The sequence below is a fragment of the Vicugna pacos genome, chromosome 10, assembly GCF_048564905.1.
Source record: "Vicugna pacos chromosome 10, VicPac4, whole genome shotgun sequence".
NCBI lineage: Eukaryota > Metazoa > Chordata > Mammalia > Artiodactyla > Camelidae > Vicugna > Vicugna pacos.
The window spans coordinates 49,848,942-49,993,120 of NC_132996.1; the positions used below are offsets into that span (position 1 = coordinate 49,848,942).

General features: G+C 43.1%; 1 protein-coding gene and 2 long non-coding RNA genes across 14 annotated transcripts; 1 reads left to right on the top strand and 2 right to left on the bottom strand.

Moving 5' to 3' along the window:
* Positions 1 to 8,749: 8,749 nt before the first annotated feature.
* Positions 8,750 to 55,056, bottom strand: WT1 (WT1 transcription factor). 11 transcript variants are annotated; one of them, XM_015251920.2, is made up of 10 exons: positions 54,224 to 55,056; positions 48,449 to 48,571; positions 47,904 to 48,006; positions 38,096 to 38,173; positions 37,020 to 37,070; positions 19,082 to 19,178; positions 16,529 to 16,679; positions 13,276 to 13,365; positions 12,574 to 12,657; positions 8,750 to 10,125 (listed from the first exon to the last, which is right to left on the bottom strand). In XM_015251920.2, exons 1-10 carry the CDS (start codon positions 54,666 to 54,668, stop codon positions 10,004 to 10,006), a joined length of 1,344 nt encoding a protein of 447 aa, XP_015107406.2. In that variant the 5' UTR covers positions 54,669 to 55,056; the 3' UTR covers positions 8,750 to 10,003. The 11 variants fall into 11 exon arrangements, with proteins under 11 accessions (XP_015107406.2, XP_072825833.1, XP_072825837.1 ...); XM_072969732.1 differs by having other exon boundaries at positions 12,565 to 12,657; XM_072969736.1 differs by lacking the exon at positions 54,224 to 55,056 and adding an exon at positions 50,306 to 50,378.
* A 163-nt stretch (positions 55,057 to 55,219) lies between these two features.
* LOC107035052 (uncharacterized) lies at positions 55,220 to 106,032 on the top strand. 2 transcript variants are annotated; one of them, XR_012077027.1, is made up of 5 exons: positions 55,220 to 55,363; positions 84,095 to 84,160; positions 92,664 to 92,914; positions 97,471 to 97,519; positions 104,550 to 106,032. It is a non-coding gene; the product is annotated as an uncharacterized lncRNA (long non-coding RNA). The 2 variants fall into 2 exon arrangements; XR_004191489.2 differs by lacking the exon at positions 84,095 to 84,160.
* Positions 106,033 to 129,739: 23,707 nt separating this feature from the next.
* LOC140699004 (uncharacterized) lies at positions 129,740 to 130,282 on the bottom strand. The gene is made up of 2 exons (XR_012077028.1): positions 130,248 to 130,282; positions 129,740 to 130,095 (listed from the first exon to the last, which is right to left on the bottom strand). It is a non-coding gene; the product is annotated as an uncharacterized lncRNA (long non-coding RNA).
* Positions 130,283 to 144,179: the final 13,897 nt, after the last annotated feature.

Consider the following 144,179-nt stretch of genomic DNA (forward strand, 5'->3'; position numbering starts at 1 on the left):
ACCAAGGCCAAGACTATGTGAACTGACGGTGAAATAACTGGTCCATTATTCAGTGAAAAGGAGAATCAAATGTTTCTTTACAAAGTCAGTTTTCTTGACATTGGCTGAGCTGGGGGCTCCAGGGTGTGAGGCCCAGCCCCTGTCCTGCAAGGATGCCCTCCTGGACACGTGCTGTCCCACCCACAGGAAAGGAAATGAAGGCCATGGTCCTGGTCGCACTGGGGACTGACTTAAGAAGCCAAAGAAACACAAGAATACGGGCAGGGACACAGTCCTCACAAACCAAACCATCTTCAAATCAGAAAGCCTCGGATTGTTGTTCTCTTTCTCTTTGGCCTCATCTTTGAGGAGAAGATGTTTAAGAGGAACCGCACAGCAGGGACTCCCTGACTTCCTGGGAGAAGGGACGAACTGACTCTGAGTACAAAGAAATGTGTTGCCCAGACGCTCTTGGGCCGTAGCTCTGCACCCACCATCCAGAGTGGCCTGCAGTGGTGTGTGTGGACTGGCTCTCTGAAAAACAGACTAACAAGAGCAGCCCTGCTTTGTAGCGCTTGCCAATTTCCACAGTAAAAAACAGTCCCAAGTCAAGCTACTAATGCTTTGACAACTGGCTTGCAAAAGTCCTACCTATTTAACACCTGGTTCTCCCAAGCCAGTGGAAGCCAGCTCTGCACAGTGCTGGGCAGCCAGCCCTGAGGGTACACCACTCTGAGAAAGCGAGAGTCTTTTAGGACATGGTCCAGCACCCTCCTTCCCCACTATGGCTCCAGGTTTACCAAGATATTCCTGGTCCTTTTAATTCTTGCAGTTCTTTCTGCCTAGAGCATCCTTCCCCTTCTTTTCCTTCTGAGAAACTCTTATGCGTCCTTCAAGTTCAGGCTGAAAATTACTCTGACTGCTAACCCTTCCCTAGCTTCTTTAGGCAAACCTCATTCTTGATCCTTTGCCCAGGCCTGTATTATCTGCTTAAGTTTCTGCTTCTCCTACTAGACTGTGAGGCCCTCGGGGAGAGGACCATGCTTGCTTCCTCTCTGAACTAGGGGCCAGACACATAGGAGGTTCGCGATATATGACTGTTAAATGAATGAAGTTATAAACTCTCCAAGTCTCTGATATGAAGTTAGGCAGTGAATGACATCACTCCTTAACCTAGTTTAAAGGTCCAGGTCTCTCCAGATAAAGGCAGTTCTAATCGGAGTCATTGGGCAACTGTGGCTGGTAGGGTATGTCTTTTCTGCAGCTGTGGGCAGGAACTGACCACTGCAAGGGACAGAGCTCTATCTGGCCAACCTCAGCTCTGAAGGGATGTTCTGGAAAGACCCAAACCACTTCACTTCAGCTGAGCTGGAACTTTCTGGCAATCACAAAAAGGTTGGGGATGGGGTAGATTTCAAGGCCATAACTTGAGCCTTCTCTTAAGCTCCACCCCAAACCTATAAGCTTTCCACCAGGATGGACTGCGTCCTCCAGGATGTGCCCCCAGGACTGCCGTGAGAACCCCAGCATCAGAGGCAAGGACCAGACCAACTCTCTCAAACTGAGAATTTCCAATCTGCAAGAGAAATGTGGAAGGAGGGACTGGGAAGGGGGAGAGTAAGAGGGAAAGTTTAAAGAATAAGAATGACTGGAGAGAGTAGTAACGTTCTCTGCATAAACAGGTGATAAAAGCTGATAACAGCAATGACAAAATTACGAAAATAAAAACACTGCTCTGAAGATTTATAGACCAGCTAACACAGAGCTAAATTGGCAATAACTTGAGCTGATAAAAAGCAACAGGGCATCAACCACATAAACACCCGGCCACTTCAATGCTTCCGTGTATATTACGATGACACTGGTTTGTTGACACCACACCGTCCCCGTGACCCCGGGCACCAGGAATGGTGCCTGACTCACGGTGGGGGGAGGTGGTGCAGGGTTGATGCTGACGAGGAGCTTTTTCAGAAAGACAAGTTATCCTTGACTGGATGCAGATGGCCCAGTGAAAAATGAAATCTGCCAGCGGAGGCTGCCTTTATCAGCTGTGGAAGTTCAGCAGGGACAAGACTTCCCATCCCCGGCTTGCCTGAACGAGCCTCCGGTTTCAGCACCATATCACAGACTGTCCTAATGAATTCTTCTGACGGCTGGAGCCTGCGCATATCTGCTTCCAGGAGTGCACCCTGGCGGGCTGGGGCATGGTACCGAACTCGCCTGGTGTTTGCATTCCGCCTTGGAGTCGGAGTGGGCAAGGAATTCTTGCAGCAGGAAAAGGGCTGTCAGACTCACCAGGACTGAATGCCCTGTCTAAACCGGGCCATCCTGCCGTTATCCCGCGCCCCTCATTGACTCATTGACTTGGGGGGGGGAGGAGGCGTGCCCAGGAAAGGCCAAGAGGTGCCCCAGGGCATGCTAAGCCACACACCCAGTGGGTGTCCACAGTGTCAGAGACAAAATGACAAGAATAAGTTGCTATTTATTAACTAACTTCCTATTACATGCAAGCCCCACACCAGGCACTTGGCCTCATTTATCCCATACAACTGTCCCATGAGGTCATGTTCCATCCACACCTCACAACCTCAGCAAATGGAGGGTTCAGTCCAGCTGTCCACAGTCATGGGGCTGGTAAGTGGCAGATCTGGGAAATGAAGCTCAGTTTCATCTACTGACAGACAGCCTGTGATCCTAAAAGGGCTAGTGTGGAGGTAAACAGGCAAAAAGAAAGAAATACCTGGAGATTCTGCGGTAGATAATCAGATAAGCTTTTCAGTTTCCTCCAGGTTTAGTAGCACCCTGGAGACGATCACAGTAAAACATTGGTAAACTATGAGCTGATCATTGTGGTTTTAAAAAAAAAACCCACCTACTATAATTTCTGGGTCTCAGGACCCAGAACCAGGAGTTTTTAACCGCCTCTGCCTTTGTGTAAGCTGTTGTTCTTCCTGTCTGGTACACCAACCAAGGAATGCAGCCAACTGATTAGGAAGCAAAGTGTTTCCAAGGATGTGTTCTGTCCCCAAAACTGAGACCCACAGATCTCTCGATTCCTTGATACTGTCCCTCTTGCTGACACACTCCAAGTTTTGCCTCTGACTACTTTCTTCCTCTCTTATTTGGGAAGTTGAACCCAGCAGGTGGCATTTCCATGGCTTCAGAGAGGATCTTTACATGAAAGATGCCTCAGGACACCTGGGCCACAGGCCTAATATCTGATGAGAGTGGGTCCCAGCCAGTCCCACCTGCCAGCCGCCTCCTCACCAAGGTGACTGACAGGTGGAGAGGTGATGCTGTGTCCCAGTCCCTTCAGTCTCCTGGCTTGGGGACTTCAAGTGAGGATCACAGGGACAACTGTGGGTCAACTGGAGTCTGGCAGGGACCAATTGCCTGCTCCTTGCAGCTTTGCCCCGTGTGGCCCACCTCTCATCTCTGCAGTGAGGTGAGCCACAGCTTGCTGGTGGGGACGGCCCAGGGTCAGTGCAGGCCGGGACCTGGGGGCAGGCTCTGCCTCAGCCCTTCTTGAATGGCTTTGCCCTGCTCGACACACAGCTGGAGACCTGGCTGCCCTGATGGGCACGGGGCCTCAGGCCCTGCAGCATCCCCTTTCGTCTTCAGGACAACCCTGGAGGTGAACAGTGTTGTTATCTGAGCAGAAGCTGAGGCTCAGAAGGTGCTTCACGTCTCATAGTGTGAGTGGCAGAGCCTGCATCCCAGCGCTGGGGTGCTCCTGCCTCCTGGAGGACATGCCCACCCCGTGGCCTCTTTCAGCAAGCCTCATCCTTTGCTCTGAGCACGTCTGTGCCGCTCCTGTCAGAGGTGAATGGAGGGACCGGCCAGGGGCTGGATCAGCAAATAGAACCACTGCATCTTGTGGCGGCAGTTGGAATTTACCAGACACGTAGAGGAGGGGCAGGGGCTGACAAGATTCACGTCTCCCCAGCTGCTTCTCCCAGGGCCTAGAAGTCCCGGCCTAAAAACAGTGGCAGCTAGTCTCTGTGTGACAGCATCAGGAGCCTTCCTCAGAACACGCTTTAACTCAGAGGCATCATCAGGAGGAGTCTACGAGAAAGGGTAAACTCTGCCTCAGTCCACCTGCTGCTGGGATGAAGGCAGATGCAGCCCCTGTGACTTCTCCCCCCATGAGCTCTCCATCCTCCCTTACCGAGGTCGCTGCGCCTCGCCTCCGCTCCTAGGGGTTGGTTTCCTGCAGTGGGGGCCAGAAACAAGGCTGTGCCCACTTCGAATGACAAAGGCCACTGACATGGCTCATTATATTTTTAGACCTCAGAAAAATTGGGAGAAGAGACATCTTGTGACAGGCTCCCTGGCCTTCTTCCTTTGGATGGTAAGGGCCTAGAGACATCTTAGAAAAATGGAGGCTGCCTGCTGGGACCAAGGGGCAATCCTATCCAGGGGCCCCATCACGAGATTCCCCCCTCCCCCACTGTCCCCAGACACTGACAGCTTCCTCCTCCGCCCGCCCCCTCTGACGCAGAGCTCCTTGGGAAAGCAGGATGCTGCTTTTAAAAAGTACTCATTGACCTTGAACTTTTAAATGTGTTTCTCAATTTTCCCCTTTTATCACTGTCCGGCTAACATTATGCTATGTCATTTAAGTTCCGGTATTTAACATAAAATATTGAATGAAAACATACTTTATAAACAGGCTCTACAACTGGCTATGGGTGGAGGGAACATTTTGCCAATCCTGTCTGTCCTTCCTCTGGGTACTTGGCAACCATTCCGAGTATCCAAACAAGCTGGTGGGCAAGAGAGCATCACTGTCGCATTCTTTTGGCATTTCTGGTCCTCTGGCTGGTGGGGCCAACATGCCCTGGGACGAGGGGAATAAATACTGTAGAATGAAGCAGTTAAGAGTGGGGGTTTGAGTCAGAGCTGAGTTAGAGTCTCAACTCGGCCATGCACAAGCTGTGTGACCCTGTGTGAGGTATTTCTTAGAGCCTCAGTTTCTTCATCTGTAGGCTGGGAACGTTCTCAGTAAGAGAATGCACAAAAAATGGCATGAGTCTGCACATCAAGGTCCAGCAAATGGCACCCATTACTATTATTTGCATGTTAGCTCTTGAGCATCTCCCATCAGAAAAGACTTGGTGTGTGTTAACAGAGCTGGTACAGGTTCATGCGGGGGGCAGGCCCCATCAGACAGAAGCCCCCTCTTCCTGTCACACCTCCCTGACATCCACACTCCATCCCTCATCTGTCTCGTCTTTCTTCCGAGTTGTCCCCCTCTTTCGCCCCTCCTGCCTCTTTCTCCTGGAGTCCAACTGCCTCCTCAGTGGCTCTGAGAATCCCTGCTGTGTCAGGCAATCCTTCTCGCCCAGTGTCAACATCACCAGTGCTCCCAGGATGTTGCGAAGGGGAGAAGCCCCTTGTTTCTACCAACCCATTCTCTACGTTGATCTCAGCCCCATTCCCTTGGATCACCTTTCAATCCTCTCTCGTGCCGTAAAAATATCTCTTTCTCTCTTAAATTCACATTTGCTAATTGGGTCTGCCTTAACTGCTTACATCTGAGATCTGCCTGTGTGAGGCTTCCACTCATAGCTGGCTGACTTTCAGTCTGTGCTTAAAAGCACTGACTTTCCAGAGTCTTGGTCCTCAGTGAGGAGTTCATCCTCGTCCCCTCGCCAGTTCCTGAAACCCGACCTTATTCAGGAGGTTGTGCCTGCGTATGGCTGTCTGCTGGCTGGCCTGGTGGGATTCCAGCCCTCTGAGAGATGACCCTTCCTGTGCTGCCTGGCTCTCTCCTTCCCTCTCAAGGTGAGTCTGAGAACACAAAGAATCCGGATTTCGCTTGAAAAATGGAGAAAAGCCCAGAGTCCTCCACTGAAGCAGCTACTTTCTCAGTGCAAGAAACCGAACCAGGTATGGTCATCATCATCATGATCGTTTAAATTTATTTATTGTAAGTTTTGCACAGATTTCAATCACTTGATAAATAAAATGGTCACTAGAAGGAAAGACCTGAAAAAAAGGGGCCAAGACCCTCCTATCTTCTTGGGGATTTGTTTTCCTTACTGTGGTTCTCACACATTTACTGTGAGAAATTCCTGTGAGCTACTCTGCCTGCCACAAGGCTTTGAAGAAAAATGCCCCCAGTTGAGAACCACTGTTATACACACACACACACACACACACACACACTCCGTCCCTGACATACCCATCAGTCCAGAATCAGGGGTGCAAACACCCTCAGGAGGACAGGGCTCTGGAAGACACTGCCTTTTCCCTTTGGCAGCCACAGAAGGAGCTCAGTCAGCAAGTGGCTCCTGGTAGAAGCAAGTCGTGGGGAATTCCTGCCTGGCTCTCAGGGAACCCAGCGGCTCCACAGCTGTAGGACTTCCGTTTGTGGGTGTCGGCCAGCAGGGCGGCAGGGAGGTGCAGGCCTGCAGCAGAGATGCGGACTGGGTGAGGGCAAGGACTGGATGTGCAGGTGGGGCCTCGCACCACCCTTCTCCTTACCTGGACAGGTCTCCGTGCTGTGGAAAGTCACTGACAGAGGACACAGTCACCGTGTCTGACAACAGACCTCCGCAAGGCGGCTTTCCTGACCACCTTCAGCACGCATGTCCTGCCCCACGGCCCCAGGGACCGTCGCAGCAGAGCCCCACACCATTCTTCACGGCCACTCTCTATGGGCTAAGATTCAGGGCGGTCCCAGGATTGTCAAGTGCACAACTCATCCGTCGCCTCTTAGCAAGTATTTATTGAGACCAGCCTTTTGGTCTTTGCTTTGGGAAGTGTGGCCCACAGGCCAGCAGGGTGGGCATCAGCCGGGCGCTTGTTAGGAATGCAGTCTCAGGCCCTGCCCCGGAACTTCCGGAGGGGATGTCCTCATGGAAATAACATGGGACAGGGAGACGGTCTGCTCCTTCCCTCTGGGAGCTCGCACACGGTTAGGAAGACGATATGTAGGTATAAAACTATGGAGCAGGGTGCACATCTACAACATCAAGCTCGCTTTGGAAGGAAACTTGGATGCAGAACACCACGACCAAGTCCTGCCTCAGCCACTACTGTCACTGAGCCTCAGCTTTCTCATCTGTAAAGTGGGAACAATACCTGTCCTGTCTACATTACAGATGGTCCTCGATGGGAAAGCACTACAACCATTTAAGATACTGTTGAATGTTACATACTCGAAGTGCTACAGAGGTTCTGGGCTGAGAGAGTCTGGGATGGTCCAGCACAGGCTGGGTGGCCTTTTAAAGATATTGAACCACACATGATAGTAAAGCAAGGTGTAAAAGTGTACGTTTTGACATTTGCAACTAACAGAGCATCCAGCCCCAGCTACAGAGCTCCCTCTGGCCAGTTTTCACTCTGACGATCTGCTCATGGTCCACACCGTGGGGCTAGGAACACACACTCAGTGCCAATGGGTGCTTCACAAAAGACACAAAGCAAACAGACGTGTCTACATGAACCCTGTTGCTGCAAACTTAGCTCTTGTTTGCAGCGTATGGAAATGGACTTGTCATTTTGCAGATCTGACCCGTGAAGATGTCCGAGCACTGCAAGAGGATGCCCGGGAAGGGGTGGGAAGTAAAGGAAATCAACAGGTGAGTTCTCAGGGGCATCATTTTCCCAGATGGTGATCAGATCTTTGTTATGTGCTAGATGTTTTCATGCTTTTTTATTCATTTAAACCTCACTCCAACCCTATCAGGCAGATAGGGACAAAAGAGTCCCCATTTCACTGATGAGGAAACTGGGGACTTAGCTTCTGAACCCAGGTTGGTCTGCTTTCCAAAGCCCATGACCTTAACTGCAAGCTAACCTGCCCAAGCAGTGTGAGAATCTCTGCTCTTCCTCCTGCAGTTGAAACAATGTGACTGCTTTTGTTGAGAAACCTGGCTCGCTCTGACTCCCTGATGTTTGCCATGCAAGTCCTGAGCTTCTCCAGAGAAATGCTGTCTTCTGGCAGGAAAAGATAAAAACTGCTGATACAAATGAGTCACCACACTCGCTATAATTAACAGTGATGCAAGAGCCAGATGCAAACTAAGAGGGGCCCTCAGGACCTGACTTTTAGGCAGCCCAAACTGAGCTACCCTTCAACGCAGAGAAGGCTCTGTGCTGAGGTGCCGTCTGCTCAAGACACATTTTAAACGAACAAATGAAGCCTGGAACGCACGGGAGCTCCCAGATAATGGAGCCCAAAGGGGCGGCACCAAATTAATCTCCTTATTTACAACTGAAAAACCTTCCACTGGGACCAGAAAGAGAGTTTAGTTCACAGATCTTTGCTTTCACACTTGGCTGCCCTGGAAGTCTGAGCAGTTTGCAACCTGCTGAGCTGATTTACAGCAACTGTGGTTTTAAATTCGGTTGTACTAGGTGTTCATTTGACACTCTCCTGATTGCAGTGTGTGCCTGTGAACTTTTCAGCGAAGACCAGTTATCACCTGCATCTCTCTATTCTCTTTTGCTGACCTGGAGTAAGAAGTGATGTAATGATAGCCCGATTAAAATGAACCTGAGAACACAATTCCCCCTGTGCCGTCCACAAGCCTATCTGACCGTAGCACAATGTCACTTCATGATGAGCGGTGAAGGCGGTGCTCTCTGGCTGCATCTAAGACCAGTAATTGCCTCCTGAGGTTCAACAGAGCCTCAAATAGTGGTCAGGACCTGGACACACCTAATTAGTGGTCACTGATGTCAGTGGCAACTTCTCTGCTTAAAAAAGACGCAACTGTCCTCAAATTGAAACACAATACAGCTGATAGAGTCTTACCACTTTCCTTTTGAATAGACTTTAATTGAGAGCGAAGTGAAAAATGCAGGTTACATTTTTAGTGTTCTTATCAATATGTTGGAAGATCAACACCAGTGACACATCTAACATTTATACATTTCCTAACTTTAGTTGTCAAAGAGCAAATCATTATCAGATACATATATTTACACAATAATTTCAAGCAACAGTACATAATAAACTTCCCCCCTTAAAAAACAAAAACAAAACACACACACACACCCAACCACCTTTAAACAATGGATTTCCTCACACTAGGTAAGCCTCATTTTTTTTTTTTCACATAAACTTGTAGACCCAAAGTTACTTAAGTTACTCAAGAACAGTCTTATCAGTGGAGATCCTGGACCAGCCCTTATTTTCTTTTGAGTCACTTTAATTTTTACAACTTGAAGCCACATAACCAGCGTGGTCTGTACACTATGGAGGACACCCCAAATGAGAAAAATGAACTCCACTTCCTTTGTGTGAGGAGATTTGTACATCTCTGAAGATGCGTATGATTACAATTCAGAAAGAAACACAAAAACAGGATCTCAGATCTTCAAGCACGGTTTCGTAAGAGCACTGTGCTAGTGTTAACATCGAACTGACTGAATGGTAAGATTCTTTTAGCTAACTCTGCAGAGGTACTGGTTAGTTCTGATTCTTTTTTCAGCTGCTTGAAACGCTTGAGTTTTAAAAGCTGCCTGGTAGCGCTACATCCTGCCTTCCAGGGCAGCAGCCTGCCTAACCTCCGGAATGTCGGCTGGGACTCACCCCCAGTGCCTTGCTCTCTGATTTATTTCTTGCTGTTGCTGTTAGTAAATGGAAACCATGACAAAGTTTACATTAGCAGACACATCCAAATGCCCTGGCCTATAAATATTCTATGATGGAAAATGGTACAACGACTCTATTCCTCGTGAAAATGAGCGTAAAATGGAGAAGGGGAGGGCGGGGGGACACCTTCAACAATGGCTCTTCTTACACTGGAAAATCCAGACCAAATGGTGATGGGCTTTGAACTGACCGGACACTGTGAGCCACTTCTCCAGGGCCTTCTGAGTCAACGAAGAGTTGGCCAAGAAGAGACCAACTCCCTCCGGGCAAACCTGGTAGGATCCAGTAGCACAGACATCTTGTCTTGGAAGCTGGATGAAGAAGGTCAACCGCCAATTCCTTCTGAGAGAGGAATTTTAAAGTCAGCTCTGAGTCCTGCCTGGGACACAGAGCGGTGCCCCGGGATGGGGGGCCTCAGAGTGCCAGCTGGAGTTTGCTCATGTTTCTCTGGTGCATGTTGTGATGACGGACTAATTCGTCTGACCGGGCAAACTTTTTCTGACAACTGGGCCACCGACAGCTGAAGGGCTTTTCACCTGTTGACACAACGGCCAGTCAGAGACACGTGCGGCGGAGAGACTGGGAGCAAGTTCAACTATCAAAGTCCCGCATTAAACCATCACAAGGCACCCACTCCAGGTTCCCTCCAGCTCTTCCCCTCACCTACCACCCCGGGCTCATCTCACAGGCAGTCTGGAAATAGCAGCACCTCTGGGGCCTTAAGGGTTAAAATATTGTGAAAATTATAAACTATGAGTAAGTCAGAAGACTTGGAAAATAGGAGAAAAGTGGTGAATCGAGTTAATGGAAATGTCTGGGCAATTCGTATTTGAATAAGGGGGAAAAACGTTTGGCTCCACCTCTTCTGTTAGGCTGTTCCGTGAGCTGTGCGTGTGAGGAGGGAACCGAGCTCCACTGGGAGGCGAGGGCTTCAGGATCATTGCCCTGGAGATGTCTGCTGACTGCCACCCAGGAGCGGAGCTGGGACACTGGCTTTAACATCTCTGTCTCTGTAGATATTCTGGCTGGGGTGGGGGGAGCTGGGTATTTTTAAATAAATTTTTGACTTTTACCCTAAAATGTTACTCAGAGCATAACACCTATTATACAGAAGACTCTAGCTGAGGCAGTTTTGAGTTTTTTAAACAAACTTGCCCCAAAATTGAGGCTTCTCCACCTAGGACTCAGAGGTTCCTTCCAAGCCTGATTCTGGGTAGGGAAGATAATGAGCATTTACTAAGAGCCTAAAAGACCCCAAGCCTTGTGCTAGGTATTTTATATATATATATATATATAAATATATATATTTTCATGTACTCCTCATAACCACCTGTAAGGGAAGCATTATTATCCCCACTCTACAGATGAGGCTGGACCTCTGGTGAGGGCAGACCCACGCAGGACTTAAATCCAAAGCCCACACACTTTGCTGCATCACACCTCTCGGGCCTCAGCGTAATGAAAATAGAGCCGCCGTGGCTTTGTCTTAAGTGAAAATGCCACAGGAGCCAACCCCTGTACCACCCAGGGATCTTCCCGGGATATGGTTTAGTCCCACTTGGCTTTCTCTGAGAACGACTAGTCAGGAGAAGCCCTGAGAAATGTCCTGGGGAGGTGCTGTCCCAGGGTCAGAACTGGGGGCCGATCAAATACTATGTGAAACAGTCTGCTGGTGACATAGGTCACTCTGTACAAATGCAGATGTGCACAGGGTTGGGGGCGAGATACCAAGAATGATAACTCCTTTCCACCGAATTATGAGCTCAAGACTAAGGCAAAGAAGTGACACCAAAAGCACGCGAGCAGGGGAACGAGGTGCCCATTCCGCCAACTCTGGGGCACAGGTGCTTGGACTCCATGTGTAAGTGCAGCCTGTGGGAGCTGAGAATCCAGGACTGCACGGGGCTCCTGACCTCCTGTTCCCCTCACCTCCCACTCCCTGTTCCTCTGCTCTGCCTGATCTGGCTCCCTCTCTCCATCAGCCACGCCACGCTGTCAAAGGGACCTCCTAATGGACAAATCCCAACCCTTCCTCCTGTCGTCATCACCCTCCCCAGCCTGTCAACGGACTTCAACTTTGCTGATGTTGGCTCTCTTCCTGATTCTCTATCCTCCCTGGGCTGCAAGGTGGACCCACGCTCCTTCTCCAACAAAGAAGGCAGCAGGTAGGTGGGCTGGGAGCTGACAGAACCGGGTTTGCCACTTACTGGGTTTGGGACTTTATTAGACAAAATCATTTTGTCACTGTGTGTCTCAGTCTCCTGATCTATAAAATGGGGATAAAACATATCTACTCTACTCTACTTCCAAGGATGTTGTGAAGATAAAATGAGGTAACCTAAGCATTGGCCCTCCTTCCAAAGCTAGAAAATACATGACAAAGATGGTATTTTCATTACAAATCACACCAGCCTTGTGAGAAGCAAAAACTTTCAGCAGCCAGTGAATAAATGTCCTAGTCCCCTCTCTATACTAGTACAAAGGAAAAAATACCTATGCTTTGAGAGGAGTCTGACAGAAACCATGACTGCTCGTGGGGCATTAACTTTTAAAAGAGCAAGGATCTGGGTCTCTGAAAATAGTGTCATGAAACGTGAGCTTCAGAAGAATAAATGTTTGGCTTGCTAGAATTTCTGCTACTTTTCTGTAATGTTGATTATTGTATCAAACTGAGTGATAAAAAGATGACGCCACAAATTGGGAACAACAGGAACCTGGATTATCTCTTCATTTCACTCTGGACACTCACAGGAGTTCTTTTCACATCTCCTCTGTTCTGTACCCCCCACCCCCATCCCTTCTTAAACAGTGTTATTATTTAAAGGTAGCCATGCACTCTTCTTTCTCTCCTCTGAGTCTAAACCTGCTTAGAACCTTCACACTCATCTCTTCCAATCTCGCTCATCACAAGCAACTCCATTCAACAGTAGTTTAAAAAAATAATGAAAAATAAATGTGAAGAAAAGTTTACGCACTTGTTTTACCTGTATGAGTCCTGGTGTGGGTCTTCAGGTGGTCGGACCGGGAGAACTTTCGCTGACAAGTTTTACACTGGAATGGTTTCACACCTAAACGGACAGAGAAGGTCTAGCCGCGGCCCTAACCAAGTGGGGGCAGAGCAAGGCCCACAAGGCCTGCTTCCCGGTGGCCCAAGGAGCCGGGCATTTCCAGCCACACCTGCAATGTCTGCCTTGCCCTCAGATTTCCCCAACACCCCAGGCCCAGAAGGAAATCACCTGATTCTGTACAGTAATCCTTGAAGACCTGTTGCTTTGGGAACAACTATTGCTTAACCAGAAACGTCCAGCCTCTCACCAAGGCCTCAGCTGTGTCTGAGACTGAAAAAGTGAATCACAGGCTACAAAGGGGATTCTGCTCTCCACCACCCACCCGTGTTCTTTACTGACACTCTGTGTGTCATCAGCAAACTGCCAGTGGGAATATCATGGTTCTGTGGTTTGCAGGGGAAATGTGGGATGTTGCCTTTTCTTTCCTTTCTTCTTCTTCTTCTTCTTTTTTTTCCTTAAGAGAAAGTAAATCCCCAGAAGATTAGGGGGCAAAAAACTATTGGAGATACGAAACAAATGGCTGACCCTCTCCATCCTTATGGAACAACAGAGAGCATCACAAAATCAACCATGACCCGAGGGAACACACTGCTGGCAGCGAGAAGTGAGCCTACAAACCTGTGTGTCTCCTTTGGTGTCTTTTGAGCTGGTCTGAACGAGAAAACCTTCGTTCACAGTCCTTGAAGTCACACTGGTATGGTTTCTCACCTTGGGGAAGACACATATGCCGTTGGAAAATGATACTGGAAGTGGGGATCTCATTAGAGGCAACTTCTTTTACTGGGACTGAAGGGATCCCAAAATGCCAAAGGCACTCGTGTGGAGGTTTTTAGGGATGTGCTGCAGCTTGGGGTTAAAGGCTCACCGCTACATACGCTCGTGGACTGGAGGCGCAGAACAGGGGCTAAGTGAATAAAAATGGTCCCTCACCCCCGAGGTAGAAGTGAACGGGAACTCAGGTTTCGAGTCTGACACTGGGGTCACATCCAGCTCTCCACTCACAGCACTGGGTGAGGTACTATTTCCTCACTGTCAAACGGGGCCAGTAATCCGACAACTTCCATGGATTTATCAACAGATTACAACAAACCACCCACATAAAGGGCTTAACCCAGTGCCTAGCACAGAGGCAGTGCTCAAAAACTACTGGCAGAGAATATTTAAACAAATAATAAACCAAAGCAGTTTTAACTCCTGGACTGAGCCTGAGGCCGAACTCTGAGTTGGACGTGCCTTGGAGCCAGCCCTGTGAAGTAAGTGCTTTATGTCTTATGGCCTGAAGATCTGGCGTTGGCTGCCACGGACTTCTCAGGCCCAAGTCAAGCACAAACAGCTCCGTGGCTGTGAGATGCTCAAGTCAAACCAGGATCCAGAGGCTTCAGAGTTTTGGGAATCCCTTTATCTGAGCGAAGTCAGGAGTGGGATTACACAACCTCCTGTCTCAGGACAGAGAAGCCCCACCCCTGCCCTCGCTAGAGAAAGTTCAGCCAACTCCTGGGAACTGAGCCCCATGAGTGCACTGAGCAACCTTGGGTCTTCCCACCTTCTTATGAGAACTCTGAGTCATCAGCGTCCTGGAATGGAGAGCAAGCCATCCCAGGATCAGCCGGCTTAACCTCCTCCGTCTCCCTGATGAATCTGTATTCCTGCTGCACAGAGCTCACCATTCCTGAAATCTGCCTTGTACTTTGCTCACACTTCGTCTCTCTCTCCAAACCCCTACCCGTCACAGAGTCTACTGTACGTCCCTCACGAATGCCGCTTCCTCTGCAATGCCTTCTTGGAAACTTCATGTTCAGATTGAAAGCCCTCTCCCCCCTCATTACAGAATTTATTACAGAACATCTAACGTGGTGAGCCATGTCCAGACCTACCTTCTGCTGTGGGCTGGAAAATCCTCAGGGTAGGAGCCTTTCCTTAACCTTCTGCTGATACCCAGCCCAGTGCCTTACGCTGCCCCTCTGCCACCTGCAGAAAGCAGCGCCCCCTTTCATTCTCCTTTCTCTTCCCCACCTTTATGCTCCTGCTCATCCTTTACTTCCTTTGCCCGACCTTGCCAACCTTTTGATGGTTAACCCAAGCCCTTCCTTCTCCAAGTAACCTCCTGAGATGACTCCACTCAAATCTATGGCCTCTGAACATCTCTTCTCGTGCCTCTAGAGTCAGTCTATCATCACACACGGTCTCAGTCCCTTTTCCTCTGTGTATGTCCTGGCTCCAAAACAGACCATGAAGGGGGCTTGTGACTTAGAGTTAAAAGGCATGAGTTTGAGTCCTGCTTCCCCTATATCCTGACCACCTGAGAACCATTTTATGTGTGAGGGTTAAAGGGAATAATGCATGTAGAGAGTCTGGCACATAAAAAGTATTTAATATAAAAGTACTTAATATAACAGTCTGTACTATTATTATAAATAAACATAAAATGATTGCACTCTTTCAAGGTGGGGGCCACAGTGTTGCTAAATGCCAACCTCCCCTCCTCATTTTCTGCAAGGAGGAGTTTCTTGAAGGCTCCAGAAGACCTGGGAGTCATGCATCTTGTCCACTGCCTTCCCTTCAAACAGAGAGGCATCTACACTCACTGTTTTCTAAGTCCCACCTTTCTAGTAAAATTTCTACCATCACACTGCCTTCAGTGTATTCTCTTGCATTTTTCCAGGCAGACTTTTACTTGATCATTTTCCTCATAATCTTAACAGATGCTTTTTAAATGATCCCACTTGGGGAAATATATAAAAATATAACATGCCACTGGTTCTCTCATCTTCAGCCTCCACTGTGTGCAAACTCAGGTCTGTGCCAGAATTGCATTCTCTGGACGCAGTGGCTTAGCAAAGACCAATGGTCTAAAGAGCTGAACGCAGCTCACTTTCTCCTCTAGATTCCCCAAAGCCAAGTCCGCAGTAACAATAGAATAATAATGCTAAACACTGCAATGAAGCTACCCTTCACAGTCGTGGAAAGAACTGTACCAGCTCCCCAGTAGGAAAGTCTGAGCTTCGCCCTGCTTCCCTGTGGAGACCCAGCCACACTCCCATCTACTGCCCACAAGGCCAAGAGCAGACATTTGTGAAATGACTGTGCACATTCAAGATGGCCACAGCCAGACACGGCCAATCCTCTCCTTCCCAGAGACGGACCCCTTGACCTGTCGGAAAATCCAGTTTTAACACATCATCAAAAATCACTGTCTCTTTTTTTTTAAGATTGAAAACAAAAATTAAACCTATAATCCATTTCCCATTCCTGCCCGGTTGGTAATTACCAACTCGAGTAGTTAAGCTTTTCTTTGAATCATCTCTTCCTAGCTCTTAGGACGACCCTGCACATCAGTCTCTCAGAATATCTGTTTACCAAACTCCCAGGCTAACTCCTCTTTCTTAAGAGATGCTAACAGTGTTATAACAGCAACTATCATTTATTTAAACCTGGTGATATAGAATACTGTACTAAATGTTTCATATCTCTGAGTCTTTTAATTCAATTTGATTTAAAAAGTTAAGCTAGTCTCAACAATTGTATAAGGTAGGTTATCATCTCCATTTTCTATGTGAGGCAAATAAAGTTCAAAGAGAGGTTAGATCACTTGCTCTTGAAGCCAGAATTCAAACACAGGTCCCTTTAAGTCTGTGAAATTCTCTCAGCACCTTCTCTGCTCTGCCCTTCTTTAATAAAGGATGGACAATCAGGATATAAAATGGCCTGGCAGCCTTTTTACACCACCTGGGCCAGACCTTTGAAAGCAGTGCCACTCTCCATCCCAGAAGTCACCTGTGTCCTCACAGTGCAATCTGTGGGGAGCAGGAGATCCTCAGTCACTCCTGCCCAAAGGCCACCGGAACCAAGGCTGGATGGTGGACACACTTACCAGTGTGCTTCCGGCTGTGCATCTGTAAATGGGACAGCTTAAAATATCTCTTATTGCAGCCTGGGTAAGCACACATGAAGGGGCGTTTCTCATTGGTCTCAGACGCCGACCGGACAAGAGTCGGGGCTACTCCAGGCACACGCCGCACGTCCTACAAGCAGAGCATTAAGAGAAATGGAGGCTTTAAGCCACATGTGAACACATTCATGCTGGTCTCAAGGAAAGTGAGCACTGAAGTATACCCAAAGAAGAGATGGTGGCTAGGAGGCCTAAAACCACTCCTTTCCACACCCCAGGTGCCCACAGTAGACATCACTAATGGATGACAGATGAGGACATTCTACAATGCAAGCTCTAACATCCTCACTGCTGATCAACCAGAACTGGGACTTGAAGTCTGTCTGGGGCTGCTGACCCAGAGCATCTGGAAAAGAAATGCTGGTGACTGGAAGCACTCCCGGTCCATCCTGTCTCTCAGCTTCTCCACTTGAGGCAGTGAGGTCTAGAAGTCCAAAGTCGCAGATTCTATTCCATTCCCTCCCACTAGGATGGACAGCCACATGACCCTGGGCTCAACCTGCAGTGGGTGGGCAAGTCCTTATTAGAGAAAAACATGGGATACTAAGTGAGCCCCCAACTGAGCAGACCTTCCTTGTGTGAGTAAATGACCAGGAAGAAGTTGCCCCTGGGACTTGGGGTTCTGTCTGTGAAGGGAGCTGAACACACAGAAGGCCCATGGTGTAGCCAGTGCAATCCTTTCACAGAGACACAAGGAAACGCTGTGTCTGCCTTCTGTGCACTGTACGTCCATCACAGGGCATCCTGCTAACCCCTTTATCTTGTGGGAGCAAGTGTAGGTAAGGCTGGTCTTCCAGGAGGAGCAGAGAACAGTGAGGCCAACTCCTCATCCTGCTCTCAGACTCCATCAGTCATAGACACGAGCAGTGGCAGTGCCTGAGGGACCACGGAACCCCCTCTTCCTCTTACAGGTGTGCAAGTCAAGGACAAAGAGCACAGCCATGTTTTGGGTTAAAACCTGGAACCACTCCTGAGCTTAACCCACTCCTGCCCTGTGCATTTTCCACACACCCACAAGCTTACGTTCTAGTTCCTATTTCGCACTGCCTTGCACTGTGAGATCTTTTCTGAAGAAAAGGTACTGTAGTGACATACAAAGCTGTATGCTACTGATAGGCCCCAGTGTCTCAAGGCAAAATGTGGCATAAATTTAAACAGTCAGCCAGCTGGGTCCGATCGACATGCACTAGGCGAAAATGAACACTTGTCTGGTCTGGAGTCTGTCAGAGGCCATGACAGTGAGTCTGACAACTGGGCCTGGTGGAAAGGAAGGCAAAAGGAGCTTTGCTCATTTCCTTTAATTCACCCCAGAGGCGGCGCACAGGGCAGTAAGACATAAAACCGAGCTGTCAGTGTCAGCCAGGGTCCTGGGGAAGGATTCTTCCGGCACTTGTCGGAGGAGAGACTGGATCACTCTGTAGCTCCAGCAGGTGTCCGTGTTTCTGTAACCCTGCCCTTATTCTCGCCACTGGGAAGCGTGGGATGAGGGAGCACGCTGTTCTATCCCCACACTCTGGAAACATTCATTGGAACATCTCAGAGCTGCCTGGCTCACACACACCTTATTGCCAGGGTACCGACTAGCCTGGTGAGGGCAGCACAGCCTTACTCAGGTTGCAGCCACTGAGTCACATGCCAAAGTCACAAACGCAAACCCTTGGGAATGGAACATGGTTCCCAGTACCCAAAAGAGACTCCACAGAGGTGGCCTTCCATTTTCTGAATTCTCTGAAATGGTAACCTTTTTACTTTACCTCTTCACTCTCCCACAGAAATGCACAACACAGGAAGTGAACCCTAATGTAAGCCGTGGACTTCGGTTAATAATGTATCCACATTAGCTCATCATTGTAGCAATACCAGTGCAAGACGTTAACAACAGGGGAGACTGTGTGGGGGTAGGGAGGGGGCCAGGGGGCGGATATGGGAATTCTCTGTACTTTCTGGACAGTTTTTCCTTAAACCTAAAACTGCTCAGAAAACATTAATTCTATTTTTAAAAAGTCCACAAATAAAACTTAGCACCACGCCTGGCCCATAGAGAGTGTCCAGCCATACGTGGTACTGATGTTCCTGTTACTGTCATTATTAGCAACAGTAGAGTCTATCTTTGGGCACTTTACCACGCAGATCAAGTCTTCTTAGAAGTCTCTTCTTAGAAGGTCCAGGTCATTAATTCAAGTCCATTTAGCCCCAGAACAAGAGGTGTGCAGCCCAGCCTGGAGAAGGTGAATTAAGCAGGAAAGGAGAGGGGGATTCCGCGAGAAGCATCCTGGTCTGAGTCAGGGAGGCAGCCACATCCACACTGGCCTCTGGAGTAGAGGCCCCTTGACCTGGCCCAGTGGAAGAGGAGGGGGTCCCTGCTGTCACAGAAGCCTATAATTAGGAACAGACTTGCCAGAGCCAAATGACCATCAGCAAGGAAGTGAAAGGGTGCTGAGAAGGAAAGAGGCAGCCGGCCCCCTGCATACTCACCTGAATGCCCCTGAAGACGCCATGGGTGTGTATCCTGTACTGGGCGCCACAGAGGATGGGCGTGGTGTGGTTATCACTCTCGTACCCGGTGCCATGGCTGTGAACACAAAGAAAGGAGAACAAGACTCGGGTTGGATCACAGGCACCCTTTGGAAACGCGCATCTGCAGCAGAAGGAGTGTTCTTTAAAGGATCGCGGGATTACACAGTTGGTTTCTGCCTCCCTCCATTGGGGCTACTTGGGAAGCCGGAGTTTGGGAAGGCGGGGCTGCCCAATCCTGGCGTCTCCACCATGCAGCCCCTCACGCTCCGATTCCGGCAGGTGCACCATCTGGGTCTATGCCTCTCAGACAAGCCAGGGAAAGTCTCAGTGGCAGGACTTCATCCCCAGCAAGTTGTTTACCATCAAGCACACAGCAGGGCTGACAGCTGTGAATATCTTAGGAATGAGCAGTTGCCTCAAGTTTCACACTGAGTGCAAGGAATTTTTGTCAGCACCTCATGACTCAGTTTTTACCAAATAGCACCAAGAAAGTGATGACACTTACAAGAAGAGATCTCATCCTCCGAAGAGGGGATTACACACCTGTGGCCCTGCTCCACTTAACCCATAGATCTGTTTTCCAGATCAACTTAACTCTTCGCAGCCAGCCTGTACCATAGGTGGACACTGAGTAGATAATCTTTCTCCAGCATTAGACTCACTGGTCAGAACTCAGGCTAACTTTGGACTACTAGGGAAAGCTGACGGATGTAGAAAATTGAGAAGAGCATCTTGGAAGGGGTGGACGTTCTGCTCTAAAGTATCCTCCCCTTCAGGTAAAAGCTGGTATCTGTTCTGCCGTTACTTCCAAACAAGGCAGAGTGAGGATTCTAATCCACATGCACAGCACATTATAATCACATCTAGAATCACCATGGGGACTTTTGATGAAATGGCTGTACAATGATGCAGCTGCTTCGGACAATGGCTGGCAATTCCTCAAAAGTTTAGACAAAGTTACCACAGGACCCAAAATTCCACTTCAAGGTATACAAACTCCCAGAGAAATGAAAACACCCGTCTGCACAAAAACTTGTACACATCATTTATTAGCAGCATTACTCATAATAACCATAAAGTGGAATCAACCCAAATGCTCATCAGCTGATGGTGGATAAAAGATACAGTATATTCCCAAAACAAAATATTATTTGGCCATAAAAAGGAATGGAGTACATGATAAAGTGGACAAACCTTGAAAACATTATGCTAAGGGTAATAAGTCAATCACACGTGACTGCCTACTGTGTGATTCTCTTTATAAGAAACGTCCAGAAGAGGCAAACTTACAGAGACAGTAAGTAAATAGGTGGTTGGTTGCTGAGGACTGGGGAAGGTGAGGGGAAACGGAGAACGATTGGTGAAAATGTCCTCAAATTGTGGTAACGGTCATACAACTCTGTATGACATACTAAAACCATTGATTTGTATGCTGCAAATGGGTGAAAGCTACAGTATGTGAAATATATAAAGCTGCTTGAAAAATTATCTTTGGGGATTGGGGTCAATGCATTTTTTAAGCCTCTGGGTGCAATTAACTGGCTGTCAGGGCTGAGAACCTCCACCCCTGCCCCCATTACTCTAGAGGTTCCCAGGGTCTGGGTGAGGGAGGCAGGTGGCCCACTCTGTCTGAGGCTGGCTCAACTCTCACTCACCCAGGGGAGAGAATTCCTGAAGGGAAGAGTGTCTGCCAGGACGCCGGACATGTCCACACATCCTGCGGCCACAGCAGCTGTGGCGTTTCACATTTGGTTCTGGCTCCCAGCTTTTTAGAAAGAATTGCCTGTCTCCTCTGCAGAGCAATGAGAGCAGCTGGGGGAGGTGGGTGGCAGCTCTGCTCTCTCTTATGTCCTACACCTTGTCTCCACGTCCTTCAGGTGACATCTCTGGGGGAAAATGTCCCAAAGAGCTAACCCAGGGTCAGACACAAGGAAACTGGGAAGAAATGCCAAACCCAGATAGCGTCTGCCTTTCAGAACCTTAGCATGTGCTTGCCGAGAGAAAGAGGCCCGCCTGCCCTCCTTACAGTGATATCATATAGACGGTGGGGAAGGCAGAGCTGACGAGAGTGGCAATGTGGTGGCAGAAAGAGGACAGACAGGACAAGAAGGGTGCTGCCAGGACATTTTGCCTCAAAGGCTGTGAAGAGATGCTGACTTTGCTTGGTTTAACCTTCTTCATGGAGCTAAAATGTGATTTACACATTTTCTAGGGCTTAGGGATTTTTTAGGGACCCAACAATAGAAATCTGAATTATTTTAAAGTTCTGCCATCAGAGGGGATGAGTCTGGAATCTCCTGTCTTGGCAGCTAATCTGGGGGTGTTATATGGATTCCTGGAGGTGGGAGACAGGGGAAATAGACTTTTCTCAGGATACTTGTCCCAGGAAATGAAGTGTTGCAGCACTCAAAGGGAATGTCATTACCCTCCAGCCAGATGCAACCAACCAACAAAAGAAGCAACAAGATTGCACCTGCCAAATACTAGATTCTTCTACCAGGTCCATGAACAAGACAAACAGCGGGACCCTGCCTATTGGCTCTTATAAGACAAACACACCAATGCAATTCCACACGGTGGAAACCCTGCACCCCCACGCACTTCCCAGCGTGCTCTGCCCAGAACACTGAGTCCAACTGAGCCATTTAGTATGGTAATAACTCCCTCTAGATAAGAAAAGGAAAGCAAATTGAGGGGCTTGGAACCACAGGCTCACAGAAGCAGAAGAGTCATCTACCCTGACCTCCACAAGAAGCTCCTCCAGCTTAGCCTCATCAGCTGGAGGACATGACTGGTGACCAGCTCTCAAGGCGGCTCATCCCATCTGGGAAGAACTTTAATTGTTAGGAAAGACCTTTCTAAGCTGAACAGAAATCTGCCTCCTCACTTCTGTTTTCTGGAGAACCAGAGAATATTACTATTCAACAGCCATTTTTGAGTATCTCCTCCGCTGTGTGGCAAACTTGGCCTTGAGGACAAAGACCGACCCGCTCCGCTCTGTACTCTCGCCACTCTGACTGGAGTAAGACGCACAGTCCAGAAGGATCCCGCCAGACGGGCTGAATCTAACGCCTCTTCCACATGATAGTCTTTTCAGGCGTCTGAAGACAGCTCTCCAGGCTACAGAGCTGGGGCGCTCTCAGCTCTGACAGTGTGAACTGGTGTCCAGTTTATTTGCTATCAAAATCATCATCTTCTTGAGCCCCTTCATTTTGTTAAATTCCTCTCCCAAGTGTGTGCTTAGCACGAAACTCAGTACCTGAGAACAGTATTTACATAAGGGACTGAAAAAGGGGGGTCATCCACAAACACTGAAGCCAGTGGAACCAGGGAAGTAACAACTAGCTAAGGCCTCACCCAAAGAGATTCCATTCCAAATGTTTAAAAATCAGAGCATTAGTCAACACAGTGCATTATGCCCACAAGCTGCCGGGGCTCAGCTCCCAGTCGGGGTGTCTGGGGCTTCCCCTCTCAATCTGGGCAGAGTACTGCCATTAACACACCTAAGAGCCCCTCCCTGCTTAGCACTCAGGTCACAGTGAGCCTTCCTCAGTCAGATAGAATCTCCACCTCCCATCCCAGCACGAACTGTAGGTAAGGCAGGTATCTCCAACTTTTAAGCTTGAAGGCATTTTTTTTTTCACTGCAATGTACTACACATTTCTCCTTCAGATTTCATTCTATTTCTTTTAGGGAGCCATCCCCTACTGTTGAAAACTTTTTGACTCTTGATTTGGCTTCCAAAACATTTGCTTTCCATCCCATTTCATGTTATCTCTGTATCTGTACCTGTATCGTGTTTTCATAAGAGGGAAGGATTTTCCTTGCTGTTGTTGGGAACTATTACGCTTACAATATGTGTAACTGTTCTCTGGTGTTCAGACAGTGATAAGATTCTAGAAGGTCTCTCCATGGGACAACATGAGGGAAGCCATCATAAAGAATCTAGTCATTTGGATGGGTTCCAGTGCAACAGAGCATACATAAGTCTTCAGCAAACCTTAATCTAGGACAGAAAGGTTCAGGAATACAGTGGCTGCCATTGGGCCAATAGCTATTGTTAAGACCCAGCTGCCCGCTTAGATGGTCAAGTGAAACCAAGTTTTACCCCAAGAACCATCAGCCTTTAAAAGTTTCACACTGTGGATGAATCAAATAGGAGTGAGGGTAGGGTTCTAGACGTCTGAAACCACTGAGCCTTCCAAGAAGGGCAAGGAGCTACCAGCCTAGAGAAGAGAGGCCAAAGAAGCACCTTCCAAATAAAGGGATCACAGAGCCCTTGAAAGCAGGTTCTAGAGCAGAACATGAATCCCACCAGACCAAGCAATTGAGAGACCCACGTTTCCCTTAGGGTAGGAATGCATGCAGTGACTAAGCTACCTTCCAACCCAGATAATGAGAGGAGAGTAAAGGAACCGTGGCATAATACACAGCAAGGCACGTGCCCCAAGCCTGGGCAAGGCTGGACTTTCTTAGGACAAAGACTGGTGCTTTATAAAATGTTTTCACGTTTTTCTGTTTTCTTGCCTCATAAACTTCTCTTTGACAGTAAGATATTGGATTTGGCTAAATGACAGGGAAAAAGGATTTGATGACTCCTTGGCCAAGATAATCAGAGAGAATACAGGGATGTACAGTGAGGTGTAATGAGGGCAGCTGTGGGTCCAGCAGGTGGAGAGGAGAGCTGGCAGGTCAGGTGCAGGCAGGCAAAGCTATGGGAGGCGGGGCTCAGAGTAATGTGACTGCTTCTTCCTTCCTGCCCCAGAGCACAGAGTGAGCAACCACTTGCCATATTTAAGACAGCTCCTTTGGTTTTATTGTTCAACCAGGCACAGATCATTCATTTAAGCACTTAGCCTTTAATTCTTTATCTTGTTCAAAGGACATCACAAATAATTACCAAATGCATTTTGGCAATAAAGATCCACTACATTAGTGCCCTTGCACTGAGACTAGTGATTCCACCACAAAGAGAAACAGACTTGAGCACTGCCTTATATATGATTAACACACCTTAGTTCCTAACACTCTGTTTTCATCCCTCTGTGCTCCCCAAAAGCCAGCTTAACAGCTTTACCAAGAACTCATGCTAATCTCACTGCTCTGTGGTTTCCAGAATCTATTGGGGTTTTTCCCCCCTACTTAAACACTAACATCTTTACCTCATTTAAGACTAAAACTAAGACAAATGTCTCAACTCCTCTGTCCACTCTCTTATTCTCCATGAATTTCTAGACTATTGGCCAAGAGTCAACAATTTTGCTAAACTGGTGAGAATACAGATTTGGTATTTTTTTCTTTAAAGCAGAGCCACAAATCCAGGTACCTACAGGGGCCAAGTAAGTGAGAAAAATAAATGAAGGCCTTGGAGAGAAAGACGGCACTGAACTGGCAGAGACAGCCACCCTGGCCACCTTACCCTCTGCCCAAAGACTAGGACTCTGCTCTACCCGCAAAGTATTGTCAATAATATTACCTCCTCCAGAAAAGTTGGAAATCAGGATTTTGATGTACAATCAGTTAAGGATTAAAAGAAAAAATGGGGGGGGCTGCTTTTTTGGAGGAGGTAATTAGTTTTATTTATTTATTTATTTATTTATTTATTTATTTATTTATTATTTTAATGGAATTACTGGGGACTAAACCCAGGACCTTGTGCATGCTAAGCATGCACTCTACCACTGAAGTCGCCTGAATTTTAAATTCTGGCAAATAATTACAATTTTATAGAATTACCATCAGGTCAAATGAAACATACCTCTGGGCTAAGGGTCACCAATTTGCAACCTCTGCTTTAAAAGCTGAGCACTGAAGTTTAAGCTGCAAACTGGAACGCTCCATCTGAGTTCTGATGCCTCCTCCCACATGGCAACAAAGTTTGAGAACTGAGTATCAGAATCTCCCAGACCTTGAAAGCTTGAAAGCAGGAATGGCCAGTGCTGCTGGAGCAAAACCCAGAAGTTACATCTGCAGGGGTCTGGGGTTCACCTCTCAGTGTCACTGGCCCACTTGAAAGTAGGTTTAACATTGAAATTACAGACAGAAAACTGCAGTTGCTGGGCAGTAAGTTCCAGTGTATCTGTTTTCTACACTCGCTGTAACAAATAACCACAAATTTTGTGGCTTAAAATGACACAAATTTACACTCTTACAGTTCCTGGAGATCAGAAGTCTAAAATGAGCCTCACTGCACTAGCATCCAGGTGTTGGTGGGGCTACTTTCTTCTGAAGGCTGTGGGGAGAATCTCTTTCCTTGCCTTTTTCGGTTTCCAGAACTCATCTGCTGTCCTTGGCCCCTTCTTCACCTATCTCTGACCTCGTTTCCTTTGTTGCATCTCCTACTACCCTTCTGCAGTCAAATCTGCCTCTGCCTTCCTCTTGCGAGAACAGTTATTATATTTAGGGCCCACCCAGATATTCAGGATGATCTCTTCATCTCAAGATCCTTAACTTAATCACACCTGCAAAGTCCCTTCTGCCACATAAGGCAACCGTCACATATTCCAGGGATTAGGACTTGGACGTTTCTCGGGCTCGTTATCCAGCCTACCATACCAGATTTACTGGGTTTCCTACAGATACATTTGAAAGAGCTGAATTACCCTGGATCCTTTATCTCCAAGTTAATCTGAAGCACTAGTCTGCAAGAACATGGGTTCTGCATCTGAAGCCTGTGTCCCAGGCCCACTTTTAGCATTTATTGGCTCAGTGATCATGGGTGAGTCATCTAAACCTCTCTGTGACTGAGATTCATCCTCTGTAAAATGAAACCTATTTTATACATTGTTTGAAACTCAAAGAGCTTAGCTACCTGGGGAGTAAAAGTTATATATCCCTTAGTAACCTTATCCTAACAAAATGTTCAGGTATATGGTTATATGCATCAGGTGACCAACAACCACAGAAATTAAGTCCTGTATGCTTCTTTTAGCTGGGTGATCGAGATCTATAGGATGTACATTTTTAATCCTTAGCACAGTCCTAGGAGTCATCAAGGGATATCACCTGAGGCAAATGACTTCGCCTCCCTGGCCTAAGCTTCCGGTAAAATGAGAAAAACAGCATCTCTCCATCAGACTGTTAACAAGGTCAAATGAGATTCGGCAAGTAAAGCACAGTGTTTTTGCATATGGTATGCCCTCCATAAATGTTACCTAATGGTATTCTACCCATTTTACAGCAAAGAATACTGAAGTCTAAGGGGAGGTTGGGTTATTTGCCTAAAGTCAGGCAGACGGCAAGTGGCAGAAATGGGGTTTGCCTCCAGGTCGGGGGGAGCTCTTCTTCCTTCAAAACCAGCTAGACTGTTCCGGTGGGGCAAGCCCGTCCTGGGCTCGCTTCTATCATCACGACACTTGAATAACTCCCAGCTCTTTTCTCCAGGGGTATGAATGAAATTAGGCATGCAGAAGGTTTGAAAAATGCAGCAGGAGTGGGGAGGGTAAGAGGATGGGGGCTGCCAGGAGGAGCAAGTTCAAAATATGCACTCTTAGCACCCTTTGGCTTCTGCTCTGAGGCACAGTATTTATTTTGGTATAAGAGTGAGGAACGCTGCAGGAAACGGCCTGCTTATATGTGATAGAGCAGTCGAAACCAAGCACAATTTTTACAAGAAAATTTCTTTCTACCTAACTGGGAAAATAAACTAAGCAGAAGCAGTTATCAGCAGAGCATACATTTCATGACTTCATTTCTGGCGGTGATGTAGACTGTACATTTTCCTAAACAGCTTTAAAATGCATTAAAATGTATCCTGAGAAAGTTTGCTTTTCCTAGACAGCTTTAAAATACATAAACATGTGTCCCTAGAAAGTTGGCAAAAAGAGAAAAATGTCCCTCATATAACACAAATTATGAGCCCTCTTCATGCTAAAAACTTGTACATTGAGGTTCATCCCAGAAAAAAACTTAATGTTTAAAGGGTAGCTTCTTTAGAAATGATTAATTTTGATATTCTGCAGGCACAAGAAGATTAATAAAAAGGAATTGAGGCTTTACAGTTGAGGAAAACCAGAGCTGCCCTGAAATCCCTTATCAACAGAAGAGGTAAAAAAAAAATTTTTTTTTCTTTAAAAAGCACCTTTGGAGGGCAATTAGCATTTGATATGGATATTCAAAAGGGGGAAACCTCCACCTGTGATTTCTCTCTCCCACCTCTAATCCTTGGCCAGGTAGGCATCCCTCCATCTTCACCTCTGTCTTCTCACCTCTACAGAGTTAAGTCAGATTAAAGGGAAGCACCCAGGAAAACCTCACACTCTTGTGCATCCAGAAAATGGAATTTTCCCCATCCATCCTTCTTCTCTCTCCATCCTTGACACTTATGGCTATATGTGAGATCTTAGGTGCCTGATTCCTTTTGGGGTTGAAAATACACTTTGCTGCTGGCCTTGAGAACCATCCCCCCAGCTAGTGTGCCACTTCTGTGGAAAAGAGCAATGGAACCATGTTAAGAAAGTGTGTGCTTTCTGAAAGTTTAAACACAAGAGATGAGACTGAACATACCACTGCTCCTCAATTATTCTTGCCCCCCTAAAAAATCCCAAATCTAATCAAGTCTATTTATATAGAACATACAGGCGATCGACGGCTAAATTTAAGACTGTAAGAGGAAGCAATATGCCAAATCCTGATTGTGAGATATTCCACTGACCTATTGACCTGCTATCTCCAACAAGTCAGAGCATGAGAAACAGAGGGTGTGGGGTGGGGAGGACAGTTACATGAGAAAACAGAGGGAGTGGGGCAGGGAGGACAGTTACAGTATAAAAGAGACTTACAGGAGGACAACCAACAGAATAAAACAAAAATCAACAAAACAATAAGCCTCACGCAAATGCTCACCATGCACAATGATGAGCCAGAGAGAGCTGGACCTGAAGGAATCAGTCCTCAAAGCCTTGGGGCCAAAAGAACCAGGAACTTCCTCTAGGAAGCCTTAGTGATCACACCAGAATGCTTAGGTTTAAAGCTTCACTGAATGAAAATCAAATTTCCCTGTAGTCAGAGTAATTTGGAAACCCGTTTCATATCCCCTTATAAGATCTGACTTGGGCTTAAAAAAAATTTGACTTGGGAAAAAAATAGATATTAAAATCTCTTTGCACATATTCAAAGCTGATGGCAACCTAGCACAGCTACCTTTAGTTCAACATGAATGCTCTTTTATTCTTTGCTTGAGGGTGATGAGCTAAGGGTAATACGTAAATAAAATTCTGCACAAATACCATTAGGAATGCCATATAGCCATCCTCTTTTCTTTGTGTGATTTAATCTTTTATAGTGGAACTATAACAAATCAGTGTATATAAATATATAATATATTATATATAAGTGTATAATGTATGTTTTGTATAGATACATATTTACTCTGCTCCAGAGAATGTAAACATCAAAAAATGCAGTTTTTTTTTACTAATCCAGCACAGAAAGCAGAACCTAAAAATAAAGTAACTAAGTTAAATTTGATGAGTTTAAAAAAAAAAACACAAACAATGTCTGTAATCTGGTAATTCATGGGTATAAAATTTTCTTAGAAGTACAGTCTACAGAAAACAATTAGCCATATTTTTACTTCAAAAATTTACTTTCCTCCTGCCTCAGGTGTTTCATTTCAGTTCAGACCTCAAGAAAAAGATAACATTTTTTACTTCTAATTAAAATATAATATACTTTTATGTCACTTTCAATTAAAAATCATACTATGGTAATAATTCTAACTATTGAACTTTTTAATGAACATTTTCTCCATTAACATTAGAAAGAAGGCTTCCCCCCCTACTCCATCCTTCATTCATTTTCTATCCAGGCATTGTACATCTCTGCAGCATCCAGCTCCACATCATTTCTGGAGGGGAAAAGGACTCACTCCACTTTCACTAACTCTTGACTTTTTAAATTCTCTATTGAATATATTCCCCCCAACCCCAACCTTCCTCTGGTAATGCAGTCTTCTTTCCCTTTCAGGGAACCAATACTTTTTAATCCCACCCTCAGGCTCCAGGGGTAAGTACATGCCTAGCCAATCAGATCACTGCATTCTCTAGCCACACGACCCAATACAGGCCAATCAGAGCCCTCCTTGGGTCTTTTGATGGAGAAGAACCAACAGGGAGGCAGTCTTCTTGTGAAGCTGTAAGTGCCAAAAAACAGAGCTCTTTTTGCCACAGTGGAGAGAGCCTGTCTGAGAAGGCAGCCAACACAGAGGAGAGCAGAGACAAGAGACAATGAAACAGTGTTCTAATGACACTGTCTCAGCCAGACAAGGGGTTTTAAAATACATACAATAAGCTGCTAAATTTAAATTCTCCTTTTGATCTATGCCAGTTATAACTGGGGTTCTGTCACTTGCTACAGAAAGAATCCTGATTAATACATAACAGTTATCTAAAGGTAATTAGATTTCTTTTTCAGCAAATATATCAAAACATGATAGTTATAAATAAGCACTGTGAAAGATCCCTTTTGGAAGATTCCCACTTGTTCCAACCATGCTAACCATTATTACTAAAACTTGTTTGTATTCCTCTTTTGAAAGTTTTTTATAGTCACAGCTCATATGTCTTCACTTCCAAGCATCCTAGCCGTTGGCCACTATTTAATCGGGAATACAGGCTGAGTGGTTAACAGCCTGATAACGACGCTTGTATAAATCAGCCATTAGGAACCATCAGGCTTTCCTCAGCATTCGAAATGGTACACAAACCTCCTCCAACTGACTTTTTTTTCTTTTATTTTACACTCAGAACAGAACTAAAAGAAATTTTAAATCTACTTTCCCAAGACAGTTTGGGGAGAATACAGCACTCCCCCCCCCAAAAAAAACCCCACAATGCTTACTGGTCCCTACTGCTAGGAACAATATTTTAAGGCATGACTTTCCTTCCTACTTCAACACATACAAACAGGAACATTCTCAAAGACCACCTCATCAGACCATGCAAGAATATCTGGAGCTCCCCTTACATGTGTCTGGTGTTGAGATAGGTGCTAGTTCATCAGAATCTCAATTTCATCTAACTCACTGGGTTCTGCAGTTCTGTATTCTCAATGCCGTAGCTCTATGGCAAGAGACTGTTGTGAGTCTCACCCCAAGACAAATCCACATAGACAAAACCCTACACAGGAAAAATGAGCAGCTTTTCAGCCTGAGTTCTCAAAGGCTCCCACCCAGCTTGCTCACACACTCTTTAAACTGAAAAGGTTTACTCAACCATGCTCAATGACATAAAAAAGCCCTCCCTGAAACCCTGGCATCCTGCATAGGGCTCTTAAGACCAAGCCCTTTCCTGCTTCTCCAGTTGAAGTGGAGGTCTGCAAGTGTGACGGCCACGTGCACAATCACCTCTTCCACAGGGACCACCTTCCAGGCTGACACTACAAAGTATTTCAAGGTGAAGAAAAGGAAAAACTGTATAATATATTCAAAGGAATTACACTTATTCTCAAAGAGACTTTGAAGCCAGAGGCATTAGTGTTAAAAATCCTGAAAGGAAGGAAATTCAAAATAGGGACATCTGACATAAAACACAAGACTTGGAAAAAAGTTTGAGAAATACCATCCATGTTCTTAAAGAAAGAATTAATAAGTTTTCAAAAGTCAGTCTTCTCCAAAATTAATTTTTAAACCTGATGCAATTCATTAAAAATTCCAATTAAGCATTTTTAAAATAAACTTATTATTTTAGAAAGGTTCTAGATCTGCAGAAAACTTTCTAAAGACAGTAAGACAGTTGCCACATACTCTGTACCATTTCCTCTATTCTTAACATCTCACATTAACACAGTGTATTTGTCACAGTTAATGAGCCAATATTGATAAAAACTTTCTTTGAAATTCACAAAATGAATCTAAAGTTCATCTTGAAGAATAAATAAGAGACAATAGCCAGAAATAGTTTGAAAAAAGAAGTACAATGTTAGGGAACATTCCTATCAGATATTTAAACAGACTATAAAATTACAGCAAAGAAGATAGTCTGATACTTGGCAAAGAGTCAGACCCATCAAAAGAAAAGAATAAAGAGTCTAGAAATGAATCCAAGGAATTTGATAGGGTCCAAGGATTGATAAAGGTAATGTGTGAAGTCAATGAGGAAAGGATGGATTGTTCAAAATAGCTTGGGGATACTAGCTAGACATCTAGAAGCAAATCAAGGTGGAATCCAATTGCCAAAAAAAATTCAGAATGAATTCAGTGTTTAAATGTAAGAAGTCAATCAAAAAATATACCAAAATACACCAATAAGTGAATTAAAAAAAATCTTGAGATAGGAAAAATCTTTCTAGGTATAATAGAAAAGCCAAAAGCTTTGAACTATGAAACATAAACTGATAATTCTTACTACAAAAATAAAAATTTCTGGCAGAAAAAAAAATCAGTAAGATTAAAACACAAACCAGAGAATACATCTGCAGTAAATATGGCAAGCAAAGGGTTAATATCCTTAGAAACAACTCTTGCACATCAATATTCTTACTGGGCGAACTATCCCAGTTCCTAGCTAACCAGTCTCCAGTTGCCCATGGAGTCCTTTGTCTCTCAAGGTCCTTGTTTCAGCAATTCTATCCCCTCTCATCATTAATTTTTTTCCTCTCTTCTTGATCATTCTCATCAGCAAACAAACATGCAGGTACTTCTACCTAAATATAAATTAAATACATCAAAATAATAAAACCCACCTTCTCCTGACCCTTTCTCCCCACTGAACTAGAACCTCATTTCTTTGTTCCCTTTTGTGGCAAAACTCCATGAAAGTGTGTTGTCTCAACACAATGCTTCCAGTTTATCTCCTCCTATGATCTCTTAAACCCATCTCTATTAAGCTTTTGTCCTTTCCTTCTAGTCTTTCCAGAGGCAACTATAGTTAATAGTTCAGTAAATGTTTCTAGAACTTCTTCTCTATAGATACAAATATACCCCAATATGTTTAAAAACTGGTTATCTCTGTGTGGTGAGATAACTGACTGCTTTTCTTTTTTCCTTTATAGTGTTTTGGTACTGTCTGAATTTTTTCAATATATAATAAGCCTGTGTTACTTTTATAATCAAGGGGAAAAAAGCTGTTTTCATTTTGATAAAGTCACTATCTAAGCCCTAAGAACACTACATCTGTGGCTTTACTTTGAAAATGAAGAGTTAGAAATAAAACTAAAATAAAAGAACTTGTTAGCTTTTAATAGGAAAAAAAACCTACTAAAACAGGCAGTAGCCCCTCATTTGAGAGAAGTATTATTTGGATGACTTGTGAGGAGCGCAGCTTCTATATCAATGTTTTCCTAGCTCAAGGTTATGAATTTTCCTTGGGTAGATGACAGGGAGAAGGATAAACAGTCAGTAGAGGGTCTCAGAAGGGCCCAAGATGGGATCATAGACGGGACAGGTCCAAAAGACTCCGTGAAGTCATGAAAGATATCCACCACGCTCATTTCCAGCATGGGTCCTTCATCACCACCTTCCTTTTCTATCTTTCCTGCTTAGCTTCTTTCTTCTGATCTGAAGCAACCTGTCATTTTTCCTCCCCTTTATGAGGTAAACTAATTCCTTGTTTTAAAACAGAATAATGAGAAACAGAGTGTGGAGATGGTAAGTCTTTGTAGACTTTTTAAGTGAATTTTTTTTTTTAATTTTTTAAAGCTTTTGGTGGGAGGAATTAGGTTTGTTTATTTACTTTTACTGGAGGTACTGGGGATTGAACCCAGGATCTCATGCATGCTAAGCATGCGCTCTACCACTGAGCTGTATACCCTTCCTCCGTTAAGTATTTTTTTGAGTTTGAGAATATTTTCAAAAATGCTCTCCTGAGAGTCAAAACACAGAACTCCACAAAGGCCTACAAATAGACATTTGCTGAAACAGATCTAAGCAGAAGCCAACCATTTGGTATAAGAAAGAGAAGGACACAAATGTATATGTATGCATGGAAAAAGGTCTGGAAGTGTATGCAACATAGTATTAATAGTGGTGTCCTCTGGACTACTGGGGGGAGTGTTAATTTCCCTTCCTATAAAGTTGTATTTTCCAACTGTTCTATAATTTACACATATTAATCACATAACAAAGAAATTAAATAAGTTAATTGAATATGTGCCCAAAGAGATAAAGAGGGAAGGACTAACAACAGGGAGGGGAAAGTAGCTGCAGGGACGTGAGAATCGAAAGCAAGGAAGCCGTTGAATTAGTTCACATTGAGAGAAACGGTGCACAGTTCTAAATCAGAGTGCCCATCTCTGTCCTGCAGATCCAGGAGAGCCCCATGCTTTCTTCTGGTTAAGTATGGCCAACAGAGCCTAGCCAAGTCCCAAGCAGTTACAACACGTAAGTGTAACCATATAAAAGAAGAAATTAACAGCTTTATCCTGGGAGTGAGGTGGAGGAGTAACCTCGGGAATGCTGATATTCCCAGAGCTGCTTCTCTCCACCTTTGTGTTTGCATCACAAGCTCCAAGAGCCACTTAAAAGCAGGCTGTCCATTTTCAAGAAGTAAATCTCTTGGACGAATACCTTCTGTTCACGAGCTGGAGAGGGAAGGTGCCGGGCTGCATGCTGGAACTCCCAGCCAGCGAAGACAGCTATCTCTTCTGGCACAGGTTCTCAGGGATGAGACCATGTCTAGTGGGGATTTTCTCCAGATTCGACAGCCTTGGCCCTACCAAAACACGCAGCTTTGTTTTCACCGTACATCACTCATCCTGAGCCTTTCGTTTTTCTTGCAAGCATCCTCAGGTCAAATACTACGTGTTCCCAACATTCTGAGCTTCTTGGACCAGCAAAGGGACATTCATTTTGCTCAGCACTCCTTTCACATTTCTATTGTGTTCGATTTCCCACTCCCCCTACCCAAGTCCCCAGAGAATAACTTCTTCCTTGTTTTAGTAACTTGGACCACAGTCAAGGTTGATGTGTTTCTCCATTTTGCAGGATATTTTCTTCAGAAGAGACAAAACAGAGGCTGACAGGGTTGCCGGGCTTGGGAGCCGCGTTAGGAAATCAGCAGGCATTAGAAACATACAGAAAATGTTTCTAAAGAAATACAAAGCAGACAACAACGCAGGGCGCCATACACAGAATTATTCCTAAAGGTGGACGAGCGCTTAGAAAGAGTCCCTGGCAATTTTTCCTCCCAGTGACCCACTTAGAAAATTTAATTTCATTTGTTGGTGGGTGAGGAAAAGGGTCAGAGTTAAGAAAGTGGTTTCATAAAGAACCTTCTCTTTGACTTAAAGTGAAATGCAATATTCCTCCATTCGAAGTCATAAAAGTAGCTCTGATCCCCGGGGGCACGCAGAGATGAGAAAATGAGTAAAGGGAGGAGGAGGAGGGAGGAGCAGATCAGTGGCAAGACTCCCTCCTCCCCACTGTATCATGTTTTCTTGCCCAAGCTCTCCCTAACATCCTCCCCCCTCCCAGAATAACCACACTGCTCCCCAACGTCTAAGGAAAGATGTGTCTGTGGACATGCTTAGGACACAAGGAAACAAACTTACCCTTTTTTAAAAAAATAAAATTTCCCAGGAAAGAAGACAAGAACAAGTATTTTGTGGCTGTTAGTCTGAGGTACATGATCTTTTAATAAAAACATAATAATGCCTCTCTTTGATGAGCAATTTAGAAACTATATTATTTTTCTCCAAAACATGACTCAAACCTCCAGTTTTACTGTTACAGATCTACCTTGTCACCATGATTTTTCTTTCCATTCATTTCAAGTGGTGCCAAGATACTAGCTATAGGTTAGTGCAAAAATAGTTATTTCTCTATGTCTTCATGAAATCTTTCCTCCAATGTATTTTCCATGTTAACAGTGTTTTCATACCATGGCAAAGGAAAGTAAATTTGGTATCACAGAAAGGAAAGAGAACTACCCAGATTATATCCTCCCTGGGGAGAAAACCACTTTCTACTGGGATAACAGGTTCAACTGAATCCAGTTTTCAGCTATTTGTGGGCTTGGAGGAAAGAGCTAAGGAGATGCTTACTTTTAACGGCTAAAAGAGAGGCAAACTGTGGCTGACGATACATTAGTGAGTTGTAAAATCAATCCACACATCACAATCAGGATTTTTTTAATGGAATAAAGTAGAAAACATCAGTATGCACAGCATGTAGTAAGGGTAAGTATTGTTTTGTGGAAACTGTGTATGCGTGTGTGTATATTGGATCTCAGTGTAAAAAATACTTGAAGTTTAAGAAACTCTAAATCTAGGGCCCAGATCCTGGACTCAGACAGAAGTGGGCTCCAATGTGGCTCTGCCACTTACTCACTAACTGAACTTGGTTAGGTGGGTTGATCTCTCAAGCCTCCTCATCTGAAAGATGGGTGTGACCATACTATCCTAGGATTGTCCAGAGATCAAAGAGGAAACACATACAAAGCCCTTCACACAGAGCCCAATAATGTTAGCATCCAGCTTTAGATAAACGTTCAGTTCACAAATGGAAGCAAACGTTATTTGATTTGCAGTATGTGCTAAAAGGAGAAAAATCCAGTGTGAGACAAAATGTTAGTAAATCAGACAAGTGTTGTTTTTGTCCTCCTAAGAGTTACTCTTCTGCAAGACTAACTATTGGAGTCATTTGATGCTTTTTATACAGCTCTCTGAATAAAGTATTCAAGAAATCCATTTTGACTTCAGAAACCCGTTTCTACAATGTAAGCACCAGACCAACAAGAGCTCTTCTAGGTGTGTTTTTTTCTTATACAGGATTGAACAAAACAAATAATTCACACTTAGTGCTTCATCCTTAATAATATAGCTTCTGACCCCCTAGCAAGTGACTAATAGCATGTGTCTGAAGACCTTAACAGATATCAAAATTATCTCACCTATGTAAAGACCTAGATTCAAATACATGCCAAGGTTCCTTATCTGAAATGTTTGAAAAAGGCAAATAAACCAACTCTGTACTCCAGCATGAAGAAATTTAAAAAATTAAAATGCACTGCTCACTTCACAATCATGTTCTATCTATTCTTGGCACATAGTTTGGGGAGAGTTCCTGAATTGCGAGTAGAGAAGAGAGAATAAAATTGATGGGGCCCAGAAAGAAAGGGTGAGAAGCACAGAGAGTCAGGGGAAACACACAATGCTGAAATTGTCAACAGCCCCTTGGATGGAAGTGGGGAGAGAAAAAATTCAAATCAACAGTAGGCTTTTTACTCGTGGGTCTAGAGAAAGAAAGGAAGTGGAGATTTGGTTAAAATAGCAGAAAAGTTGGGAGCTGTGGGTGGAGAGAAGGATCTAATAGTGAGTCTTAGTAAATGAAAAACAATTCTGCTGATCACTGAAGGATGATCCAAAAAACAGGACCAAGCCAACAACAACAAAAAAAGAAGGATGAGATGAAGGAGGCTGGTTCTGCTGCTGAAGCAGAGAAAATAAAATCAAAAGAAACAGTTAACAGAAACACCCCAGAGTAGATGCTATAAGGCTGGGGAAACAGATGTTTAGGAATGAAAACAAAAAGTCTTTGCAGAAAGTCTCACTTGGGGTAAAAATTAAGTCTTCCCTGAGAGATTTTAAGGTAAATAGAGAAAAATCAAGTATGACAAAGATTTGACTGATCTAACAGGAATATGTGTAATGCCACAAATTTAGTATTTTTTGAAACATTCGCCAGGAAATGAGCACGGTTCCTACTGCATCATTTTTTAAATTGTTTTCCTGGAGCATGTTGATGAGAAATGTCACCACCTCCATTTTTACCCATGGTTTGTCTACAATAAACAAGAAGAGGCGGAGAGAGACAGAGAAAGAAATGGATAGATTCTTCCCATCCCTTTGCACCAACAGCTACCCTGATTACCCAGTGTCAGTCCTAACTCCTGCATCACCCCAGATACCAGTCAACAACGCCTACGTCATTTGCTCTGCCATCATCGCATTGTCCACTCACTTGCTCTGCCCTTCTGTCCATTTCATTGAGCTGGAGCTCCCAGCAGCAACTCTAGAAGAGAAGAAGAGGTGGGCAGTGGGAGCTGGAGCATGCATGGCTCTAGCAAGCCCCCCAGATCCCAGAATCCAATGAGAAGCCACCAAATACACAGAGACATGAAGCCAGCTGTCTAGGCAAGAGCACTAAACTGAGGCCTCCAACCCCCCAGGGCTGATGGTGGGGTGGAAGGCAATATGGGGGACTGGAATCAGATCAGGGCTTAGAATCTCGGCTCTATAATGTAGTATGGTGTGAACCTGGGAAGATACTTAGTTCTCTGAGCTTGACTTACTTATTTGGAAAACAGAATAACAGTTCCTAGGCATCATAATGCTGTCAGGAAGATTAGATGCGGTGATCTAGAAGAGCACCGGGTACACAACAGGTGCTTCGTGAGCGCCACAGTCAACTGCTCATCACCTCAGATTTGAAACTAGAAGTGAGTTCTTTTACTGTCTAAAGCAAGTTCTACCTGCTTTCTCTTCTCATTTCTAGGTGCGGAGAACTGACCCTACCTATATTTGATTGCTGTGTTCTCCCTATTCTGGTCGAGTATCAAATGTAGTAAAAGTCTGTTGGTGCAACCAGGAATGAGCACATCTGACTTTGGATACTCCAACTCATCTTCTCTCAAATAGGAGTTTGGATCCTGGACTTTGTAAACTCAAATTATTTCGTGATAAGATAAAGTAATGGTTAACAACTGTCATACCACTAGCGAAAAATAAACATTAAGTACGGTTGAATGGACACAACTTTAGAAAAACTCTAAAACATTCAATAAGGAAAGGCCAGATTAAGTTTTCCCAATATTCTCAACTCCCCTGTTCCAGACAAAAGCATCCCCTATTTATATTCCTGAAAATGTAATATGAACACAACTGACCAACTAGGGGAGGGATGAAAGCAACTTATTTCTACAGAGAGCCACACTTCTGCTTCTAAAACTACTCGCTTCACACATTATAAGGACATTTACAATGGTTCAAACAGGTGTAAGTTACCATTTAAGGGCAATGGAGTAGAGAAGACCTTACCCCTTTAACGTGGCTCCTAAGTTCATCTGATTCCAGGTCATGCATTCAAGCTGGGAGGTCATTTGGTATAAATTGTCGCTGTTAGAAAAACATCCAGAGTTAGAAATGCACAAGACAAAAAAATATATGCAATTGTTTCTTCAAAGAGCAACGGACTTTTAACTTTTCTTTACAGTGAAAGCTTCCACATTCTCCAGGATGACGAAATACACGAGTCTGAAATGATTTTCATTTCATCTCACCAATCTCTGCAGTTATTCACTTCACACACAGCAGAAAGGATGTGAGAGTAATTTGGAAGCCTTTTTAAAAAAAAAACAAAAAAATCTTAGTAGAGCAAACACTGAAGTTTCTAAAGAGGTATTAAACCTTTGAAGGGAAGAGGCTAAAGGGAGTGAAACTTTGAAAGGCAACACAGGCTGGATAGCTCAACATTAAAGTTAAAAGCCTGGAGCTGAAAGTAAAAAGACAGCAGATTAATTATTCGTGAAAAGGCCATTAAGTTGTTTTAATCAAAAGGATAAGTATCATGTGGATTATGAGGGCCTGAAAAGTCAAAGATGGATGATGGATGATGGATGGTCTAATACTCAAGGATGTGACAAGCAAAAAAAAGAGCATGATAAACTTTAGACACAACTGAAGGAATCATTCTCTGTAAATTTTATAATCCTGGTATAAGTCAAAGGGAGTTTTTTTTTAAAGCCCCAACCCAGTTCTATATTCTATGAGGGAAAACAATGGCTGATCATTTACATTAAGACCACAAACGAGAAATATACTACCATATGAACCAACCAACTCTCCCTTGTTTTTCCTTTTTTTGCACTTACAACTCTAATAAATATCTTTATTACATGTTTTAAAACACTTCTCTAAGTGCATTATAGAAGAGCTATCACGTCTATTCCGTGAAACGACACACTTCTCAGTTTTCTGCATGTACAAGTCATGAACATCTTTATTACGTTTTTATTTTTATTAACCAACTTGTTTGTTTGTTTATTTATTTATTTACTATTTATCTCCTTCCTAGAAAACTAGCACATAAAGTCAATTATCAGATATCGTCTAAATAACCAAGCACCATTAGGAGTAAATTCAGTCCTGAACTGAAATGGTTAATTATGAAATTTGAGACACAAGAGATTAACGGTTTTGTTTGGAAATCCTTGGTCTAAACACATTACAGAAGAACATTTTCCCTCCACCTTCATGGCAGAAGGGAAAGAAGGTAAGAAGCTTTCAATACCTAATATGCTATACCAGATCGCCAATGTCTGCCTTGTCACGACATTCCTTTGGGCTGTTTCATCCATCGGGCAGAGGCCAACACCGAAGTTTAATTAAGAGAAGGTTTCGTCAGGCTAACCAGGCTGAGAACTTGTTGGGGATGAGGGAAATTACAGCATTTACCCCTTGGAATAACTGAACACTGTGCTCTCTCTCAGCCTAGCTTGATAAATCATGGCGGAGTCCATCTGCCTCTCATATAATCACTCTGAAAATTATTTGGAACTCCTCAGTGGTGGGTACCTAGGATAAGGAGGAAATCAGATTCCAGGAGGGAATTTTACATATAAAATGTAAAGTGACTTCAAACTCAAAGTATGCGTAGTTTCATTAGTCAGTGCATATCTGGACCCCATCATTCATCCCCGTGTCTGACTGGCTATTATGCTACCACAATATCCTACATATCAATGAAAAAAGCGTGATTAGTTTCTCCTGCAGCTTCCTTGTTCGCAGCAGCGGCCGGTGCTGGTCTGTGCCACTACGTTTCGCAATTCCACGAATTCTTGCTGTAAGGCCAGTGTAATTAATTCCTGAAGGACCCCAATTTTTATTAGAAGTGCCAGCCTGCTGCATTTAACACGGGAGAGTTTCTTGAACTTTCTCTAGGCTGACAGTTCATTAATAAAGCGGCCTCCTCCACAATCTCTACTGGTTTTTGTTCTCCTGCGCCTTTTCATCAAGCAATCCATTTATTAATCTTGCCATTAATCTCAGCCAACAGGCATTGTATTCCCCAGGCAGGTCTCTATTTTTGTCACTGATTTTTAAAAAATTGTTCACCAACTAAAATCACTCAACCCCAGTTGACAATTTTCCGAGGTCCTATTGGGATGTGGGATCTTTCTGAAATTACTTCATCTTTGCATAAGACTAAGAGCATCATAATTTTCAAGAGGTCTGAGAAGCAAGATGAATGACACAAGTTTACACACATGAGTCAATGAGTCCCAAATATCTAACTTTATGATTCAGGAATTTTCTCACAGACTTAAATAGTCCAGTGGATTCCTATGGGTCTCTATAAAGAAGTTCCCCAAAGGGAAAATAATTTTAAGGACATTTTCTTGGCCCCCAGAAAGCAACCTCTCTCAAATACAGGGTCTGTGTCTTACACATGTGTCTTTCCAATGGGTGCCTGCTAAACATCTATACCGCACTGCCCAGTGTGGTAGCCACTAGTCAGACATGGCTACTGAGCACTTGAAATTATGGCAAGTGTCACATGCTGAAATAACATTTGGGCTTTTAGGTTAAATAGAATTTTTAAAATATTAATTTCCTGTTTATTTTCTTCTTTTAGTGCGGCTATCAGCAAATTACATAGATGATGTGCATTATGTTTCTATTGGACAGTGCTACTCTGTAAGTTTTAGAACCTTGAGCAAATCAGCTCAGCTCTCTGCACCTCAGTTTTTTCATCTGTTAAATGGGAATATGAGTTTCAATCCGTCTAACTTTATAGGGATGTTGTGAAGCTCTAATAATGGCTCTTTCAAGACTCTACAGACAATATATTTTAATTTTTTCTAATCTGTCAAATTTTGCAGAGTACATTCACACATCCTCAATACGCTTCACAATAACTTTGTGAGGCAGGGTTAATAATGATCCCCGTTTATCTGAGGAGGACTGGGGCTCAGAGAGGTGCCTAGTGCTGACTTGCCTGATGCCTCCACCTCCACCTCAACCTGCCCCCTTAAAGGCTTCCTGGCATTATTTGGCCTCTGAGCCTTGTCCTCTCACTACCATTTAAATAATAGTAATATAACATCATCTTCATCATCATCATCATAATACAGACAGGAGTCTGGAGGTGAAAGAGAACATGCTCAAGGCAGCATCATGAATTACTCTGTCTCCAGAAATTTACAAGATGCCTAACAATGCCCCCTTCAGTTGATTAAGAATAATGGGCCGAGATCTTCTTGATTTTAGTGGTCCTGACAGCTCAGCTTGCAAAGCCTCAAAAGGAGAGAGAAGGTGGGATGGGCTGATGGGGAAAGACTTTCAGAAAATCCCCAAGCAAAAACAGACAAAAAAACCCCAAAAGACAAAAAAAAAAAAACCCCCACAAACAAACAAACAGGTTTCCTGAGGCTGGCGATGGGATGGAAGCACAATTTTAAACATATCCTGCCTTCTGTTGGCTGGGGCTCCCTAGCAGCTCGGTCAGTCGGATTGGCTGGCACCATCCTTCAACTGGAAGTCAGTGACAGCAATGACAATAGCTACTGCCGGGAGGGGACAAAATGTGAACTCAAGCTAAAAATACTGGGCCCCAGCATGCTCAAGCTCTGATCTCTTTGGGCAGTTGGTCAACTCCCAGCTCTCATCATGAAAACCCACGGAAAGAGGCAGCACCAGTCATGGAATATATGGCCCCTGGCAAATAAAGCATCTAATTACTAAATAACCCCTGTAGGTGTCAACCACTTCATTCCCAGAGGAGATCAGATAAGCAGGTGGTTTGGCTCACAGCAACCACAGTGGTCACGTAGGCATTTCAGCTCCCCGTCTAACTCTGTCTGTTCGGAAGTGAACTCTGAAATTGCCGGCTGCCAAAACATATTCCAAAAGTCATGTGTCTTTCATATTTTTTTTAAAGTAGATCTTTAAACAAAACAAAACAAAAAAAAGGCACTGGTTTCCTACATAAGAAATGTTTGAAGTTGGAAGCAAGGGAGAGAGGAAAGAAACTTCTATAACTGGGATTAATGCAAGTTGGAGTAAAATAAAAGGAAGTCAGTCCTAGCAAAAAGGGGAACTTAAAAGGAAATCAGTAGTAGATCATATAGAGTTTGTTTTGGCCTGGACTGCAGTATTACGAAGTTCTCGACCTCTGCACAAAAAGAAAGGAAGAAAAAAGCTCTCAGCTATTATCTGGACCAGAACTCCCCAACTCTTCAAATGCATGTGTAACTCAAGTACATTTTCATCTTTAAGTATGTTTACTATGTTTAGCAGGACAAGGTAGAAAACTTCTTGTCACCACTGAAATAGAACTATTGAATCTGATTAAGATTGGAGTTACCCCTGCCAGATGGTTGCTGGCTGGCAAATAGCATGTTGGTGGAAGAAAAGTGTTTCCCCATGGGATGAAGAAAAAAAAATGCCAAATAAGAAAAAGGCAGATGTAACTGGCATCTGTGATCAGTTCAAGACATTTCCAGCATTTGCTGCAATAGCTCTGCCCTACACCAACAGAAAGGCCTCCGTGCGTTTACCTCTACCTGATAACCAAGGGTTGTGTGCAGAGGCTGCAGCCAAACTTCGCTGCCACCTTTTTCCTGCGTTCTTCCCTCCAAGGCGCCATGGAGGCTGCCTGTTCAGAAATTTCTGCCCAGCAGGCCATGGTGAATAATTATTTTACAGTCAATCTCTTGGTATTGTAATGTCTCTCAAGCTCACCAGTTAACCAAAGAAAAAACCCACTGGGGATTCAACTTCTATTAATAAACACTTGGTCAGCACAAAAGTTGCAGGAATATTTGAAACTAGATTTTTCCCCCTCCCTGGAGACAAGTCCAATTCAAGATTTTCTTTGGCTTTGGTAACACTGCCCACCACCTTGGAAACCACTTCAGACTTTATGCCTTCATCCTTACCTACATGGGAAATATCAGTAGTGTCTTAAGTGAAACTTGTACACCATGTAAAGTGTACCTAAATGCACATGCAAGAAAAGGCATTATTAATCATGATTTTATGTGTCTGGGTGAGAGCAGTCCTCTGATTTGTCTACATTGAAAGCCAACCTAAATGGTAGACTCTGCACTTTTCACTGACCAGATTCCCCAGAAGCTTCATGGTTGCAGAGGAAATTTCTCTCACAAGAAAGACAATCTACTGGTAACAGGCTCCACGGTCAATGTCACCACTGGCAAATCATCAACATTTGATTAAAATACTCAAGTCAGAGTTACTGCTTCCCAACTGGAGTAGTTTGACCTGCTACAGTGAGAGGTGGGGCATATGTATTATCATTTAAATTGGTAGCACAGTTGCTAAAAATGGACATGCAAACCTAATAAAAGAGCAAAAAGAAAAGGAAACTAGAACATCTAAAAAAAATAGTGCATATGGGAATATTTTTCAAACACGGTGCACAGAATTCCTTTTCAAAGTAGCTGTGAGAATTAACCCATGAAATGGGCACGGGCAGGGATTGGGGGCTCCAAGGTCAGCAAGCAGCATGGGGAGAGGAAACTTGTGGAAGAGGACTCAAGGGAAGTGAGCACGGAAGGCTCAGCTAGCTGCCTGTTCTAGGTCAAAATCAAGGGAAAACTGTTTAGTGACAGTGGACTTCACTACTCTGTCCCCTTAGGGGAGCACGGGGTCCAACCCTTCCTGGGACCGTCTCTGAGCACGCACCAACCAGAAAGCAGTTGCTTGCCTAGGTCTGGATGGATGGGGAGAAAGGTCTCTGCCCTCGTTTCTTCACCCCAGTAGTTCACGCCTACTGAGTGGTAAAGGCAAAGTTAGAGGAGTTTGGAGTTTGAAAGACAGCTGCTCTGTCAGTTAAGACCGGGAGAAAGCTTAAGTTGGCTCCTACAGTCCTCATTGGTGAAAATATTACGTCCAATCTACTGAGCGATTTCAATTGAAAATTACGGGTAAAACTATTGGATAATGGGGTTTCTTGCGCACATGTGGGGGATAAAGACGTCCCTCTAGTAAGACCTAGGGCAGATGCTACCTTTGGAAAGAAAATGGCACTTAACCATCAGGAGAGGCAGCAGGGTGCAGAGGCACGGAGGATGGGTTCTGGAGCCTCACTACCTGAATGTGAACACCCTCTCTGTCCCTGACTCTGTCACACTGGGCAAATTCACCTCCAAGTGCCTCAGTTTCCTCCTCCGTAAAATGGGGGTGATAGCCTGTTGCTTATCTTCAAGAGTTTCCGATTAAATGTACATTAAGTAAGTCAATACTTGTAAGGTGCTTAGAATGGTTTCTGGTGGTAGTAAGTTTAAATAAGCATTCACTCTTATTATTTATTAGCAAAAGCGCTGGCACAGACTGTATAAGGGGAGTATCCCAGGTGGAGGACACTGAGTGGCCTGGAACTCCTCAGCAATTCAGAGCATATATGAGCTTTGACGGCAGAGAGAAGGAAAATCAAATCCTGGTTCTGATTCTCACTTGCTGTGTGACTTGAGCAGGTTACTTGGAGTCTCTTGAACCTATCTCCTCTTCAGGAGAGGGGCTTACCTCTTTGAGTACCTACCTCATAGGTAATTAGAAGAATGAAATGAGTGAACTGAGTGAAGCATGCAGCACATAGTCATATGCAATAAATCCTACTTATTACATAATAGGGGCCCATGCATTCACCCAGCCATGATAACTGGGTTCTACAAAGGCCAAAATCTGGTTCCAGAATCCTTACTGGCCTTTAGACAAAACTCTACCCACATATAATATGCGGGAGGTAGAAAGGATGGAGAAAATCATCTCCTATCACTTTCCATGAGTTGATTGGGGGCATGTTCTATTTACTGCTCATCACATCTGTGTACAGCTGGAACTTTTCAGATCTGTTACCTGAGAGGGAGGAGAGAATAACTTTAAAGCTCTCTCCTAATGGGAAAGAGAATTTTGAGAATTTCCTCAAAGCAAATTCATACTACACACTGCTTACTTAATGTCAGTTCATGTACCATTATCTTTATGTCCTTTATGTCATGTGGGAAGGGAGACTAAGTCCAAGATGGGGGGAAAAGAACCTTTGGGAGGGCAGGGGAAAGAAACTGGGCAGGCTGCCTTAGGGGGTTAAGTGCAACAAGGCAAACAAAATACAAGCAAGCTTTTCCCAGGAGGTCCCAATTTTAGAAAGAAAAAGTAATGGAGCCAGGGACCAGCAGAAGCACTGCTGAATATCTAAAATCCAAAAGGTTAGCCATTAAGTGATTAAAGTTTAGTCTATTTCCCATGTTTTTCAAACACACTGTTCACAAAAGCATTTACATACCCTTTAAAACTTTAAAAATACCCTTTAAAACTTTTTTAGAAGTAGGGAAGAAGGAAATGACATAACAGTAGTACTGTTGATGCATAAACCCAATTTTAAAACATCCCCACACTGCAAGTGAAGTACCTGATTTTTGGAAAGTGATTAGAAATATTGTGAATTTAGGGTGGATGGAGCTTCAAAGACTCAGTAGGTACAGACTTCAAGGGAGCAAACTGTTTCCTACAGGGGTCACAAATCCTTTTTTAGGAGATGTTATTGCTTGGAAATTTTTCCGCAACAAGACAAAATGAAATTTTTATGACTTTCATATAAAAATGAGCAAAAAAGCTCCAATTATGCAGAAAGAAGGGATAAGCAAATATTTCTGAAAGATGAACCTGACAAAACTGCTTTGTACAGTGACCAGTTAGAAGCTGAATTAGAAAAAATGTGGAATTTTAATGTATAAGCTGCAATCTAAGTGACTTTTCCTACTTCCATAGCAACCACAAATTCAGCTCTAAGTCAAAATCTACCACAGAGACTAGCTTTGGAGAACTGCTATTAAACCAGCAGTTGTGATCATTTTATCTCCAACTCCTTTTCTTTCTAGCTTGCTCAGTCCCTCTGATGGGCCCCTTCTTAGGGATCCACAGGGTGGATCTAGGCTTGGAAGAGGGGGGAGTAGGAAAGGTGTGTAGCTATGTCAGGACTGAGCCAGACTCCAAAGCCTCCCAGACCTCAACCTCCAAGGAGGTATCCTAACCCATCTGAACAGTACCCACTCTGACATCAAGGTCTTCCTCTCTGCTTGAGGGGCGGCATCGACCAAGAGCCAAGGAGGAAGGACTGGGCCAAGGTCATCCCACTGGGAACCATTCCAGCTGCACCCCCAATATCTACCAGAATAAGAGAGATGCCACTCTGGTAATGGGCAGAAGCAGCTCTTCAAAAGGAGAGGCAATGATCCCGTCATGGCAGTTTTGCTTGGAGAGGGGGTTCACAACAGATATTTCGGATTCTACACCCATTCCAATGAGCTGACCCACCAAGGGGAGGTGCAGAGATGGTGAGCTTGGGACAGATTACAGGGCCTGTGGTGCCAAAGAACAGAACTGGGTTCTAGCTAGGAAGAGAGAAGAGGATCGGGGGGTATGCCCATTCTACCTCTATCTGGGCAAATTGCTTGCATTTGTTTTTGGCTCCCTCCCTCTAAAATTTAAAAAAAATATCTACGGGGAGGAAAATAAAGGTGATCTTGAATCCAAGATCAGACTAGATATGCCAAATTTCCCGATCAAAAGAAAAGGTTTCCAAAGTCTGTGTGCCACAGGCTACAGAAGTAGGACTGGACCCTGTCCTGCCCTGGGATAGGAGTATCAGACGAGTTCTAGGCTCAGTTTCATAAACACGCCAGGACAGTGGGATGAGCCTCTGAGGTCTGGGGAGCGAAGTCTCCTTCCCCTCCTCCACCTGTGGGACTGGATGTCCCCCAGGCGCGGCCATTCCTTCCACCCAATCTCCCAGGGCAGGCGCTTTTCCTTCCTTTATTACCTCACTACCTCCTTCCCTTGACGTCAGCCTCAGGTCCTCGAACCGAGGGGAGGGAGGATGGAGATGAGTTTGGGGGCAGTCGGTATCAGGATCCCCCAGCACCGGGTGGGGTAGGGGTGGAATATGAGGTAATGCGCGCCCAATCCCGGGCCTCAAAGGCTGCGAACGGCCACTTCCCTCCCCCCGCCCCACCTTCCCGCCCGGCTCCGGCCGGTGTAGTTACTAGGCAACCCTATCGGCGACGCGGGATGCCGGCCAAGTTCACCCAAAGTTGAAGAATAAATTTGGGGGAGAGATGGTGGAGGGTGGAGCAAGAGCCGAGCGAAGGCACGAGCGACAGGAAAAGAGCTTGGGAGGAAAAAGAAGCTGATCTTCCGCCTCCCAGGAGCAGGAAGAAGGGCGGGTGCGGGCTGGAGCTGTATCCTCTCAGTACCGCTGCCACCGTCTACAGTACCGCTCATAGTCCAGGGTAGCTGGGTGCTAAGAAAGATGTCCACAAAGCGCTGCCGCAGCCCAAGACTCTGGGGGACAGAGGTGTGGAGAAGGCGGTGGCCCGAGTGTACGCGCCTTCGACTTAGTCCCAGAGAAGGCTGGCGGGTGTGGCCAGGGCGCGAGGAAGGATTTGAGGAGTGAGAAGAATCGAATGGGAGTAGACCCCGTGTTTAATCTTTGATCCCGAGGAAGCTAAAGTCCTCCCAGCAAAGACCCCTCAAAAAAAAAATTCCTTAAAGCGCCTCTCTTCTTCAGCTCCAAAAAGTAATCGCCTTAATTTATATTCAAAATAAAAACACCAAGAGGCAAGGAAACCTACTTCTTTTAAGTAGGAGCCAAGAGATCGGTTTTAATTTGCATTAAGGAGCCGACTGGGCTAAAGGCGTCTTTGCCTAAGAAACCCTGCACGTCCGCACTCAGGGCTGCCCCGCGTCGGACGTTCCCGCGCCCGCCGGCTCGAGCGCCCCCTCCCGGGTAGCGGGGACCCAGACGTGGCGCCAAGGGCCTTCCTACCTGCTGTACGGCGTCCTGAGCAGCAGGGCCTGGCTGCCGGTGCAGCTGTCGGTGGGGGTGTGGCAGCCGTAGACCGGGGGCGGCACAGAGTACTGCTGCTCACCTGCAGAGAGCCGAGGAGAGCGGAGTGAGCGCGCGACAAGGGCTGAGGGCGCGAGGCCGCGGGTAGCGGCTTGGGGAGAGAGCATCCCGAGCCGGACTCCGAGGCTAAGGCTGAGGGCAATGGGCCTGGATGCGGGGGCCGTGCAGAGAGACTGCATCCGGATCGTACCGAGCCAAGCTGCTGCTCACTTCACATTCTTAGTATAGAACACTGAGAAGGCTCTCTGGACTTTTTATATAGCCTCGGTTGAGTGAAGCTGTCTCTAACATGCTTGAGGTGAGGGGAAACTTTTCTTTTGAGTGAGATTTAGCTAATTATTTCTAAAATTCATTTAGAGGTACCCTTCTCCCTTCCACAGTTTGCCTTGAGTTGGAAATATCTCGGGAGGGTGGGGTAGCGTGGAAGAAGGGAGAAGGACCCCACATCATTCCTGCCCGCTTACCCAGGGAGCCCTGCTGGCCCATGGGATCCTCGTGCTTGAAGGAGTGATTGGGGAACTGAGCCGCGTGGTGCGAAGGCGTGTGACCGTAGCTGGGAGTCCCATCGAAGGTGACAGTGCTGTATCCTGCGGGCGCGGACGAGAGAAACAAAAATCAGCAGAGGGACGGGGACTGCATGTCTGAACCAGAACCCGAACGAGGAGAGGCCAGCCCCGCATTCGGATCCCACTCCACTAGCCTTCAAGGCTTTCGACGGTTTGCCGAGCCCAATGTGACCTCGGTACAGGCTCAGTAAAACCCAGACCTCCCGCCGTTTCCCAATTTATTTACGCCCTTGTCTTTCATGGTGTCTGCTGCTTCTACACCGAACCTCCCGCAAGTATGAAGACCGCCAACCGCTCTGCGGAGAAAGTTGTCCTTCCCCCAAAACGAAACACCGCGCCTCTCGCGCAGGGGCAGCGCAAGCCACCGAAATGAATCTGCTTAGATGACCCCGCGCTGACTCGGAGCTGTAAATCAGAGAGGCCCGCGCACCAACTTTCATTAATTACTCAGAGCCAGTTTAACGGCGTGGGCTTTAAACGGGGAAAGTAATTACGGAGTAATGTTATCTGTCTGAGGCTGCGCGACCTGACACCACTGACACCCAAGGCTCTCGGGAAAGTTGGTGAAGGGAAAAAGAAAGGGCCTTTCCAGTTGGACCCGCGGGCCTTGACCCCCCTTGGACTCACCTCACGCCCAGCGGGTCCGACTCTGACCACTACTATGGGGGTTGACTTCCTCAAAGCCCCAGTCAGGGAAGCCTGTTTGCTTCATTGAGCCTGAGACCGTACCTCCCTTTTCCTCCATCAGGTTTGCACGGGCCCCCTGCCTCAGTTTCCCTGGCGAGAAACCGATGGCCATGTGGCCCGTGTTCTTCCCCAGCTCTCCCAAAGTGAGAAAAAAACGTGGAGTCTCAGTTGAAAAATGTAGTTTCCTAAAATTATTGTCATTAATGCTTTAAACATTTACTCTACCAGCTCCTGGAAACTGTAGCTGCCTGGCAGAGTAGGGGACGCATCCTCCAGCTAACATAAAAATCAGTTCTGAGCCCTGAACCCAATGGTGGGGTCCCATCCTATGCGCAGGCTTGGTAGTCTCTGGCTCTAGCCTGAATGAGATTGGTCCAGATACTCATCCGCTGGCTGCAGGGCCTCTGGGCAGGACCCAGTCCCTTCCTTGCCCCACCCCTGGTCACTGTGCTGAGTTTCCAAACCCCACTCAATTCTCCGGAGTTGAGTGAGTCAAACAGCCCCCATTTCCCCACTCTTGCTTTAGGCAAAATCAAGGCTCTACAAGTGTCCCAAAGACAAGACTTCGACTGGACAGATAAAGGTGGCCATTACCCACATCTTCCAAACACCCACCCCCCAAAACAAAAACAAAACCAAGCTTCTACAGTCCACTCCAGGGATTGTGGTGTGTCAGAGGGGGAGGGAGGGTTGGGAAAGGTCTTAATAACCGGATAGTACGGGGCAGGCCAAGTATCACATACCAACTGGCGCCACAGGGTGACAACTGAAGAAGCCACCAGCTTTTATAATTTGCATGACCCCAGAGGCCTCCATTTCTCACCTGCTAAGTGGGCAAAGAGAACACCCCACCCCAAACCGGTTAGCTGTCAGGAGTGGGTGAGCACGCTTGCCCTTCCAGGCACTTTCTTCTGGGAGCGGAGACCAGGCTGTGTTTGAGGCCTACCAATAGCTGACAAACGAAATTTGGCTCCGAGCACCAGGTTTGCAGAGGAAAGGCCGAATTTTGAAAGAACAGTTTTTAAAAAGGAGAAACAGAAGCGACAAAGAAGTTGTCTCTACACGAACCCTTCTCCATCCCTGAGCCGTTGAGAAGTTAGTGGCTCGGGCACCGTGCTGTCCTCGGAAGCGGGCTCCGCAAACGCCCGTGCGCGGCAAGGGCCACGGGTTGCGGGCTGCAGCTCCTGCGCAGGCGGCGTCGCCTGAGCGCCTGGAGGCTACCAAGGCCCCTTCCCAATACAGGACCTGCAGACCGCGATGGGCAGGAGCCAGCCTGCAACCCCCTCCTGAGGTGCCCCGGGGCGGGGGTGCTGCGGTGCAAGCGCCCTCAGAGAAGGGAGGGCTCTTTAAAGTAGGAGTTTATCCGACATCGGACGCGGGACAGATTAGAGCGCGCTGTCCCGGAGCCTCGCGCTGGGCCAGGAGCAGAGAGCGCGGGGGCGGGACAGCTGCTTGAAGAAAGGGACTGCGCGTTCAAAGGCTCCTTGTGCAGGCCTTAGAGGGAGAGGCTCTGAGCCGCCAAGGTAGAGCCTTTCCCACGGTTAGTCTCGACCCGGGAAGGGAGTGCAACCTTGACCGCGCAGAGAGGGGAGACACGGTCTGAGCCTCTCTCCCCCGCCTGCGGCAGCGGAGGAGCCCGGGACCGCCCGGCCCGGCAAGGCCAGGCCCCGCGGGAGCTGAAGGGCGGAGTAGACAGCCGGCTCAGTCAGGAAGGTGGTCGTAAGGCTGAAAATGATGACTCTGCAGCTGCGGCAGCAATCGGGGAAATCTGTCCTGCAACGAAATTCTCTCTCCAGTGCGAATTGAGGGAAGATCCCTTGGCCCTCCGGCTGAACTGGTGTCCCCACGTGACCCTAAGGTGGTCAGGTGATGCCAAGGCTTCCACCGGCGCTTGGGTTCTGTGCGCCTTTGGGGCTGGGGGAATGGCCCCGATTGTCAAGCAGTCCTTGTTTTGCCTTCTCAAACCCCGCGCTTAGTCTGGGACTACCCAAGTCCTCACCTGTCCTCAAGTCTTCTGCCCTGACAAACCCTCCAACCTGCACACACATACACTGGGTACAGGACCCATCCAGCGGGGAAGAAGAAATCCATCTCAAGAGTGGAGCCAAAATCCCTGAAAAAGGAAGTAGAAATAGCCTAGAATGGTCTGGTTTGAGTCAAAGCTCTGCCACAGAGAGACCTCTTGCGCACTTTATTTCTCAGAGCCTAGATTTCCTCATCCAAAAATACGGGGCTCTTCTAGTGTCAGGCTGTGAGCTTCTTACAAAGGCTGAGGCACACTGTCTTAGCACCCAATCCCCAGTGCCTGACACAGAGTAGGTGCTCAATAAATGCTTGCTGAAGTAGTATTTACAACATTAGGATACAAGCTATAGTATTTAAGAGATTGTAAAAAATAAACAAGGTATGGTGCTTTGGGGGGGTGGGAGGTTCAAGGGTGCCAGCAATCGTCCTTGCCTGTGGACCATGGCTAGGTTGCCCTGCTTGGGGACAGGGATCCAGAGTCTTGATTCTTCGCTGGGGTTTGGCCTCCAGCTGTTGAGAGCCATCCATTCCCACACTTTGGGGAAGGAACTGAGGCCCTTGCTTTCCCCAGCTCAAGCCTCCTACCAGGCCCTGCATTCCTGGGGCAGCTGCAGGAACCCCAGAAATCAAGAGAATAAATCCGAAATATCAGAGCTCACTCTGGCTGCCAACGCAAGGGCTGAGGTGGGTGCAGCTTCTCACAACCCATCCCAGCTCCCAGCTGCCAGGTGAGTCCCAACGACTGGGCAAGCGTGACGCCTTTATGTTTTCACTGTAAGAGAAAACCCAAGCCTACAGACAGGAACCAGCTTACTGGCTGCGGCCTGGCTGTGGGGTCACCTTTCTACTGGGTTAGTCCCCAGAAAGGGGAGGGGAGACTCCTTTACCTGCTAGTCCTGGTCGCCAGTTCCCAAGGTCTTTTTCTTTTTGGCAACCCAGGCCTGTTAGAGAGGAATTCAAATTTTTCCCTTAGTGTAGTGCCCACTGTCTAGGAAGCCCACAGTCTTATCCCTGAGGCTCAGTTGATGGGATTCTGCACACCAGACTATAGAAGCTTGGACACAAGGGCCCAAGCAAAGCCACAGAGCCCAGGTTCCAAAAACCCCACAGAACCTAGATAGACTCAAACAAATGATAATGGTAGTATTCTGCACAGGGCAGGGGCTTAGATCAAATGGCTTCTCAGGTGTCTCAGAATAGCACACATCCACACAGAGACTCACATCACACACCTGCATGCCAGTCTTGCTGTTTCTGGTCCAGGCAAGTTTAGATGGGCTACTGCCTTCTGTATTTAGAACCCCAAGCAGGGAGAAAGTCAGATTTGCTTCTGTGGCACAGAACTTCAGGCTGGACTCAAACATCAGGTTGCCCATCCCTGCTCTCCTCTTAAAGATAGGGAAATTGAGACCTGGAGATTTGCCAAAGGTATCACCAGCCTGCTAATTAGAGGTGGCATGATCACAAAATAAGAGCCTCTGCAATGGACATTGAGCTGTTCCAACACCCCTTGAGTCCGAAACACTAATTTCATCTCCTGAAGACCTATAATGAAAGGACCCCGTAGGTGGGCCTGACCTTCTTCCTTGGGACATGGATCCCAGATTCCTCCAACGAAGAGAGGAGGAGGGTTTCGGTTTGGTCAGGGCATCTCATGGGACAGGTGCTCCAGGCTGGGCTAAAGTAGGAACAGCCTGGAGATAGGCGTTTAGAACATGCATGCTAAGGCGGGAAGAACAGAGCACTTCTCCACCTTGGGAGCCACGACACCTCTTGCAAACAGTACACACTCTGCTTCTCCCAGCCCACGCATTCCAGAAACATCCCAGTCCTTAGGCTCAAGCGAATTTTTCCTCTAGGAAAAGCATCCGCCACTGCGTTTGTAAAGCATTTCCTAAAATATCAAATAACCTGAATTGGTTTATGTTCTCAACAGCGTAAACGTCTAATTAGAATAAATTTAGAAATCAAAATACAGAGGTTCAGGATGGTTGGTTCTGCGCTGGTCCCTGAGAAAGAGAAGTGACCGGGCACCACCGCATTGAGGAAACTACCGGCTGTGTCCCTCGATGTACAGTGACTGAAAACGGAAAATAAATCTGTCCTTATTTTATTACCTCCAAGTCCTGCAAAAATCTTTCCCCAGCTAAGCCCCGCGTTCAACGACGAGGAGGCGCCCGAGGAGGGCTGAAAGGAAAGCCAACGCTTTGTCTCATTCCACTGCCTGTGGTAGGGCCGGGTGCTGTAGAGGTTGGAATCGGACAAACCGGGTTCTCTTCCAGCTCTGGAGCCCACGTGGCCGCCACCTAAGCTGGAACCCAGGAGAGATCCACTTCTACACTACCATACGCTGGAGCCATATGTGGACATGGACGTGGGTCCAGAAAAGCCACTACTTAGTCGCTAGCTCATTTGCTCATTCTAGTGCTCCCAAGTACTTACTGTACGTCTAATGTGTGCCAACACCGTATTAAGAGCTAGTGCGGCTAGCCACATTTTGACGCGGCGGAGGCGGCACAGCTTGCTCACGCTGCGCTGGTCTCACTCCGAATCCACAGTCTAAATGTCTAAAAAGTCCATTGCCTTGCGACAGTTTGGTGGTGCCTTGAGAGACAAAGCCTCTTACCGAGGCAGAGCCAGACACTGCACCGGATCCCGCTTCCCATTCCCACGGGGACTTGCAGACTTAGAATCTCCCGGTGTTAGAGGGGCCCCAGACGACCTCCCGGCTCAAGCGAACAGTCCGGTTCTGGCTCTGGAGGATGTCAGGGGCCCATGCCGAGGGCTCCCTTTTCCCGGCCTCCTCTCCCCCAGCTGCCACTTCCGCTACCTTCACAGCTCTGGGGGCGGCAGCCGGGTAAGAGCTGGGGTCAGGGAAAGGGTAGGACAGGGGAGCACGCGCACGGCCACAGCCCGGTCGCCACCGCCCCGCGTGTAGGGGGCGCTCCCCAGCCTGCTTACCCTGGTTGCGAATAGCGGGCTGGCTCTCGAGGCAGCTGGGCAGGTAGGGTGCGTTGGGGAACATCCTGGCCTGGCCTGAGGACGCCTGGCTAGGCGGAGGAGGACCGAAGGGTCCGTAGCGACAAGCTCCAGCCGTGCCAGTGAACTGGCCTGAGAAGTGGACGGTGAAGGCGCTCAAGCACTGCTCCTCGTGAGGCTCCGCGCCACCCCAACTCGGCTCTTGTTTGATGAAGGAGTGCGGCGGCGGCGGCGGCGGGGGTGGCGGCGGAGCCGGCGGCGGCGCAGGACCTCCCAAGGAACCGTAAGCTGAGGCGCCGGGGGGCGCAAAGTCCAGCACGGGCGCCCACTGTGCGGCGCCGCTCACTGGCAGGGCACAACCGCCGCCACCACCCAGCGAAGGTACCGCCGGCAGCAGCGCGTTCAGGTCCCGCACGTCGGAGCCCATTTGCTGTGGCTCAGACCCGGTTACCCCGCGACCCCTGCGGCTTTGCAGACTCTCGGCGCTCGACTCCGCCGCTCCTAACTTGGCCCAGATGCCTCCCGAGCCCCGGATCCCCGGCTGCTCCGGCTGCTGAAGGCACCCAGACCCGGAGCGGAGAGTGTGCGAAGAAGCCGGCTCCGGGGCACACGTGGAAGCCGGCTCTTGCGGCAGGAGGAAGTCCAGGATAGCGGCGAGGCGGCGGCGGGGCCCCGGCTCCTGGGCTGCCGTCCCGGCTCTGGGTGGGTGGGTGACTGAGTGGGAGGGAGGGCGGGAAGAGGGGAGCGGGTAGGCGGTCGGGTTGCGAGAGCCCCCGGGTGTGGGCGCTGCCTTGAACTCCTTACCCCAGCTGCCTGGCTGCCCCCAGCTTCCCAAAGCTCAAATAAGTGGGGACGGCGGCGGGGGAGGAGGAGGAGTCAGGAGTCTGGGCCGCTCCATTCACCTCGTAGCCCCAGCGGATTCCGGCAGCGCGCGCTGCTCCTTGGGGGCGTCCTCGCGGTGGGGGTGGGGGGCGGGCCCGAGGGAGCGTCCCTCTCAGAGACACCTTCCTCTCCTGCCCGTCACGCGCTCTCCGCTGGCCTGTGGGACACAGACCTCCCCCCACCTCCCCTTTTCGGCCTTCAGGAGTGTGGACGCCTCAGGGCACTAGCCAGACTCTCCAGGTAAGCAATGAATATCCCCTCCGTTTCCCCGTGTGGTGGGGGGAAGGGATGGGGTTGTTAATCGAGGAGGGCGGGTTGGAGGGAGGGACAGAGGGTTCCACGAGGGCGGGAACTTCACGAAGGCGCAGAGAAGTTTCCCGGACTTAAAAGAGGAGGATTCCCTTTCTTTGCGCTTGCCAGTCTGGCTCTTGCTTTTAAAGCCGTCGGGCTGGAATGGTGGCCATAATCTCGGGGTCACTGGGGAACGGGGTGTCTCCTTGTGGATTCCGGAGGCCAGACTCAAGGCGAACGTGGGAGACCTGGAGGGTGCATCAGTTGTGATAAACGGGGCGTATTTCCATCGTCTGGTAGTTGGTTACATGGTGAGGTTTGCGCCAAGAGAAGGGCGACTGTCGCCTCCTAAAATAGGTGTCAGGCGTTCTTAATGTCCTTTTCTAGTGAGAAGTATTCAGTTCTTATACGGTGAAGCCGGGAAAACAGCGGCTAGTTTGGGAGGGAAGAAAACCTTCAGGGAAACGCCCAGATTCTGGTCGGAGAATTCTGGCGCCGAGTTTGAAGAGTAGGGGGTGGGGACGGTTTGGATACGAAGTTCGCGGGGCGAGTGTTGGCTCCTGGAGCCGCTTCCGCTTAGCTCTGCCTCCTCTCACTCCAGTCAGGAGTGTCATTCTGGACGCTCAGTGACTGACCGGGAGGCGCAATCCTGGTTAGACGGACCGAAAAGGAGAGCCTCCAGTGGCCCATGCAAGGCAGAGTTCGCACCGTTTGGAACTCCCAGAGTCTGGCATCGCCAAATCAGATTCCTCCCTCTACCTTGTCATTATTTGGGAACCCCAAGCCCTAGAGCAGGTGTTTGAGGTTTTGTTTTCTATCGGTAACAGACCTTAGGCAAGGAGAAACGCCAGGAACCTGGATTGGAGTGCGTTTCTGGGCGCGTGGAAACGCCCAGGAGACAGCGGCGACGGCGCAGACTGGGACCGCCAGGAGCGCGGGGTGGGAAGCGGCTCTTGGCTGCCAGGCCTCTTACTCGAGTCTGGCTGGGGATGGGGCCCAGAACTTTTCAGCGAAGCCCATGTGAAGCAACCATCAAGGTAGTGGCAGTTTTACAAAAAAGCCGAGCGTTTTAAAAGCTTTGACTTACTCTCGATTTCTGACGCTTTGGTTTTAGTTAATTTGCAGTGAGTAAACGGTAGCCATGAGTTCCGGCTACGGACCCGAAGCATGTGCGGGCTCAGGACCTATACGCTATGTGCAGTTCCCTCCTCTTGGGGTCGCTCTTCCTGGAGTCACAGGAGATGGTGAGGGCAAAGGTCGGGAACATGCGCTACCCGTTTGATTGTCGGACCTCTTTCGCGGTGATGGGCACTACTTTGGTGCCTGACTTTGCTAAGTCTCCACTTAGACACTTTTTCTTTCGTTCATTCGTTCTTTCTTTCTTTCTTTTAAGAAATGAAAAGGATCTCGAGGCCAGCTCCTTCTCCCTCTACACCCTCTGTGGGCCTCCCACTCCGCTCCCGCACGCTCCATCTCTAAACTGCAGCGGGGCTACAGGGCTGGGCAGAGGGCATACGCGTTGTGTCTTTCTGATGGAGAAAGGTCCTGCGAGATTTAACTTCTCAGGCCAAGTTGCCCCTAGAACGCCCTAGGCCCGTCTCACACCTTCCACTTCATTTCTTCTTCGATGTCGTTTTTTTAAGTAGAACTCACTCAAGCGCTACGAGGAAAGGCGAGCACTTTATGAAAAGCCAGAAATTTCCATTTCTAAAAGAAAAAGGCCGAGGTTCCTTTTTTATCCTCCTCTGTAAATTTTTTGGGTGGTACTTGGAGACAGGTGGCTTGATTGTGAGCTTTTGTGGTTTTGAATCCCAGATGGGGCAAGGGCGCTTAACCTTCTGCCTTAAAAAAAAGTTTTTGTCTGGGGGCGGAGTGGGGTGAGGGGAAAGGAGAGCCGAGCAAATTAAGGACTTCTCTCTCGTCCGCCGTTCTTTGCCTTCGAATCCTTGAGGGAGACAGAACAGTGGTGCGATCCCCATTTCAACCCTGGGTACCCCCTCGCCACGAACTTGTAGTCGGAAGCGGTGGGAGGAGTTCCCTATGACCCGCGGGGCCAAGAAGTAAGTGCTGCGTGCCCGAAGCCCCGGCAGTTAGAGGGCCTCATCCCAAGAAGAGGTTCCTGAATGCCACCCACCGCCGCCCATCCCCATGCCCGGGAGCGCAGACGCCCCGGGGCCAACACTGGGGAACCCGCAAACTACTGCGCTAATTGGGGGCCCTAGGCTCCTCACTTCTTCCTCCCCGAGATAACGTTCACTGCGGGAGCTGTGCGGCTACCCCGGCAGACGCGCCCGCTATGCTGGCCTCGGCGCCCAGCGATGGGCCAAGGGGCAGACAGTCGTGAAGAAGGTCCACCCTCCACCCGCCCCAGCAGGCAGGGCGCTCTGCTGCACCTCCTGCGGCTCGAAAACTGGTCCCCGGAAGCAGGACCGCGGAGACCTGGCCGCTCCCTTCTCTCATCCACCTTCCTACCCTCGGATAGTAATGAGACCTGTGGCAAAGGATGTGGTCTGAGTCACTGACTGGCAGAACTGGAAATTCAACTCTCCATTCTATAGAAAAGGAAACTGAGGCCCAGGCAGAGCAAGGAAGGGCAGCTGTAGAGTGCAATGGTTAAAAGCAAGGGATTGGTGGCCAGAGAAAGAAGTCTCAGCTTCACCAGGTAACCAGCGGCTGTGCAACCATAGACGAATTTCGTAGCCTCTCTGAGCCTGTTTCCTTACTGGTCACATGGAATAATGGGATACTAGTACCCACCTAAGGGGATCCTGAGGATTAGACAGAAGATAGTGTTGGCCTATGGCCTCAATAAACATTACAAATTTTGTTACTATTATTGCTAAAGTACACAACAAATTAGAGGCAAAACCGAGCTGAAACCCACGTCTTTCTCTAGGTTTAAGTCGCCACCACCCCTCTGCCTCTTTAGAGCTAATGCAATGGGGAGTAAAGAAGAGGAGGGGGAGAGAGGGTCTGGAAACCCACATGGCTTTGTATCATTGGTAAAGCTCATCCTGGCCTAGAAGGGACTTAATTATTGAAAGATCAAAAAAAATCGAGGCTGAGTGTGAGGAGGTCCTTTAAATGCCCCACTTTGACCCCGGTGCTGTCAATTGCATCTGACCAAGCGCCCACCCTGGCCCTGCAGCGCGGCCCCAGGGACCAGCGCGTATTCCTGAGCTGCGCTCCGGGCATCACCCCGCGGCCGCCGACAACTGAATAAACACACCGAAGCGCTGCGATCTGTCAAGGGCTGGGGCCGCCGGCGGATGCCCGGGGCCGCAGACAACGAAAAGGAGTGGTGGGGCGCGTGCCTCAAGGGAGGAACCAGCGCTGGATTAGCGCAGGGGCCCGTGCCCGAGCTCCACGCGCTTGACTGCTATTCCTCCCCTCCCCGCAGACTCCAACTCTTAGCAATCTGCCTGTCCGGGGCCGCTTGTTTCCACCCCCTCACCCCGTGCAGGCGGTAGAAATCCCAGCTTCATTATATTTAAAAAAAATTTTTTTGAAAGTAAGGTAAAGACTTTTGTTGTAGTCCACCCCCAGCTTCCTCTGTTCATTTGAAAGTTAACTCGGTATTTTTTTTTTGCCAATTCCCCATCTACAGTTAAAACTCAGTTTTTTCACCGGGTTTGGAGGCCCAGGACCCGTGCACATTGCCAGGTGCGTGGAGCAGAGTTACCCCTTTCCCCAGTTCTCAGTGCCTTGAGCCGTCAGGGTTACCCGTTTGTTTTGATGCCACCGCGAGATGGTCCCCGAGCTCCGAGAGAGTCCCCAATGAAAGGATTCCGCAGCGCTGCCTCTATTATGGTACCGTAAATCTTTTTAAATTCTGGAACTAATTATATAGAGGATATGTCTCAATTTGTTCTGCATTAATGCCACAGTGGGGATGGAGGCCGGGCCATGGCCAGAGCAGATACGAAGGCCCATGAAATTGATGAACTGAGAGTTGCTTCCAGTCCTGTGCGCACCATCTGGAATTCCAGTCTGAGGTTACAATTAGAACTCCTGACCCCAGATTCAACTTTGCAAACAACAGGAGAAAAAAAATGGGAAAAAGAAAAAATCAAGGGGAAAAAAAAAACCCAACTTATTCTGCACCTGTAAAAAAAAAAATCCCCACACAATCATAAAATCTTCCCACCTTAAAAGATCTTTTCCAAGTATTTCTTTTGTGTTTTTTAACCTATAAAAGATAATGGAATATATTTTATAGATTGGATTTTACCTTATCCCCTTTCCTTCTCCCAACTGCACTCAGCTTAATAATTGTGTTTTTCCTCAGTGTTGAATTTAATTATATAGGACCAAAACATACCTCAGTAAATTAGCTTGCTAAATATTCTTTCACTTTGTGATTCTGCCTTTGAGAAACACCTTAATTACAGAAATCTATCTGAACCCAGGAACTTCTTTTTTTGACTGTTGCTACACCTAAACTGTATCAGAGATTTTATTTGTGTTGTAATTTTATTTGTGTTCTAAATCGGTTGTGCCAATTTCTTCTTTCTTTAGTAACACGCTGCTTTATTTTCCTCTCACTTTGATCCCCTGAAGAAAACGAAGGACCAGGCAGTACTGGGGAATCTGTTAAATTTATTAGCATAAATGCTTAGACAAAACGAGATATAAATCATTCAGATGTATTAAGCCATAAAGTATATTCCAATGAAGTCAGTCCCTCGCCAGGGTCCTGGTGTATAAATGTTCATATAAAACAGGGTATCAGTATTATCTTTCAAACTTAATATATATCGTAAAAATATCTAAATGTTGAGTAGGACTGGGGGGCGATGGCAGGGCAGGAAAGGGATATTCTTTGGAGCAGCCTGTTAACATTGTGGTGGCTCAAAAAGTGGGACGGAAAGGAAAAGTCTGAACAGTTTGCATTTAGACTATTTAGTAGACAGGTTTTTAAAGGATGTATTTGATGGGAAGCTCAGGAACAAGGAAAGAAGAGATAAAGAGCAAAAGGCATTGCTTTCTATAGAATGCATTTCCCCCCCAAAGGTCAATTTAAATTGAAAAAATATCTACTCAGAAAAGGCACTGGCTCTTCATACAGATAACGGATGAGCCATTAGTGGAGAGCCACCTGGGCCTTCGTCTGTGAACCCGGACTTGCAGCTGGTCGGCAGAAGGAGGCGTATTCACTAGAGGTGGACTGGGAGAAGAGGGGTGGGGGAGTGAGGAAGGGGAATCGCCAGAATTGCTAGCAGAGGTTTACCAAGACAAAAAATCAGACAGAACGTTTAAGGAGCAATAGCTTGCAAAGCTCATAACCGAGGGCTCTCTGTAAATCTTGGCAAGGCAGGGTGGTTTTCTTGTTTGTTTTTACCATTTAGAAATGATTGCTCTGAAGTTTAAAAAAAAAAAAGTCAAGGAATCTACCAGAGAAAGGGAATAGTCCCCTCTTTTTTCCAGCAGGGGCATCCTTACCCTTTCATTTCCACTCATTCACCACACAGCAGCTATTCATTGGCACTGCCTTGTGCCAGGAATTGTGGCAGGAACCCGGAACACAGCAGTATGGGGACAGGCTCTGCCTTGCTCTTGCGAATCTTACCTGCCAGTAGGAATGACAGACAGATAGCAGCAAGTCAGATACTTCCAGATCGTGGTAACTGCTCTAAAGGAACAAGGAGTCCTGCTAGACCAGAGAATGGCTTAAGGTGGAGTGGGGATGGGAGCAACATACCGCCTTCCTTATTCCGCCCTCTACCCACACTGCCGCTTTCCAGTGTGTTAAGTATCCCGCCCCACTGTCAAGATGCAGGAAAGGGTTGAAGGACTTGGAATGTTTGGTCTGGATAAACCTCTACCTCCAAGGCAACTGGACTGTATGGAATCAGTTGGGCAGCTCTTTAGGTAGGGCTGGGTTTAAGTTGCCAGCACTGGCTGAGTGACTGAAAGTTACTTCAAGTGTGAAAAACTCGATTTTCTCCTCTTCAAGGTAAAAATAACAGCACCTATTCAAGTTGTGAGAATTCAGTGAGGTAAGGTATGTACATTTCTTAGCCCATTGGAAGCGCCCAATAAATGGTGGCTGTTACCTATATTAACATACATTCTGGGGTTGGGTGTTTTTGTTGTTTGCCTCTAATTAACTGATGAGTTCTAGACTTGAGAGTTGTTACTGGTTCGAGTTAAGAAAAGATAGCAATCTGTTGGATCAGGGAGACAGGCAGGAAGGGAAGCCCTTTGCTAAAGAGTCTGACCTTAAGCAAGGATGTTGCCACCTTAAAGTAAATTGAAATAATTTTGTTTACCCTGGAGCCCTGAAACAGGAAATATATGGCTCTTGCTTCAAAATCTACTTCTTTTCCTTCAGTACAGAAGTCTCTAGGCTAACATCAGCTGGAAAGTTTAGGATTGCCTTCTTCCATATAGTCAGTCACATTTCAGGTGTGCAGCCTAGTCCTGAATAAAGAATCCTGGGCCAGCTATAAGAACACCCAGGCTCATATCCTGTCTCTGCAGATGACCATGGCCTTGGGGAAATCACTTAAGCTTCTGATTTTTCAACCCTTATCTGGAGAAGGAGGTTGATGATAACAATGAAATAAAGCATGCAGAGTGATCTGAAAACTGCAAAGTGGTAGGCAATTCACAGAACCATCAGGACCATCTATAACATGAGAACTAACAATGGAAAGGAATACTCTTGGGAGCACTGGGGTCTATCCCTTGCTGTCCTATTTCTTCATTTGTAAAGTGGGCTTAGGCCCTTTCTCCTGGGCTTGTGAGAATTAAATGAGATAATATATTCTTTTGGAACAACACTTGGCAGAGTGTGTGCTGTTACTGTTACTATTACCCTTCTCTGGTCATTGTCCTGGGCCCAGAGGTGGGCCTTATGTTTTCACACTGATAGCTTCTTATTCTGGAAGTAGAGATTGTATGAAGAATTTGGCTTAGGAATCAGATGGCTGGGGTTTAAATCCTCCTCTGCTACTTACTTTCTATATGACTTCGGGTGACTTCCCTTTTTCTCGCTGAGCCTTAATTTTCATAACTGTAAGATGGGGCTCATAATACCTTCACCTCACGGAGTTGTTTTGAGAACAAATACACCACGAAACATGTAAAATACTTTTGTCTTCTTTTAAACTACTCTGTATCATGTTGAAATCTCACTATTTTATATATGAAAGACTTTGCAATCAAGGCATTGGCAATGTTTCCTTTTTGACTATGAGCCTGTTAGGTTAAAAGTTAGAATCCTATTTATTTTCACCAAATTTCTTTGCAGAACATCTAGCATATATCAAGGATTTGGGTAATCCCATGCTTTTTCAAAATAAGCAGGAAACTGCTTTTAGCCAATGGAAAGAAAAAGCAGTTTGACTCTTCCTGGAGTTGCCACGTAACATTTATTAATAGCTCTGTAAACAGGGTTGAACACAGTGTCAGCGGCTGCTCAAGATATTGCAAAAGTTTATGAGAAGTTTCTTAGGAAAAACAAGATAGAGTCATTAGAAATCTGATACTGGTCAATAGTGCATTTATTCCAAGTCTCCATAAATCACAAACAAATGAAACTTCTATTATGATCACTCTTCCAGATCTAAAGGATCCCCTTCACCCTTTTGGTAGAAATTAAGTACATTTAAGAATGCCTAAGTTTTTTTTTTCTCTACTGACACGGAAGCTAATCACAAAATTTCCCAAGAGATAATAAATATTAAACTCTAATCAACAGATTGACACGTGATAAGTAAGAAGCACATAACTTTGATTCTCTATTTAGGGCACATGTTTATCTTTAATTATCCCCAACCTGGGAACAGAGCAACTGCTGTTATCTGTTATATTTATTATCTATGTCTAGAGTGACACTACATTTTGATTTTGCCCAGGACAGTATCAGTTTAAGCTATTATCTGAGCTTAATTATTAATTGTTTTACTTTTACTCCCCAAAGCATCCTGGTTTTGGTGGTAAATGATAAGGACTCCACTTGCATAAAATTTTATTTTATAAAAAAGACAGATTTAAGAAAGCTGTTAAAACAAAAGTGAAAGATAAAGAGTTAAGTAGGGCTAGTGAGAAAGAAAGACTGGATTAATATTAGAAATGGAAGGATGAGGACAGCTAATATAATTGAGCATAAATCTTAGTTCTGAGCTTCCTGACAGCCAGGTCAAAAAGGGAAAATAAAACTAGTTATATATCTCTTATTAAGCAATAGAAGGAAGAAACCCATTTTTTCAGAAGAGACAAATGTTCTTAGCACTAAACTTTTAAGAGGAACTGACCTCTCGCTTTTCTATAAGCATCATCAGCAATGGTTAGTAACTTCAATACTATTATTTCAAAAGCTGCAGAGACATTCTCTGCCTAGTGGTTTCTCATTTCAATGCAATGGCATAGTATTAAAATTGTAGTTCTATAAAGCTTTTTCTAAGAGGGAAGAGGCAATAACATTTTCCTTTTTTTACTGTTTTCTGAGGATCTAACCTGATTCAAATTAATTTAATGTGTTAATTTTAAGAAACTTCCAACTGATAATTTTTTAAAACATCTTTTATTCATTAATCATCAAATAACTTCGAACATGAACCAAAACCCTGCTAAGGACCTGACCATCCTCCCACCCCAGAATCTGTGATCTGATCTGGGGAGAGCTGTAGGGCAGTGGTTAACTGAAGTGATTTGCTCCCCACCCCGGAGAGGAGGGAACACTGGGCAGCATCTAGAGACATCTGTGATTGTCACAACTTGGTGGGAGGAGGAAGGTGGATGCTACTGGCGTCTAGTGGGTAGAGGCCAGGGGTGCTGCTGAACATTCTTAAATGCACAGGGCAGTCCCTCTATGAGAAAGAATTATCCAGCCTAGAATAGCACTAGTGCTGAAGTTGAGAAACCCTGCCCTAGGGTATTGTCAGCAGAGGAGATCATCATTTCTAGCAGGGGTAAAAATGAAACAGCTTCACGGAGGAGGGGCCCTTGAACCAGATTCCCCCACCCCAGCCTAGTGGAGCTGTAGGATACCTCTCCCCAGGCTCAAGAAGTGGTGGGAACAGAAATAGGAAGGTGAGAAGGGGTAAGGCATGTGGCAGGGATGCCATCCACAAAGGGAACTGTGGGTAAACCAATTTAGCTGGAAAAGAGGGAGAATCCATGTGGAGCAAATAGGAGAGAAAGCCAGAGAGTACAGGCAAATTTAGGGCAAAGAGTTTCTATTCTGATGTTATGCACCAAGATCTCTAAATATTGCTAGTGTTTTTTAAAATCCACACAAATCAAAGGCAGCATAAACTTTTATGTTTACAGAGATCATTTCTTGAATACTGGCTTGGTGTATATATGGATAGGCACATATTTTGCTTCCTCTCCCCCACATCATTTTTCACCACTTACATATTAGAGATTCCTTGGAACTCAGTTTTATATCTCATTAAATTAAAAAAATGGGTGCCTGCTTAAAAAATACAGCCTATCAAGGCACAGAAAATTCTAAACCACTGCTGTAATTAATAGAACATTGTAGGAACTGCCATTAAGAAATATTATTCTGACCCAGTCTGCCGTGTCACGCTGCAGATTGTCCTTTTCTTGAATCATGGAACTCTTTGTGAGAAGAGACCACAAAGCTGGGTCCCTTGATATTAGCCATCTCAGCCCTCAAAGTTCAGCCAGGAGTGGGACAAAACCCTCCTCACCATGTTGACATGTTTATTTCTGGAGTAAGAAAATATTACTGTTGCCCAATTTGGTTTTCCAGTCCATTCACTTGCCTGGAGTCGTATATTTTATTCTTTCCTTTGATGATTTACAAATAAATTAGCACTATCCACTAAGGGCTGCCAACGTATATGCGTTACTGGAGAACTCTTGAGATGTTGAAAAATGATTGCAATTTATTGTATCGCAATACTTTCTTCTTCAGGACCAAATAAATAGCACGAGCTAGTTTATATACCTGACACGTTTACTGCAGTATTCCCGCTGAGCACTTCCCATTGTCATGTGTTCTCACACATTGTTTTCACAAATTGTGTTTTGAAAGAAGTCAAGGGAAATTCAGCCCAGAGAAACAAGATGTTATCTTTTGGAAAGGATGAGCCCACTCTAATGGAAGAAGATAATCCATTCAGAGGTTTGGAAAGCTAGTGTCCTCCAGTGGGTGTGATAAATCCACAGAATCTGAATCCAGAATTTTGCACTGGGACCTTAAAGTCAGCAGGAACAATGTAGTCGTGTTCCAAATAAACACAGTGTATCATTATTATTATTGGAGAGGCATGAACATCTGTTAGGTCAATTTAGCCCCATTTCCTTTAGGCAACTGGATTCCCTGAACACAGTTCTAATTATGTCTGTCACAAATGGGTCTAAGATGGGTATATATAATGCCATAGCTGCTCCTTGATCATCTCTGTGTTTGAGATCAGGTTTAAAAAAGAAAAAAATCCACCTGCTCATCTCAGATGGGTCACTTGCGTGGAGAACCCTGTAGAGACTTCAGTTACCTTGTGAATTCCATCAATAGAACCATTTTCAAAAGATGAGACTATGTGAGACAGCTGGACTTCTTCACTTTTAAAGAAGCATTGCATGTGCTTTAAGTAATTAATCATCTGGAGCAAGAGGAATCTAACTATCACATTCTACAGAGTTCTTCACCATGTCCTTTTCTTAACTAAATATGGTGCCTTCCTGGGTACCACACATCTCACACAGGATACGTAAGATAAGGTATCTCTGGGGTGAAGCAGCAGTTTGCAGCAGGTTTCAGCTGCAAGGGACTTTGAAAAGCTTCTCCTACCCCTTGTGTCTCAGATAAGACATTACATGACTTACCAAAGACTGTGCAACTAGTTAGGGGCAGAGCTTTCCCTAAGACCAGGCTGGTTGGGAGGTGAGAACCACCTTTCTGTGGTAAGATTCACTCATATACATTTACTGAGTGCCCATTATAGGCCCAGCAACCAAACTGGAGGTACGCGGTCCTTGCTCTCGACTTGCTCGCAGTCTGGCTGTGCTGTAGGACTTGGTCCCAATGGAGGCAGGGTGTGGAATCTGTACTATGAGAAGTTTCCTTTTACCAACGCTCACTTACACCAAGTCTAAGAATTCTCTTCAGCTCCTCCATATGGTGATCAGGGAGACGAAAGGCCACTTCAGTAGGTTTTAGAGAGGGGGCTTCTGGTGGGTCTGTAAAATAATTAGCTAATCACAATATTGTTAAAATTAGGAAAGCATCATTGTACTATGTGGAGGACTCAACAAGATGCTTAACATGCTGACAGCATCTTTTTGTTTGAATTAGTCAGTGATGCCTCGTAGAGGTTTAGCAACAAGGATACCCCAAGGGGGAGCTCTTTTGGTTTGGAACTGAAATGAAGTGTCCGACTGATCAAACCCGAAAGCACAACAAGCCTTTCAGAGCTTCATTTAGTAGCATAGTCAAAGGAAGATAACCAGAAAGCCACAAAGAAGCCATTACTTCTCTCCACTGTGTATTTTGGTTGTTGCTTATTTAAAGCTGATGAAATCCTGATATCATATGCGACCAGGGGGTGGGGATGGGAGGGTTGAGTGTTACACAATGTGCAAACATCACAGACATTTACCAAAGATAAAGTTCCAAGATGTAAAACAAAATAAAACAACAACAAAAAAAGATTTCTCCTACTTTGAATCCCAAAGGACCTGCAAAGCATTTCAAACGGGTCCAGTAAGGCATTAAAAATAATTATCTCGAGGAGTAAGCACTCCCTTGGTTGTTTTAATGTATTTTTGTCCACAAACAAGAGAAGTTTTCTAAACTGCTCCATTGGCTTACTTTGAAAGGTCTCTAGAACAAAAGTACTTTGGGTGACCCCAGGATACCTGGCAGCAGTAACTGAGGATGTGGATGAGGCTGAGAAAGATAAAAACAGATGATGCACTGTTTGATGTCAGACCTGAAATGTATCATTAAAACAGAATAAAATGCTGAAGCTTTGAAACAAAGAAATAATCCCATCAGGGAAATTAGCAAGTTTATTTAAGAGAATGTTGAATACGATTTCTTTAAAGGGTTATAAAATCACTCTCATGCTCCCCAGATGTCTGTGCGGGTAACTTCTTTATATAATTAGAATTAGCCTCCTTCCCTCCTTCTTCCCTCCTCCTCCTGCTCTTCTTTTCAGAGCACTTATTATCATCAGCCATCATTTATTAAGTTCCTAGGCTCCCTCATGCATTCTATCTACTTCTTATAACAACTGTTCTATTTAGCAGTTATTATCACCATGTCCAAGGTGAGGAAATAGATGCCAGGAAGTTTGGACTGTCCACTGTTGGCCACCTAGAAGGTCGTGCAGCTGGGGCCCCCGTTTAGTACGGTGTAGCAGCTGAATTCTGGAAGAACATGAAGTGGTTAAACATTGGGGATCCACTTCGGCACCAGCCCTTGGCCTAGACAGAGCTTATCCTCAGAATCAGACTTACTATCCAGCCCAGTCATGACAAGATCCACAGGCCAAAGGAGAATTGAGTTGCTTTTGCCACAGAATCAGTTCCCCCTCCTCCACAGTGTCAACCAAAGTCTGACCCACCCTCTTCCTGTTTATATAAAATTCTGGCATACCCTACTTCACACAATGGCTGTGTCCCTGAAATTAAATTTTTTGTTGAATACGTGAATAACTGTGTCGGCACACTGTGGGGGAGTTACAAAAAGAATGTGCTATTTCAAGGAATCCCAAGGTGATTGTTTTCCCCTCTCCTCAATTGTTCCTTTCTCCCTCCCTCTCTCCAGACGTGAATTTTCATATGCCAGGATGGGGTCCAGAGCAGAGGAGGGATGTAGGCACCCACTAATCTTGTGTCTAAATAAAGCGAGAGGCAGCTCAACTGAAGCATCCACTCAGGTTTTTAACAAGGTGGCTCTCAAAAGATCTCAGAGCTAGGCCATTTCTGGTGGTCACAGGAAAAAGAAAATGTACCTTTATAAACTCAGAAACTCATATGTATGTGTCAATGTTCACAGGAGCGTGTGTGTACATTTCTGACATTTGCAGAGCTGGGCTTTCTCATTTTTACCTCCCCTGAAGAAAGCAGCTTCTATTTATACCTCCTCTCCCATCCACATACCCCCGCCCCACACCTAAACAATCCTCAAGTTTTGAGCTAAAGGAATATCGCAAATTTAGAAAGGAAGATGGCTTAATACGCTAAAAGACAGAACTTCAACAAAGTTGACTTTCTGGAGTTTCTCATGCATTGGTTTGGAGAGGGGGTTAAATGTCCCAGGCTGGGAGTCAAGTCCTCCAAAGCTAAAACAGCTCGGCCTGGCTGAGTGCCTTCAGAAGATAACCAGGGATTCTCCGCCAGGTATTTGGAATCGCAGCTCTTCTCAGAAATGCATTGTGGTTTCAGTTTCTTCTTTATCTCTGGCAAAGAACACTGTGATCGTGAACTAAGGACTGTGGGTGGAACTTGGCGCCAGCTGACAGTGGACACTCCTCCCCGCCCATCATGGTCCAACCCCAAAAGCAAGAGCAGGCCTCTCAACCCAAACCAGCCTCAGGGCTGGACTCGAGGTCTCACCACTTGGTTTATTTCCTTGTGCATCCCGTCAGTATTCATAAGTGAGGGATTGAGGCTTACAAGGATGGCATCCCTGCCATTTGGGTCATCTGGCCCCTTTGAAGTCTTGGCAGCTCTTGGCAGGCCAGGAATGGCACAAGGATAATAATAAATAATCATAACTACCTTTTGTTAAGCACCTGTTAAATGCTGGCACTGCAGGACATTTTTCTTGTATTAAATTCAATCCTCATAGAACCTCTGGGAGAAAAGTCACACAAACATCCCCATTTTGCCTACGAGGCACAGAGAACTTGTCATTTGTCCAGAGTCCCACAGGTAGAAGATGGCAGAGCTGGGTTACAAATCCAGGTTGACATGATCGTGAAGCCTTTTGTCATAATGGTCCTGCCTCCATAGAGTGAGTGAAACCATCTACTGGTCATCCAGGCATCTGCTTTGGTCAGTGTCCTGCAGGAAACAAGTGACATACTCAGATGGGGTAACGGAGGAACATTTAATGAAGGGTCTATTTAAAAAGATATGGGCAGGGTTAAGGGAGACCAACAAGGGGTGGTGGAGCCCCCTGCCCCTAGCCACTGCAGGGATCCTGTTACCGTCCCTGGGGCTGAGAGGGGGTAAGCAGAGGGAGCGGTTCCTGGAACCCACACAGAGGAACCGAAGTTGTTGGAGAGAGTGGAGGGGACCTCCTTGCAGGAATGTTAACCTTCTGTAAGGAAGTCAACCTGAGCTGACTTGGCAGGGCAGGAGCCAGGGAACAAACAGCCTGACCTCATCTTCCAAGCTCTGCCAGTATTTCCCACTGGCCAAATCCTACAGGAAGAGGAAGGCGAGAGAGCCCACTGATGCAGTCCATTCAGACCAGCCTCCTGGGGCCCAGAGTGGGGTGAAGAAGGGTAGAGATGGATTTGGAGGGGGCTTGTATTTCTGAAAATGACATTATTCTAGCCTTTTCTTGGCTGATGTTTGGCCAGTTATATAATGACAGATTGGAAATCATTTTCCCTTGAAATTTTGAAGACTTTGCTCTTTGCCTTTTAGCTTCTAGCATTGCTTTTGAGAAATCCAAAGTCATCTGGTTCTTGAGCCCAGGTGTGAAATTAGCTTTTTCTCTCTGGAAATTGCTAGGATCTTCTCTTCAGGAATCCCCCAAACTGCCCAATTCAATTCCCAATAATCTTTGTTAGAAAGAATCTATTAAATAAATTGCCCCAGCAACCATTTTAGAATGGTAATTTATAGAAACAGAAAAAGGAATTACCCATTTTTGAAGAAATCACTTTTCCCTTAAGTAGCATTTAAAACCCAATCTAACATAGGTGTTGAATTTTAAATTCCATTTTAAAATACATATTCTCTGGGTAAATAATGTTAAGTGATGAAGAGAAAAAAAATTCATGATAGCGGGACATCCAACATCACAGAATTTCTATTCAGCCTCTAGAAATGCCTCAGTTATTCTGTCCTCACATGAAAATTGTTCTTGAATAAGATAGGCCTAGGTTAGCACTAAACTATGTGTCTTTTCAATGACAGCTTGGGGCCGCAGATTCTCCCAAATGCAGACTTACCAGACATTTCTCCTAGAAAAATGAAATGTTTTATTCTGAATGAACTTATTACTTTACAGGAAGATATTATCGTTGGGAGAAGAGATTGCCCTGTTGTAGAAAACACTATCCAATAAATTGTGGCCCCAGCACAGAACAATTGGTGACAGACACTCTTTTGTGGCTTGTAGTTTCCTGATGGAGCCAAAGTTGGCTGGCGTGAGATGATCTCCACGGTCAGCTGAACACCAGAGATGAGGCTGGCTCTTGGCCACAAACCAGACTGCAGTCAGTAAGACCTGTGTCCATCAACCCAAGTATGCTCTGACTTCTGATTTTTTTTAACAATAGAAATGAAACTGCCCCAGGGAGGAGAGAGAACAATGGTGTTTTGACAAATGGAACGAAGATAGAGCTTGACTGGCCATTCAAGTCAGAAAGAAAATGAAGGCACAGGAAGACTGATGTCGGTCGGCCTCCTTGCCAAGAAGCAAACACTCCGTGGGAGGTTTCCACCAACAGGAGGAACAAGCTCAACCATGGCCATTTGGATTCAGCAGTGTTGTTGGCTATTTTCTGGCAAAAGAGCACTTTTTCTAGGACTTCAAACAGAATGAGAGTTTTAAAAGGCACGATTAACACATACAGACGTAGTATCCTTGAGACCTAAGGAATGAAGGCCTGGCAAGAGCTTAGAATCCCTGGGAAATGTGGTCCTGTTTCCCTGGAGATCTTCCAGAATGGTTCAGGTGGAAGGGGGTAAGACTAAGAAACCTCTGGGTGCCCTTGCTAGACTTGTAATCCTCTAAAAAAAGGGGGGGGGGGAATTAGGCAGCTTTCATTCATGACCTTGAAAACATTGTTTATAAAAGTATATTATAATGTATCAGTAAAATGAGCTGGGAAGAGGGTTTATGTGAAAGTTCATGTGAGAAATGCAGCTATTAGCACGCATGCCATTCCCCACCTTGACCCCAGCAGGAATGTGTAAGTGGTGACATATGGAATGTAAGCGTCTGTTGAGATGTTTCATAAATCTGCCTGGCAACGAGCATCACAAGGCTCTGGGTGAGAACAGGCCTCAGAAAGGGAGAGACGGTAAATGTCGCATCTAACTTTACACTATGAATCAGCCCAGAGTCGGACAGTCAAAAACTTCCAGATAATGCTCTTTAATTATATTGATTTATTTTCTGACAAGGTGACACTTTTTCATGGGACCCACCCCAGGAGTAGGTAATATGCTCATCCATCCATCCATCCATTTAAGAAATACTTGTTGAGGGCCTTTGGCACAGAAGGCAGTGTGCTAGGTACCGCAGGTACAGCAGGGGACAAGAGAGACATTGCCTTGCCACTGTAGAACCTCCTACATATAGGAAAACAGATGCAAAACGAATAATAATTTAAAAAATTTTATAATTACAATTTGGATACCTGCTGTAGAGGAAAATAGTAGCTTACACTAACATCACAGGCACTCTTCCAAACTTTCTACGTGGATTATGTCATTTTATACTCATAACAGCTCTGAGTCGTTAGCCTCACTTTAGAGATGAAGAAACAGAAGCTTGGAAGTCTGCATGTCTTGTCCAAGGTCACAAAGCTCATGAGTGGCGGGCCTAGGAATATGGGGTCAAGCGGTTGGGTCCAGGCCCAAAGTTCCTGACACTACGGCATTTTTATGACCTTAGTAGGGAAGGGGCACTGATTTAGATTTCGGGGTTAAAGAAAATTTCTTTCAGGATATGATTGTAGGCCGAGCCCAAGTTAAGTGGGAATTAACTGGGCATAAGAAGGTAATGAGTATTCCAGAGTTAGGGAACGGCAGGTCAAAAGGCCCTGAGGCAGAAGGAGTTGGCCTTGGAGACCCATGTGACTTGGGGGGGGGCAAGAGAGGCAAGGCTGGAGAGTGGGCAAGGCTCTCGGCAGGTGGGACCTTGTAAATCCTGCTGAGAATCTTGGACTGTATCTTGGGGAGAGTGAGAGCTCCTGAAAGATCTGACTTTATCTGGGACTAAGAGCTGAATGGCTCCAGGTCTAGCCGCTACAGCTGGGAGAGGAGAGGTGGTTTCGCCATGGAAACTGAGGCTGCTGCTGGGCCAGCAACTCAGCCCTCCTTCTCACCACCTTCTGTGGGAGTAAATGGATGCCACACACTTCTGTTCTTGTCAGACCTCTGTCCTCTGGTGCAGTTAAAAGACAGTGATGTTAAGACAAGAATCAGGCTATGGATTTAATGTTTGTGTCCCCACAAAACAAAAAAAATTCCTATGTTGAAATCCTAATCCCCAATGTAATGGTATTAGGAGGTGGAACCTTTGAAAGGTGATTAGGTCATGAGGGCAGAGCCCTCACAGATGTGATTAGTGCCCTTACAAGAAGAGGCCAGAGAGCTAGCTTGCTGTCTTTTTGCTATGTGAGAATACAATGATTAGAAGTCCCCGGTTTGTGTCCTAAAAGAGAGCTCTCATCAGAACCTGACCTCACTGATGTCCTGATCTCAGACTTCCAGCTTCCATACTGTGAGAAATAAATTTGTTTTCTATAAGCCAGGCTCTATGGTAATTTGTTAGAGCCGGCCAAACTGATTCAGACAAATGGCAAATCCAAAAATTCATTCAGCACTGAGGTGTGCTTAATATTAACCTCAGTTTACCACCAGTAATTTTGGCATTGCCCAAACTGTAGGACCCCCGTTAAGATTTTTTTAAAAAGATTCCCTCCAAATGATAAAAATAGCAGCATTTCCTTATAGTCCTAAGAAAGATCTCTATTATTCTGTGTATTTGTAATCAGTTCTTTCACTTATTCATTCATCAAAGATGTGCAGCCCTATTGTGTGACAGAAGTGAAAGATACAAGAGAGCACTCAGACCATGTGATGCTGTGGCTCCTTGTGGGAGGCAGAATAATGGCATCCCAAAGAGGTCCACAGTCTAAACTCTGGCACCTGGGACTGTTACATTGCAAAAGAGGCTTCGTAGAGGTGATTGAAGATCTTGCTAGGAGATTATCCTGGATTATCCAGGTGGGCTCAGTGTAACCACAAGAGTCCTTTTAAAAGTGAAAAAAGGAGACAGGAGGGTCAGAGACAGAGAAAGAGATGTAAGGACAGAAGCAGAGTGAGAGTGATGCAATTCCTGGACTGGGGCCACAAACCGGGAACTGTGGGCAGCCTCTGGAAGCTGGAAAAGTCAAGGAAGGGATTCTCCACTAGAAAGAACCTCCAGAAAGGAATGCAGCCCAGCCCCTACACCTTGAGTTTAGCCTAATGAGACCCATTTGGGATTTCTGCTCTCCGTAACTGTAAAATAATAAATTTGTGTTGTTTTAAGCCACTAAATTTGTAGCAATTTGTTATACTAGGAAACAAGTACACTCCCCACTTCAGCCAGGACCTGGCCCAGGACAGACATCTCTAATCCCTCACAATTTCCCCCTGGGCCCGGATGCAGTCTCACGATCTTTCTCAACCCAGCAGTCCCGGCAGTCACTCCCAATAAATCAGTGAGGTGCAACTCACCTGCTATCTCATGGGGTCTGTACAGCAACTTACACCAGATTGTGACCCTGCCACCATTGCCGCATATGTAAATATTAATTACTTGGGTATCTCTTGATAACTCCTTTTCAGATTTGGATTCCTAAACTTGTTCCATCACTTAATTACTATGTGTCAATGGGCAAATAACATACATTTCTGTGCTTCAATTTTGTTCTCTCTCAAATGAGAGCAGTAATTTTTCACTCTAAGGTTATGAAGATATTCAGATATTCAGACATTAAAAACAGTGCCTGGCATGTAAGAAGTGTTCAACAAAGTTTAACAATGATGATGATGGTGGGTATTATTCCCTACAGGGCTTCACATGAGGCTTAAAAGTCCTTTTTGGTCATTCTGTCTACAGTGTGGGACATACACTGAACAGGAAAGAGTGGGTGCAATTTGATAGGAGCTAATTGGGATAGGATTGAACTCGGGTGAAGATGGTTGAAATGGAAAGAAGTGGGTGGACTTGAGAGATACTGCAGAAGTAAAATCAACAAGGCGTATTGATGAATTGCATTTATGTGCCAAGGATGACAAAGTCAGAAGCCTTATAATGCCATGCTAATACAGCATGGAATAAATCCTTATTTTGCTTTTCTGCTCCTCCCACCATCTTTTCCTACTTTGATACCTCTTTCCTTTCTTGTCATAATAAAGAGACATCAGAAAAATAAAAACCAGGCCCAAAAGACTCACCAGGTTTAAGAGAATGAACTATTTGGCCATATGTAGCAAAACCAAGAGACTTCTACCCAAATTTTGGTTTTTTGGTGCCTGTGTTTGAAGAAGGCATTATATTTGGGCAGAAAGATGGGGTGTATAACAGGAGATGAAGAAAAATTGAATTAAGATATCTGACTTGATTTTTAAATAAATGAGTTAGCATAATAAGCAAATGGGATTTTATGTTTACTGCCTTTCATGAAGTTGGGCTGGGGCTGTAGGCAGCAGGCGGGGAAGAGAGGCACCAGGCCCGCTGTGGCTGTGCCGGGTATGGGGTGGGGCTGGGGGCTGAGTGATGGGGAGGCGTTCTGGAGATGGATTCAGGAGAGATGGTTTCTAACCCCTTGCCACCAATGCACACTTGAGCATGGAGTCTACCGTACAAGGATTCTATGGAATAGCCCTTGCATTCATGAGCTCTGTAAAGTTGGAGGGAGCTGTAGGGAAGGGGTACAGTCCTCGGGAGAAGTGCATCTTGCTGGCACGTGAGATGCCTCTAGCTTCGCACTGGCCCCACCAACTCGAGGGCGGCTAAAGGGAACCACCTTCCCCTGAAAAGACCTTCACGCCCTTCTGCCTTTGCCCTCCCAAAGTGACTCCTATTAAAAATGGAATGTTTCTGAGCTGACCCGCCAGGAATTGCTGACTGGTGGAGTTTATTTCTGCATGAAACAAAACATGCACCCTCCCCCTACCCCACTCCTCCGCTTTTTTTACCCCCCTTATGCCTGGGTCTCTGACTTGGCTGTGCTCAGCAGAAGGGAGGCAGGAAAAGCACACTTGAAATTGTAGCGAGTATTTGAGCAGACTGAATTCAATTTTGGATACAAATGTCAAGGAAAGGCTCCCTTGGCTCCTGCTCCCTGTTTATTGAGGCGCGATGCAATGCTCCATTGAAAGGCCTGCTGATCTTGCCAGCGCCGGGCTGATAATGATACAGTGCACGGAGCGAGGGGCAGCGGGCAGAGCAGGAGGAAGGATGACCTTCCCCAGGATGCCTGGAAAGGCGCTGCCAGGCTTCTCCGTGCTCACGGGGACAGGGGACAAGAACCGCGGCGCTTCTCAAGTCCCAGCCTAGCCACACATATGCTATGTGGCCTCTTCACGCAGCTTTGTCTTGATCTCCCTGGTCCATAAAATAAAGGGACTGGAATAGATGATTCCTAAGATCTTTTCTTTCTGATGTTTTATGATTCTGGCATTTGGAGCATCTACAGATGCTGGCAAGGAATGCCAGCAGAGTGTAGGATATAATTTGACCCAACCATTCGGGAGGGTAATTTGGCATTAGCTTTCAAATATTTTAATGCATACCCCTTGACCCAGAAGAGTCAATTCTTGGGATGTATCCTATGGAAATACATACTTATGTATCATAAGTATGCAGACACAGATGTTTATAAGTGCAAAACATCAGAAACAAACTATGTGCCTATTAGTAAGGAAGTGAGTAAATAAACCTACTACACAACCATTATAAAAAAATGCAGATCCATATGTACTGAAAAGGAAAAATATCCAAAATATAGCTTTAAGTGAAAAAAAATTACAGAGTAAAATATATAGGATGATTAAGAATTTTTTCTGAAATGAAATCCAGATAGGTGTAATATACATAACAGCTGTTTAATTATACATTTATATGTATGTGCATAGAGAAAAGATCAAGAAGTTTCAACACCAAACTTAGAACAGCAGTTCCCTCTAGGGCTACGCGGTCCAATATGGTAGCCACAAGCCACATGTGGCTGCTGAGTACTTGAACTGTGACTGGTGCAACTGAGGAATCAGATTTTTTTAATTGATTTAATTTTAACTACTTCATGTTTAACTTAAACACTGGCACTTCATTCAATTATTGGAAAACTTTTAAGTACATGTGCAACAACTTGGACATGTGAATCTACTTTCTCAATTGTATGTTTTAGGAAATCTCAATATAGATCAAGTTTTTTCAATGAAAATTTAGCATCCCAATTGAGAAGTGTTATGAATGTAAAACATACCAGGTTTACAAGACTTGGTACAGAAAATAGTGGATACTATCTCAGTAATTTTATATCTCATGAATAATTTGCTAGTGTTAATTACCTGTTGAAAGAACAACATTTTGGATACATTAAAGTAAATATCTAATTAAAGTTAATTTCACTTGTTCCTTTTTACTTTTTCTAATGTGGCTATTAAAAAATTTTTAATTATGTATGTGGCGCACACATACATTTCTATTTGGACATTGCTGCTTTTGGGGAGTGGAATAGAGGAGAGGGCTAGATTTTAACTTTTTATTTGATATACTTTTGTATTGCTTGATTTTGTTACAGTAAACCTGGGTAACTTTCATAATTTACAAACAAAAATAGTTTTAAATATGAAAATAAGAAGTTAATTTCTATGATATATTTTGATATATACAGAAAATTATTGAGAAAATACTGCCTCTAGTTCATCTTTGCGGGGATGGTGTGTCAGGCGCTTAAATAAATACGTTGCCATCAGGTTATTAGGAAATGGAACTCTCACTGTGGTGTCTCTGTGATTTAGCAGCATCTACTAATTGCCTGACTCTTTTTTGGATGACTGCTCTCCTCAGCAAGGATACCTCTGCCTGACAACCACCCCAGCTGTGTTGGAAAAGGATTGTTTCTCTGAGAGTAGGAGTTAAGCCCAGGAGGTTTAGAAAAAAAAGAAAATAACCCTTAAAGAAGTCTCCCTTCTTCTCTCAAGCTCCTTCCTTCTCCAGTGTCAAGATTTCCCAAGGCTTTGGGGATGGAGAGTTCTAGGCTGAACTTCCTACCTCACTAAATGACAAGGCCAGGATGTTAATGTTCCCCACACAGACACATCTACATTATACATAAAGATGTCTGTGTTACACATAAACACGTTATGGCTGTAACAATATCACTTTCAAAGGAGCACTAATCCGCTGAAGTCATCGAATCAGAAAACATTTGCTTCTCCATGTCTTGTGTCTGAGCTGTGTGTGAGAGAGAAAGTAGGAAGGAGGGAGGGAGGAAAGGATGAAGGAAAGGAGAGAGAGAGAGAGACTGCACTTTATAAAACCCTACCTTGCAGAGATAATTTTTAAAACTATCCCTCTGGTTTCTTATTTATTGTGGTGTCACTCTTACACTATTTAGTCTCTGTTTAAAAAGATCACAATCTTTTCTATGCAAACTTACAGATCGACAGATAACCCCTCTCAGCATTTTAGGTATGAAGTTGTTGGGCTTGAACGGATGTCACAGGGTGACTTGGGTGGAGAAAAAAATCAGCTGTGGATCTCACAAAGCTCAAGAAGTTACTCACTCAGTGCTTCCCTCAAACCCTGTACCACCCATATCATAGCTCATTGTCTCCCTAGATCATAGTTGCCTATTTTTGTCTTTCCTGCAAGATACCTCCATCCCCAACAGCTTGCACAGGGTCTGGCAAGTAGTAGGCTCATTTTTTGTTTGTTTTAGTTTAGTTTAGTTTTTTAATGACGTACAGTCAGTTACAATGTGTCAGTTTCTGGTATACAGCACAATGTCCCAGTCATGCATATACATACATATATTCGTTTTCATATTCTTCGTTTTCATATTCTAAATAGTAGAACCTTAATAAAGATTTGTTGATTGACTGAATGAAAGAATGAATGAAGACATGAATGGATTTATCATTCAAAAGTGATCCATTACCTAAATCATTTATAAAATTAGAATTTCAGCTCAAAAAATGGACTTGTAAAATTTTTCATCTTATTAGCACTATATTTATCAAATGCCTACCATGGGCTAAAGCTGGTTAAACAAAGCCAGCTTATAAACACACACACACACACAGTCCCTGCTCTTGTGAAATTTACAACCAGGAGAGGGAAGGCAGGGATCAGGCATAGATACATAAAATAAAAAATTACAAATGGTAATAAGTGCCCCCAAGGACATGATCAGGGATGGTGATAGAGAACGAAGGAGAGGGATATCAATTTAGCCAGGCACATTTGTCTCTTCTCTGAGGAAGTGACATTTATGCTAAACCATGGGGGATGAGAAGGCATCAACTGTTGAACTATTAAGCAAATTTGGGATCAGGGCCAGGGTGGGGAGGAGTACGGGAAAGAGTAAAAGCCTTTCACACACCCAGGAGCAGGGCCTGCTGCTTCTGTGACTCACTGCTCAATACGCTATGAGATTCAAACTTGACTTGATTCATTTGGGTTTTAGAGCCCATGCTAATTTGCATGCCTGGCTGGGTGTCAATATCTGTTGGAACCGATGAGTGTAAAGACGGTGATTTCCCTAATGTGAGGGGCAGTGTGATTATGAGGGAATGTTCTGAGAGTCGGCTAGAGGGTGGCTAGCAGCAGGCTGATAAATTCCTTTCACTTCTCTTTAGGGTGATCTTGTGCCCCTTCACCTTATCTTCTGTATTTCAGATCTGCTCTCTCTATTCCGTTTCTGCTTTAAATATATATTTTTTGTTGAGAGTAGTTACATGTAGAGAGGATTCTCAGGATTCACAAAGAAGATTCTTACTTTTAATCTTATACTACTCACCCTTTGGGATAACTATGAGCCTTTAATAACTTATATTATAAAACTATAAATAAAATTAAAAACTACATACGCAGTTCAGTTTGATATGCCACCTTATAACCACTGCTGGAATTTTTTTTCTGATTATTAATACAATACAAGTTCAATGCAATTAGATTTGGGGAACTCAGGAAAAAATAAAAAATAAAATACAATTTGTCATAACTGAATGACCCGGAGATTACCACTAATATTCTCTTGGTATACAGAAGTCCCCTATTATTTGAGGTTTCACTTTCCATGTTTCAGTTACCCATGGTCAAATGCAAACCAAAAATATTAAATGGAAAATTCCAGAAAAGAACAATTCATAAGTTTTAACTTCTGAGTAGTGTGATGAAATCTTGCGCAGATCTGCTCCATCCTGCCCTGGATATGAATCATCTCTTTGTCCTTCGTATCCCACCCCTTAGTCGCTTAGTATCAGATCAGCTGTCAGGTGTGGCAGTGCGTGTGTTCCAATAACCCTATTTTACCTAATGATGGCCCCAAAGCTCATGAGTAGTGACGCTGGCAATTCAGATATGCCAGAGCGAAGAGGTAAAGTGCTTCTTTTAAGTGAAAAGATTCTCTACTTAGTGAAGGAAAAAAACAAAAAACAAATTCATGTGCTGAGGTAGCTAAAATCTACAGTAAGAATGATTCTTCTATCCGTGAAACTGTGAAGAAGGAACAAGAAACTTGTGCTAGTTTTTTTTTTCTTTAATTTCTGTTAGTTTTGCTGTTAACTCCTCAAACTGAAAAACTTACAGCCATAGTGAGTGGTAACTGAGTTAAGATAGAAAAAGCATTAAATGTGTACAATGAGATATTTTGAGAAAGAGAGAGACCACACTACATAACTTTTATTATGGTATATTGTTATAATTATTCTATTTTATTCTTAGCTATTATTAATCCCTTACTGTGCCTAATTTATAAATTAAACTTTACCACAGGTATGTACATACAGGAAAAACATGTTATAAACAGGATCCGGTACTATCCATGGTTTCAGGCATCCAATTTGGAGTCTTGGAGCATATCCCCCGTGGATGAGAGGGGACTACTGTATTTCTTTCCCAATGCATTTTAAAAATAGGATCAAATTCTACTTGTTAATTTATAACAAGCTTTTAAAACTCAGTATAGGTTAGGCACCTTTCCATGGCAATAAATGTTGAGCTTTTGAGTGGATGCATCATAATTTAACCAATTATGGGCATTTAAGTTGCAATTTTCAGTGCATAATTAATTTTTAATCTAAGTTTTTATGTCTGTCATCATCCAAGAGTTTTACCTGATTCCTCAAAATCCAACAAACAACAGTGATACTTACTTGGTAATCAAGAAATAAGATTTTCTTTGCAGGTACATAGTCAAGCACTTCACGCAATGTTCCACTGGGTGCAAACTTGATACATGAAAATCTGGACTAACTGAATCAAATTCAGGATTGTTTCTTAAAAGTTAAATAGTAAGTTTCACCTCTTTTACTCCAAGTGCGCTTTCAAAAAGTATCAGAGCTTTCAAAAAGTATCAGCTTTTCAGAAGGTCGGCAGTGAAGGGTAGGAAAGGATGCCTCTGAAATGTCTAATGCTTTATTTTAAGATTGGCTCATGTCTTTTGTGTAGAGGTGGGGCGGGGGGGGGGCAGGGGAGTACTAATGGAAACCACCGCTCTGATCACAGCTGTTACCAACTGACCAGCAATCAGGCAGGTGAGGGGGTTGGGACAAGAGGCAGAGCTCCAGGTGCCCAGGAATCAGAAGTGGGTAGGCTGGAAGGATTCTAGCCGTTGAAGCCCCCACCCAACATGCCAGAACTTGAAAAAGGGAACCTCAACTGATTACTCTCCAACAAAACAGAACAGCAGCCAGGGCTGCTTCATGCCAGATCAGCCTGTCCGTCTCCAAGCCAGCAAATACACAAAGATCCATTCCACCTTCAAATCGGACATTCCGCTTGGTTACAATCCAGCGATTTCCAAAAAGATTATTTTCTGTTTCTTTTCAGCTTAGCAACCTGCTCTCTTAAATAGCTTCTTTATCTGGTGGGGCAATTACAATCTGTGACTAACAGCTGCGGTTCATAAACATGAGTTTCACTGTTTGGGTCAGTAGTTTTTAGTCTTTTCTGAATGGCAACTCCCCCAGCTGATCTTGGCATTAAGAGAGGAACCTTCCTTCAGCACTCTGGTTGGTACTCAGTAGTGCAGTTTACTGATGGAGGGTTCTATTCTCCCATTACAGAAGAGGGGACATTTTTATTAAAGTTGCAAGTCCTCGCATCTAATACCAAACGGATTTCTGGGTGTCGGTTTTACTACTGATTTTAACTTTCCCCATTGAGTTTTTCTTTATATTCCAAATGGTCTTCAATAGGCTTTCTTTCATATTTAGGAAAAAATGTGTTTTCAAAAAAGTAATTCATAGCTATAAAAATTTTAGGAGAAAATCTGCAGGATCTAGGGCTTGATGAAGAGTTCTTAGACCAAAAGCACAATCCATAAAAGAAAAAAAAATCTATAAATTAGACTTAATCAAAATTAAAAGATTTTTCTCTGTGAAAGATGTTAAGAGGATGAAAAGACACGCTGTAAACTATAAGAAAATATTATTTGCAGTGACTGCACATTTATGTCTCAGGGGATAGGAAGCCCATTTATTGAGCCCTTATGATGTGCCAGGCCCTAGACTAAACCTTTACATTTATCATCCCATTTCAATCTCACAGCATTTCTAACAGGCAGGGGCTGTTATTATTTCCATGTTAAAATTCAGAGGCAGAGGCACGAAGAGTTTTAAGGTCCAGTCCAAGATCATATCACCACTGAGGGGCAGGGCCAGGATGCAGCACAGACCTGTTCATCCAAGTGCACTAAGAGCATGGACTCTGGAGCCAAATTCCTGGATTCAAATCCTGGCTCCCTCCTTGTTAGCTATTTGATTTTGCCTCTATTTCCCCATCTGCAAAATGGGGTTAATAATAAAACCTGCCTCATAAGGTTGTTGTAAAAATTAAATACGTGAATCTGTGCACGGCCCAAGAGGCATGTGCCTGGCACACAGCAAGGGTCATGTGGCTGATCACTAATGTTATGGTGGCGGTATTATTCTACCCTTAAAAATAGGATGGTGAAGCAGGAAAAAAGCAAATGACCCAAAGAGCCACCACTTCATGTTGCCTCAAGAGAGTTCTCCTGGCCAAGTAACACAAGACATGCTGCCTCCGGGCGGATGCTCCCAGCCCCAGGGCTTTCAGCGAAGTGAAACCAGCCATTTCCAAAGCCAAACTCTTCAGGTCTATGTAATATCAGGAAAGGGGTGGGGGTGGGAGAGGATAATTCTTTCCTATAAAAGCTAGCAATGGATTTCCTTTGAAGAGCCTTGCCTTTTATGAGTATTTGCTTAGGAGTATCCAGTGGTCTTACTTTGTGTACCTCTGTTGCTACAACACAACATGGACTGTCAGCATCCTTTTTACGACAGGACATACGGTCATGAATGTCTTTAACTCTAATCAGATTAGAGAACTAATTCAGAAAATTCATCTTTAAGATTCTCTCCTTCTAGAACCACTCTAGATACCTAACATTACCAAAAGATAACATGAGGCGTTACCTGCCTAACAGTGACTGTTTACAAAAGTGAACAGTCCTGGAGTTGAGCCTTTCTTAACTCCTCCACAGTGGTCGTGATTATCACACAAGTGATGGCTTCAGTCAGGGCCAGAGAATTTCATTTTCAACCCTGATCAACAGCCCAGTGAAAGACTTCTCTTCGAGAGGCCCTGAGGTTGCCTTTTGAGATGGGAGCTGAGGGATGATGGACCAGGCTTAGTACCCTGGGTGGGCCTCACAGAGCTCAGGGGGCTACAAATAGAGAACTTTCTGGGCACAGGAGTAAGAATGCTGGCATAGGACCCTGTGCCAGGTTTATAGCTTGGAGTTCCTGATGCAAACTTTAGGTTATCATGGCCTTCAGCAAGGACAGGGTTTATAGCTGATCTAGTTTAAAAGGAAAGAGACCTTTTACCAGAATCCCTGAGTACAAAGAACACCTGATTTGGGGGGAAAAAAAAACACCCCAGGACTGGTGTCCAAGAAGAATCCCCTTAGAGTCCCCAGGATTTTGTTTTCATCTCCATAAAGAATCGTAAGTCTTCAGGATTATGGAAACTTATCTTAATACGATTTTATCAGCATCCTTTATCCTGCATGCTTGTGGAAGGCACTATCGTCCACGCCGCAGTCACCTCATTGAACTCTTCACTTTATGATGAAGAAACTGAAGCCGAGAGTCACACAGCAAGATAATAATAAAGGCCTGGAACCCAAGACTGCTGTCCAGTTCTCTGCCCTCTGAGCCACCGTGCCAAAACAACAATTTAAAAGATGACTTCCTAAACAGATCACTCCTTCTCTCTTTTACAAGGCCACTGGGTCACTTCCCTGCAGATAATTCCATCTGTAAGCCAATTCAGAGCCCTCTGAAGCATAGCTCATCATGGACTAGAGCTTCTGCTGGGATGGGAAGAGAGGATTCAGCATGTTTTGGGGGGTGGAGGGTACTGAACTCACTGAAAGATTTAGCAGAGCAATCCTGCTGATTCAGAATGGCTAGAGAACAGTCTTTCTGATTATCTAGTGGTTTTTCTTTATTTGTTGAATGACTGAATATAGGGAGCACTGAAATATAATACCAGCAATTCTACTGAATTTAATTCAGTCTTTCTCCCCATAGTATGTCAAGACTATCATCATGAATATGGATTACCACTCTGGAGAATTCAGCTGATGGAGAACAGAGGTTGGCCATCTTTCCTTTGGTGTATTTTTGGTAATTTGCTGACCTTACTGTAGGACGTGAGGGTGACCAAGCTGGCTCTTCTCTCTCTCTCCTTTAAAAGTAAATCCGTCTTATCAGTTTGCTTATCTTTCACTTATCCCTTTCTTATAAAAATATCTTAACATATCTATATACACACCCAAGTCTAGTTATCTGATCTCTGGTTGACTGGAACATAGTTACCCAATCAGTAGGACCCATCACACAAAGGATTAGGTCTTAAACTTTTCCCTTGAATTCTCGGTTAACAAGACTGAAGACATGGGTCACTGAATCTTTTTGCTTCATTTAGGAATATGAATGCTGAAGCCAAGAGGCAGAAGCCAGCCAGTTGACACAGCTGGCAACTAGACACAGAACAACTTAGTGGCACGTTCAAGAAAAATGTCAGTTTAAAAAAAATTTAATTCAATGTCCAATACATTTTTTTGAGCAGGCAATGCATTAAAATGCAAAGAACAGTAAGCGGAGAAACATGTCAGGTAAATTACATAGCAGAGGCTATTCATGAAATCATTTTTTGACTTACTGCTTTTCAGCTCAAGCTGAATGTTTTTAAATTTTAAGTTATTTTTAAAGTCATAAATCAACATTTATCTACATTCAGGTAGGTTCTGCTGGCTTATGTCCAAAAGGCTTGGTCCTCTGGGAAAAAAAGTATTCCTTGCTCTTTCTTCAAGTACTTGTTAACACCTTTTACTTGTCAGGAATTATTCTAGGTGTTGAGGCTATGAAGGACTAAGACACAGCTCCTCTCCTGTGGGGTCTGACATGGAGACTAAAAAATGCTCAAACATTTTCTCACCCTCAACATCATTTTCCTTCTTACAGTGCCACCAATCGGAGCTTTATAGATAATCGTATGGTTTCTGTCTAAGGTTTTTGCGCACTCGATAGTGATCCTTAATTCAATTCACCTGACCTCTCAAAAATCCTCTGTGCTTTCTTTGTTCCTTTCTTTAAGTTGTTTTTTCCCTGGGTTCTTTCTTTGGTGCTAGCTGCCGCTCTGACACAATGAGGAGCTAAACCAACAAGGATCTGCTCACCCCTGATTCCCTACATAGGGCTCACTGGTAAGGGTTTTATTATGTACTGTCTTTCCCAAATTTGCTCTAGCCCATTTATCCCTAGACTGTTTTCTTTAACATTAATAAACCATCATTATTATTTGCTGACGCATTACTGGTCATAGTTAAGGAAAAAACCACAGCAGTTACCTGTATCACCATCTATAGAAATATGGTTAAATAAACTATGATATATCCATACAATGGAACCCTCTCCATGCTTTAAAAAGGGTGAGAGGTCTCTAAAAAACTTGAACTCATAAAAGCAGAGATCACAATGGTGGTTGCCAGAGGAAATGGAAAGATATTCATCAAAGGGTACAAAGGTTCAGTTATGCAGGATGAATAAGTTCTAGAGATCTAATGTACAGTATAGTGACTATAGCTAATAATACTGTATTGTATTCTTGGAATTTGCTAAGAGAGAGCTTTTCACCACATACAGAAATATGGTAACTATGTAAGGTAACAGATATGTTAACTAGCTTGATTATGGTAATCAATTCACAATGTATATATCTACATGTATATACACACCAAATTATTATGAGAGCACCTCAAATATACACAATTCTTTTTTTGTCAAGTATATCACAGTAAAGCTGGGGGAAGGGAATGAGAGATCTGTATGAGCAGGTATCAATGATACATTGTAAAGTTAAAAAAAAAGACAAGTTACAAAACAATATGTTGTGAGACCCCACTAAAAATACATATGTGAATCTGTGTAACATGCATCTGAATACACACACACATAGTACTTAATGAAAAAAGTTTTAGGAGACACACAAGAGTATGTGCCTGGGAGCTAGAGTTTAGTGAGTGCGTTACGGAAGGAGCAGATCAAAGACGGACTGTCGCTTTCTAATTCTACATCTCTATTGATTATTTTGACAATGAATAGATGGACTTTTGTATTAACAATAAATAAATAGAAAGGAGAAACATATTATTTTCCTAGATATTTTAAAACTATACATTCTTCTAGAATTGTATAGCTGTTGAGTTTTCATCCCCTTTGACGATACATTTATCTCCTCTTTTATAGCATCAGGGAATAAAGGCCCCAGACTGACAAGTGTGTGCCCTTGCTTCCCTGTCTGCCACTTCTGCAGGTTCCCCAGCCCCTAGGATCATGAGCTCTTCACAATTACTTGCAGCTCCCAAGCCACCTGCCAGCTCTGTAACCATTCTGCACTTGTCTTTTGCAAGCAATGTCATTTCATAGCTTCAGTGTGCATGTCCTGCAGCTCTGGAGCATTCCTGGGGTAGACAGGATTTTGCAGTATTTCATTGGGCTCAGACTAGTGAACAGTCCACCCTCTCTCTCTGTGGGTGTGAAACCTCTGGATACCTCGGGCCCACTGTATTTGTTGTCCTACACCATTTTATACAAGGGAGTTAAGCGTCCACAGATTTTTGTATCTGCAGGGGCTCCTGGAACCAATTCCCTGCTGATAACAGAGGGAGGATTGTATTTCATTCAGGTTTATCATGTTCCTGGAAATCTTGGTCACATCATAGACTTGGCCCTGCAAAATCTACCCACTAGTCCCTGAAAGCAAGCCAAAGAGGTATTACTCTCATCTCACAAACCAGGAAACTAAGGCATCAAATATTGACTAGAGCTGCCTAGGCACATGGCAGGTTAAAGGTGATGGGGTGTTGTGGAAAAAGTATTGGGATTAAAACCTAGAATCTGATTCAAGTTCTTGCCATATTATATTTTCTTTAAGCAAAATTTGAACTCCCTGAGCCCCAGTTTCCTTGTCAGTAAAAAAAAATACCTGGCTCCCAGAGTAGTGCTGTTACATGAGAGTATATACAGTATTTTGCATTTTGCGTATATATATGACAGGAGGGCCAACAACCAGGAAATTAGATCTGAATAGTCCTACCTTCGTGGCTGCATAGCCAACTAGATTTTTGTTTAACTTTTTTTTTGTCCAAAATTAAAATTTTAAAATTTCTTCAAAGCATCTTAGAAGCCAGTAGTCTTGTTTTTCAAATTCAAGTTTTTTTTTCCTGTACCCTAAATATTTCTCCAAATGGGTTTTAAAAGGGCCCAAAGTATCAGTTCCAGGAAGAAGGCAACAACAGGCTACCAGAATGCCATGCCAAATTGCATAGCACTCTGAAAGCAGATTAAAGTTGTTTCAGATGCATCAAAGAGAAGGAAAAATCTAATCCCCCAAGGCTTCCTTTAAATCCATATTCCTTAATTTCAGAAAATTTCCCAAGTCTTTTAAAAAGGCCCAAATATCATTTTACAGTTTGGAAGTAGTAATGTAGAAAATTTTCCAATTTTTTTAGAATTTTTTTTTACGCCCTAAAAAGGGCTCAGTAAAACTGGGTCTCCCTCATCAAGGAGCTGGCCTGCGTGGAAGACAACCTGCCTGTCTCAGGGGGAGTGGGCGCAGCCACCCCAGGGCCCTGACTGGCGTGTATGGCTAATGACTACCTGGAGAATTCCTTAAAGAAGCAGAGTCAGGCGTTTTCCCTGTTATTTCTGGGCGAGATTCGCTTGTCTGTCAGTGTGTGGAAGAACGCCCAGTCCCTTCACTCTGTAACATTGAAGGAAAGAAAGTTTCCAAATGAGAAGAAAAACAAGAGCAGTTACAGTGGAGGCAAGTGGGACCATTTTCATTGCTTCAGGAGAACTGCTCTTCTGAAGCTGTCTTCACCTGCCCAGAGAGGCAAACTGTTTTCCTGAAACACTTTTCCTAATGCTTCCTTGCTGACCTATGAAAAGTCGTAAGAGCCCTAGCTGCAACAATGAATATTTGTTGAGATTAACTACATACCAAGCACTGTGCCAAAGGTCCCTACTGCTGTATTTCATTAAATCTGCTCAGTAGCCTTGAAGCAGACTCTATTATTAGCCCCATTATACAGATGAGAAAGTTGAGGTCTAAAGTGCTAATTAAGCCTTCAAATGATTTTGCAGCTACTTAAGTGGTTGATCAGGGACACAAACCCAGATCTTTCTGACTCCAAAGTCCAGCTTTAACTGGAATAACATGCTGCCTAAATACACTCCCATGGCAGTTCAGGGAAGGGCCCTTGCTGTACACACCTGTTCTATCTACACTCTGGAATTTTATTTTAATTAGCAATAGCTGCCTGGGTCCCAGCTAAGTGTGCTAAGTGGTTTACATGCCTGCTCTCATTTAATGCTTCCCAGCGGATTTCAGTGGTCTAAACTACCCTGGAAATGATTTCTGCCACTTCTATCAGACTCTTTTCTTTTCTCCTTTCTTCCTCCCTCTCTCTCCAGCTTAGAGACGTTGAGTGCTTTTGATTGCATTTTTAACTTGCCCTCACCCTGGCTTAAAATGCAGATGGTGTGCTGAAGAGATAGGTGCATCTTTCCTGGTGTCTCCGCTTTAGTTTGAGGGCATTTGGTTACAAGTGCCATCTCTGCTCTCCGACTTCAGGACACCTCCCCATGGATAGGGCCAGAACAATGACCTCAGACCACAGCTCGGATGCTGATTACAAGTAATCCAGCTCCAGGGGTGATAGAGTGACCTTTCTTTAAAAAGGAGATAAAAATAGCTAAGAAACAACACTTTCCTTAGTTCTCTGAAAGGTTGGCATCCTTCCAGGATAGACTTATGTACTTTTTGTACTTGGAGGAAAAAAAGAGATGGGATTTGATCCAAGAATGGTCCTACAAACGAGAGAAATATGGAGCAAGCAGCTGGAGCAGAGCGGCCAAGTGGTACCACCAGCTGCAGGCCCATTAATTAACATCCCTGGTATGTAGCAGCTCCAGTGACCTTGATTCTTGTTGAATTCACAGAGATAATTTTTACAGAGTCTCTACTTTTCTCACCACGGTATATTTATCCAAGGAGTACCTTGCATATTTCCCCCCATCTCTCCGAGCAGTAAATTTATTCTAATTGCAAAGAGATATAGTAAAAAGCCTGATTGAACGCTTGGCAGTTTATAGAGATTTATTTCTGGAGCTTAAGGGGGTTTTTAGAGTGTGTGACTTGAGGGGAACTGCGGAAAGGAGCCCAAGAGAAATTGTAGATTTAATGGATCTATAAAATGACCCTGCACTAGATAAATGCTTGTTCCAAAGAAGCTTAAACAGCCTGACCCAAACCAGGGTCTGTGACAGCCAGTCCGACATGAGGTGTCTGAAGCATTGCATATTTCTCTATGGGTTTTCATTTCCATATGAAATTTGTTATTCCCCAGACAAAGGTGAGAGAGAGGGGAAATCTGTTTTCCAGAGGGAAGAAGGCATATTTAACTACAAATTTCTAAGTACTAAAGGCTATGAAAAGAGGAAAAGTCAACCTCTAGCATCTGCCTTTAAAATCACTTTGCCTTTCCTCTAACTCTCTTGAAGCTGACTTCTGAATTTTAAGCCTAGGATCCTGGAAGGCAGATCATGAGAGCCAGCCCTTTGTACCAGGATTTCTACATAAGAACCAGCAGCCTTCCCAAGCCCGGTTATCCCAGGCGCTTCTAGCTCGTAAGGAGACAGAGGGGCACTATCATCCAGCAGAGCCTTCTGCTTAGAATAGGCTTTGCACGCACACACTGCTGAACTTTTCCACGAAATCCTTCTAGGCTTTTGATCCCATGAGTGGCATTCATCTTTTTTGCAGCTGTTTTGCAAGTTTTGCTGGGGATGAATTTTAGGGCTTTCAACTGTTAAATCTGTTATATTGTAAATCTAATCACTACTGAAATGGAGATGTTTGTTCTAGGGGAAGAAGCAAAACACAGAAAAGAGTCCAAAGTAGACACTAGTGGGGAAGTAGGGTGGAGAGTGAATGTGCTGGCTTCTTTGGCCAGAGGCTGAATGGCGATTGGGACAGCGTGTCTGGGGGTCCCCTGTGTCAGCTCTAATAATACAACAGCGCCAGTGATCTCACCAGTAAAAGTGAGTTTATTTGGTAGTGGCCAGAGGAATTGCAATTCAGGATACCGAATTATGGCGGACCATAGGCAAATCCAAGGAACAAAGAAGGGAAACTAGCTCTTACAGGGAAAAGGAGAGAGTTGGGTGGGGCTGTAATAACTAAGGAGCCATTGGAGGAAGCTGGGAGTCCAAAGTAGGAGGCTTCTCATTGGTTGAGCTGCTGGAGTCTCCAACTGGCCAGCTGTCCTTCAGGGAGAGAAGTTACCTTCCTGCTGCTGGATAGTGAAGTAGGCAGCACTTTGTGGGAGAGATGTAGCCGTAGTCTCTTCCTGTTTGGGGTAACTGAGGATGCATGGTGGGCGTCAGAGCTCCTCCTGCAGGCCTGAACTGACTCTGACTTTAGCTGAGTTTTCTTTAATCCACATAGGCGTGTTTCCTTTTTTTCAGGAATTGACATAAGGAGACCTTAGGGGAAAAAAATTAAACCTTTTAATTGTGACGTTTAACACTCATACAGAAAAAGGCAGTTTAACGTGTTGTTTTAAAGTTAATACCCAAGTCAAGAAGTATAATATTGCAAATTCTGCCCCCCAGCATCTCCTGAGCTCCTAGAGATAACCAGTATTGGAGCTTCTATGGGAATCACTTCTACACTTTTTAAAATAAATATTTAGCAACCAAATGTGCATCTGTATAGAATATAGTCTAATTTTATGTGTTTGAGCTTCATACATGGAATTAACGCCTGGTTCTTTTGTGTCTGGCTTCTTTTGCTCAATCTCACGTTTGTAAGAGTCATCTAGGCTTTATGCAGTTGTGGTTCATACTTATTACAGCACATTTTTATCTACCCATGTACTGTTGATGAACATTCCAGTTATTTCTAGCTTGGGGATGTCGATAATGAAGCTGCTGGGGGAGCATTCTTGTGCATACACATAGGGAGCATGAGAATTTGCTCAGCCTGCCTAGTTGATGTCAAACAACTTAATTTGAATACATCTTGAATCAAGTCCTAGGTTTAATTGCAAAATGAGCAAGCTTTGTTACTTGTTCCTTCAGGAAACACAAACCAAACTTCTATGGTGGGAATAGAAAATATGTGACACAGGCTGCCTCTCCTACCTCCTGTGCTCAGGGCAGACATTACTAGTTCATAAGGATATCCTTTCCTGTTAAGTCTGGGTGTGGCTTCAAATTGTTTGCAACACGGTCCTCAAGGCAGCCACTGCTAAGGATCAGAGATGAGGGGGGCGTGATGGTTAATTTTCTGTGTCAGCTTGGTTAGGCCACAGTACCAGATATTTGGTCAAACATATTCAAGACATTTCTCTGAAGGCATTATTTTATTTGAGATTAACAGTTAAATCAGTAGACTTTAGTCAAGTGAATAACCCTTCATAATGTGGATGGGTGTCCACTAATGAGTCGAAGACCTTAATAGAAAAAAGACTGAAAAGAAAGAGGGAATTCTGCCACCAGGCTGCCTTTGAACTCAAACTGCACGTCTTCCCTGGGTCTCCAGCCTATGACCTACTCCCCCTGCAGATTTTGGAATTGCCAGCCTCCACAATCCTGTCAGCCAATTCCTTACCATCTCTCTCTATGTATAGACACACATCTTTTGGGCTCTCTCTGGATAACACTTGACTAATAACAGGTGGCATACTATTTGCATAGGACTGTCTGGCGACGCAAGAACAGAGAGCCTCTTGAGCTAATTTAAGGAAAAGAGATTTTCTGTTGATAGAGTGGAACCTCTTAGAATCAAATCCAGAAAGTACTTTTAATATTCAGTACTATCCTCCTCAATACCAATCCATTATAATGCTTTTATAGCTGAGATATTTTCCAAAATAAAACTGCGGTGGGTGTGCATACAGTTTCTCCCCAGTTTCTGAGGGTCATCAGTTGCTGTCAGCCGATGAGATCCAGAGCAAAGAAGCTACTCTGTTCTTAACACACAGTACTGGGCTGCTTCCAGCCAGTGAGCTGAGTTGAATGTGTTTTGCCGTGTATGTTGTTTATTCTGCTCTGGTTCCCTTTCTGCCATTGCTTTTGTGTCCTGGAAGTCAGTATGACCCAGCTTGATTGACCAAAGGAGCATAGGTGATAATACTGGACCGACTGTAAATCAAAGGCAGAGTATCGTGCTGAATGTTAGAATACGGGTTTTCCAGAGGCTCTCGATCCTCCAAGGCATTGGCTCTAGCAGAGGGTCTAGCTTAGCGGGCCAGCGGGGATCGGTGGGAGTCCTCTGACGTTGTGTAGGGCCTCATACAGGCCAGTGCCGCTCAGAAGGATTGACCAACAGGAGCCGGAAGAAATTATGGTGGGAGAATGGATGAGTGATTGCCAGTGTGCAAACCTGGGTCATGTCTCTATGAGGACTGTGCCAGTGTGGGCTCCTACAGTCTGCTACTAAAGAGAGTGGGTGTGACGGCCAGGCCTCTGCTCCGTGTCTCTGTCTGTGACTGTGCTCTGCTTCTCTGCCACATTCTCCCCACTGCAGGTCAGCCCCTCTGCCAGGTGCATGCTCCCTGCAGCCCCATCACTCAGGCTCGGTTTGGCTTTGGGTGACTGTAGGAGGTGGTGTGGATGTCCTGCCCAGATTCCCGGGCCCACCTTGGAGTTCACATGTGATGGTGGAAGATGACCTCCCAGAGACTGATGACTCCCCACCTGAAGCATCCACATCTCTGCACTTCTCCTGCACCAGTGGGCTTGCCAGGCAGCAGGCATGTGCAGTCCCACCCAGTGGAGGTGAGGAATCACTAAATTCCCAGCTTCCGGGTCTTCCAGTGGACCAATTCCGAGGCACGTCTCACTGGTTTCTCAGAGGGTTCCAAAGAGGGAGTAAGCCACAGTTTCCCAAGGCGGTCACCTGCTCGTGAATGTACATTTCATTGGCTTTTCTTCTTTCTCTGTCTCCCTTTCCCCACCCGAACTTGCGCTGCCTGCACCCAAATAAACTTCCTGCACCCAAGTTTTTGTCACAAGGTCAGATTTTTGGAGGTCAGTTCTATATGATCTTCCAGCGGCCACACTTTCTGATTCCTAGTTTTTATGATTCTAAGTACAAAATTCTGTGAGGAAATCTGACTTGTCTAGATTAAGGGTCTCATGTTCATCCCTGGTCCACTTAGTTATGCTGCTGGTGGGGAGGTGGACCTTAGTGTTATTTGGGACACAATTGACATTTTAGCACACCTGGCTTCTTTATGCCAGGTGTTGTTCTGAGTAATGAAGCACAGAGAGAACAAGACCCAACTCCTGCCTTTAAGGAGTTCTAGTTGGGAGGAAAACATAAATAATACTTACGTTACAAAATGCTAAGTTCTGTAACAGCGGGATGTACAAGTGTTAGGGGAGGAAAATAGCCATAGGTGGGGCATTGAAGGGTGGGTAGAAGCCCACCAGAAGAAAGGGTGCAGAGAGGACTTTCCAGGCAGAGGACACAACGTTGGCAAAGGTACTGCGAAATGAGAGAACACAAACCACTCCTTGGCTGCCTGGCTTTGTCAGCGCCTTCTCTTTGTGTTTTGTTTTCTCCCAAGAAGCAACAGTGAGGCACCGTGAAAGAATCTTAGATACTCTGGGCTCAAGCCTCCCATTATTTTCCACATCTGTGGGGAAGGTGTCCGCATGTTCTGAAGTCAGAGAAAATAGTACTTTGCAGTAAATGGAGAAAAGGTTTAGAGGAGGTTAGAAAATGGAAAATTGGAGCACAAGTCAGTGATAAGAAGTCAGTTCATATGGCATGTAGCAATTGCTCCTGGAGTCAGCAGGAGTAATGCTTATAATCAGGATAAGCTAATGCTTTGGATGATTTCCTGTGATTCTTTTGTTTCTGGGAAGCCAGATTACCCCTGTCTTCTGCAGAGACCTGAGACTTGGGATGACATTCAAATTATTTAACCAGTGGATAGTAGCTACCTGACCAACTGGTGGCTACTGGGATGGCCAGACCCAGTGTATATATAGGCTGAACTTCAGCCCTGTCTTAGGGACTAGTAAACCCAGCGTTTGTTTTACAGAGAAGGTTGAAGGGCTTACCTGAGACCATGCGGTGGCAGGGCAAGGAGTGGAACCCAAGTCTGCTGTGTTCACCCTCTAAACCTCTCCACTGCAGCCCATGGCCTCAAAGCCCTGGTAAGGCAAGCGGGGCGCCCTGGTGGTTTCCCATAGACTCAACTCACACCCAAGGCTGCCCATGGGGAGGATATCTGAAGCTTTTGTACCTTCACTTTGAGAATTACAGCTCTTACCTTGTTCATGAGTAACACGCTGAAAATTTTTTATCCACTAGTTATATTAGCAGGTGTAACTTATTTGCAAATAAAATATATTAATAATGTATTATAAAGGATGCAGGAAAATAGTTTTAAAAAGTTGTCTATCAAGTGTACAAGATGTCACTATGATTTTCCTTAAATCAACCTGATTCTGACTCCAAGTCCCCATATCCTGGCAGGCTTGGGTGGAAGGTAACCACCTCCCTCTCTCCAATCCACAGACTGGGGCAGAAGTCTAGAGGTTTTATGCAGCATCAGGCCCTGCCTTAGCATCAACATTCACTTACTTAACAAATATTTCCTGGACACCTACTACATGCCATGGCCTGCTGTGGGAGCTGATAAGTAGTGATGTACAAAAGATGTTGAATCACTTCCCTCGGTTCCAGGCTGAGCAGGCACTTCTGTACCTCACCCAGGGCCCAGGAGGGGCTCTGGCGAGGCTGGGATCGGGACTCCCTGAGAGCCAGTGCAGCCCCTCCCCACAAGATGCTGCCCACCCGGGCTTCGCCAGGAGGCAGGGGGCACATCCCCTCTAGACAATTCTGCATTCTTTCCTGCCAAGAAATCTCCTCTTCCAGACTCATCACTTTCTCAGAGGCCCCACCCTCTGTCCTCCCTCTCTAGAACACCCTTCACAGTGCCTGAAAGTGTAAAACTTTTTTTTAAGAAAATAAATGTTATGTTTATTTCTTGTTATAGCATAAATATACCAGAATCCTTAGAAGAAAGTGACTTGTATTTAATCCAATCAAGTTTTTTTAGAATTGTGGTAAAAATCACATAACATAAAATGCACCATCTTAACCATTTTTTATTTGGAGTATAGCTGATGTACAATATTATGTAAGTTATGGGTGTACAATATAGTGATTCAGAATTTTTAAAGATTATACTCCATTTATAGTCATGATAAAATACTGGCTCTACTCCCTGTATTGTACAATATATCCTTTAGCTGTAACCATTTTCACACATTCAGTGGCAGTGAGTAGCAATGTGCAAACTTTGACCAGGAGAGGCTGCATCCAATGTTTTGCCTGGCCCAAATTTTCCAGACAAAGCACTACAAGTTTGCATGTCTGTTTGAAAGGAAGCAATTTAATATTTTAGTCAACCATCCTGCCACACAAACATCATAATGATCACACCAAGTAACTTGTCTACGTTGAACTTTTGATATCAAATTCCCAGTGTACACACTTGGTAAACACGAGTGTGTGTGGGTCGGTGAGTGGGTGGGTGGTTGTGCATGTGCGTGTCCTATGGCTGGGCCCTAGGAGACACTTGACAACCTCAGAGGTTCTTTCTGGTACCAGATCCCTGTCCATTCAGAGTCCTGCCCCTTTTCCCTGATCTCCTGAGTAGCCCTCGACCCCCACACCACCCCAACCTGATGCCAACCCTGGGTTCCACCTCTGTCAGCTAGCCTAGAAGGCCCCTGGTAAACCCATGCCAGGTAAGGTACTGTCTGATCAAGGCCTAAGGAGTATTTGGGGGCATCCATATTGTAACTGGAGACACTGGAAACTAAAAAGCTTCTAAGACACAAAGGAATGGATCTGTAAGGATGGAATTTCATTCATTATGGCAGGACAAGACTTTTGGATGGAGAAATAGTTTTGTGCTTCACTTTCTTAGAAGGATGAATCATATGATTTTCACATGTTCATCAGGCAATTTTTAAAAAAGATTTTGCAGCATTCTCTTACCTAGCAATCTTATCTCTGCAAATGGTATAAACTATTGCTGTTGTGCCAAGGACTCAGATTTCTGAGTCTCTCCTACCCCTTAACCCCTGTCATACCCTGAGTTCTGTATATCCAACTTCTTGCTGGGTAATTCCACCAGGATACACTCATGGAATCTCAAATTCAATGTGTATACAACCAAAGTTATCATTTCCCCCTTAAACCAAGCCCTTTTCCTGGTGTTTCTATTTCTGTTAATGGTATTATTTTCCCTGTCCTCCATGTTTACAATCTTCAAATGATCTCTAGGTTTTTTCCTTTTCCTTTGCTCCCCACATCTGGATAATTAGGACATTCTACACACTCGATCTCTTTAAGATCTCTCAAACCACTTTTTCCTTTCCATCCCCGCTGCTAGTCCTCTGGATCTAGTGCTCTTGAATTCTTGCTTGGACTATTGCAGTAGCCTCTAAGTTTCCTTCACAATGGTGTCGGGCCCGCCTACAATGATCTAGATCAATCTTCTTGGAAAAATTTTCCATCATGTTACTAGATAATGAGGTTTGTGTTTTATTCATTTTTTATATCTCAGAGTCTATTATATTACCTGCTACAGTACCTGCTACATAGTAGATAACTCAATAAAAGTTGGGTTAAATTTATGTTACTTTTCTACTTAAAAATTTTCAGTGGCTTTCCATTCCCTACTGAATGACGTTCCAGCCTGGCATTCAGAGCCCTCTGTGATAAGGTTACCATTTAGCTGAACTGCATGCTTTCTGCAAATCCTCTTTATATGCTCCTGCTTCACTATCTCTGCTGGTATTTTCTCTTCCATTTGGAATGCACACCTATTAAAACTCTAGTCATTCTTCTTTACTTTTTCTATATTTAGAAGTTTTAAATGACTTTTATGATTAAAAAGGTCTCAACATTTTAAGTGTACTAACTTTGAAGTATCTCATGATAAAATTTGAATTCTCCCCTTCTGAACTATTATGTAGATGTTTAAATTTATAGTTATGGGCATTTATTATATTATCATACTATTCTTTTTACATTTTTTATGTTTGAGATTGTCATAATAACATTTAAAGAATTAGTTACCACGTCTATATAAGAACATAAAAAAGTTTATAATGTTAGGTGAAAAAAGCATGGAGTAATTGTTAGTAATTGTTAGTGGTGTTCCTGAGCACTTCCTTGGAGTTAGGTGACCCTCAGACTTGCCTTGGTCAATTGAAAGTGAATGAAAATGATGTGTGTCACTTCCAGATGGAAGCCCCTTAACAGCCAGAGTAAGATTCAGCATATTTTCTCTCTCCTGCTACAGGATTGGTGATCTTCCTGACGGTCAAAGCTCCATCAGCCTGAACCCCTGAGTAAGTATCATATGGAGCAGAGGCCCTGCTGACCTGGGAGGGACATGTAGTGTAAATGGGAAATAAACCTTTGGTTTCCAAAGCCACTTGAGGTTGTTTGTTGCTGCTGGACAAGGTAACCCATTCTGACTGATAAAAAGCAGGAGGTAACTTCTGGCAGTATAGATAACTAGACACTCTGAAGGCCTTCCAACTACAAAATAACTGGATAACTTTTTAAATGAATTATTGGGCTTGTAAGTAGTTAAGGAATTGTCTAGAGACAGCTCTTATCCTCAAATATGAGCTGAAACCAGAACTGGGATCCAAGAGTGCTAAGAAAATAAGAAGCTTGGGTTGTCTTAAGGGCCAGTGCCATTAGTAGCAGTGAAAGAACTCTAAAGCATCAGAAGGTGGGGAAGCCATGAGTCTGAAACTCCTGCTTTAGGCCAGGACACTCCAAAAGGGGCGAAGTGTCTCAAATTGATGTTTTCCTTCTGCCTCCTAACCAAAGCAAATACAAATCCTCACAGTAGGAAAGCCATTAAGAGCCACCAAATTTGAGTTTAAATCCAAGGTCACCAGGCACAGAAGGAGGGAGTAAGTCAGGGGGAAAAAAAGCATCCAGCTCAGACTCCAAGAACTTTGGATATATATGTTTTCATTTATAAAAGTGTATAGAGCAGTTATTAACTGCTAGGAACTATTGTAAAGATTTTTTTTTCAAATTTTAACTTAGTTCTCAAAATGACTCTATGAAACAGGTACCATTGCTATTCCCATTTTATAAATTAAAAAGCTAAGACGCTGAGAGATTAAGTAATTTGTTCCAGGTCAACATTTCTTCAGTGACATTTGGATTCAGGCAGTTGATTCTAGAGTCTTCACCACTACATTTTGTTAACTTTCTAACATAGAATGTCTGCATATGACACATTTAAAGACATAAGGAGTGAAATACCAAAGATAAGCAAGCAACAAGAGATCATCATGGATGACCAGGTCGATTTGAAAAAGAATAAAAAAGAAACAAAAGCAAAATGGTTGAAAGTACACATTTCATAAACATGTTAAATATCTGAAGAAATAATTAGTGAATTGAAGAAGTAGCTGAAGAAAAGATCCAGAATGTAGCACAGGGGAAAAAAGGAAATGGAAAATACGTAAGAGAACTCTAAAGAGATGGAAGATAGAATGAGAAGTTCCAACATAAACTGAATTGGAGATTTGGAAGTAGAGGACAGAGAGAATGGAAGATACATGATATCTGAAGCAACAGTAGCTGGGAAATTCTCAGAACTGAAATACAGCATATCCCTAGCAGGATAAATTAAAAGGAAGTTTATGCTTCAGACATGCTGTAGGGAAACTGGAGAATGCCAAAGACATTGGGAAAATCTTCAAAGCAGCCTGAGAGAAAAGAAAGATCACTTGCAAGTGACTAATGATTAGACTCTCAGGCTGATCAAGAGTAAGAGTGGCCTCAAGGAGACGGTGGAATAACTAACTATTCAAAGTGTTGAAGGGAAATAACTAGTCCATTGCATATCCAGAAAAGCTACACTTCATGAATGAGAGCACAACAAAGTCATTTTCAGACAAAAAATTCTAAAGGAACTCACATCCATCTTTCAGGATTCATCTCAAATGCTATTTCTTCCATGGAATGCTGAATCCCGGTTGCATTTTATTTGAGCCTTTCTCATGACACTTACAAAATGCAGACATAGACTGAAGTTATATGTGCTTTTTTGTAACACCCTCTAGCCTCTGCCACTGCTCTTATCCTCTCTTATTAAGTGCCCCAGGAATTCTTTGGTGTCTAACTCACCTTAATTTTTTTTATAGTTCCTATCATGATACTTGCATGTAGTAGGTGCGTGGTAAGTATCTGTTCAAGTTTATTGGTCAGTCCTCTCCTGTGTGTTTCATAGACCATCAATTCCAAAAGATGCTCCCTTCCAAAGGGGTTTTATGACCAAACCCTTTTCAGGCATGCTGAGATCCACAGTTTAATTGGTTTAAGTCCACATTTCCTCAAATTATTTGTCCACAGAATAACTCCTTCCACTCTTTATGAATAAATATCCCAAGATACTGGTGTTTCTAAGAACATATGGAAAAATATTACTGAAGACACTGATTTATTTAAGTGTCCAAGGCCTAGAGTCAGCATCTTGGATCCAGGTTCTAGTCAAGGCTAACCACATAATTAGGTCTAAGTCATTTATCCTCAGGTTCCTTATTTGTGACATCATTAGCACCTGACCCCCCTTTTAACTGTAAAATTCTATGAATTAAAGGGCATTGCCTCTTATAGTCAATCAGTCATTCTGTATGTCTTCAGTTCCTTCCAGATGGCAGTGTGTAAAATGCTGGGCCTATACTGGTGAACAAGATTGGCACAGTCACCACTTCCATGGAGCTACCAGCTGAGAATGATTTTCCAGTGCTCACTGTTAGGACATGGCTCTTTGATTTCCAGAATCAAATTTCTTCTAGTTAAAAATGGGGAATTTACTGTTTCATTATTATGTATATCAGGTTGTGGAATAAGTCTAGAATCTAAACATATAGTCTAACTAGGCTGATGATTGTTACCCCTAAGAGCTCCATTGTAAGAACTGAAAATTGAACATGATCTCTTAGGTGTATCTAGTTTAAAAATTTTCATCTTTAAATTTCCTTGTAAAGTCTCAGTCCTCTGTAATTTAAAAAGCAATTTCTAATAATATGGCATCAACTGAGCACTGTTGTGTGTAGACACTGTTCTAAGCACTTTACAGTCCTTACAACAACCACAAGAGCCAAGTACTAACACTATTCCCACTTGATAGAGAGTAAGTAACTTGCACAAAGTCATACAGCTGGTGACGCTAGGCTTTGACCGCCAAGTAGTATGGATTTTCAGTCTGTGCTCTGAACCTCAATTCTAAATTGCCACTGTTCTTACAGTCAAATACTGTTCAGTAGATGTTTCTGCTGCAAATTTAAGGGTTAACATTTCTGAAGAGCTGAACAATCACATGGGATTTTTAAATGTCTAACTCTAGCCAGGTAGTATACTGTGGAGGTAATGAAAAATTAAATTTTTTCTTTTTTTTTTCGCTGAGCACTAGTCTTCATGGTTACTGATGTGCCAGAGAATATTGCAATAATAAGTTAACATGAAATTGGTGGTATAGTCTTAAACCTGACAGCTCCATGTGTCTGATACGTTTTCTGAAAGTAATTTTAAGATAAGACTCTGCTCTCAAGTCTAAAATACGTTATTCAAAGATTGCCAACACCATTATGTATTTATGTAATTGTATCAATTATATGGAGAAAAAAATGTGCTAGGAGTAGAAGAGTGTTTTAATCTTAAAATATTAAAATAACAAAAATTTAATCAACAAAATGCAACCCGTACAATGTCAGTGAGAATTCTTGGCATTTAGTTTTAGAAGTCATTTTGCATGGAAATGAATAAAATATAAACACAGTACTTTATCTAGGATATGACAAGAAACTTCAAGATTGTAGTGTGCATTAAGATAACATTCCAAACCTATCCTTTCAAGTTTTCAGCCAAGAATTTGTTTTTATAATTTCTTTGTAGTTGGCAAACAGCTAGACTCTACTTGAGAATATCAATTTTCATGCTTATGGTCCCAATCCCATTGTGTGCAACTGTTAACTCGCTATGTGACCTTGACTGAGTTACTCCCCCAACCCAACGCAAAAGAAGGAGCGGAATCTCTCAGGCCCCTTCCGGTTTTAAAATTCTGTGGTTCTAGCCTATAGATCATGACATAAACACCATAAAAAACGCTTGCTAGAAGAAAAGATTTTTAAAATTGGGTCTATTTAAACACTTCTAAAAATTGGGACTATTTAACCATTTTTAAGTGATCAGTCTTACAGTCAGCTGTACAGAGAATAAAAACCGTGGCAGCAGGACCTATGGGTGGTTTACTTGGTTTTGATGCTGGTTAGCAGCAGCTGTGCTGTTTCAAGTCACCAAGCACCTTCTGCAGTTCATGGAAACAGTCCATCCACGTGCTTCCTGGACTCCCCAACATGAATGGGGTCTGAGAGATTCTGGGCAGAAGCAGCAGTGATCCCAACCGCCATGGTCCATGAGATGGCCCTGAACACCCTCCGAGCCGCAGGAGGTGTGGACCCCGTGATCCACGGCTCAGATTCCCTCCTGGAAACTGCAGCGCTTGTGCCCCCAGCTGCAGGGAGTGTTGGCTGCTGCCGGTTCTTCAGCTGAGACCCTCTCTGGAGATAGCCTTTGGCTGGATAGAGCTGCTTTGCTCAAAGCCACACCCACTTCCGGAGCAGCCTACATTCCAGGGACTGCAGATTCTGTGAAGGGGCAGGTTAGACGGCTGTCCTCTTGGCCCAATGAGGTCCAACTCTGAAGGGCCACGCCAGTGCCAGAGCTCCTGCCTGTAGGGTGGCCTTTGCTGTGGCCGCTCACATTGCATCACAGTGCAGTTCCTCCCTCGGCCCACAGATGTCCCCCCTGAGCACACTCCACCAAAATCTCCGAGTTGGCTGCCAGGAATCTGAATCTGCCAGAGACCTACCGACCTGAGTCCGAATTGGATCTGCTTAACTCTGGATCTAGGAGTAAATGTCCTCTTCAGTAAAACGGTGGAATAACTACCTCATTGAATTGTTTATTATACGGACACTAGGAAGTGAATCCAAAGCACATAGTAAACTATTATTTGCAATAATTAGACACTTACATTTCCTCTATGTCAGGTGCTGGTTTACATAGTTTATCACATAAGAACCCCGTTAGGAAGATAATATACCTATTTTACAAATGAGAAAACTGAAGCCCAGAGAAGTTAAATAATTTATCCAATGGCCCAGAGCTAATAAAAGTCAAGAATTCAAACCCAGGCTGCTGGTCTGCAGAAAAAGCTTTCTTGGCTAAAAACTCTGCCGCTGAGAAAGGGAAATCGTTTAAATATTTGGCTGATGATAAATAAAAGCCCAGTAATGTCACCTGATTCCAGAAGTACCTTTAAAACAAAGCAGTTATAAAAGAAAAGGCTTTACAAAGTACTTCTGCACTTGATTGTTTATATTTTTGTGTTGCTAAAGATTATGTTTATTTTTGCTTCAAATCAACCCTTTTTCATCAAGAAAATGGATGAGACAGTTGGACAGTAGGGGACCTAATCTGATGTGACAGTGGTTGCTCCACAAGATAATGTATTTTTGCTATTTGTTTCTCTTTTAATGAAACATGTACTGAGTTTCTATTTTAATGAAATGTGCTAAGTACAAGGTCAAAGAATAAATAGAACAATGACATGTTTCACTATTAGGTAGTAATTTTGTGTACTAATAGAGTTTAGGTTATATCATATTTCCTACCATTTAAAATATCTCCCTCCCCTGGGTCATTATAATGGTAGTTCATTGTGACGGAGGAGAGGGACATTGTCACAAGGACCCCTGCTATGCCCCTCCTGACCCCTCATTGACAGTTTATACTTGTGTTCACTTCAGACTAGATGTCTGTTCACATCCAATGGAAGACATTTGTTTCACATTTCACTTCTAATCCGAAGGAATTTATACCATAATTTTTATCTTCGGGAATAATGTGTTAACAATGCTTGTCTGGATCCCTGTTTTACTTTTAAGGTCAGTGAAGTCTCTTTTTCTCTTTAAGGCACAAGTCTGTTAAAGTTTTTATGATTTGCAAACAAAGTGGTTTTTCATCTTCTGCTATTAGATAACTAAGGTATAAGAGAGTTCCTTCTACACCAAATAAATTAAACATCTAAATAATTTATAGCTCCAGGTACGTTGGCCAGACTAGCATAACTGAATAAAGTCAACAGATTAAATGTTCCCTTGGCAATCTGCAAGGGTATGAGATACAGCACCTGGGCTGCCCCGCTGGGTCTCATTATTAAATCACAGGCAAGAGCTCAGAATCCCAGGGTCCCAAGGGACAGGTAGGAGCAGACTTTGGAGGACAGAGCTTTTGCTTCCCCCAGGTATCATAGCAGCCATTATTCCTGATCTTAGAAAACTCATAGTACAATGGAGAGAGAGAGAAGGGCAGAGGGAGGGAGGAAGCGAGAGAGACAGAGAGGGGTGAGGGGGAGAGACTGCATGTTTCAATGAAGAAAGCCTCTAGTTACTTTTATGGCACTAAACTGGGAATTCATAAACATAACAGTGTATATTTGCAGAATCTCAGAGCAAAAATTAAAAAGAGTTAGGGAATATTTGTATATGGGACCACTATTTATCACTGTCAAGGGTCAGAACAAGAACTAGCTTCAAAAATAGACAATATTTCCCTCTTTCTACTTCCCCGGTTTTGACCAGCACCTGCTTTTGCCTGGAGAAGGAAGCTGATGGCAACAACAGAGAGACATCAGAGCTCAGAATTTAGGGAGTTATGTGTAATATCCAGTCCACTTCTTGTGAGGATTTGAAGTGCCAGAAACCAGTCATCTCATCCTTAACAAAGGGAATTTATTAGTCAAAATATGGTTTTAAATTTGCGCATTTAATGATGGGAGGGTTCAGATGATCAGTGAAAAGCTGAGGTGGGAGGCAGCAAATATATATTTAGTCAGTGGAAATCCTACTTTTAGATCCTATTCATTGCACCCAGTAGACAAACAGGGTCCTGTTTAAGAAAAATAAGTACCTCTCTCTCTTCTCAAAAGGTCTCAGGAAAATCTAAGTGCTAAAGGAAAATACGGAAGGTAGAACTATGCTTGTACTTCTAACTGTTGTTGGTGCAGTTTGTCTGGAGATGAATGGGATAGAAAAAAAGATTTAAAAAAAACCATCCCAGGTGTATTGTATACTGACACCTCTAGTGATTACCAGACTTCTGTGATAGACCTGTGATGGTCACTTTGGGGAGGGGTGAGAAGTGGAGGGAGAGAGGGTGAGAGTGGTGGGGTGATGGTTTCGAGTGCCTAACCTCCAAAGTATCTGAACTTTAGGTAAAACCATGACATCGGCTTCACTGCTGAATTTCACAGGATGCGCTAACCTTTACATTTTCCTTTAGGAGAAAAGGGTGGAAGAGAAGCTTCCCTTGCCTGGTTTCTGAATGTGGCCTTGAAAATGTCCACAGAACTATTGTTGTCTTGTTGAGTCTGCGGCCAGGAAGGCAGAAATCACTGCAGCAGAGCAGGTGTGAACGTCCGCCTACTTCAGAGGCAGCTCTCTTTGAAGCTGGAAAATCAAGGACGCTGGTACCTTCAAGGAAACAAGGATATAATTATCGCAACACCCAATTGGCCAGTGACCTTCCATTCCTCAGGCCGGCCCTACTCCCTTCGCTGGCACCAGCCCAGGTCCTCACAGACTGAGCTCAGACGGAGGAGCGACCCGCTCCCGCGCCCTTTGAAAGCGTTCTTAATCTCTTTCCACTGCGCGGGTCTTGCTGACATAAATCCGCCAGCCCAGGGGGCCTTTGAGCCCCCCACCGAGGGAGGCCCTTCAGGCCAAGTGGAGTCTGGGCAGCTAAGGCGCAGAATTTATGCTTCCTCTCACCTGCACCGTCTGTCTGTGGCCTCTACCCCAGTCTGTTTGTGAAGGTTTGAACATGACCTCCTAGCTCCCCGCCAAATCAGCCGGCATCATCACCTTGGCCACAGAGGCCGACTTCTCAAGGCCACTGGAAGCTAATAACAGGGACTCTCAACTTCGTTATTGTATTTGAAATGTTGAAAGCAGAAGCCTAATAAAATTAGTTCAGAAAAACAGAAAGAGCTATAAATTGTCATTTGAAAGGAGTAGCTAAAGACCTCAAAATACCAAGGGGCTATTTCTCAATTACAGCAATAATCCAGTATTTGGTTTCCTTCCCTTCACTGTGCAGAAGCCTTGGCTGTGTTCTCTTAGCACAGATGCGCGTCTGCTTCTATGATCAAGTGTCTAGAATCAAGAGTTACACAACAAACACTCCCTAGCCAAGTCCTTCACACACACACTCCCCACCCAGCTTTGGTCCTAAAGGGTCCACTGAACTGTACTAATTCTTTTTGACCACAAGGAATTTATCTTACATGATCACTAATCAATATTCGTCTCAAATTTACATTTTATTAATTGTTAGATTAGAGTCAAATTCTATTTCCTTCACTTCACAGAGACTACCAATGTTAAACTGATACCTTTAATGGAGAAACATCAGAAGCATTATTCCTCGTAAAATCAGAAGCAGACTAGGGACGTTTATATCACTGTTAACATGATACAGTGTTCTGGAAATTCTCGACCAGTGGTTCTCAACAGGTGGAAATTTTGCTTCCCAGGGGACATTGGACACTGTCTGGACCATTTTTGCTGGTCACAACTTTGGGGAACTACTGGTATCTACTGAGCAGAAGCCAGGGATGCTGCATCCTATGCTGCACTGGACAGCCCCACAACAAATGATCATCCAGCCCCAAATGTCAATAGTGCTGAGGCTGAAAACCCTTGTCCTGTACAACGCAACGAGACAGAAAACATAAGTGAGAGAAATAAAGTTTAGAAAATACCTAGTTTTCATCGTCATTAATTGCAAATAACATGTATAACCTAGAAAACAAACGAAAAACCAAATAAACATTATTAAAACATATACAGTAGTAAATATCAGCTGGATAAAGTGATTTCAATTATGTGAGAGACCAGTCTTTAAATTTTCCTATAGGTGTATTTATCTATCCTACGTTTTTTCCTGAGAACAAAAGAATTAGTTTATAAAAGAATACTCAAGAGGTATAAGAAGACTTTTTTATTTCAGAACTATGGAAGCAACTAAGAAATTTTAATAACCTTGCCTATGATACTGTAATACAAAACATTGTAGGAAACCCCAGTAGACATATCTGCCAAAACCATAAGTTGGAATTGAGGACTTTTTTAAAAGGTTGTCTAGAGCATCAAAAAATTGTTTGGAGGCAATGAATACACACACACAAACACATACACCCCTTTGGCCGATTAAAAATTTCCCTGGTGGTGTAAGTGAGGACAGTATTCAAATGCATCACTGGAAACCCAGATACTCTGTAACAGTGGATCATCATGGCTCAGCAGATCATATTGTCAGTAGATGTAAGCTTCCTGAGGGACGGGCCCATATCTTACTGATTTCTCCATCTCCATAATTGACACATACCAGGAACCAATGAAATAAAGAAAAATACGAGCAATGAAAGATGATCTTTGAATTCACTAGTCAAAAGTTAACTTACAACTCTAGTAATTGTGATTCAGAATCTAAGAACCCACATCTGAAAGTCTGAATAAATAGTCAACATTTTAATAGATGGTTTTGCCTCGTGTTATGAATATAAAATATACAGGGTGAGCCAACAGGAATCAGCCAGTGATGTTTCACTAAGAGCAGTAAACAAGTTTTAAGTGTTGAAGACTTGAAAGAAACTATAAAATGTCTATATGACATACCTACGTCTGTAAAAAATTTCCTTGATCTTTCAGTTCATCTTCGTGATAAGCCTTCACAGTTAGAGGGGAAGAGAGGGAGGAAAGAAACAAAGGAAGGCCAGGTAAAAAGTAACAATCAGAAAATAATCGAAGTCTTCACTTTATCCCTTCCATCTATTTTGACAGCCTCTCCCTAGAACCCTGAGGACTCTGGTCCTGAATGTTTAGTACGTGTATCCCATAGTTTCAAGGGATGAAAACCCACAATCCCATGTAATATAAGGTCATCTGAAATGCTGTGCTGGGACAGGTTCATGGTCCAGAAAGTCTCAGACAACTTCACCAGGGAACACGTTCCGGAAGTTCATTGCTCTCCTTGACATAAACGTGGAAGCTTAGGGATAAAAACAACTTAAATGTTACTGTTTATCGAGCACTTGCTTTATGCCAGACATCTTCCTAGACACTTTCCTAAGGAACTTTTCATATATTTTTCAGGCCAACCCTCACTACAGCCCTCATCTCCCGATAAGGAGACAGATGATATGGAGGTAACACTGGAGGGCCACCTAGAGATGAACTGGCAGAGCCAGGATGGGAATCCATACCTGTCAGCCTCCAAACCCAGGCTCATAAGTAGCACACAGCAGATGTCACCACAGCATCACAGTTCTCTCAATAACTCAGTCTTCATGGATTAGCCGTGAAGTCTTCAAGTCAGCAAGCATTTAGTGGGACACTATTAGCACATGAAGGGAGAGACGGAACATAAAGGAAGCACATGAAACAGTCCTCGACTAGAAGGATATACTGTCTTCTTAGACACACGTGATAAGAAACAGGCAGCAAAAAATGCCAACTGTACTGAGTGCTGAAGGAAAGTTAAACACATGTCAAACTGGATGGTATAGCCAACAAACATACAGATGGACAGGCAGCAGAAACATAAAGCACCGGATGGCATTGGTAGGCAAAGTCTCATTGAGGAGCTGAGATTTGATGGGACTCTCACAGGATTTGGACAGAGAGATGAAGCAGCAAAGGTTGTTCAGGTCAATCCCTGCCCTCCTGGGCTGATAGACCACATGGTGGCCAGGCTGCAGAGCACGGAGCAGAGCTTGGCCAAAAGACAGTACCCAGGGTGACAGCTTATCAGGACACATGAGCAGGTCTAGGGTGTGATGATCAAGTCTACATTCCTGTGATCAGTTTGACTGTTTGAGACATTAAGTCCTATTGCTTGTTTGTCATCTGCTGAGGAGTGAATCTCAGCTTTGCCACTTACCAGCTGTACGACATTGGGAAAATTACTTATCTTCTCTGTGCCTTGATGTCCTCACCTGTAAAGTGAGTCTGATCATCATACCCACCTCGCAGGATACCTGTGGATGAAATAGGTTAATCTATGTCACCTGCACGGCACGGAGCCTGGCATGTGCAGTTGCGATGGAAGGGTTGGCTGTCTACACTTCCTTTCGCATTTTCACCATTTCAGGCTCCAGAGTCACACTTTTGGGGTGTTGAGGTGGGGCAGGAGCAGAGAGGGAGGGTTTCACACAGCAATTCCTTCTCCTAATCACCTGAATTATTTTAAATGCCTCTTTTTGGATACTGTCCAGCTCCTGAATACCTTTCCTGTGTTCTCCAGAATGACAGAGAGAAACTTGTCAAGTTTGCTATAAGACTGCACCTTTATAACAGCTTTGGGTTCCAGCATCCATCCCTGGACTCTTTCCCATCAGCAGTACACTGGGCTGATGTCTAAGTGAGCAAGTCCCTTTCTTACGTTCAAACAGTTATGACTGCTAGCTTGGGGTCCTCCACCATTCTTTCCACATGATATGCATTATTTCAGCAGCCTCAGTAAGAAAAAGGATGAGGACAAGGAATCAAAAGAGAATGAATGGTAAAGAGGAAAAGAGTAGAAAAATAAAGTGAGAAAAGGAATTTCCTTGCACTTGGCTGTCACTTTTCTAGCATCTCAAAATGCTTGTTGCCACTACCCAAATTGGGAGAAGGCAAGGGAATAAATATTTATTGAAATCTGCTGTAAGCCAAGCACAGTCTCATGTATTTCAGACACTCAAAGATGTTAAATGTCTTTTTCGTATTCACTCAGCTTATTAAGTGGGAGAGCCCAGCTTTATTTCCAGCTCTAGGATTAATTCAATTCAATAAATATTGATGGAGCAGCTCAATAAGCCAGGCACTGTTCTAGGAACTGGGGATGCCACAGTGAAGAAAACAGACCAAAATCCCTGCCCTCGTGGAGCTCACAGTCCAGTGGGCAGACAGATGATAAACCAGATAAGCAAGTAAAACATAAAGTGCATTGAACGCAATGAGCATCACAGAGGAAAAAATAAAATGGGAGAGGAAGATAGGCTGGGGTGGGGAGGGGGCAATTTTAGAAAGAACGATCAGGGAAGGTGTTACTGAGACGGTGACAGTGGAGCAAAGATACAAAGAAATGCAGTGAGCCAGCTAGGTGTGCATCTGCGGGGAGAACCTTCCAGGCAGAGGGAAGGGCAAGAGCAGAGGCTTTGAGGCAGGAGTGTACCCGTGATGGTGAGGAGGGAGCCCAGGGTGGCAGGAGCGAGGTTAAGCAGGAGGACAGTGGGGGGAAATGCGGCAGGTAACGGGGCCAGAGCACCTATGTCTCAAAAAGCCCCGGTAAGGACCCTTTTAGGGAGCTGAAAAGGAGCTGGAGGTTTCTGACACTATCTTCCTTGTACACCTGAACAGCCTCATCTTCCTGATGTGTTAGAAATAGACTGACGTGATCAGGATAAAACAAGGGCGAACAAGAGAGGGGATATTGTAATACTCAGGAAAAAGACGATTATGGCTAAAAGGTGGCAATAAGAGTAGTACACTTTGGATATATTTTGAAGGTATAGCCAATAGGATTTCCCAGCAGATTGGACAGGGGTGTAAAACAAAAAGGCCAGGAGACAAGAAGGACCCAAGATTCTTGGGTCCAGCAAGCGATAGAATGGAGTTGTCGCTAAAGGAGCCGGAAGGAGGTTCAAGGTGACTGTTGAACATCAGGAGTGGATGGAGCAACCCAGGCTGCAGGTACAGATCTGTCTCAAAGCCCATGTTCTAGCTAATATCTTAAGAACTCAGAATTTGGGGATTTGTACTTGTTTATGAGAGTGAGAGGAATAGCTTTCCAGAAGTAACAAGAATGAAAAATCTGATTATAAAATCTCAAAAAAAAATTCACAGTTTGAGTTCTGACTTTTAAAGTCCTGATCCTCTCAAGCTTTTTCTGATTATCTGGGTCCTTCCCTACCCTGCCACCTCAAATAATATCTGTATATGCCTGAGTAGGTTCTGACCATCACTCCCAATGGGAATGAAAGTATCTTTCCACAGTAAACTTTGGAGAAACAGTGGTTCTCCATGTGTTGACACACTTTGAGGACCACCATGGACTCAGGCCCTCCTTCCTCCCTTCTGTTTCTTGGGCTACTGGCTGCCGTGGACCTCTTGGCCATTTCAGAGTTTTTCTAGGTTGACAAAGGAGGAGGATGGCAGGTCAACTTAATCATTCAAATAACCCTGTAGTACATCAGGCAATTCCTCAGAGTCCTTATCATTTGTGTTTTCTTATCTTGGTTATAAGTCAGGGTCACTGTGATTTTTTAAGATAGCATATGAAAAGAAGAGGCAATTGATCATTGTAGGAATAAAAGACTGAGGTAGACCCAAGAGCAGATGTCTTTTCTCATGAATGTAGGGAGTCTTATGTGCTGGCATCCTCACTGTTCATTGCTTGAGAGCTGGACATGAGATTTGGATTCAAAATTTATTGATCTCCTACCCAGCAGAGGTTAAGTGCTCCTGCCCCTGTTAATCTCGCTTAATCCTCACAACGCTGAGCGGCGGCATTACCTGATGCTACAGTGGGAAGAAATGAGGCTCAGAGAGTGAGCAACTCGCTCTAGGCCACTCCACCTGTGAGTGGCGAGGCCCCGCCTTCCAACCCAGGTCTTTAGGGGCTCTTCTTCCCATGCCACATTTTTTTTTTTTGCCTCATAATATGAGCAAGTAATGAAAGATTTAAATGCAAAACATAGTCTCTAAGCTCAGTGTTAGACAAAGACGAGTCTTCCCTTTAGAAAAGAAATGCCCACGTGGGAGAAATTTCACCTTTGAATAGGGGGATCACACACTCATCGGCCAGGAGAAAGTGAAAGACACGCTTTTATTCAATACCTAAAAGATGTGATAACCAAGACAGGAATTTTCTTTTTTCTATTTGCTCAGAAGAGTATCCGAATTCACAACCATAAGACACACACACAGTGTATGTTTGTGTTGTGAGAGAGGGACAGAGAGCGAACACTAATAAATGCTAACTCTGAGTAGATACTCTGTTAAGTGCTTCCCATATGTGATTTCTCTGAATCTTTCATCAATTCTGTGAGGCAATTCATCGATTCTGTGAGGCAAACACTATTATCTCCCCATTTTACAGATGAGGAAACTAGGGTCTCTCAGGTTAAGGTCTGTGTACATACTTGCACTACACAAAAGTTAGGAGACCTAGGATTCCAACCCAAATGGACCTGAGTAACTTCCCATTTCCTCTTTAGCCCAATGCACACCATTTGAAACCAGAACTCCAGTTGAAATGGCTACCCTCAAACTTCACTCTGGGGTATGTAAAGTGATGTGTTCTCAGGCTGACACCTTGGCAATTTTGATCCAATCATACAATAAACATATTCTTTTGCCTCAGCCATTTCATTTCTAGAAATCTTCCCTAAGGAAATAATCAGGTGCTTGTGTGCAAAGATTTATGTTCAAGTAAATTCTATACATTGTTATTTAACTTATTTATCATTAGGTTGTTAATACTAGGTTATTAGACTCTAATGTTTAAGAGGAACTAGGCTAGATCCATTTCCACATCCATACCGAAAAGATAAGAAGCCGTTAAATATCAAGATACACTTAAGTGAACACAAGCAGATCCTACCCCAATTGTGCAGTAAACATACAGAGTATGTAATATGGATTGAAAAAATACCAGAAGAGATACACTAAACTTTCTGAAAAGACGTGACCTTATTTAATTTGGCTCAAGGCTGACCAGAGACCTATTTTAGCTAGAGGTTGAATGCTGTGTCTTTGTGAGGTTCTATAAGGATCGGTATGTCTTCCCATTGCTCGTGAAACAAGGTCTAAACTTCCTAACTTAGGCTATAAAGTCCTTAAATGACTCTAGTCTTCTGACCATCTGTCCTCTCTCTCTCTCTGCATTGCTCACTAGGCCTCACCCACATAGATACTTTTTAGCCCCTGGCTTGTACCTGCTCAGTCCTACTTCTGTGCAGGGCCTTTGCACATGCTGTCCTTTCTGCCTGGAATGCTCTTCCCCACTCTTCTCTAGGCTGGTTTCTTTCTTCAGGTCTCAGCTTAAATGTCACCTCTTCAGGGAGTCCTTCCTTGACTATGTAGTGTAAAGTTGGCATTCTTTTATTCTCCCCAAAGCATCCTGTTCTTTTTCTTTGTTAGCACGTATGATATTTGTAATGATATATTTATGTGTTTTACTTGTTCCATGTCTGCCTTCCCATAGAAGCTATGTCCCATGAGGGTAAGACCTACATCTGTTTTGTTCAGTGCACACTAGGTGCTCAGTACATGAATACATGAATATGAATAGCTCAGAGGCTATTCATGGTGAGTGCTTAATAAAGACTTTTTGACTGAATGAATAAACGATCAAAGTTAACACTAAGTTATTAAGCACTGACTCTGTACCTAGCAAAGTGCCAGAAACACTCAGAAGCTTGCTGGAGAAAGAAGAGAGGGATTAAATAGTAGGTGGCTGATAATCAGTGTAAATCAGTATACTACACAGGCTAGAGGAATTCATACAGGGAAATGCCTCACTTATTTCTAAACCATTTTCTAAGTATGGCTCATGGGATCTGAACTGTGTCTTGCATCCCAGAAGTAACGTGAACTGAGCGAAATATCACTGAACACAGGTCTTCTGTTTTCTAAAGGTATCTAGGGTCAGGCACATAGGTTCATGTGGAGCCACAGGACCACTCCTTGTGTGCTCACAGCCTCTTTTGCCTCCCACCAACACTCAAAATCCATCTTCCTTCTTTAAACAAGGAAAGGGACCTGCAGTCCTACAGTCTGAGAGCCTGTTCACATCCATAGAGCAGTAGTTCACAAATAAAATCCATGTCTCCTGAAGCACCATACAAAATACTAAAGTAGTGAGGGAGAAAAGAACAAATCACTTTTGTGTTAAAAAATTTCATATATAAAATCTTGTAGGAGGCTTAAGAAAAATTATAGGAAAAATAAAACAGATAATTCTACACATTCTGAATGCTTCTTCCCCCTGCAGATTGGAAAATGGCAACATTTATTTGATTTTATCAACAGAACATACAGGGCTAGCTTAGGGTCCCTCAGTGTCCCTAGGGCATGCTGTCCTCACACATGAAATTTGGTGTTTGTGGTGGGGGCTGGAAGGGCATAAATATTTTCCAAGCCTTATTGAAACAGCAATGTCTCTCTGCTACCATGCTATCAATTTTTCCAACAGTTGATTGCAAATTCACCTCATAAATCAGCCTGTACAAGAGGTCAGAAGCCAACCACAGCCAATTAAAATCTCTCAGCAATAATTCATCCAAGATCTGAGTAAGGATTTTTTTTTTACAAGTCCTAGGAGGCTCTTGTTTATTCTAATCAGATCAGTAGAGGAAGAACTAAATTGGGTAGGACCCGCATTTTTCTGTTATCCCAGAACACAAACTCAGATGTTTTTATAAGGAAAGGAAGAGGAAGAGGAGAGAGATAGGAGGAGTGGGCTGGAGAATTTAGAACACTTTCTCCACACCAGTGTTCCCGGGGCTCCCCCCAGGCTGGGCTGGCTTCTACCGGCTTCTGCCGCTTGACCTGGGGAGCTCCTATTCCCGCCTTTTTGGGGTCGAAGGCCCCGTCAGTGTTGTGTCCGACAAATAAACATGACTGACTACTATTTAGTGACATTACGACAACTATCTGACTTTAACCATAGTTTCACCAGGGGACTGCGTTGGAAGCTGAGTGAACTTGGGCAAACAACAGAGCTTTCTAAACTTAAAATGTTTCATGTTTCTTATTGGTAAAAAGGGTAATACTAGCAGTCGCAGCTCGTAGGCATGTGGTAGACTAGACGAGAGGTGTGCAAAGCACCAGCATGCCCTCCGGCCCCCGGGGTGCCCGCTCACCCCCAGCTCTACCTAGAACAACATCAGACTCGGGGCCCTGCTGCAGTGGTGCCTGGTTAGCAGATCATTTGGTTTCAAGATTCTCCCTGAAGCCCCAGGTCCAGGCAGACTCTTGATTGATCACTCCCCGGGTCTGCAATGACATCTACTGGAGGTCAGGACGGAGGGAGTGCAGGCTCCCGCAGGCCGGCTGCCCTCAGCCCCTCCCCACGGGGGTGGCCTGCGCTGTGTCCCGGGGGCTCCGTGCGCCCAACACTCTCCTGCCCGATTAGCAAGGCCCTGATTTCACCCCCCTCTCAGCATGCCGTGTGCAGGCAAACTTCCCAGCTCTTTTTTATAAGAGAATGCTCTATTTTCTAATTAAAAACATAAAAATAAATACTCATCATAACAATTTGAACAGATTTAAAGTGTATAAATAAAAAAATTCATAGTCTCCCTGTCTCCAGCCCCTTTCCTCCCCACTCCACTACCCTCATCCTCAGGTAACAAATGGCAGTCACTCTGTGAGAGGCCTCCTAGGACCTGTAAATACTTAAAAAGCACCCTTAAAGTGCTTACACAAGCACATGCAGTCATACGTGTGTCCCATCTACAATATTGCTTTCTCTCCCCCACTGTCCAAAGTGTCGTGGACATCTTCCCCAGTTATTATTTAGAAATGCTAGACAAAATTGTGAGATCTTTACCCAAGTTCTGCAGGACATTCAACCAAGAAAATGAACGTATTGGCTTTGTCTTCCTGATGACTATCTTTTAGGTTTCGTCCAAAGAGCTCCCAGGCTTCAGGTTCCAAAAACATTTGGGATAAGGAAGTAAGTCAAAAAACTCATAGTCCTTATTTCTCTGTAAAACCAGAGTATTTGTGGCTGTTGATGATGTTTCCCTTTCCTAGGAAATTCTCTTTGTCTTCAGCTTTTCTCTAGGTTTTGAGACATGTGCAAAGGAGAGCTGGCGGCAAGAGACACTATCTCCCTCTCAGAGACCTCCCTGCATCAACCACACTCGCCTGATCTAAGGATGAGGAAACGGTGTGTGTGCCGTGCAGACACATTTTGTCCTCTCTGTGGTTGCCTGGTGCAGCGTGACCGGGCCCTCGACCACACCAGCCAGGCGCGCGGGGCCCTTCAGGAAGACACATCCCAATAAACAGAGTATATCCGAGACACTGTGCTGTTGGAACAGCTGGCATTTCAACGAACCTGGCTGAGGAGAGTCCAAGAATATTTAGAAGTCACCTTTCTCATCCAGTCCTAAGAAATTCCTGAGAAAGGGAACATGAAGCCAAATCCTGTCCCATCCCTAGGACTCCAGAGAGACAGGAGGGAAGAGTGGAAGTCCACAGGGGTCACGGCCAACCCGACTGTCTTCTTCTCTGGCCCTGAACTCATCCCAGCATCATCGGCAGGAAAGAACCAGCTAAAGGGACGAGGATGTTCTTGGCACAAGGTACTCAGGTATCTATCTCTTCAACTCTGCTAGGACAAGACCGGAGACCAGCACATCCTCACGTGCACCCTGTGTAGGGACAAGAGCATAATAAAGAGACACAGCTGAGTGAATTGGGATAGGATCTAAGAAAAAGTAATGTATCTTGGGAGAGAAAACGGTGCCCTGGCGCCAAGCTTAAGCCCCTAAGTCCTGCCTCGCGCTAACAAGGGTAAGGATGCTCCTTCCAGCTGGAAACAGAACGGCCCTCACTGAGTTATTTATCACTCGCCCACCGTGTTTATTATTGTCTGAGAGCCAAAGAAAGTGACTGTGTTTACGGCAAGTGGAAGGGAAATCAGAACATCCACATGGGATTTGTGAGACTCCTGCAGCCCGATGAAGACTGGAAAGCAGAAGTCACACGGCCTGGAGACCCACACTAACAGACACACAGACACGGTCCCTAGTCACACCCTGTGAATATGTCCATTACTGGGCTGTGAGCTTCCTGAAAATAGGGGCGATGCTTTATCCCCCGTACATCCTTCCCCAGGAAATGAGACTTATGAAGCAGGAGCTCAATAAATATTTGTGGAATGAACTCTGTCAGAGAACAGAATCTGTTCTGATTGTCAGTGAAAGCAACTTAATCTTCCACTAATACTATTCAGAGTCTGGTAAACCAGGGACTAGACCAGCCAGGGCACGAGGGAGAGACAAGGAGATGATAAAGAAGCTGCTGCTTCCAGCCTTTGCAGTGGGTTGAGTAGAGGACCAGCTTTCACAAAATGAGTGACTCTGTCTATCAAAATATGTGTATTTTTTACTTTGTCACTAAAATTCTTTTAATATGGTGGTTAAATCCCTTCCATTCCTCATTTTAGACGTGAAGCTTAATATATAAATATAAATAAAATATAAATATAAATATAAATATAAATATAAATATAAATATAAATACTTGAGCCAGTGCCTAGTATTACCATCCCCCACCTCGGCCCCAATGCTGCTTCCCTTCTCCTTTCCTCTATCCTGTGGACTTTAATTCTTGGACGTTGGAGTAAATTGACGCAGATTCTTTTCCAAGCACAACTTGGCTGTAGGAGAGAGGATGAGGGCCCGGGAGGAGTATCAGTGAGGAAATGGGAGAAGAGTTCTGTTTTGGTGGACACTGGAGTTTGCCTGCAAAAAGTACACGTGGGAGTATCTGCGAAGTCAGTCACTTGATGCTTAAATAAGCACGTTCAAGAGAAGTCCAGCTGATGGGGACGTAACTCAGATTTCCCTCAGAAAACTCTATATTATACATTGTTATTTGTTACATCTAGTTCCTCATCTTCCCACTTTAAAAAAGAAAACATGTTGACAGACTTCATGAAGAATTTCATGTTGACTTTCTTTGAACACGACATAGAAAAAAAAATAATGACAATGGAAGCTGTCCCCAAAAGCTGGTAACAGAAAGAAGTGAAACCTTCCCCTGTCCTTGTCCTCTAGCCCCACCCTGACTTTGAACAATGAAATTTAAGCTATTTGTAAATTTAAATTATTTGTGGGCTACTACGGATTTACTTAGAGGAAGCATGCAGATTTATAATGTGAAATAATTAAACGTGTTACTTTGTTTGAAAGCTTGTTAAATTCTGCAATGAGACACAGGAAATGGAAAGAAGGCACTTCAGATTCTATAGAAATAAAATATATATATATGGATAAGAAATGGTATTATGGGTAACTCTGCTTTCTAGCTAACTTAGCTTTGATATGGCTATTACTCAGTTTTTGAGAAGTCTTTAACAAATTTGGCATTTCTCATATTTGTGTAAGAATCCTTAGAAGTACTTGGTTGAAAAGTTACAGAATTTGGTCAAAAAAGCCAAAGTGAAAATCTGAAGCCATTTTCCCCTCTGATTTAGCTAGATTCTGATAATATTTTTCTTCTATTTTTTTTCCCAGTCATGTTTTCCCAAGGCCATCATTTTAGTTTCAAATACTACTGTAACTGTGCTTTTAGAATATCAACATTTTGCACTGACATATAAATGAACTCTTTTATTCAATAAATATCAATTGAACTGCCAACACTGTACTGAGAACTGAGTTTTAGAAGATTAATAACATCGTTGAGCCTACCATTTCCTATAGCCCTGCTTTTTAAAACCATTAAGTAATGTTTCATATACTTTTAAAAATATACCCTAAAAAATAAAACAAAATTAACCAGGATATAGAGGGAATTTAAGGTAGATTGCAAATACTATAAATGAATAACATTAACTACACCAAAAGAGGGGGAATGAAAAGAGCTGAATTAAGTAGCCACGGAAAACAGTATCTTAACTACATATTGTCACGCCGAAGACTAAAGGAACTCCCTGTAAATGCTGTATTCTATTTAGTAAACACATGTCTCATTAAATGGTTACTAGAACAAATAAATACATAGGTTGTAGATAATCACAGCCTGATTTCTCACTATTGGTGAAAGAAGTTACAAATAAGGAAAGGGGAAAGGTTAAAATGAACCCTGTGGTGTTAGACTGGAATCAAAGGTGTCAACATAAACTCATAATATGGTATGTATATATATATGTATATATGTATATGTGTATATGTGTATACATACACAACACACATATCCAACATACAGTGAGATACATACAGAAATATAGATGCATATAGATGGTATTGATGAGTATATGTGAATGGTTTATAGATACATAATTTCCTAGCTGTCTGCTGAGAGGGCCTAGAAGCAATGGTACCAGACTCAATGATCAGATCTAGTGCCTAGATCTTGGTTTCTAAACATAATTCTCCAATAAAAAGAGCCAGGATTCCTTGAAGAAGTGGCAGGGCAGGGGCAGGGAAAATACAAGATGAGTCTGGAAAAATGTGTGGAGCCAGAAAGTAGGAAAGTGCTCAAAATAAGGTGAGGGCATGTCAAAAGAAAAAAAAAAAACTCCACCTGAAGGAGCTTCTGATGGACAAATTAAACTATTGAAAGACAAAATAAATACTGATGCTGCTAGACTTTGCCCATAGAATAAAATAAATATCCATGAGTCTAAACTCGTATAAATATATAATTGAATGAACAAATAAATTGCTAAGCAGAGACAGCTCTTCCTCATAACAGAATTTCAATGAATAAATGTGGAAGGAAAGAAGGAAATAGAAAATCACCATTAGGCAAATATCACAGTAGTACTTGTTGCAGACAAGATCCACAGATGGATGCTAAAAAAATCAGTGGGCAAAAGTTTGAGGATCTACGAAGTCCCAAAATATCTCCCTTAAGATATTTATTAGCTACAAAAGGAAAGATAGTAACTCTTCAGTGGAGAAACTTTTCAACACCACCTTAACCAAACAATAAAAGTTAAAAATTACCAATAATGAAATATACTGACATCATGTTCCTCTTGATTTGAGGACACCACATCATTCCTAGCATTCTGGCCCAAAATTTATAACCACACTCTCATCATGAGAAAAGATCAGAAATCCAAATTCAAAGACATTTTATAAAATGAGGGATACTCTTCAAAAATGTCAAGGTCATACAAGATGTAAAAAGCCTATGAAACTGTTACAGACTAAAAGAGACAAAGAAGAATTAATAACCAGATACAATGCAGGATGCTGGATAAGATCTTGGGCCAGAAAAACAACATCAGTGGAAAACCTGATAAAATTCAAATTGTATCAATGTTAATTTCCTGAGTTTGATAATCATGCCATGGTTATGTAAGATGTTAACATTTGGGGAAACTGTGAGGTGTATACAGGAACACTTTGCACTATTTTTGCAACTTTTTCAGTAAGCTTAAAATTAAAAGTTTAAAAAAGATTCAAATTTGTTTTTTGCCCTCAAAGAGAATTTAATAGGAAAAAATAGTGGAGGAGATTGGGAGTTAGGACGCTTCACCTACATAGCGCATTGCCGCTTCTGACAGCTCCTTGCTCTGTTTACCCATATACTTACCACCTTCTAACATATTATGTAATTTAGTTATTTGTTACATTTATTGCATGCTCCCCTACTAGAAGATAGGTTCTCTGAGGGAGGATATTTGTTTTGTTTACTGGTTTATCTGGAGATTCCCGAACAGCATCTGGCACAATGTCAGCAATCAATATGTATGTTTGATAAATGAATGCAAACGTATTTGCAGAAGAACAGATGCAAGACAGCCTATGTTTAGAAGGTGTAGCAAGCTCAGATGACTTTAGGGCTTGGTCATGTAACCTAAACATGTGAAGAGGTGTCTGTTTTGTTTACTGATACATCTCATGTGGCCCAGACAGTATGTGGTACATAGAAGATATTCAATAAATATTTGCTAAAAGAATTAATACGAGACATTTTTTATTAGTTGGATGCAAATTATACATCTGAAATTTTAGCAGTGTTTTGCTTGTGTAAACATCACTACAATGACTTACACAAGATTTAAAGAGGATAAAATTAAATTTACTGGTCACTGCAAAGATATTCTGAATAATACCCTTTTTTTTCTGCTCCATACTAAAAATTTCACTTCCTCTTTGATTGAAAAAAAAAAGAAAAGTTTGTGGAAAGGAAAAGATATTTCTCAAAATTGCTGTACTAAGATGCAGTGATAATATCACATATTGCTGGTGGCAATGTTAGTTGCTGTAACTTTTCTAGAAAGCATTTGGCACTATATATCATATCAGGATCCTAAAAAAATGCGTTTAAGTTTTCACATAGCAATTCCACTTCTGAAATCTATCTTCCAAACTGAAACAGGTAGATGTAGTCATCACAGAGTTGGTTATACAATTGAAAGAGTACCAACAGAAGTAAATCAACAAGGTGAAAATGAGTAAGTACATAATAATATATTCAAATTATGGACTATTTTGTAGGCACTAAAATACATGTTTATGAATTGCTTTTAGGACTGTGGGAATGTGCTTATGCTAGAATGTTAAATGAAAAAGAGGAGGATGCAAAATTGTATAGGCATTATTATCACAGTAATATAAAATATTATTTTTAAAATTAAAATATGCACTACGTAAACTCTTTGGAATTTTTTTCTCTGCTTCTTTATACTCTGCTTTTCATTCTGTCTACAATTAATATATATGGAACTTTTACAATCAGAAAAGATGCCGGTAATAAAATATAAAAACATTTGATTGATTAACCTCAAAAATACTATGAAATAAAGAAAAAGTCAAATGCCAAAATAAAATTTGTTTAGAAACTTACAGCATCACCACAATAAATGCTAAATGGATCCAAGATCTAAATATAAAAAATAAAGCCAGAGCATTATTGAAAGGAAACATGGATGAATGCCTTTATAATCTGCTATGAGGAAAGTCACTTTCCAACTAGAACTCAAAGGCTGGAAACAATAAAAAGAAAAAAAGATGATAAATTTGAATAAATTGAAAACTTTTTATGGAACAAAATAACACCATAAGCAAACTACAATAATAATAGCAACAAAAGACAAATGATGGAGCCATATTTGCAACTCTTATTTATAATAAGGGCTAATTTCCCTAATAGAAAAAGGGCTCTTAAGAAACAGAGCAAAACAGAAATGGGCTTAAAACATGACCATGCAGTTTATAGAAAAAGATACACAAGTAACTCATAAGTATATAAAATGTTCCCCTTCTTTCATAATAGGAGAAATGTACATTAAATACTGCAATGAGACACCATTTCTTCACCGATTAGCCAGCAGAAACCCAAAAGCTTGAGAACACTGTGAGGCTGTGGGGGAACAGATCTCTCACACATTATTGGTGGGATGCAAAAGGGTGCATGATTATGGAGGAGAATTTGGCTATATCTATCAAAATTATACATGTATTTACCCTTTGACAAGCCATGTTACTGATAAAAATCTCCTCTGAAGACACGCCTCCTCAAATGTGAAACAACACATGCATGAATAAATATAGCTATTCATTGTAGCATTATCTAATGGCAAAAAACAGAGATGGCCCACATGTCCATTAAAAGAGGACTGGCTGTATGATCCACATAACAGTGAATTCTGCAGACATAAAAGAGAAAGTGAACCATTACAGAGAGCTCTCCAAGGCATACTGTTAAGTGAAAAAAAAATCAAGATGCAGAACTGCATGCATAGTTTACTACTTTTTATGTGAGAAAGACAGGGGGATATGAATATATATATATATATAGCTTATTTTTTTTTAAAAGAACTATAAGAAGATACACTGCAATGGGTTAAAATGTTTATTTATGGGGATAGGGGTTGGGGATGGGAGTGAGACTTCTCTAAAGGTACCTTTTTATATCACCTGGACTTCCGAACACTATAAACGTTTCACATGTTCTAAAAATATACTTATATCAAATGGAGAAAACAAACAAGCCCTAAAATTGAAGCAAAGCAGAAATAAATGAACCTAACTGTACATCAAAGTGATATCATATCCATACAGGGGAGAACTTTTCAAGGTATCTTTTGAAAACAGTATTATTTACTGGGATATATTGTAAGGACCAAAAGAATTGTACGTAAGCCTTAAACTTTACTCTGGTTTACGGAGAGCAAGAGAGAAAAATACCAAGCAAACATGGCAAATATTAAAAATTGTTGAATGCATGTGGAGGGTAGGCTGTTCATGGTACTATTTTTTTCTGCTTTTCTGTAAGTTTGAAATTTTTCAAAATAAAAATTTATAGCGTTTGTTACCACCGGCGTGACTATTAGAAGATCTGGGCTTCTGGACCTAACAGTGCCACTTAATTTGCTTTGTGAACTAAGAGTCATTATGCTTTCTTCTTTTATTGAAGTATAATTGATTTGAAATATTATATTAGTTTTGGCTGTATCACATAGTGATTCAAAATTTTTGTACATTACGAAATGGTCACCATGGTAAGTCTAGTTACCATCTGTCACCATACAAAGTTATTCCAATGTTATTGACTATTTCCCTATGCTGTATGTTACATTTCCGTGACTTATTTATTTTATAACTGGAAGTCTGTACCTCTTAATTGCCTTACCTGTTTCACTCATTGCCCCATCTCCCTCCTATCTGTCTCAGGTCCCTTTCAGCTCTATAGGTGTGATTGTATGACCCACAAGTCAATCTCTCACAACACTGAAAAACCCAACGGCAGCATAAAACTCATTACATGAGGGGACGGCGGAAAGAAGTTATCGGTTTTTAAAACATTTTTTTTTAAGTGTTCTACTGAGCACTTCACAGAACACTTGATCATTTAAGATCTTTGATCTATTCCTTGTGCTAAGTCTTCTCCTGCCAAAAACTGCCAGGAGTTGAAAATTTTTGATATTGTTTTATCCCCAACATTAACCCAGGGAGGAAAAACCCCAGAAATGTGTTCTTGGTAGAAGTTGCTCCCAGGAGTTGTTCCCAAATTCTCACAAGCAAATGAAAAGCAAAATACAGCAAATATCAATGAGGTCAAAAGTCATCTCATTAGAATGAAAGTGTTTAGTACAAAGATATTCCCTAGTATTTTAATTAAATATAAACTTTTTCATTAGTTGAACTTCTGAATTACTCTATGAAAAGTCAGCTCACACACATGTGCATGTGTGTACATATATATAAAGATATGCAAACGTATATAAAATTTAAAGCAAATGATTAAAGACTTTTATTTAAATTTTTCGATAGAGACCATATAAGCCCCAAAGCAACATCACATCTAGAAAAATTATCTGCTTAATCTTCCTTTTATTAGATATAATTACATTTTATTACAATCATTCATGGGTTCAAGTTGTGTGTGTGTGTATGTGTATGTGTAAGAATGTGTGTGCACACGTCTGTGTGAGTGTGCGTAGGCAGTGGGAAGAATGCCCTCGTCGGAAGCAGCTATGTTATTCCCAGAATGCTCCTTCCTCCTTCCTTCCTTCCATAACATTCCAAATAACATTGACCAAAGTCCTACCACATGCCAGGCACTGTACCAGGGCCTGCGCAAACAGTGTAGAGCAGCACTGTGTCATCTTTTGGAGGAGATACCTGGGTTGAAAGCCTGGGTCAGATTAGCCTAAGAGGTGCTCTTAGGAAAGTTCTGCCTCCAGCTGCTCCTGAGGACATTGGACATGTGTGCTGTGAACAGAGGCAGAGACTGTCATGGTGGGGAAAGATGACATTCACCGCAAATGTGTGAGGAGGGACTTCTAGGGTCTCAAAGCGTGTCATGCTGTAGCTTGTGCTTTAGGGAAGCATCACAAAGTCCAGCAGGAGCTGGTGGTTCTCATCCTCCACTGTCAACACTGGGCTCACCACCTCTCTGAGAGTCATTTCCTGTTTAGCAAAATGGAGTGAGGATTTAACAACAACAATAAAATGTCAGGCACTAGAACTGGCATGCAGCTTATGCCCAAGTTGGGGAGAGAATCAGAACTTTAATCCTGGAAATGCTTAGGCTCACTGCAACTAAGCCTTTCTTTCATTTATTCTTCACCACCACTCTATGAGATAGCTGTTATCATCACCCCCATTTTACAAATAAGGAAACTAAGATTCAGAAAGTTGGGAGACATGTCCAGGATCCCATAATAAGTGGGATTAAGAATTCAAATCCAAGACTGTCTAAGCCCAAATTTTATGTTCTTGATTCTCACACCATAATGCTTGTGGGAAAGGGAAAGTCTGGAAAGATTGTTTTGTTCCCCGACCTAAAGGAATAAGCTTTTTCTGTTTCTATAAAGCTTTTTCTGTTGATAGTTTTGATCCATGACAGCTTCATATTTGTTAATATTATATCTATAAACCAGGAGTTGAAAATTATTCCCATAGCAAATTGTCCTATACCTAGTCTGATTCCTCATTTTCATTACCCACCTCTCCCCTTTGACAACTGAACTTACAGACTTTTCACAAACCTTTTATATTTCTTATACTTATTCTTGCAAAAAGACTTGGTGTCTCCACACAAAGACATACATGAATCTTCATAGCAGCTTTCTTAAAATAGGGAAAAAAAACTGGAAGAAACTCAAATGTCCATTAACAGGTGAATGGATAAACAAATTTTGGTACATCCATACAATTAAATATTGCTCAGCAATAAAAAAAAAAGAACAAACTATGGGTACACATAGAAATACAAATGGGTTTTTTAAAAATGTTTCACTGAATGAAAGAGACCAGACACAAAAGAGTACATGCTCTATGATTCCATATAAATGAAATATAAATGAAATTCTAATCTATGGTGGCAGAAAACAGATCAGTGGTTTCCTGGGCCTGGAAGGTAGGATGGTTGGTGAGGATTGACTATGAGGGACACAGGGAGATTTTTTAGGTGATGGAAATGTGCTATATCTTGATTGTACTGGTGGTTACACATGCATTTGGCAAAACTCATTAACCTACACACTTAAAATAGATGCACTCAATTATATGTAAATCATACTACAAAAAGCTGGATTTTTTTTCAAAGCACCCTTGTGTCCAGTTTTGGAGTTTTTGTTGTTGTTGTTGTTTTTAAATTCTCCTTGCTCCATAACACTGTGTGCAGTTTGTGGCCATTGCGCTGTAAAGATGTCCTAAGGAGACCGGCTCTTAGACTTGCCACTTCCTACAAACAGATCTCCCTGGGAAAGATCAGATGGGTCTGTTTGGAAGTCAGCGCTGTTTTTCCATCACCAAGGGGATGGCTGCGGAACACCGCCCCCAAAGTTCATTATCTCAGCATTTAATGTTTTGTTTTTGTTTTTTCAAAATACAGAAAAGTAATTAAAAGACATAATGGGCAATAACCTCTGTGCCAAATTACCTTGTTTTAATTTGATGACGCTTTTGAATTGTTCAAGCTCAAATAATTAATTTAAAAACTGCCAGTCTCAAGATAGGATTTTTATTTTTGGAATGTGCATGCCAAGTATTATAAGGAATGTTTTTCACGGTAAAATCTTAACCCCTAAGACACACAATGACCATCGGACCACTGATCTGCTTCAAATATTCGAGAGATAATAAGCCACAAGCTCACGGGGGGAATTATTGCCCGGCCAGCCTCTCGCAGTCTAGGTGTAGACTATTTCTTAGTGACATTTATAAAACCCTATTCCTTTAATCAGATCATAAGAAGACCGAATCAGGTTTCCGATTCACTCGGGGTTGATAATTGAGCTCATTCCTGAAAGGCCTGAGGAGCACTAAAGCACTGAAGTGAAACCATGGAAATTAGTGATTTGAATAGGAGAATCGTGAACTTTGGTAAAGAAAACACTCCCCATCGGGGCGTTCACGGAGCAAGCTTCGCCGAAACCTAATGTGATTAATGAAGGTAACATTAAGGAAAACACTATGAATCTTGTTTTCTATGGGAGAAAAGAAAGGGAAGGGGAAGGAAACTACCAAGCTCACCTCCACCCTCCACTGTGTCACGAGGGGCCCACGTGGAGGGGCCGGACCCACGCCCCTCGCCCCGCGCTAGAGCCGCTACCAGTTCTCTGTTCTGCGGCTGCGGCTGCGAGGGCTGCCTTGGGAGCAGCTGGCCTCCGCTGACGAAACCGGAGCAAAACTCCAGGCCATCTTTTGTAGATGTTTGCCCTCCACAAGGGCAAGACGAACTTCCTAAGTGGGTAAGCTGGCTGAAGATCTGAGCAAACCGAGAAGAGAGAGGCAGGCCTGCCCTTGAACTCCGGGAGCCTGCCCAGCAGCTCACACATGCAGCCCCCGGGGCGGGGGGCGCGGAAGTGGCGCCCCAGAGTTGCAGAAAGGTCGAGGGGGGGGCAGCCAAAGCCAGGCCTCGCGTCTCCATCTAAGTAGGCGTTTTAGTGAGGGCAAGTGGGGGGGGGGGCGCTTTTAAAATCAGGTTTGTGCTGATACATCCCTTACAGGATGGCCTCACAGTCCCTGAAAGGATGGCTGAGTTTTAATCTCATCTATAAAATGGTTCGCAACCTCTGGGGTATTTCACGGAGAAGGGATCTGTGGGCCACGTAGAACCTGTGCAATGTTGAGACTATTCCTTTATCTTTTATCCCCAGCACCTGCCTGGCTCTAGCGTAGGCACTCGGAAGTGACTGCTGAATATACTGATCTGACTTCAAATTCAGCCTGTGAGCAAAGCCCTCCATCTAATTTTAGCTTTTACTTCTCTCCCAGCATCACCTCTTCTTCTAGGCGGTGTCCCCGGAAACCAAGTTTACTGTCGCTGCTGTGCAGTTGACTTCGTCTCCTCCTACGCTCCCCTCGCTCACGTCACCTCGGCCACACTGGCCTTCAGGGAGTCTGTAAACCCACTAGGCAAACCCTGTCTCAGGAACAGCCTACCTCCCGCTCCTTCTTCAAGTCCCTGCTGAAATGTCCCTTCTCAATGAGACCTTCCCTCACGACCTTCACATCTCCCAACCCTACGTCCCTGCTCCCCGGCACAGCTTCTTCCAGTAGTTGCCGCCTTCCCACCTGCTGTGTGATCCACGTCTCTGTCATGCACATTGTTACCCTCCCGTCTGTCCACAGATGCCTGTGAGAGCAGGCTTTGGTCTGTTTCTAGTGTGACATCGCTGATGTGTGAACAGCGCCTGGTGCACAGTAGGCATTTAATAATTTTTTGATGACTAAGTGAATGAATTATCCTGCTCTTGTCCTATCAGACACTATCCCCCTTCGTTGCAATTGTTTATTTAATTATCTGATTTCCTTCATGGATTCTAAGCTCTATACAGGCAGGGGTGTTGCCTATTTCACTCAGTAAATACTCCCAGCTCCAGGCATAATGCCAGGCACACAAATCACCTTCCGTAATCACTTATTGAAGAGTTAAACCACCTGAACCATCTTCCTAAGTATACTGAAATGGCAATAAGGAGACTGAGATTCTAAGTAACATTGGGAAAATCTCTTGACCTTAGTGGACTCAGCTTCTCCATATAAACAATGATGAGATTCGGCGAGAGCAACAATAAGGTCCTGTCCGGCTTTTGGATTCCACGGTCCTAGGCCTTCATGTCACGTCTTCCTCTCTTCTTACGCATTTTAAAAGTCTAGATCATGTACAGCTACTAAAGATAAATGATTTTGGAGATTGTTTGTTGTGATCATTGGGATTTCCAATAGACATTTTAGACATTTGAATGGGATGGAAGGTACTGGCTCATCTCTTGATACTGATGTCATTGCCCAAAGTCTGAGTCCTTCCAAGGAGGGAAAGTTGACGTCAGATAAGGAAAGCATAAGGATTTTTAAAAACAGGTCTACTTACAATAGTTTATCCCATTATTAGATCACTTTCTTCTAGTTTGAGAGTCAAAAATCTTAGACACATTACTTCAGAAAATCATAAGATCCACAGAAGTGATAAAAATCGCAGTTTCATGTCTTCTATGAAGTCAGTGAGAATTGGCTGAGAGGTCTGCTCATTGATTCAGGACCTTTTCATGAGTTATCCCTTTGTTCTAAACTCTGGATCTCTATCTTGGTTTCTACTGTTGGATGTCCATGTGATCTACCAATACCTCTTGAAACCATGAACTGAACTTTTGTCAGTTTTCATGGTGGGTGTAAGAATGGCTTTATTAATAAAGCATCTAGTGAGATGCTTTAATATTCCTATCCTTAGTTTATATTTTTAATGTTCTCAATGCTTTAAGAACTGATTGCAAATATTTGGCTTTTATTACTCTACAGTCCCAAATCTGCCAGTTTTTTTAGTGTGCTAAGAATGCCCATGCTTTTATTGATTCTACATTCTCAGTATATAAAGAGGTATTAAGATATTCTGAAAATGACTACACTCTGTTTCTATTTTTAAAATTCACTCTAGCTAATTCAGAAAAGGCTATGTGTGAAGGTCCCTGGCTTAATGGCAACCAGTCCTCTCTGGGTCCTGCAAGTCATCAAGCCTGTGCCTTACTGTGTCTCCAAGCAACACTGGGCAGTTTCCTCAGGTTGTGGACAAGTGTCCTCAAACAGGACACCCTATTACATGTTGAATCCACCCCAGTGAGGTCTTCAACAGAGGCTCAGCCAAGCTGGGGATGAGAGGAAGCAATGTAAGATGGTTGAGGAGGTAATAATTGAAGATTCAAGACAAAGTAATTCTTGGGAATTGGGGCTAGCATGTGCAATGGTATGTGGTATGAATATGTTTTATGTGTACAAGAAATAGAAAATACCAGTGAAGGTGATGTATGGTGAGTAAGCAGTCACATGAGTCAAATTAATCTAAGTAAGTTTTATTTTTAATATTCAAGTAATTTCTTCATAGTTTAGTATGAATGATGGCTCTGGCAATAGTAGGAATGAAAATTTTCCACTCAGGCTGGGAATCCCCAAGAAAGACTGGATTCTGGACTTCTTGGCCTGACTAATCTTTAACTGGTGGCTGTTTAAATAAAGTTTCTCTGCCTCTGAACTAATCTCTGTATAGTTCCTTTGCATTCTGGCCCTGCCCCTCCTTTTCCATCTTTTACCACTTCGGACTTCCAACACCACTACCTTGTCCGTAGTCCAGGACCACTTGGGCCAGTTCGCACCTTTCTTCCTGACCTGTCAGAGCTTCTTGATTTATGATGCAGCGAGTCAGCTTCCTGATGGTCACCTCTCCCTAATATCTGTTAGCTTTCACCCTTTGTCCAGCTTCCATGTCTGTCTCTTGTCTCTAACTGCACACCTCTGGCAGCTGTACATAAGTACTCTGCCTGGTCCTGCCAGCATCTAGGTCCCCCCCACTTTGATGAATGCTTTTGTGCCTGGAGCTCACTTCCCCACCCTTAGGACCAGCCAGATGGCAAGACACGTAGAGAAGCAACGTTGGCTTCTAAACACTGCTGGAATCAGGGTAAGGATTTGGGGTGCAACATCAGAATATGTCTTCAGAAACAACCTGCACAGGATTTACTGACAAATACTAACCACCCACCTTGATGGAAAAGTTTCTTAAGCTCAATCGATTTCTTCTCTGAACTCAGCACCTGAATTTTCTGAACCACGCTATTTGATATGGTGTTATAGTTTTGCATTATTTTTTGTTTTGTGAATATTTTAATATTGCATCCCAACAAAATGTAAAGTTCTTGAAGAGCAAGAACAGTGTCCTGTATTTTATTTGTCAATTTTAGAAGTCTTGCGAGAGTGTTGAGCAAACAAACAATTAGTGCCCAATAAATACTGGCTGATTGACATTTCATTGTTTTAATTCAGCTGATAGTTTCTGGCACCGGAGCAGAGGTTAGAGAAAGCATAGCACTTCTCAGTAGATCTGTGTCATTGGAGATAGAGGCTACCTCTAACTTCCGAGGTAGCTAAAGTTAGAACGCTGGGAGGCTGAGTGGTACCACACTCCCACATCCCCGAAAGGCCGGCAGTTTCACGATTCTGGACAAAAGGGCAGCTCTTCATGCTTTGTGTGATGATTAGATTGTTTGCTCATTTGTTAATTCGGTGAATCCTACAGCAGCTCCCCCTTATCTGAGGTTTTGCTTTCCACGGTTTCAGTTACCCTTGGTCAACCACAATCTGAAACTATCAAAAAGGAAAATTCCAGAAATAAACTGTTCATAAGTTGTAAATTCTGGGGTGTTCTGAGTAAGGAGCGGGAATCTCACACCATCCCCCTCAACCCGGGATCCCCAGCCGTGGACATCGTCTGCTCCTCACATCCAACCATTGACAACCTCATGGCTCCATGATCCAGGATCACCCAAAGCAGATGATCCTCCTTCTGACATATCATCAGAAGGTTAGCAACAGCCTAACACTACATCACAATGACTATGTCATTCATCTCATCATGTAGGCATTTTATCATCTCACATCAGCATGAGAAGAAGAAGGGTGAGGACAGTACAATAAGATATTTTGAGAGAGAGAGAAAGAGGCTACCTTCATATAACTTTTATTACAGTATATTGTTATCATTGTCCTATTTTTAAATTATTACTTTAATATCTTACTGTGACTAATTTAGAAATTAAACTTTATCATAGATCTGTATATATAGGAAAAAGTAGTCTATACAGGGTCCAGTACGATTCACTGTTTCTAGCATCCACTGGGGATGTTGGAACATGTCACCTGTGTTTAAGAGGAGACTACCATATTATTATTTTTTGAGCTATGAGCATCTATTATGTGTCAGGCAATGTGCTAAGCTTATGGAAGATGCACAAAAAAATTCTGAACCATGATGTCTGGGGTGCCTTAGCTCAGCCTGAATTATGATCAGATAAATTCCTTGGCTCTTCCTCACGGAAGAACCTTGGGGGCAGAATCTGCAAACAATGGGCATCACATGTCAGTATCTGAGCTGCTGGCTGGACTCCTGACTCCTCTGGAACATGTTGTCTTGGGGGACGACAAAACCATGGATCAGGACCTTTTGAATAAGGACTTCCACACTTCAGAACTTTCCTCTTCTTTTTGTAGCAGGATGTCAAAGCATTCCAATAAACTTCAAGAAATCAGAAGTATGAAAAAGAAAGATTTTCAACAACTTACTATGTGTGCATAGTGTTAAGTGAAATAAGTCAGACAGAGAAGAACAATTACCTCATGACTTCACTTATGTGTGAAATCTAAAAAACAAAACAAACAGATAAAACAAAACAAAAACAGACTCAGAGATACAGAAAACAAACAGGCGGTTTCCAGAATGGAGGAGGGGTGGCAGAGGAAATAGGTGAACCGGTAAATACTAACTTGTATTCCAGTTATATATTAAATGACAGGGATGTAATATACAGTATAAAGAATATAGTTGATAATATTGTAATAACTTGATATGGAGATGAATTATTACTAGACTTAGCTTGGTGATCATTTCATAATGCACACATGCAAAATTATTATGTAGCACCCAAAACTAACATAATACTGTACATCAACTATATTTTAATTAAAATAGTGGAAGTCTGTCAAAAAATCCCAGCTTTTTATTCTACTGTTAATAAAAATAAGCCATTAAAAAATGAAACACCTGGTACAAATGCTAGATGGGAGGCTGGGAAAATAGGCATAAACTCAGAGCGTCCAAGCAAACACACTTAGTCACAATAATTTATAGGTAATGGATGCTGCTGAAGCTTTGCATTCGAAAATATTATTTCTTGAATGAATGCAGGACAGCCCTATGGCAATGCCAATAGAAAAAAAAAAAAGCTCAGAAGAGAAATTAAAATCCTCTACTCTGAAAAATGCCCTTGGAAATGTTGCAGAAGTTAGTGATAGCCCAATAGTCTTGATAAGTATTCTGTGGGTAGAGCACTCTGTCAACGCAGGATGTAAGAAAACCAAGGTCTTGATGAATATCAACAAATGCAAACTGTCAAGAGTCAACTGCCAGTTTCTAGGGTTTCCGAGATTTGCACATGTGAACATTTCCTCCATGCAGGTTGAGGGTGATGGCATCCATGGGCAGTGTGAGCAGACGTGGAGGATTAGATGTAAAAAACAACCATTTCAGACAAAGTAGATTTTTTTAATTGAAGTATAGTTGATTAAGTTTGTTTTCTATGTCTGATGCTGTTTCTGTTTTGTAAATAAGTTCATTTGTATCATTTTCTTAGATTCCACATATAGGTGATATATAATCTGACTTACTTCACTTAGTATGCTAATCTCTAGGTCCATCCATGCTGCTGCAAATGGCAGTATTTCATTCTTTTTTATGGCTGAATAACATTTTATGGCTGTGCATACACACACACACAGACACACACACACCATGGAATGTGTATATGTATACACACAGGTATATATATATACACACACATACAATCTTCTTTACCTATTCATCTGTCAGTGGACATTGTGGTTGCTTCCATGTCTTAGTTTTTGTAAATAGTGATGCTATGAACATTGGGGTCTATGTGTCTTTTTGAATTAAAGTTTTCATCTTTTCAGGATATATGACCAGGAGTGACACTGCTGAATCATATGGTAATTCTATTTTAGTTTTTTAAGGAACTTCCATGTTGTTTTCCACAGTGTCTGCACCAATTTACATTCCTACCAACAGTGTAGGAGGGTTCCTTTTTCTCCACACTTTTCAGCATTTATTATTTGTAGACTTTTTGATGATGGCCATTCTAACCAGTGTGAAATGAAACTTCATTGTAATTTTGATTTGCGTTTCTCTGATAATCAACGATCTCGAGCATCGTTTCATGTTCCTGTTGGCCATCTGTACGTCTTCTTTGGAGAAATGTCTATTTAGATCTCTGTCCATTTTACGATTGGGCTGTTCGGTTATTTTTGGTATTGCGTTGTATGACCCGTTTGTATATTTTGAAAACAAACCCCTTGCCTGTTTCATTGTTTGCAAATGTTTTCTCCCAGTCTGTCAGTCAAAGTAGATTTCATTGAACAGTTTAAATATACCTGGTTGAATCCTATTTATGCTATAAAAAGTGAATACTTCATAAAGCCATAGAGATTTTGATTTATCACCACAGGTTCTGGAATGATTTGAATCAGTTATTTAGAATCCAGGGCTTCTGTATCAACTGTAGAAATATCTAACTTGTTCTCTTGGAGGGTTGGGGAATAATGTCATTTCCCGGTTAAATTCAATTTAGAAAGATGTTGATTACATCTCTTAATACTAGATACAGAGTTCTATGCTTGTATAAGAACTTTATATGTGTTTAATCTTTATAGCAACCCCATAGCATTGAAATAATTAAATTAGGAGATGCAAAACACTTAAGACAGTCCCAGACACCTGGTAAAGACTTAATAAATGTAAGTTGCTGATAATAATTTTCTTTTTGGGAGAATTACAAACAGAAGAAATTTCAGAAGTAGACAGAGGTTACTGGAAAATTTTCAAGCAACTATTTAGATATCTGTTTGGGATTTTTCTCATTCATTATTCATTTACTCAGCCAAGCGTATATTGAGTGCCTAGTCATTGTAACCATTCTGATTATTTGAGACTGGTTGTCATGTAATCAATATAACTTAGTCCCATCAAATAATGATCAATACAATTCCATTGTTACATCTAATTTAATTTCTTCAACCAATCTGAACTGAATCAGATAAACCACACAATAAAAATTTATGAGGAAAATAGCTTTAAAAATAGTTTGTAGATTAAATGAATTCATTCTGATGTTCAATTTCCAGACAATAATTGCCCTTCAGAAATGCCAGCAGGACACAAGATGCTGTAAAGTCAGAGAAATGTGAACATTAACTGAACAGCCGGGTCAGTTATGATGTCATTAAATAAAATGCACACTCACATAACCCCAAGCCAAATAGACCATAAAGCAGTTGATTTCTTTCCACACAGAAAGACCAAATGCATCTACCTTAAGAGTGAGGAATGTTTATGCCAATTAGATATTTTCCATAAGTTGAATAAGTATAATCAGAAGCTCCTAGGATTTGATTAAAAATATATTTAAAGCATGTGACAATATAAAATAACTGCAGCAAAAAAAATCAACAACGGAATTTTGAAATTAAAAATGTTTTGATATTCCCAAATCTTTCTGACCATAGTAGGTTAAATAAGATACAGCTAAGTGAAAAAGTAACAGATGTAATTAATAGTCATTCAATAAGTGTTGCTAAAAACTTGGAATTTTCTATCCCAGCAATTGAGAAAGCAAGTTATTCTAATAGCTGTAGCACAAATCCTTTTATAAAATTAAAGGAGGGTATAATATAGTTGTGAGCCAAAAGAAAATTTTAAATAATTCTTTATGCTAGATAATAATGTTATTTTAAACACACATTTTGGATGGAGCTCAAGGAAAATGACATTGCCCTAATAAAACTTTGATTCTGTTTGTGAGTGAGGTTTTGCAACACTTACATATATAAAAGAAAAATTGGAATACAATTGATGCAGAAATGCTATCTCATTCCAGTAATAAATAATAGCTATCCGTGGATATATAAATCATTTTTAAAAAGGCATGTCTGTCTCATTAATCTTTTACTTTTTGTGGTTCATTATCATTCATCAAAATTTATAGTATATTTTTATAATTTTTGATTTGATTATGTACTGCCATGTGCGATGTTAGATTGTAATGAAAACTTAATCCAGAAGGAAAAAAGTATAACTCTTAAAGGTTTGTGATCATAGAACTTTAAGCAATTTTTAAAATTTATTTATACATTTCTGTGGCAAAGGACTATGACAGAGAGATCAATAAAAGAATTCCAAGATTAAAATAATTTACATGAGGGTGAAATTCTATGGGGGAAGTAGAATGAAAATATAAATTCAAAGGGAAGGAGAAATTTTAAACCTTTAAAGAGTGGGTCTATGTATCCCTTAAAAGGGTGATGAAAGGCGTCATATCACTGAAGTATTTAAAGTATTTAAAGTCCAGTTTTACTTGAAAATGTCAATGATTCTAGTGAGCCAGAAATTATCTCATTTGCAACTTTCTAAACTTACTATAGTACTTTCTAATGGTCAACATAAATTATGCAGGGCAGTATAATATTTTTTTTAATGAATTTGGTACACGTGACAGCAAAAACATTGGAAGATCCCTGCAGTGGGATATAGAGCTGAACTGAAAGGGATGCAGAAGAGCTATTCAGAGGAAATGGATTGGGGGCTGGGTGGCAACCCCTGCAGGGCATGAACTGCAGCTGAAAGATGGAAGACTAGAGAGAGAAGATGACGTATTTAAGGGGAAAATGTTTTAGAACAGCTGCAATGGAGCCCGAGGCAGGTAGCTGAAGCCATGGGAGTAGTCAGATCATCCAGGTGAAGAGTTAGAATAAACAGAGCATCAGAATCTAAGGATGGAGCCTAAAGGGTAGAGAAGGTGGAGGGGACCTCCTGAAGATACCAAGAAGGTGTCATCCAAGAAGTGGGAAGAGAATGGGGAGGGGATATCATGAAGGCCAACGGGAGTCTTAAGAAAGGGAATGGACAAGAGTGTCCATTGGATTTAAAGGGGAAAAGGATTACTGATGAATGTATTGGTTAAGAATCTCCAGGAGGGAAGCCTCAGAAAGTAGGTTAAGCAAGAAAGGGGTGATGTCAAAAGTCAGAGGAAGAGCTGAGTCAAGGCAGCTGCAGTAACTTGCACTGGAGCACCCGGTGGCCTCGCCTTCAGCATGCTACCATTCACCAGCTCAGCTCCAATCATTCTCAGTCTCTGAATTTCTATTCCAGTTTCAAACTTCTGGGAGATTGGTCCAGCTCAGGTCAGGTACCCACTCTTAAATTATCAGGCATTGCCAGCAGCATCATTCACACTCTTCAGAAAATTCTATGCACTTACTAGTCTAATAGTATTTTTGTTTTGAGAAGCATAGAGCTTTGGAGGTAGAAAGGTCTATAGCAATCATCTAATCAAACATCTCTGAGTTTGTCAAAAAGAAGCCAATGCTCAGAGAAGTTTAGTGACTCATCCAAGGTCACACAGCTAGTAAGAGACAAGATAAAGACTTGACTCAAGCTTTCCCAACTCCTAAACCCATACTCACTCCACTTTTGTATGCTACTTCTCATATTTGATTTGTATGTTGAAGTGTAACATACTGTTTCTACTATACTATATGTGATTTTTTTCAGCATCCTTCCACTGTTGTGAAATCTACTTCTTTGGAAAAAGAGAGAGGTCTATAAACTGCAGAGTCTCAAATAGGAAGAGGAAGAGAAATTTCCATTCGATCACAGAGTCCTAGCCTTCCAGTCATGGGGATAAAGAAATCGCACTGGTTTAACTGAAGGGAATGGCTACTCAGGGCCAACAGCAGTCTCAAAACATGGAGCCTTCTGGGGAGCACAGGTCTGAATCTTGGCAGGGTCAACACGAGAGCTTAACCTTTTAAGACAGATAAATTGAGTTCTTGGAATGTCCCTGTCCAGTGGGCTCATAGGGATCTTTTGGAAGAGCCCCTAGCTAAGTGAAATTCGGTCTGCTTTGTATCAACTTCACACAATCTTGAGATAATCTCAGACTGGATCTCCATGAAGCCAAAGCCAGCAATAGGAAATTCAGTCTATCAACTCTTTATTTGGCATGGGAGAAATTGCTAAATTATTCATTGCAACATTATTTATCTTAGTGAAGTTTGGAAACTGCCTTCCCCAAATTAGGAAATGTTTGAATGAATTATGATCCATTTGTACAAAGGAATATTGTATAACCAATGAAAATTCTGCTTTCTTAGAATCTAAGCATCTTATACAGTTAATTTTTTCAATAATTTAGCTTATATTTTTGACAAATGTTGATAGAGTATTGACCCAGCCTGGGTGATATCATGTATGAATCACTTTACAATGTTTCCATTGACCAATAATATTATCTGGCCCATCCTGTAGCCTCCTACCTATGACTACTAACTAAGAAGACTTCTGGGGTGGGGCTCCTGAGGATGGGGGTGTAGTTACATAATTCTAGAAGTGGGGTTTTAATCCTTTACAGTATACTGAAAGATATGAAAATTCTCAAAAAGTTAAAGGTACTATATAAATTTGAATGCTGTATCTCTGTTAAATACTTTTTTCTAGTCTAATCATTTAATTAAATACTTTTTCTACTAATAGCTTTTTTAACCTAATACTTTTTCAGTGTATAATTCTGGCATTGTAACCATGGTACAAATAAACTCAGACAGGCTATATAATCAAAAAGACTGTAGTAACAAGTCTTGGAAAGTATGTGGAGAAATTGGAACCCTCATACATTGCTTGTAGGAAGGCAAAAATGGTGCAACCATTTTGGAAAACAGTTTGGCAGTTCCTCTAAGTATTAAACACAGAGTTACCATATGACCTAGAAATTCCGCTCCTGGTATATATCTAACAGAAATTAAAACACATGTCCACACCAAAACTTGTGCACAGATGTCAACAGCAGCTTTATTCATCACAGCCAAAAAGCGGAAAAAACAAAACTTGTCAACTGCTAAATGGACAGACAAAACAGAGTCTATCAATAAAACAGAATATTATTTGTCCATAAAAAGGAATGCAATACTAATACATGCTACGACATGAATGAACCTTGAAAACATTATGCTAAGTGAAAGAAGCCAGTCACAAAGGACTGCATATGTGTATGATTCCATTTATATGAAACATCCAGAATAGGCAAATTGATAGAAATAACGAGTAGAACAGTGGTTGCCTAAGGGTGGGGGGGTTTGGGAGAAAATAGGGATTGATTGCTAGTGGGTGCAGTTTCCTTCTGGAATGGTGAACTGTTCTAAAACTGATTGAGGTGATGGTTACACAACTCTGTGAAGATACGAAAAACCACTGAATTGCACACCCTAAATGGATGAGTTGTATGGCGTGAGAATTATATCTCAATAAAGCTGTTAAAAAATAAGCTCAGATATGAAAGGGCTCTTCTCCAATTAAATGCAAGGTCACACACATTGGGAAGGGGAACATTTGTTTTCTTCTCTGAACTTGAAAGATTTGAAGTCCCTGAAAGTTAAGATTTCAAATGAATAAGAAAAGGCATATCTGAGGCCAACAATAAATGGGGGAAACACCCAATCTAAAACTTAGATCAGAAATGCAACACACCTAGACTCATTTTTAATTCACCATCAAATGGTAGACAACAAAGTTGATGCAAACAAACCGAAGCATTCTGCTTTATACCTCTCCCATAAAAATAATCTAAAATATCTAAAATATCACAAAAGTCAGTGGAAAACGATAATTTGCATGGTATTTAGTGATATCAGCTCCGTGATTTCCTTCAACAATTGATTCTAATATGCCTATCAGAAGTGATGTATCTTTTGATGTATCTTTTGCTTTTGCCAGAGGGAGGAAGCCATTCCCACATCATAATCACATCCTTATAGAAATTGAAAACGTGTGTTCAAGCCATTGGTGGTCCTGCAAAAATGTAAACTCATAAAGGGGTTCTTGATTCATTGTCATCATTCATTTTGCTCACTGGAATAACCAGAGTTTTGCCAGGCTGTACAATGATGGATAGCTTTTTCATAAAAGGATATTTTACAAAATATTGAGATGTAGTCTATTTCTACCTGATAAATGCCTAGACCTGTAAACTTTGAACCCTCACTGGCCTTTGTTGCTTGTGACCTTGTTTAAATGATTAACGCTCTTTTAACAACCGCAGGCTGCAGGAGGCAGTATGCACTTACTGTGTGCAGATTTCTTGATTCAAGGCCAAATGAAGTTGTTCAAACATAAAACTGCTAATAGTATGCACTCCAGTACCCAGGGAGCTGTATCATTTTTAAATTTCAGGTACCCTACAAAAGGACAGTATGTATTTTGAGATACATATTATTTATTTTAAAAAATTACAAAGGCCCCCTCAGTTTTTTAATTTAGAAAAGAGTATGTTGACACAATTTATTCATCATCTCTAAACTAAAAATAAATGAATGGACAACAGGATTATTTAATCACACATTTAGAGTTATTATGGTTTTATCAATGTTTGGTAGCATTTTGTACCACTTTGCTGTCATGATTGTTATTGGTGAGTTATATCCTCATTGAACTATTATGAAGTCCCACCCCCACCCCCAACTCTATCCACTGTTAATATCCATCACTTAAATATTAAAGATCTGCATTTGCCAGAAGCCAGCAGAATTGCTTTTAAGGACTAGATGAAAAATGGACTGGATTTTTCCTAATTAACATCACTCTGGAAATGGTGAAGACGTAACAAATTTTTCTCACTGGCTTTATACCAGAGCTGAAAACAAAACAAAACAAAAAGTTCCACTGGCCTGCAAAATGTTTTATTCACCCAGTGTTCCCTGAAAATGTTCATAGGAAATAAATTAAATTAGATGTCTTTAGCAACTTGCTTGGTATACATCATCACTTCCAGTGGATAATAGGATATTTGCAACCCTGAAAATGAGTGTCTTCGATAAAATACATTTTCTTATGATTATGGTAAGGAGGATCTTCCTTGTTTAAGGATAAGGGGAAGCAGGGGGGCATCCCAAAGGGTTAGGAAGAGCAACTTTGTTTTAAAGAGCTCATCTACAATGAATCAATGGATCATTACTTTAGCACTGCAAACAAGACATTCCCTACCTCATTTGGGATCCACATCACCATATGCAGGGTTCTGGTCTAGCAATTTACATAAACTATTACTAGAGGTAAGTTTTTTTTTTCTTAATAGCTCTAAGGTTAAAGTTGAAAATACCAACTTGAGGTTGTGCAGAAATGTGGCCATATTGAATGTCATTTCCATGTTTTGCAGTAAATCACTTCATTATCCATACTAATAATCTTCAGTGGCTTTACAAATAATTGCTTAGCTAAACTTAAAGGAAGTCTGATTTTAATTTGCTATCTACATCTACATTCTCATATTCTTTTTATAGATTTCTTAACAAGTTATCAGGAGAATCTTCCTTCACTCAAACATAAGTGAAAGTTTTATCTATCTTGAGATATCACTAAAATAATTTATTGCTGGGGAAACAAAACCTTTTGTCTCAAAATATATTTCTTCCCGACAGCTGTGGTATTTCAGGGAAAGCACCAAAGCTATGATGATCTGGACTGCAATCAACCATTCTTAATAGGAAATTTTACAGACTTTTAATAAGATATCCTCAAATAATTTATGGGGAGAGGTTTTGAAGTGAAGAGGCATTGTTTGGCAATATGTTCTTCCTCTAATCTCAGGAAATTTAAATAAAAGAGTGCTCATTTCCTCTGAACTCAGCAGTTCTTAAAAAAAAAAAAAAGGAAAGAAAGATTTAAAAAAAACACCTGCTACAACAGTCACAAAACATGGCTTACTTGCTTCAAACAAAAGAGTGCTAAAACAAACAAACAAATACTTCAGTACTGTTAAAGGCTTCTCTTGTATACTTTCCGGTTAGGAATTTGCAAAAACAAATCCACAAGTCCAGGGTTGTTTGAAAATCAGCAGAGAGGCATCCTCTGTTTACCAAACGTATAGAATCATGCCCGGGTCACTTTGCTCTCTTGGACCAGAGGTTCCCCATTTGTCCTAGATCTTGACCGACCCCCACCTCCAGCTGTTTGTTTGTTTTGATGTTATCCTGATGCTACTCTTTAATTCTTCCCATTAAAGTTTCTACTTTCATCTTCCTTGATTTCCTACCATTTTGTTGTGGGTTTTGTTTGGTTGCTTGGTTTTGGTTTATAATGTTGTTTTCCTGCTTAAAAACGGAGCGCTAAACTCACTTTATCTGTCATTACAGTGATGATTTCGTTATCCTAGGGTACACCAACAATCATTCCATTTGATTCCTACTTGTGTTCCGAATTCCGAGCCTCTCAGGCTTTAATGTATATACATGTAAACCACTCGGGCATCCTGTTTAAAAGGTAGCTTTGACTTAGTGGTTCTGACATGAGGCTAGAAATTCTGCATTTCTAAGAAGCCCCCAGGTGATACCAATGCTACTGGCCCTTGGACCACACTGAGTAGCAAGGACTAGATGATATCAAAGGTCTCTTCCAACTTTAAGTGTCATATCCTAGGAGTTTCAGTAAGGTTCCTCTGGAGTCACTAAAAGAATCTATGAAATGACCCAAATCCTTACCAGAAATTTTCTTTTTAATTTGACAATCACAATATAATGCCCTTCCTTAAGAAATGCAACCTGGAGGGAAAAAACAAAACAAAAGAGACATTAGCTGATTAGAAGCAGGTGTGATTTTGAACATAATCTCTGTCTTGGGTCAAGAGAAATTTATTTTACTCATTTTCACCCTATCTCCTTCTCTCTTTCTCTCCTTTCTTCCAGTAACCTTGACCCCTCTCCCACAAACACGTTCAGTTGGGTAGCTCCTGTACTCACATAAATTTTGCTTTCACTCATCAAGCATCATCCAGAAGCTCACAGCTGTACTGTTAAAAAAAAAGGAAGAAAAAGGATACTGAGCTATGCCTCTTATTAATTTACTTAAAGCCCTGTTATGTTCTCAAGGAAGGATAGGAAGAAATGTGGACTCATCATACATGTTCCCAAGATATCCTGAGGGTTTAGCCACTAATTCAGAAAACTTCTTTCTTCAATACCAACACATTGCTATATCCTTCGTACTGTATATACAGCTAAGGATGGACAATGCTCAGACTTTCAGCCAAGATATAAATTGAAATTTCCCCCAATTGACTGGCTTTTAATCTATTGTTGTGGGCTGGGTTTCGTGGATTTTTCTTTTTATCCTCTTTAGAGTAAGAGCTGCACTAATTTAGAAAGGTGGGAGGCTGGTATCTCAGTTTTCTCTTTCACTTTTCTGTATTTTTTAAGAGCATAGGTCAAGAATGATGACCTCAGTTTTCCACGTCACTGGATGAATATCCAGTTTAATGAAAGAAAAGATTTCAAGAACATTTGTGTTTATGTTGGACAAATACAAGTGGAAATAATTTTTAAATCTTTCAAGAAATTACTTTTTGTAAAATTTCCAAATGCATTTGCATATGATAAGCCTCAGATCAGATTGTTTGAACTACTCAGAGACCAAAACGACTAAGGTCTGACATAAATTCAAAGGTTTTCAGCAACAAGAGCAAAGCAAACAACAAGACAATGGAGAGTGGGGCAGGGGAAAAGGGAGAAGAGCAAGCTAGAACTGAAACAGTCCTCTCTTTCTGGGAAGGCTTCCCTTTGGAGAACACTTAGAGCTGTACAGAAGGAAGGGGATATCAGTTTAGCCAGTATAGTCAATCCAAGGGATCAATGGTGTAGCCGATGATGAAGACGTTATTTATTGCTGCTTAACAAGCCATCCTGAAACCTAGTGGCTTAAAACAATAGCTCTTCTTATCGTGTCTCGTAATTTTGTGGGTCAAGATTTTGAGAAGTGCTTGGTTGTTCCATGTGTTATCAATAGAAGTCACTTGGGGATTTTCAGCTGATGGATGGGAGGATTTCTGCAAGATCCAAGATGGCTTCACTTACACGTCTGGAGGTTTGACCGGGATGGCTGCGAGGTTAGGGTCAGCTGGGACTGTCGACCAGAATGACTTCCTGAGGCTTCTCCAATACAGAGGCTTGAGGGGCAGACTTCTTACAAGAGCCAGTGTCTCAGTGAATAAGGCAGAATCTGCATGGCCTTTCTTGACGCAGTTTTGGAGGTCACACAGCATCACTTCTGTGTTCTCTTTTGGTCAGAGCAGTCATAAGCCTGCTTGTACTCAAAGGAAGGGGACATAGACTTTGTCTCCTGAAGGGAGAAGTGTCAAAGAATTTGGGGCCATCTTTAAAAACTGCTACGCCCTCAAATTGCTGAAATACTTCTCTAAATGGTAGAGGTCGGTATTTAACTACTAGTTAGCATAGGGAAGGCAAACTCAAATGTATCTTTTTTTTCTCAGTATGTGTATAAAAAAGATATATTTGAAGTAAAAACTGTATCTCCTTATTCACATCATTTTCAGATGTACAAAATCAATTCTCTAAAATTTTATTATATAATTGGGCGATGATTCAGTTACTTTTTTTAGACTACTCACTAGTGGTACTGTATTCTGTTGCTACCTGCTTTGTAAGGCCTGCAAATATTTGTATCCACTGTCAACTACATGACAATAGGTTGTATCTCTTACCAATAATGATATACTGCTAGCATGTTGTAAGGGTTTTTTCAAGGTAGGGTTTTATTCAATTCCCTGAAGAAGAGATAATGAGTAGTACAAAGCCTCTGGGTATGTATGAATTAAATATTACACGGGGGCACAAAGATCATTGGTAGTAACAGTAGTCATGGTTTGTTTAGTGGCTTTGAGCCAGATATTGTTTTAGATCCTTTGCTCACAGTTTCCAAGCTCTTGTCCACAACTTTGTGAGTCAGTTATTAAAGTTTTATTATTATTAACTACTAAAATATATTAAAATCCAGGGAGGATTTTTTTTGAAAGGGAGTGATGTAAAATGATATGCAGAACTTTGCACACCACTCTTTATCTCACATTTTTAGTTGTTTGCTGTCCAAGTTGCTTTTCTCTGCTCCAACAACAGCTGGCATTTGCATGCAGTTAAAAAAATATTTGGCAAGAATCAAAAAAAAAATTGAGGACTGGCCACAGACTGGCTCATCAGAGAAAGTGGCACCCTCCCACCACCTTAAGGGCGCATCTCATGTACCTGATTCTCATGGGGGATGTATTTCTGAGCAACCTCTTCTACCTTTTTATCTGCAGGTCAATTAAATGTAAAAAATACATGGGGAGTGACTGCTAATGGGGATGGGATTTCTTTTGGGGATGATGAAAGTGTTCTAGAATTATATACTTGTGATGGTTGCACAACTTTTTGGGAAAAAAGTCCCCATTGAACTGCACATTTTAAAAGGATGGATTTTATGGTATGTGCATTCTAGTTCAACAAAAATATAAATATACTGTTAATAATACATGATTCTTATAGAAAAACTTGGGAAAGGACTATTATGAATAATTGAAAACCTTTCAAAAGACTTTAACTAGCAAAGGAAGTTATCACACACAAGATATTGTAGACCACGATCTAATTTATGTTTTCCACCATGGTGTTGACAGTACCAGCCACAGTGAGGTATTAAATTCTGCAGTCAGGCAAAATGAATAGTGAGTTAATCTTTGCCACTTGTCCCCACTTACTATCACCACACCAGCCACACTCCCTAAACC

Coding starts and splice junctions, on each gene's coding strand:
- WT1 (XM_072969732.1), bottom strand. CDS start 54,668: ATGGGCTCCGACGTGCGGGACCTGAACGCGCTGCTGCCGGCGGTACCT. Junction 48,572..54,223: donor GCCCGCTATTCGCAACCAGG/GTAAGCAGGCTG, acceptor CCGCGCCCGCAG/GATACAGCACTGTCACCTTC. Junction 38,174..47,903: donor CTCAGGACGCCGTACAGCAG/GTAGGAAGGCCC, acceptor TTTTTCTAACAG/CGACAATTTATACCAAATGA.